This window comes from Squalius cephalus (genome assembly GCF_949319135.1).
Source record: "Squalius cephalus genome assembly, chromosome: 7".
In the NCBI taxonomy this organism is placed as follows: domain Eukaryota; kingdom Metazoa; phylum Chordata; class Actinopteri; order Cypriniformes; family Leuciscidae; genus Squalius; species Squalius cephalus.
The window spans coordinates 29,518,163-29,640,058 of NC_137128.1; the positions used below are offsets into that span (position 1 = coordinate 29,518,163).

Below are 121,896 nucleotides of genomic sequence, written 5' to 3' on the forward strand. Positions count from 1 at the left end.
CTAATGGTCAATTGGTAGGCCTATTTTTTCTAGGTCTATAGGCTTAGTTATGAAGTAGGCTAATCAATTTAATCTAAAATTTTTTTTTTTAAACATGCATAGCCTACATTCAATCTTATTCGTAGCCTATGTCTAATAAGTCGAAAACGCAAAATGTCTCATCACAGTGATTTCTAAATTACATGAAGCCTATCTAAATGATAGCAATTCAAAATGCGACATTTCCTTTAAAAAAAAACTAGTAAGTTGAGTAGTTTGCCTCACTGGATTTTACTGTCGGTTGTTGAACATTTATTTAGGCTAGTAAAAAAAAATTCAAATATTAAATGTTTAGCTACTTTAATCTTACCACGCACTCGTTCGCTGTTAAAACGAAAGCATTATGTTGGAATTTGTACTCATCATCTTCTCTCTTCAGTGAACAGTTGGCCTGTATAGTGCCGCCTTTGATTTGATTGGTCATCTCGATCACTGTGACACTGACGAGCGCTGTTAGACCGCTAAGGCAGACCAGACCAGCCTTAAACTTTTTGGCCACATAATTATTGGGGTGGAGTGGGAGGGCTTCAATGCCTAAGGTACTTACGTCCCTGCCTGCTTCTATCAAAGTTATCCCTCATGCTAGACTATAGCCACAAAGGTCATTTTTTTAATCGGGCACAAATCATCTTCAACTTCTGTTTTATGCACACATTTATGTTTATCTTATTCTTATTATCATTATGTTATTATTGACACTGTGAAGTATTTCGTAGTATTTCGTCATCTGAAATTCTGCTGTGGACATTTTGCAATTAAATAATATATTTGTACTTTTATATTTTAGGAAATATTTTATTTTATTATTTGATGTGTATTTGAACTCTGTGCACCTGCGAAGCTCAATACAAGCCAGCAGAGGGACCCAGTAGGCTACGCCTCTCGCCAAGGGTCGCTAGATAAAAATAATAATAATAATAATAATAATAAATAAAGAATTATGTGATCGAGTTTTGTCATCAAAAGCATTTTATATAGCTCTCCATAAGTTCAAGTAATTTATCGTAAATGGGTGTGTTGCAACGGCTCTGTGGACTCTCAGAAAATAAACTGATTTGTTGTTAAGTAGAAAAATTGCTTATTTAATTTATTTAATTCACCTTTTCTGTTATAGTGGTTTCAGACATATAGTAATTCTTATTTGCTGTTATGTATTTCATAGTTTGTATTCGTGTGTGTGTGTGTGTGTGTGTGTGAGAGAGAGAGAGAGAGAGAGAGAGAGAGATTATTGCAGAATATTGTTGAACAACTCTACAGCGATATATCGCCAGTATTTTTCATACAGCAATCGAAAACGAAAAAGCACCGTCCGAATAGCTGGAGCCAAAGGTGCGAATGCTTTGAATACCTCAAACAGGACGTGACGTCAAATCCTCGCAAAAACCAGAAGATTCGTGTTGTTTCCGGACGCTTCGTTGCTTGTCACATCAGCTCAATACAGCGTCCCACAGGCTGAGGTTAGTCGACCAAAAACAGAGCAACTGCCTCTGGCAGTTAAAACACAAGGTATGTTAAGCGTTCAGTATGTTTTCCAAGCTTACGTGAGAGATTTTCTTTATGAGATAAATATGAACAATTCCTGCTAGCCAGATCATAGCATTGTTGCTAGCTGGTTAGCTCATCTAAAAGATGACAAGGTTGCCAGGTGGAAACATGAATAAAAGCAAGGTATATCGTTGTTTTGACGTTTTGGTCTGATGTGGGTTAAAAAAAAGAACGGTTTTAATTATTCATAAATTGAACATAAATCGGACGTGTTAATAGTATTGTCCGTGGTTGGCTAGCTTGTTGACATAGCGTAGCTTTAAAGAGATAGACATGACATGAACAGTCTTTGTTAATTTACTCAACTTCATTTTGTTCCGAATCTGGTTGATGATGTTCTATCTTCTGTGAAACGCAAAATGATGCTTTTCATAATGACAGCCTCAATCATTGTTCACTTGCATTGCATCTTTTGTCCATGCAATGGAAGTGAATGGTCACCTTTTGTGTTCCACTTTAGAAAGTGCAGGTTTGGAACAACATTAAGGCCAATACATTTGATTTATCATTTATTTTTTAAGGTGAACCATCCCTCTACTACATTTATTCAGTGTATTTAAGTGGATGTCTATTTGTACTGCACCAAAATGCATTGCTTATTTTCATAAATGTACGTTTTATTATATTGTTAGCAGCTCTCTGTCTCTTACTTTGCACATACATCCTTAACAACACTCAATACAGTTTCTCTGATGGTTTAGCTGTGAGAAAACAAACCCATCTAACATGCATTTAATGCCCCACGATGTTTGTCATACATGGATGAGATCTGAGCTTGATTCTGGGTCATCACATGCTGCTATCATGGATTTGAAATGAAAACAGCCTGGTAGTAGCAGTTGCTGCTGTGAGGAAATGTGACCGGCTCACAGGGTGATTTCAATTTGGTGCACATCAAAATCAGATCGAGAACTACTTTATTATTTGCCTGGACACATGCAAACCCCAGATTTTTTTCACCAAGCATATATTCAATTATTTATTAATTTTTCATATATTACTAAGAGATAAAAATGAATTCAGCTTGAAAGAAATCTGTTGTATTTACAGTAGGCTAACATGCAGAATGTCAAATTGCAGTTAACATTGATTTTCCTTATGTCATTATGTTATTTGTAAATTTAAATAGTAATGAGAGAGTAACCCTGGTTGATATTCTGAAAACACCTGTTTTTGGCTGTACAGTCAGTCGTGGGCTATTTTTTAAAGTTTCTTTGGGCTTTTTTAAAAATCTTTTTATTCATTCCTTATTTTAAATGAATTAAGGTTTTAGACAACTTGATTACATTTGTTGTCCTGAACAAATACATTGCATTGTGCAAATTTGAGCGTCCTGTGATTTGTGTATTCATTTTATTAATTAATTTATTATTTCTTTGTTCTTCTTGAGCCTTTATGTTTAGCTCTTTCACGCAGGACACAGGTGTCAAACTCAGTTCCTGGAGGGCCACAGCCCCACAGAGGTTTGTTCCAACCCTACTTCAACACACACACACCTGCAGTTTTCAAATAAGCCTGAAGGACGTGATTAGCTGATCAGGTGTGTTTAATTAGGGTTGAAGCTAAACTGCAGGGCTGTGGCCCTCCAGGAACTGAGTTTGACACCCCTGACATAGGACATGTCTTAAGCTGTAAATGTCTTAAGCTGTAAAGTCTGACAAGAAATAGTTTTTGAAAGTGGATAGAACCTTTAGATAAAATGTATTTTTTAAAGTTTTGCATAGGCTATGTGTTTTGTTCTGTATCATGATGATACATCAGGATTGTGAATGAATGAATGAGGCATTTATATATCCATGGGAGAGGAGGCAAAACTTCTAATGCAGTTCAATACAACGCCATGCAATATAGTGCTTTAATTGTAGTAAATGTTCCTCTTGAAACATTAATAACAATATAAAAGTTATTCTTATATATACTTTATACAATTCATTAAAGATTTCACAGCAAAGTCACATGTACCATACCCTGAAGGTGGACATTTTTAATGGTAAATAGCTAAAAAGTACTAAAATTGATAGGTCATACTAAAACTCCATAAAAATCAATCAGAGGACAAAGGGCATGTGGAAGATTGTGTACATCAGGTTTTTCAGTTTTAATCTTGTAGATTATGAAATGCATTTGATATGATACAGTCGTTAAAGTGCCTGCAGGTATGTGCTAATTATTATTTTGTTGTTGTTATTTATTCCCCATTTGTTCGCCAGCCATTGTAGTTTGTGGCCATGGATGATGACTATTACCAGGTTCTAGGAGTGCAGAAAAATGCATCTCCAGATGACATCAAAAAAGCGTAAGCTTCATCTTTGGTTTAATTTAGTCCTCTGTACATCCTCAACAATGCTTGTTATTCAAAATTAAACAGTAATTAAGCTGTAGAAAATAGTAGAATTTTTTTCCAGTGGTGTTAAATATGATCATTTGCCTGTCTAGGCTCATTTGTCATGCTGTATTTCCCTTACAGTTACAGGAAACTAGCTCTGAGGTGGCATCCAGATAAGAACCCAGATAATAAGGAGGACGCAGAGAAGAAGTTTAAGGAGCTTTCAGAGGCGTATGAAGTCCTGTCTGATGGTAAGTCTTAACAATCACCAGACTAAAATAGGGTTCAACAATAAGGGTGGCCCAGGGCATGTGTTAGAGAGGTCCAGGCCAATTGACGGCCATAACTGACGCATCTACTCATAGCTATCCGATCGTGAATAGACCAGGTGTAAAGGCCCTCCTAAACGCTTTGGAGACGGATTTAAATCCGATCACTCAAACCACAAAACCGGACAAGTGTAAATGCATCTGATTGTTGAAACCTCATGTGTAAATTGTACTCCTCCCAAAATGTTTAAAAAATAAACGTGTCAGAGCGTGAACGTAATAGTCCGATATGACAGCGCAACTGCAACATGCATCGCCGCAGATGAGTAGCCGAGCAAGCCAATGCGCAAACTGCCACAAATGAAACTGAAAGTAAGTCGCAGACGCTCAACACAGCATAATCATCATTAAAAGTAGTGCGACTTAATGATACTACCAGAGCTCTCTCTCCTTTTGTGGTCTTTGATCTTGAAATTAGCTGATAAAATGCAGCTCATATCTGTTGGTTCTGTTGAAGTTAACTAAATTTGCATATAGCACGGGAATTGAAGATCGAATTTATATCCGTTTTGCGGAGACGCATTTATGTGGGCGAGTGTAAATGGAATGGTTTTAACAAATCCTATCACTAAAAACGCATGGTTACCAGGTGTAAACAGGCCCAAAAATAACATAGGAATGCATCCTGTGTGTACACTCCTATATACTTTGCTGTTCTCGTGAAACTCAGCATCTTGTTTTCTGTATAAATTACATGTTTTTATTAAATGATCCTTTTAGGGTGCCATGTTAAAACTGTATATTATAGCACTCTTCAAATCCAGTCCTGGAGGGCCAGTGTCCATCTGCGTTTAGCTCTAACCCTAACCAAACTCACCCGAACAAGCTAATTAAGGTGTTCAGCAAATTGCAGACTGGTGGGCTAAATTGGGATTGGTAAGTCTGCAGAAAACTGGCCCTGCAAGACTGGGGTTGAAGAGCCCTGCTGTGTAATGTACAGCTATAAATTGTTAAAAAAAAAAAAAAATCTTAATTTAAAATATATTTTAAACAATTTTGCATAATAAAATAAAGTAAAAAAAAAAAAAATCTAAAAGAGAATAATAAAATGAAAAGTGTAATAACAACAAATATGCTTTGGTTATGTCATTTTATTTAAAATATTTAGCTTAAAATAGCTGCATTTTTTTCATTTTTCCTCACGTCCAGTATAAATTGATCACCCCTACTCTTTGTGCTAGCAGTAACAGTCAGCTGGGTTTTTTGTTTTTTTTCTTAAGCTAAACGTGTGACTGCTGATTACCCAAATTGTAGAAAATCGCTTGCTAAACAAACATATGTAAAACATTCCCAATGCCATTATGTACCTCCCAGCCTTATCAGCCTTGCACAGACTCTGCACTTTTGAGACACTCCTTCAGAAGGAGGGGTTGTGTTCAAAGGTTAGCGCTGCCACTCTTAACGGCAGACTTTCCTCAAAATTCCGAAAAATGAACGATGACTCATGATATTGCACCCACTGTGAAGTGTGTCCCACTTTGTGTGTCTGGTGCTGTCCAGGTGTGATTCAGGTCTGGTGCATGAGTAATATAATTACTAGATTATGGACAACTGCTGTGCAATAAATCTGTTTGGTCTCTCACATTTTATGTTGGTGTTTTCTGCTTGACTATGAGTTGGTGAACAAAACGTAGTTGCTTAAGTCTTGCTTTACTCTCCTTCAGCAAACAAGAGGAACTTATACGATCGGTATGGAAAAGAAGGCTTAACACCAGGTGGAGGTAATACTGCAGTGATATTTTTGTAATATGTGGTTTGGTCAAATTCTTATTTTGGATTAAATAAATGTATATAAATAATATGCCAATATGATGTCAGTGTACCATGTTTAAACCTGTAACTTTATCATTTGGACAGGAGGAGGAGGAGGAAGAGGGCACTTTAATGGCGACCACTTTGGATTCACATTCCGCAATCCAGAGGATGTCTTCAGGGAATTCTTTGGTGGACAAGATCCATTTGCAGACTTCTTTGGTGAGTGTGTATTTACCTCGCTGTTTTTTTGTGGGCGTTCAATGGCAGAGCAGTTTTTTTAGGCAGTTCTTTACATGTTATATGCAAATCTGTTGTTGTTTTTATCTTTTAGGTGGAGATCCGTTTGGCAATGACTTTTTTGGTGGCGGTCGGCGGCACCCCCACCAGCGGGGTATGAGCAGGAGCCGGACAGGAGGGTCCTTCTTTGGAGGCTTTGGAGGATTCCCACCTTTTGGGGCAGGGTTTTCATCTTTTGATGCAGGTCAGGTGTTGCAATTATGCCCACTTCATTTCAAAATCCTTTCAACTGATGCAAAACAGCAATCATAAAACTGCTGAAAATTACAACCAAATCCTGTCTAAAAATCTGTAAAACTTGTACTAAAAGTCAAACATCAGGGTTTATGATATCTTTCACAGGCTTCAAGACTATATAGTTGTTCAGGACAACTCTACAACAATTGAAACTGAAATTGTATTTTTGGTGCCATTAAACATGTTTTCATAGTATTTTGTGCAGACGTTTGCCGACTAACATGAATATTATGGATAAAGATATATATTTACATATGTTATTTTATTTTAACTGTAGGTTTCACGCCTTTTGGTCATATGGGAGGAGGAGGCGGTGGCTTCTCTTCCTTTTCTTCAACTTCATTTGGTGGTGGGGGAGGTGGAGGAGGAGGAGGAGGAGGCGGAGGCATGGGCAGCTTCCGCTCTGTTTCAACCTCCACTAAATTCATCAATGGGAGGAAAATCACTACAAAAAGGTAGGCACACGTTTTTTTTTATACATTTAATATGTAAAAATACATTACACCAACTACATTATACAACTAGCCTACAACCCTATCCGGCAAAATACTGCTGCCATATGTGTCATTAATGTTAATCAAAGAACAAGAGAAAAAAAGCACTCACTAATCTTGACTGAATAACTTTTGTAACTTTTGCAAAAGGATTAATTAGTGCTGGGCGGTATACTGCCGTGCAAAGGCAAAAGACCGTAACTTCGTTTTTGGTCGAAAATGAGTTATTTATATTTTTGGCACATTCAAGACCTTCTTTATCATGTGGATAAGTATCTTGAATCAATTCCGGTTTTTTTTCGAGAAAATAATGATTTGTCTTAACAGTAACTTCCAAAAGCCCATGAGAAACCAAGGCAGAACACCGTAACATCAGTTACCGCTCTTTGGCTTTGTTTTGGAACGCTCAAATTACGAGTTACGGTACTCTGCCTTTGTTTAGCCGCGCGTCAATATGAAGTTACTGTGCCGGTGTTTAATCAAATAATGCTACCTACCAGATTGTACGGTTATCTGCCTTTGTTTTAATGTCCATTAAAATTAAAATTACGGTGTAGCCTGTGTACTTTGTACAGCTGCCATCAGTCGCTCTAACTTCTGATGTCCTCAGAGCGGTCAGAACATTTAGTATGGTCTGAACCGTCTCCATCAAACGTGCGATATCGATCGCGAAGGATTTTGCAGAGTTGACAGAAAAACGTTACACATTGCCGTATCAGATGAATACAACCAAGAATTAAAGCTCGCAAACTAGCTGGCAGAGTGCCAAAACTTCGCCTTCAGCCCCGCCCTAAACGCGGTCGATCGAGTCAACGCTGGACTAATAGGAGGTATTTTGTCATGTCAAATGCATTAATAATGCCATCAGAATGCAACCAAAGCACAGGATAGCAATAAGTAGATGGCTATAAATAATTGTAAATCATACAAAATAAATGCCATGATCACTAGATTTTATACAGGTGTGTACTATAATGATTTTGTTAATGGTGATCAGCAACTAAATATTGATAATGTGGAAGTTACTGCCTTTTGCCTTGGTATGACTTCTCACTTTTTGCTGACAATACAAAGGCAGAGTACAGTAACTTTAAAATAGTGGTTAAAAGTCAAGTTTGAGCTCAATATTTTTTTATGTATATCATTTCCATTACTAAAACATCTATTTGCCAGATTTCCAGTGTCCTACCTATAATTAATTTGGCGGGACAACTAAAAATCTTTAAAGTCATTTTTCTCAGTTCCACACTCTAGCGACTTAAGGTCTTTTGCCTTTGTAGGGCAGTATACCGGTTCATACCGAATACTGGTTTTTATTTTTGTTATGATATGAATTTTTTAATATACTGTAATACGATTAAACACCGTTCGGAACGCTGCGTGGCGCGACACTATTTGAGAGGGTCTCTTTTTCACTGCTGCACTGTGGTTAGGGGACAGCTGTATGTGTTAGGCTACTACCGGTAAGCATGACGGTGAACATGGATAGGTTAAACTATAATTGATAGCTGTCAAATTATATTGTTTCCCATACTTTGGTTCACAATATCAACATAGCCTTATGGAAAATGTATTTGTAGTTGGCATTGACATTGCTGAATAAACATGAGCACTGCACGTTTCAAAGTCAAAATGCGGCGCTGGTGTTTTTATATGAATGTATCTTTGAGGGGAACTGACTGCCTTTAGAAAAGTTTCTAGAAATCTTTCTTTATCTTTCTTTATCTTTCCTGATAAAGCAGCGTTTATGATCGGCGCTGCTTTGTGTACAGCCGTTACCGGGGAAACCGCTGTTTCTTACATGCCTACAGCGCCTCCTGCTGGCACCTCTTTCTAAACACTTTGAAAATGTGGTTAACACCCAGTCATGCTTGAAAAAGTAAAATACCGTATACCGTGAAACCGGTATAATTTTGAAAAATACTGTGATATGGATTTTTGCTCATACCGCCCAGCACTAGGATTAATCTAGATATTATTTATAAAGTGAAGACTGCAGTGCACCTACCTGAACCACTTAAAACACTGATTCATTTGTATCTTTGTTCAGTTGTTTTTATTTTATTACTGACTGTTTACATGTCTTTAATCATTTTTTGCTTGTGTAAGTTTTCTTTAGGCTGCACATTTTTGTTCGTGTTTTTCAGCAACTGCATAAAAATGCTTATTACCTTATTGGAATAGAAAATGGGAATTGATAAGTATTGGAATCGCTAAAATTCAAACGATACCCAACCCTGCAAATGTTTCTTTTTTGTAATTCATAGATGTGGTTTTAATTTGTTTCTGTAGAATCGTCGAGAATGGACAGGAACGGGTAGAAGTGGAAGAAGATGGACAGTTAAAATCTCTAACCATAAATGGTAAGGAACAGCTCCTGCGATTGGAACACAAGTAAGATAATGGAGCCCTTTCAGCACAAACTTGAGCTCAAACAATGTTAGTACTGTTGTTCAGATGTCTGTACATTGCGTTTTTTGGGTTGTTGCTTGTTTGTTGTTTTCCCCCCTCTCCTTTTTTTTTTTTTTTTCCATTTTTAGACTGTTTCTGAACAATTTTTTGGTTTATATATTTATAATTGAGGACTGTCAGTATTTTGCGCAGGATGCGTGTAATTTTACGTTTATTTGGGACCATAATGTGAGATTAGTTTTTCTTTCCGCTAGCACTTTGTGTTGCTGTGTCCTCATGATTGCACATTGCCTTTTGAATAGTGCTTTGGGCTAAAAGGAAAAGAGAATTGTGCTTTGTGCATGACTTTACCAACTGAGTGTGGATTTGGAGTATGTAACTTGCTGTTCAAACCTTATGGCAACTTGTCTGATTCGTTTGTTTAACATTTGTAAATGCTGGTAGAGTGCTAGATCCATTGTACTGATATGCAATTTTTATTATTTTTAATTAATGAAAATGTTTTTTTTTCCCTCATTGTTGCATGTAAGACAACAAATGTTGTTCATAGTTGTAATGTTATTACTAAATAACCTGATGAGAACCGGAGTTAATAATATAACTGATTTATGACCATTCAAGGAACTTTGTGTACTTTGTAAAATAATTTGAACCTAAATAAATGAGTTTCATCCTTTTTGGGGATGTGGCAGCTCTGCAGTCTATGTAGTTTTGCTTTAATTGAGACTGATCTTTGATTTTCTTCCAAATCCAATCATTAAGGGAGTGTGTTGCAGCTTGTTTGTTTAACTAACACTCTTTTATAACAGAATATGATTAGATTCTTTTATGTTTTCTGGAGTTTAGAGTGAGTGATATTGTTATGAGACTTACATTTATGATCATTAATACTTCAAGCAGATCATAATCGATCAAGTATATTCATTCCAACAAGAAACAATGCGGACAGGGGGCAATTTATCTTCCTCGAATAGTAACTTTCTTAAGCCATTAACAAATATCATGTGATAGTACAGTTACGTAATGTACATTCCGAAATGAAAACGTATTAATCAACTTTCTAACTATTTGAATGTACATTAATAAACTGTGCTATAATGCAACACTCTTAATATTATTAATCAAAGAAATTAAGTGATCAGTAGAAGTGTAATTTCTTAAAAAAAAAAAGAAAAGAAATGTTGTAAAGAGTGGATAGATAACTTTTATTAAATAATGATTATAATTTTGATAATGTCTCAAACAATTTTGTTAAATTAGGGATAATTATCAGTTAAAGTTGTCTTGAATTCTCTATTATGTAGAACGGCATTTCTTAGCTGTTTACCGCCTTTCATCGATGCCTTTCGCCTGCCAAATGAAGCTGGCTGCAGTGCTACCAGAATGCATGGCTAACAAAACTAACAAGTTTTGTGATTTTGTTTTATGCTCTCTAAATGCATCTCTACCTCTGGATGTCAGAGGTATAGTATGCATAGTGCAGAATTATCACCGTCAAAACAGTTTGGGGGAAAACTGACTGGTAATAGATAGTGTAATAGTTCTGCAAAACATCTTTTTTAAAATTAAAGGCAGATATTATTACACTTATTTAATTAGTTTCTAAACTAAACCGCACCCCTCTCTCTAGGAAGAGCCCAGGAGATGGGCATGCTGGAGGGTCACAGACAGAGGAAGGAGCTCCCTGACTCCTCTTCCTCCTCCTCTTCCTCCTTCTCACACTCTGCAAGGCAGTCAGCTCAGAGAGAGGAGCAAAATAAAACTGCAGGCAAAGGTCAGAAGCCCATTTCATATATCGTGTCAGATTCCTGGAGCTCAAGCATGATGCTTGTGATACTTAAAAGTTATGTATCCCAACAGAGCAAACTGGAGTCAAGAGGAAGAGAATGACGGTGAAGGGAGAGACCAAAAAGGCCAAAGAGTCCTAAATTTGTTGCTGCATCTGAACTCGTAGTACTGATAGTCTGACATACTGTAGCTGTGGATATTCTGTGTTGAGGTCGGAAAAACACTCTAGCGTTTTCTTGTTTGTTTTTTATCTGTTATTTTTTGGATGCAAAGTTACAATTTATAATTTTTTTTTTACATTTCTTTTCTGCCGTTACTAATCAGTAATTATTACAAACAGTAAATGATGACTGCTCTGAAGAACTGTGACTGATACCCAAATAAATAAAAAAGGATGAATAGTTTTAATGAAAATATGTGCAAGCGAGCATTTCTTATTCGCATGATTCACACAATTTATTAATGAATGAACAACCAGTTTGCTTTTCCAGTAATAAAACAGGTTTTACCTTTGGGTTATTATTACTATAAATTCAAACAATGTAGACACAATGCTAAATGCTTGGTATTTGGGTTTAGCCTTGATTGTTGTACAAACATAAAGTCATACTGAGAAATATTAGCCATGTCATCACAGTTTATGAGTAAATACAACAATTCCATTGAGACAATGTTGTGTTCATGACGTTTTTATGAAACTGCAGACTCGCTTCTTTCTGGCGGTCACTGCCCTGAGCAACGGACCCCATTTGCTCTTGCTGAGGAGTTTCTCTTTCAGCTCCTGAAAGACCGGGGGTCCGTCATGTTCTTCGGCCTCTGAGCTGATCTCCATCTTCTGCACAATGAGCTTTAGCAGGTTGTGTTGCTTTTCCATAGTCTCTGATATCTCCTTCAGCCTGAGAAATTGCACAGCACATGGTCTGACATGAAGGGCTATTGGGTTTCATTTAGGACTTGAATTTGAATGACTTGGTTCAGTTAAACATTGTTTTTTATCAGATTGGTGTTACCTATATTTCTGTTTGGTTAGCTCCCGTTCCAGTGGAGATAACTGGTGGCTGGTAGGATTGAGACGGGTCCTGGACTTCCTCACCTCATTCCCACTGAAAAACCATCTTTTCTGTGCACAAGCACATTAAATCAGCTTTAATAGCTGGTGGAAATCGCATTCACCAAGGTGAACTTACTGCACAATTATCAGAGTTGCATTGCCTTTTGAAACATCAATATATTCTTATCATTATCGTGTTGTCAGACCTTTCCTCTGAAGCATCTATTTGGGAATTCTCTGATGGTGACCTGGTCCACCCTCTTCATAAACCAATAGGGAAGCCTCTCCTCCAGATTAGTGTGAAGATCAATCTGTGGAGTAGATTGACAGTAAACCATTGTTTTTTAAGGAGAAATGACTTATTCTTTTGATTAGGACACAATATTAGAGAGTTCGAGTGGAATCACCTGCATTGCAATCCTCTTCAAACATGCGTTTGTCTGAACCTCTGCTATGTCACCAACGGCCAAACCAATCTAAACTCAAAATACACGAGTCTGACTGTAAAAAGACATACTGGACTGTTGTTTTGTATTCAATTCAGACCGTGTTTTCTTTTGGACTTACCAGAAGGTTCATGAGAAGAATAGGCACGAGTAAGACAAACCAAATAAAGATGGCCAATGTCAAGTTTGGGAAAAGAAGGTCTCCTTGCAGGTAGGGTTTCAGGAAATTGTCCTGGTAGTTGATTTCTCCAACCATCATGACAAAGGTCTGCAGCAGTGACAGGAACATCCTTCCAAAATGTTGCTGTAAAGTAAATTCATATTTTAAATTGGGCATTAAAGCTAGTTTTCCCAAATTAATCGTTTTTACGTTTAACGATGATTTATGAACACTCATATGCTCACCTGTTCGATCATCAAGGCATAGAAGGACAAAGCAAATCCCAATATCAAGTAGAAGAACAACAATATGATGCTCAGCAGTGTCCGTGAGATCTCCCGAAACATGACCACATATATACCAATCCGTTCAAACCTACAGCCATGAGAGAATACAGATGGTAAGTCCTTAAAAGTGTTATATAATGCTTCTGTTACATAATTCTGTTCTGTGGATGTATTAACTGTCATCTAGTCCAATACCGCTGGAGATAGAGGAGGAGATTTATCCAGGAGGCCAGAGCTGCCAGTGCTCCTGCCTGCCAGAGCCAGGAACTCTTCGCGTTCATCAGCAACGGCACCACGAACAGCAGAGCACAGATCGCAGCGGACCAGTCCATGTAGTTTGACAGATCTCGCAAATAATTCAACCGCTTCCAAAAACAAGACACGGTTAAAATGATTGCGCATACTTGAACTTTCAGGATGCAAATATTTTCAAACTGATAAAATGGAGAGATTTAAGTTGTCAGAGGAGTCTAGGGAAGATGAGCCGCCTCACAATGGTATTATATGATATTATACTATATTTTTGTTTTATTTTTAACGATGTAATCGAGTCGTGCTTCTTATTACACTAAAAAAAGTGTACTTTTTTCAAGATTTACACATTTCAATTCATATTTTGTGTAAGACTTAAACATATATATATATATATATATATATATATATATATATATATATATATATATATATAATTTTTTTTATTTTATTTTTTCTTATATAAATGCAATTCACAAACTAAATGGTCCATTCCCTTCCCATTCCATTAAAGGATTACATCTTTTTTTTTGAGTGTAGGTACTCCACTGACCAATTAGAATTAATATTCAAATGATGCAGCATTATATGCTTCTGTCCATAATAGGGGCGAAAAGGGAGCTAAATGAAATTTGCCTCTTCGCATAATATAACCAATCACATTAAAGTTGACTAAACACACGACTAAACTTGAGAGCTATATATGAATTTACCATAATGATAAGGAGGATGGAGCTAATCTACAGAACAATGGTGAGTAAATGTTAGATGGAGTGTCTGTATACAGTATGACGCTGTGAGGCTGTAACACTTTATTAATGGTCAAGATCACCTGTGCACGGGATAATAATCATAAATAGCTATGCATAAATCAAGTTGGTTGCAAGCATTTATTGGTTCGATCAGTATTTATATGAGCCTCTCTGACTGATTCCCTCACAGGCTGCATTTATTTATTTATGTATTTTTTTGGGCAAAATACAGGTAAGATTGACAATAGTAAGTGCAGCGTAAACAAACCTGTTGAAAAATTTGCAGGATCTCTTTCCCAACTGCATACATGTTCATAACAAGAACCAAGAGCATGCATGTTGTTGTCATATAGGATTGCTGTGTAAATTAAAGAGAATTTGCATCATTTTTTTTCCTGATGTATACAGTGTCACGACATCTTTTTCATGAATTGCCTTAGTATTATTGTACCTTGTACATGGAAGTGCAGACCATGTTGACTGATGTGACATTTCTTGCAGTGACCAATGTGGGCTTCAGGTTCACAATGAGATAAGTTAAAGGAAACACCCCCAGCGCATAGACAGTCATATTGAGCAGATGTGCTTTGATCCCATAGGCATTCCTGTAGAAAAAGGGGTTCCGAAAACTCAGGATGTTGAGACGTCAAAAATGGCAAATACAATGGCAAATACTCACCATTTCATCTCCAAATATTTCTTGCAGACTGGGTGGGTCAGCAAGCTGACATGATTAAATTTCACCATAGCCTGTAGGGAAGACTTTTTCTGAACATGCCCATTCACAATAAAAATCAAATACAAAATAAATAATAATATATGAAGAGTTCAGATGCAAAAGCCTCTAAGTGTCATCTGAAATTTTCTTCTAGAATGATCATTTTTAAGTTCAGTAATTTCACTTGACAATTAATAGGTAATTTTCATTGCCATTTAAGTGAAATGACTGAACTTAAATATATGAGCTTGATAAAAATGATCATTCTAGAAGAAAATTTCAGATGGCACTTAGAGGCTTTTGCATCTGAACTCTCTCTCTCTCTCTCTCTCTTTCTCTCTCTCTCTCTCTCTCTATATATATACAGTATATATTATTATAGCCTACATATACCTACATTTAATGCACTGAGAGGTTTGTAGTTGGTGTCTTTTTTCATGTCTGCTTTAAGATTTTGCAGTGGATGCTGAAGCCACCGGAAGTTGTACTCAATCTGGTGAACATACAAGGTGTTAGTTGAAGAGGTTGTTACTTTAAACATTCAATATGAAGGGAAACTTACATAGTAATTGGTGCTGTTCACATCTTCCTCTGATTCCCTTATGCAAGTGTCTAAAAGATGCTGGGGAAATTGCATTGCTTTGCTGGTTAGAGTGTTAAACCTTCAATTTAAGTGCCGGGCATAAGCAACAGTTAAAACTCACTGTAAAGGACTCTGGAAGAAACTCAATCATGTCCATGACAATGCAGCGTTTTGCTGAGTTTGGTTTGAACGTTGTCATCGCCTCTTCACATCTGTATTCATCAAAGATGAGATAAATGAAGAAACTGGAAAAGACATATCTAATATTTATAAAAAATAATGGCTAAGCTGACCTGTCACTCTCAATCACAGTGTTAGTGAGCTCCTTCCTCCCATTCTGTATAGCCTCGTGCAAGAAAGAGGCATCATTCTTATTTAGGACGATCTTGGCCCCTTTGTATAACAGAAGTCTTACTGCTGCCACATGACCTGCTCTAGCAGCCAGATGCAGTGCTGTGTTCTATAAGAGATCAGTATTCAGAGCAACATCATCAGCAATATATTCAATGTAAGTGTTTCCCAAATAATCATGTTTAGGGTCAGTAAGTTAAATATGTTTTTGAAGTCACTTTTGCTCCCCATTGTGATAAAAAACAGTAATATTGTGAAATATTATTACAATTTAAAATAAGTTTTATATTTTAAAATGTAATTTATTCTTGTGATGACAAAGCTGAATTTTCAGCATTTTTACTTTAGTCTTCAGTGTCACATGATATAAAGAAATAAAAAGGACAAACCAAATGCTACAATATTCTGAAAAAATATTCAGCCTCATTCACTGCTACTAAAAAAAAATCAAGAAAAAAATGCTAAATTAAAGCTGTTCTCAGACGTTTGGACCCCAATGTAAATCAGTAGCTATGACCAAGTTGTGTCATAAGTGTTTTAGCAAATTAGACAGACTACTCCTTCTCCATCGGTTTTGTTTAGAAGTTTGATGTTGGACGTCAACAAAGTGTCCATGGTCTGTGTGTATCCTTCAGATGCAGCATGATGCAGGCATGACCATCCTCTATAGTCACTATACAGAAATATACATGATTCTCATTAGGATTTTAGGAGTTTTACGTTGCTCATTTGCATCATGTTGAAACTGTGTAAAGCAGGGTTGTTTCCTTTTACTCCTGACAAAAAGTGAACTGTGCAATCACTCGTACCTGTGAAACAGCGCCCCCTTGCGTAGGAGCAGCTCGACTACTTTAACGTGACCTCCACGCGACGCCAGATGGAGCGGTGTCAGTCCTTTCTCATCCCCCTCATTCAGCAGTCTGGTGTCTGTCACCATCTCCAGAATCCTGTGGCATGTGTTGATCCTCCCAAATCTCAACAGATACAGAAAATGATGCACATAACTACAAGTAAGCTATTATACTGTCTGTAGGCCTATATAAGTCAACTGCAGCTTTCCTTCAGTTTGTTGAGGAGATTTGTACTGTTTTCTTATTGCCATTTCTGAATCTTCACAATGACAACAGACTTACTCGGCCGCAAAATGAAGTGCAGATTTCTTCTGTTTGCACTTTTGGTCCAGCGAGACCTCTAATCCCAGCATGTTCTTCACAGACTCTGGTATTCCCAGTCTACAGGCGTAATGGAGAGGAGTACAGCCCTCAATATCCTCATCATTGAGGAGCTCTCTCACACTCTCGTGCTGTGGATAAACCAAAAGAGCCTCACGGTGAACTTCGCACAGTCTTCTACACAGTTCTACCTATTTTTAATGACACTAACAGTAGAGGGCAGCAGTGAATTTTCCTTTTGGATCCCTATAAAAAAGCTGTGGGAATGAGAACTACAGTGAAAGATGGGTACAGCCCTGTGCGTTTTACCTGCAGTACCTCTGTTGGCAGGTTTTTCAGACCCCTGGGCTGCAGGATGGCCAGATGCAGGAAGTTGCATCCAGATGTGTCTTTTTTCTTCAGATCAGCTCCTATGAAACAAACAGATTCATCAGCTTGTAAGTGTTATTCTTATTTAGATTATTATAATAAATAATATTGTAAGACAGTGGTTCTAAACCAGAGGCCGGGTCCCAGGGGATCTCGGCAAACATCCAAAGGTATATTCTACAATGTTTTAAAATAAGACAAAACAAGCTTTAAAATAAGCTGAAACAAATACAAATCAAGATATTTCTTAGTTTAATTCATCCCTAAATTTCTGGAATACTACAATTTGATTTAATTTATAATTATTTTAGTTAGGCTGGTTTCTAAAGTACTTCTTCCTGCCTCCATGTATTAATGCTCATGGGTAGCCTAAATGGGTTCCATTCAGACCTTAATATTAAGTATTTTACTGTTATGTGTCAACAAGATTCAACAAGACATTTTCACCTGGCTAGACCCAATGTTTAGATCTGTTGTGGTATTTATGCAAATTAGCACATCTGTAATTAGATTATGCACCGTTTGTCCATGTTAACAAACAATTTAAAAAAAAACTTGTAATACATTTTTTGTTTGTCTTGATATAAGTAATCAACTCAGTAATTTTCATGGTGATATCTAAAGGTTAAAAATTTTACCCTATTCATGTGAGAAAAATAATGAATATGCGTATGAATAGGATATATTTGGGTCTTTTTCGGAACTTTCCCCTAATGGGATTCTTCTGGGCTTTTTTTTCCTTACTCAGGACATATGGAGGATACAAAATCAGTTGAGTTTGATTCTGTTGCAATTTGTTCACCCTTTTTTCCTAAAACGCCTGGACTATTATGTGTAATTTAAATGTAAGTAGCCTATAATAACCTTTAATATTATAGTAATGTACCAACAGGGGTTCCCTGTGGAGTTTACAGCATTAGTTGAAGGATATTTTTTCCTTGAGAAAATTATGATACATAACCCAATTAATCAATATTGAATCGAACTGAACAAAATCAGAACCGAATCGAACCGCATTGTGAATCGAACTTTAATTGAATTGTGAAATGTGTGTCAATACCCAGCCCTTATTATTATTATTATTATTATTATTATTATTAAAATACATAATAATAATAATTTATTAAGGTTACCTACCATGGGAGAGGAGTAGATTGACAGTTTTCCATGCTCCACAACTTGTTGCCAGAAGGAGTGGAGAATGGCCTTTGCAGTCGACAAAGTCAATGTCAGCACCCTGGAACAATAATGTCCGGGTTTACAGTAACTGTCAGTATATCAAATATAGTTTATTCATTTAACAACTGCACTTGCCATACCTGTGATATAAGGTACTCGGAGAGTTCAAAGTGATCAAAAATCGCTGCTCTGCAAATGGAAAATAAATATGCTAGTTATGTTAGTTTGTTTAGCCTTGTTTAGTCTTGTTTAGTGTGTAAAGCTGAAGTACTTATGTAGAGGTGTCTGGTTGGCCCCATCAGTGATGTTGATAAGGTCACACACTTTAGGGTAAGACGAGAGCATGAATTTCACAACCTCAATGGCACCTTGACTACATGCAAAGTGGAGAGCAGTGGATTTATCACACTGTAAAGAGAACAATACGTTACAAATGAAAATAGTGAATTGATTCTTTCTTGGTATTCATTTTCATGACAAGATCCTCTTTTACCTGCTGCTGATCAATTTTTGCTCCGTATGCAATGCAGAGTTTAATGATGTCGAGATTCCCTCCACGTACAGCCAGGTGGAGTGGACTGCTGCAAGATTTATCCACATAGTTTATATGGCTGTCAATGGACATACCCATTTCTTCTCCTGTGAAAAATGAGAAATACAAGACAGTGGATTTGTAGGTACTATGTAATATAATGTTTCAGGTTCAGTGATACAACATCTCACCTTTCTGAAGGATGACCTCCATGGATTTCATAGCTCCAGAAAAAGCAGCGGCATGAATTGAAAAAAGTCCAAGTTTGTTCTGATGACAGAACTTTGCACCACGTTTGTACTAGAGGAGAGAGGTTACAATGATTGTATGTGTGTGTGTGTGTGTAGTACAATAAGAGTATATGATTATTTATATTACTATTATTATTAAATTAAATTTAAAACAATGGTGGGTGAACATGGATTTGATACATGCAAGGTTTATACATACTTGAATATAATGAATATGTTTCTATTCAATTATTCAATTCAATTAATAGACCTTAAACATTCACCCACCACTGATTTAAAATCAAAATCAACTTACCAATATAACCAGAGCCTCATGGTTATCCAAAGAAGCAGCTAAAATGACAGGGGTGTTTCCCATGTCCCCTTCCAAGTTCACATCAGTTTGTTTATGTGAGACAAGTTGCTAAGTAAACCCAAAAGAATAATCATGTTAGCTACATGGAGAGGAGTATGTTTCTTCCAATGAAACACACGACTGTGAGCTTTAGTGTTTGAAGATCTTACGAGCAGAATGACGTACCTCTACCACCAGGTTTTTGCCCAGGCTGACTGCCGTATGTAGCGGTGACTGCTGGCTGTTATTTAGGATGTTAGGATCTGCTCCCAGAGTCAGCAGCACAGAGCACATCCCTGGCTGGTCCTTCTGCACGGCCCAGTGAAGAGGTGTATTCCCCTCCTCATCCCTGGCATTGAGCGCTGCGGTGTCAAAAATGACTTTTTGTTTTATTGTATTTACAGCAACATATATTTTGTCATGAATTCAAGCTAAAGTAAATTTCTAAAGGCGTGGCTCTATTACCTTGTTGTCCTATGACCTGCGCAATAAGTCTGACGATGCGAAAGTATCCCTTGGATGAGGCGTAGTGCAGTGGGCTGGCACCGACGTGGTCGCGTATGTCCAAGTACTTGGAGTGCTTCTCCAGAGCCACTGCGTTTCCTTGCTTAGCCCACTGAAACCAACAGAGTTTAAAATTCAGTCATGAGGAACATTAGACCACCTGCACAAGCTGTCCTCACAATACTATCAGACAGGGGAAACTAAACACACCTGAAATGAATGGCACAGAATTTGCTCAGAATTTGTAGACTTTACAGAGTGCTTGAAGATCGTGACCAAATATGTGACCCTGGATCACAAAACCAGTCACAAGTCGCACGGGTATATCTGTGGCAATAGCCAACAATGCATTGTATGGGTCAAAATTATAGGTTTTTCTTTTATGCCAAAAATCATTAGGATATTAAGTAAAGATCATGTTCCATGAGGATATTTTGTAAATTTCCTACCGTAAATATATAAAACATTTATTTTTGTGAGTGAATGCAGCACAATCGCGAACATAAATGGACATCTTTAAAGGCGATTTTCTCAATGTTTCGATTTTTTTGCACCCTCAGATTCCAGATGTTCAAATAGTTGTATCTCTGGCAAATATGGTCATATCCAAACAAACCAAACATAAATTGAAAGCTTATTTATTCAGCTTTCAGATGATGTATAAATCTCAATTTCAAAAAAATGACCTATGTGACTGGTTTTGTGGTCCAGGGTCACATATTTATGTGCCTCATGATGGAAATGACAAGTTTATTTTCATCAAGAGGTGCATAAATGTTTGGTCAAGATCTTGTATTGACGATGCAAGAGTCGAGCACTCTGTGAAGTCTACTTCAGCACATCCCAAAGATGAATTTAAGGTCTGGTCTCAGAGGTGCCAATTCATGCGTGAAAATGTTTCTTCATGCTCCATCCCAACCATTCTTTCACAATTTGAGCCTGATGAATCTTGACATTGTCATCCTGGAATATGGCCATGATGTGTCTTCCTACATGGTTGTTTAAAAAAGGAAAAGCTACACACACTCCCAATTAGGGTTAGAAGAACTGTTGCCAAACAAATAGAAACATAATAATCACTGACTGATCATAGACTCAGCGACTTTTTTGTGGCCGGTCAGTGTATTTTAATATAGAAGACAAACAGTATAAATTGTACGAATATTTCACAATATTATTGTATTTTTTTAATCAAAAAATTTCAGCCTCGTTGAGCAAAATTAGACTTCATTTATAAACATTGCAAAATCTTGCTGACTCCAAACTTTCTGAATAAATGAGTGAATTTAGATAAGCAGAGTACCTCAAACACATTTGCAGATATCTGGTTGCTCTCGTCCCCATCCATGACACTGTCGAATGACTGCTGTCTAGATTTTGTCTCTGTTTTGGAGATGTGTGTCATTTCTGTACCTTTTTTAGTCATCCTGTAAGTGGACCATGAAAAACAAGAGAAAATTTGCCCTTTATTGTTATTTCTTATGATGTTAGCCTTTCTAAAAAAAAAGTTTCCTGATTGCCTTTCAAACACACAAGCTTCAAACTAAAGAGTAATTATATGAAACAGATCATAACATCAGATATAAACAACACGAGATGAAAAAGTTGAAGAGGCTTTTGATGAGGCCCATTCTTACCCATTTGGATTCTCTTCTATATTGGCTTGTATGTGGCTTCTTTGCTATTAGTGAGAGGGTTTTTATAGTGTGGTTAGATGTGTCCTAGTTATCAGATTACTCTATTTCACTGAGCGAGGGAGAGGGATAGAGCCTTTACTATTTTTCTGATGCAACCATGCCGGCTCCTAATGAGACTTGTGGGCACTTAGAAAAGAGCAAAAATGTACGCTCATGGAGGTTGAGAATCAAGTTCCACTAGATACATTACATTATGAAGGTTTATGTACTAGATGATATAATTGTGATTCTGTATAATACATGTTATAATTATATTGTATTTACATCAACCTTCTTTTTTTCAGCTAATTCAATAACTGAAGCATTACTTGTGAGATTTGTAAATATCAATCAAGGATTTAGGAGTTAAAGGGTTACACATTAGCATCAGAATGGTCCGTTTCAGGTCTAAGATTATTTCCTGTGGGGACTGCAGAGGCATAAACCCCCTGATTGTGTTCATGGGACATTATTGCTCATGACCTCATCAAAAGCATTATTTGTGAGCTGTAAAACCAAAGCATCTCCAGCTAGACAATATTGTAGTGTCTTTATTCATTTCAAACATTTCACTTGGAGCAGAACTAACAAATTAAAAGAGGATTATTTTTGTTGATGAAGCAAACAGCTCATACCAATTACGAGCCTGTGATGTTTAGTAACATGTAGATGTTTGCTTTAATAGAGACACTAAAGGTGATGATACACAGGGCAACTTTTTGAGCAATGTTGCTGGGCAATGTTGCCGTCAACAGGCAACCAGATGAGACACAGGGCCCATGACCGATCTAAATTATCCAGATTGAAATGTATTGCCCATTTTCAATGGGAAAGTGCTCAAGCAACAATCGCTCGGCAAGATTGCCCAGCAACATTACTCAAAAAGTTGCCCTGTGTATCATCACCTTAAGTCATAAAATGTTTAAAACCAATATTGGAGGTTTCTAATATCTAAAATTATATACTTAAGGTTTAAAATGATTGTAAACCTTTTTAGTTACTTGAGAATTCTCAGTTTTATGATTTAATCTTATCTTTATTATAAACATTTGCAGATGTGTGATAAGAAACGGAATAGTCATGTTTTGTTTTTGATCAACTGATCTAAAGGTAAAAGACCTGTATGATCCATAAAAACTAGACATTTGTCTATTATCATCACCATAAGACAATCAATAGGATTCTGAACTTCATTATTTATCACATTTAACTATTCATTGTCTGAAAAATATCACGAACTACTGTATGCTTTTGATTCACAGCCATTATTTTTGTACATTCTGTTCAATTACATAATTTCCTTCAAAAATATATTCAGTTGCCAAGAATGAAAGGCAGATTTGTGTTATATTTTTACAGGGTCCAAGCATCCTGATTGAAACAGAAAACACATGGCCCACAGTGTTGAAGGTCCAAGGGACTAACTCAAATCTAAGGGAGATTTTCAGAATAATTTAGGAAGCGCCATCGGAAGACAAACCTCTCAATGGGATATACCACTGCCAGATACTGTAGCTGGTATGGCTGACTTTGGGAAATTGGTTTAAAATAGCAGGACCGATGGAAAGCGCAGAGGCTCTAATCATAGCAGGACAAGAGCAAGCACTCAGCTCTAAATCAATAGGGCCAATCCTCCTGAGACAATCCAGCACCTAATAGCAGGATGCATGATGCAGACAGGAACAGCGTGCGCTTCTGGCACACCAGGACTTTACATGGAAGTATCAGAAGTCCCAAGTCATAACCTGAAGCTAATACCCTGACATAATAATTTGATAACGTATTATTCATATTTAAATTTGATTATTAACATTGTCGTTAATTAGATTTAAAATACGTAATGTAATATACTTCATAGTTATTTATTTATTTATATTTACATCATGTGTTTCATGCCAACTCATCTTGCTCTTACTTGGTATTGAGTTACTCTCCATAATCTCTGATTTTCTCTGCGTTGTGAGAGATTTGGGTGAACCTTTACCACCTCAGTTGGTTCTATTGTTAAAGGTACAATAGGTTTGTCTCTCTATTTTGTCAAAATCAACACCCAAGACATCGTGGTGTCCTTGCATCTTTTTTATTCCATTGGTGCACCAGTGATGTACAGTTTGATAGTGCGAGTGACTGAGACCTCTCAGACCAGACAGACGGTGGCCATCTGCCTCACGGTTTTGTTCCAATGGCATGAGTGGCACAATGTAGAAAGCTTTAAACTGTTTCCCGTCTAGCTTGGTAGTTTGAGACACAAGAATGACCCAAAAAAACAAAACAAAAAATGTTATATGAAAAAACAAAACAAAAACCAAATGACCCAGTATAACCCAGTGACAGAGGCCTGTTCTTTTAGAAAGAAGGGACCAAAAAAAACAAAAAAAAAAACAGATGGTCAACAATCTCATACCACTGTAAAAAGTGTTTTGTTAACTAACCATGAAATGTAACACAAAACACCCTAATATGGGCCTACATAAATTATATGAAAAATAAGAAGAAACAAAACCATTTATCTAAAATATAATCACTCGGGGGCTTCTATAGAAATATCCTTTTGTTGTATTGCATTGTAAATTATAAGGTGTCATTTACAGTACTTTAAAGACATCATTTTAACAATAATTACTGTAAAAGTCCTTGTTTTTTCTTATAGATTCGAACTGTACATTGTACGATAATTCATTATTTTTGACTTCCAAAATCATGTTTATACTTCATTTTACAGTAAAATGACACGATGTGATTTTAAACCATTTATAATTTTTCACTATGGTAAGGGAACTTACAGTTAAGCAATTAGCAGGTATTTACGGTAACACATTATTCTGTCAAATTTACAGAACTACAAGAAAGTTATTAACTTGAGAGAAACATTTCACACTTTGATTTTTTTTATTTTAACAAAGACTCTCTGAGAATGACTTCTTAAAAGTTTACATGTGACCTTCATTTAGCTGGGAGTGTTTGGTTTGCAGGTCTAAAACCATATCCTCTGTATTTTTAATGAATTTGCATCTGAGCTGGTTCATGATCAGAAAGCACAATAAGGAGGGGGGAGAAAGAGCCAGTTTCTCTTTTGACGTGAATCCCAAAGGAACTATTGTCCCATTCAGTTAAAGTTGTCAAGCTGACAGGAAGTATTGAGTATATTGTAGTGGAGGGAGGGTGAAGGGGTGTGTGAAAGTGCAGAGAGAGAGAGAGAGAGAGAGAGAGAGAGAGAGAAAAGGATCATATCTCCATCCAGTGGCCAATTGAAATACAGCACTTTGTCCCAATCTATCTATCTATCTATCTATCTATCTATCTATCTATCTATCTATCTATCTATCTATCTATCTATCTATCTATCTATCTATCTATCTATCTATCTATCTATCTATCTATCATCACTTGGGGAATTCAAGCCAAGACTATAATATTTATATAGACTATATGGGCCATTCTACAGAATTGGTTCAAAGTCAGAGTTGGAAACGTCTTGAAAAAAAGGTATTTTCCCACAAATTTTGTATGTATGCAAATTGTATAATATCCAAGGTACACATTTATTGTATTTGTGCAGTTAATTATCATATTGTATTTTCAGAAAGTTTTGGAATATGTTTCCTCTCCCCAAATTTGTCACTACCGAAACACAATACTAAGTAATTGAATAAGAATGGCCTATATTGACCTATAATATTTTGTTTACATCTACCTTGTAAATAGAAAAAGTTTTCACAGGTAAATCAATAACAATTACAATTTTAACAATATTTCAAGTGTAATTTATAAGATTTGTTGTTTTTTGAACCTTAATCTTTCTTTGTAAAAGGCATTAAGTTAATCTGATTTCAAAGTTAAGGATTCATTAGTTTGAATATACATTGAATCAAATACTATAATAACATCTTATAGTTGATAATTCAGTATGCTTTATTTTAGACAAAACATCCATGTTTCGTTCGGTCGTGGACGGCACATTTTCTGTAGTGACAGTAATGTTTTTGTAGCGACCACATTACATTTCAGAATTTTAACTTGCATACTAAAACACTGCTAAAACATACAAAGATATTAATGATTTGCATAACTGTACAAAAACTTAGTTTATTTCCCCCAAATAAATGATTATGTGTTCCCTTTTGTCACTACCAAAACAATGATGGCATGTTTCGGTCATGACTGTTTCGGTAGTGACAATTTAAGATACTTTTGAGCCTAGTTCAAAGATGATAACCAGCACATGGTTACCTAACACAGTTCTGAATAGTTGTACACACATATGGAATTACACCCAAAAATGTTTGCTTAATTGCAGAAAAAAGGTGTTTGGTAGTGTCGTCCCTTAAAGTTACACACAGATTTTCAGACTTTTTAACACATTTCCCTCAAAAATGTAGGGGTGTGATTAAAATCAGTCTCAGCCAGTGGAATAAAACACACACTGTTTTGTTAGTGACATGAAAATGTGGGACACATTTTTTTTTACATTATTAAAAATAAAATAATTAATAATTTAAAATTAAAAAATATATTTCATTATCTTTTTCACAAGTTGAAATTTAGGGGTTAGGGTTCGGGACAGCCACCTCCCAACTGAAAGCAGGTCTACCCGATAAATTATGATTTTATATATATTAAACTTACTTATATTTTAAATATTATTGTGGGATTCAATAGATAATAGAAGGATCTTAGTAAACATCTAAAATTTGAATACTTGAATGCTTTTTAAATGTGTTTTTTGGTTGTTGGACATCAGTTTACACCAATTCTGTATGGCCCATATAATACACAAATAATGCATGTTATATCTAAGACAATAAGTCTCTCACGATCTAAATCTTTTAATCTTTTCAGTTGTGTGATCCCTGATTAAGTTCTATAAGAGAATCTTGAATATCATCTTATACATCACGCAAACTATATCAAGTTCCTTGTCATGCTATTCCGCCTTTCCCAAATGTGGATCATCGTGTTCCATTGTGTCATGTCCCCACCTCATTTGAACTTGCTATGACAGAGAGCTAGAGATCAGTGACACTGACTCCTGTATGGGACGGAGGGATCTGATGCTGCTGCTATCCTTGGTGATGTACAGCTCAATCCAATTAGGCTTCACCTCCGTGCTGTGATGCAACGCGCGCTCCTGCTCAGTCGAAGCTCCACTAAGCGCTAAGTGTGACAGTCCTTATACGCGCTGCTTTTCACTTTAAACATAGGGCATGGCTTCGTGGCGAGAATAATCAACAGTTTCGGGGTTTCCCCGCCCCACCTTAGTCTTTCTGCTTATTTCGCACGAGTTACTTGTGAGATTGAGTCCATACAGAATGAAGAGGAACGACTGCCCTTTCAGCAGGGGTACCACTGATACCTCTATCCCTTGAGCAGATGGAGGGGGAAATAAGAGGCTAATTGACTCCTTTTGGTTGTAGAGGTAAAGGAAGAAGAGGTGAACGGCGGGAAGGTAAGATTTCGTTGCTTTTATCCGCTTTAAAAGAACCGGAGGTCGTATGGATACGTTGTGCGTAAGATTGCACTGTTTTCATTGGGCGCAGAAACTCCGCGGACAGGGATGCCAGAACCCTACAGTTCTGCTGCTCTCAGCGTATCCCAGCTATTAGTGTTCAATCTCGCAAATAAGGTCCCTGACAGCAACGGGAAAGGGCTTTGCAGCTTGATGCAATTGGTTTTACATTAACTTACAGTCTCAACTCAGGTTTTTATACAGCACAAGTGGTTCTTGATAAGAACCGAATAACCTTTGTGTGAACGAGTGTTTGTCAGCTGTCCTGAAACAGGTGCACTGGAAAGTACAGACTCTACCTCTCTGATTAAGGATTAGTCTGTAATGATTGTAGGCCTACTTGAACAGCTTGAAATGCAAAGTTGATAAGGGGAAAATGCATGTTGGCTATTAAGTAGGCATATTTAATTTATGATAACTATCTTTATTTTTAACTGTATAACAAACGTGTCTCGCGATAGTATTTTTGTTTATCTCCTGACCGTGGATCTTGTGCAGCGTTGAGTTGATTTTTTTCCGGAGTTTACAGAGTGATATCGGTAATATTAGGGCACACCAACTTAACCTTGTGGGGATAAAGCGTAAAGCTGCGGATATATTATGTGGGAGGGTGTTAACGCAATGCAAACTACACAACGGGACATTATAGTTTTTGATACATCAGTGCTGCAGCATTATGAAATGCTGGCCTATATAGTTTCCTCTCTGGAAGGGAGTTTTAAATAGCCGGCTGTTTCGAAGTCTTTTAAGAGCAGGAAATAGAAGCCCGCTAAATAGTCCTACCGGGATTTATCATCAAGCCATTCTTAAATACTCAATCGCATTAGCGTCTGTCCTCAGAGCCAAAAGTATATTCTACTTGACATCCAAATGCTATACAAGAACATGACAATTGTCATTATGTTGATTTTGCATGTTCGAGATGATTTAAAACAACAATAACAACACAAAACAATAAAAAAATAATTGTGTTCTAAGTTCTTAGAAAAGTAATTATTGTGTCCATTTTGTTGGAACCATTTTTCGAACGTTTAGCCTATATGTTGGGGGGGGGGGGGGGGGGGGGGGGGGGACTATTTCGTATCTCCGGAAATGTCAAAAGGTACAAAAGTCATGTTAAGTGGCATAAGCATAATTTTTAAGCATGTTTTTAAGATAACGATTTTTAACAAATATCATTAGGCTATTACACATTTTTGAATATCAAGTTTTCTTAATGTTACTCCAAAACAAACCTATACATAAAAATGTCAGAATATTCAATAAACAAACAAACAAAAATCTTAATGACCTTGACACACGCAGGTTTTCTTGTCACATGACAACAAGATGGCCTCCTACATGTTTGTTAATGCCACAAGAACTTTGATTTAGTGGATACAACTTTCAAACATTTAATTGTTGTTTTAGTATTTCAGTACACTCTTTTTATTCACAGCACCTAGACGTTTTTTTTTTTCTTTAAGCCCCATAATTATTGTCAAACTTTTTATTCAAAAGTCATATCAGAGCAGTATGTAAGTCATATTCTGTATGAATTAATTTTTTAATGATTTAAAAAAGTCTAGGAAAAAAACAAAAAACATGTTGACCCCATTGCAAACTAATGAAGTGCAGGGCCCCTGTTAAGATTCCTCTTTTTATAATCATTTCCTTTCTAAAAAACTGTGTGCTTTTGGAGACTGGTTTTAGCCTGCAAAATTTATTGGTTCATTTTTTTTTGGAGCATAAAATAAGGTCATAATAGTGTTGGAGTTCTGAGCCCTGAATTCCATCAAATTCATTTTTAATGGTCTTATTTATTATTCATCTATCAATGATTATACATATATTTGTTTTCTTTATTGTCTTTATATCATATTATTTATAATATATTTCATTTATGTATTGTCCACTTTTACTTTGCCTATTCATATTCCTGTGAATTATATATATAAAAAAAATATTCAGTAATTGGAGTAATTCTTCTGTTCCATGATAAGTCTTCCTGAAATGTCTTTTATTTTCAGGTGCAACCATGGAGGGCCTTGTCTGAGGTGGATTCATCATAGTACTCCTAATTGACATCCGAATTAGCATAAAATTTGAGTAGCAGCAGTCATGGCTGAAAGGGCAAACTTTGGGGCTCAGAGGGTCTCACGGCCACAAGGCTCACTCCCGCCAGAACCCATCGATATTATCCGGACGAAAGCCAGATCCAGAAGAGTCCGGATCAATGTTGGTGGGCTGGTCCATGAGGTGCTATGGAGAACCCTGGACCGACTGCCGCGAACGCGTCTGGGGAAACTCAGAGACTGCAACACTCATGAAACCTTAATGGAGATCTGCGATGACTACAGTCTAAATGACAATGAGTATTTCTTTGACAGGCACCCCGGTGCCTTTTCCTCCATTTTAAACTTTTACCGGACTGGCAAGCTACACATGATGGAAGAGATGTGCGCTCTGTCTTTTGGCCAGGAGCTTGACTACTGGGGCATCGATGAGATCTATCTGGAGTCGTGCTGCCAGGCACGGTACCATCAGAAGAAGGAGCAGATGAATGAAGAGCTAAGAAGAGAGGCTGAAACTCTCAGGGAGAAGGACGGAGATCAGGTGGAAACGGGCTGCTGTCCAGACAAAAGGCAGAAGCTCTGGGATTTGCTGGAGAAACCGAGCTCTTCTGTGGCGGCCAAGGTAGGGCAAGCACGCGGCCCACACACGCACAGTACCAAACATCAGAGTATAGCCACATAAATTGATCACATTCTTCCATTTCCACTTAGGATGTTCGTTTTGAGCATCAACAAACTAGCACTTATAAAAAACACTGAAGAATGATAATCCAAATATTAAATTTGAAATGAATTATTAATTTGCCTTACAATGACTAGGGGCAAATTCAAGGGTAAAGTTTAGGCTGCAAAACTCTGAGACTGATGTTAGCAGTGATGTGATGAAATATAAAACCCAAAGATGAATTTATAAATACACACATCCCATATGCATTTCCCGGATGTCATGATTGACACATTAGCCCAGGCTTTTACGCCACAAAAGAAGAGGCATATTTTTGTGGTATATAGCTTGCTTGAGGGAAGATTTACGGAACGGCATGTCAGTATGTGAAACTTTTTTGGCAGCATTTTCCATCCGAGATTGTTGCTGTTGCTGATGTGGGGAGATGCTGCATGGATGAGTAATATGCGCACATCTTAAATAAGACTGATTAAGAATGAATCATTAAAACAATAAGTCGGTTAAATTAAAAAAATGGGGCTTTAAATATAATTTCAAGTACATTTTGACTAATTATATTTTCTTAGGCATTAGTAGATTGTCCCCGTAGAAGGTTGCTGAGATTATTGAAAGGCTTTTTCACAGCTGTTCAGATGCTTTGTCTCCACTCACTGCCCAGTCCCAATACACAGATCATCTACTTCCCAGAATACAGACAGGGAAAGCAGTCAGAGGAGCCATTAGTGAAATGCTTTAATGTACAGGATTCTTTTTCTTACATCTTTGGCTCTTAAGAAAAGTGTCTTTCCAAGGAGTGAATAAAAAAGCATTTTAAATAAATGAAAAAGGTTAATACTTCTGATTAAACTCACCTGAAAAATGGCATTTTGCATCGTAATAGTTTTCATCTTAATAGTTAAGACGTTAGCATTGCAATCATGACAACTAACATTCTCATTAAATTAATCATAAATTCATTATAGATTATGTTTTTTAATGCCACACAAAACTAGATGTTAGATCTTTATTCCAAACATGTAATGTTAAACATTTGGTTCAGAACTGCTACTGAACTCAGTGTAACTGAAAGTAAAGGCTGATGCAATAGGTCTAAAAACATAGTGGAAAGAAACAAAGGGAAAATTGGGGTTGAAAAGTGAGAAGAGAAAGGACAAATGGTAATCCTTATAAATATTCCCACTGTAGCCGGCTCAGTAAACTCTAATTTTCAATTTAAACTGCATCCATGTGTTCGCTTGGGCATATTTGTCAGCAACTGTTACCTGACCAGAAAGGAAAAGCTACATCATTTCGCTCTGATTCAATGTATTTGACAGATTTACTTTAGCATTATATGCGGGATCGGGACTGGGCAGGTGGAGTTGCACGTTCTGCTCTTAGAGAGGAAGATGAAGGTTGAGTCACTGCCACTATGATTTGTAGCCAGTCAATCGTTTGAGTGAGTCAGCATCTATTCAGCCTACACCAATCGGCTATAATGTCTGCTCTGACAGGCAAAAAGCAGCTTTGTATTTACCGAAATCACCTTCAGCTTAGTTCAGTTTATCATATCACTGCTGTGATCACTGGAAGATGGGAAACAACTCTCAGGATTGCAACAAGCCTATTTAGATGGTATGGCAGACTTGCTCTCACAATCTATAGCAGTATATTAAATTACAAAGCAGTTCCCTTCAATAAACCCCACTTTATTGTCTGGTAATAAATGCAACTCTGAGTTTCTGCATGCTTGGATCTGGGTTTTGGGGAAAACAGAGTGAACCCCTTTACATTACAGGGATCCAGTCTTAATTAATTGCATGTGAGCTACAAGATTAATGGCAAGTGGTTCCTAACCTTGACCTCGACCTTCACTTCTGTGGCTTCAGTGGTTTGGTTATTGGACACTGGATTTTGAGCAGGCAAGGACTGGTGTGTTACTGAGGAGGTATTTCCCAAAGCATGTTGATAGCATATTGAATATCGCCAGAATATCGCCAATAATACGTTACTTTGTTGCAATGTCATTTTCAGGACATTCCTGTTATTTTTAAATATATTTAATATCTGAAAATATATATTTTTGCTTTATGGGTTGGAATGCAGCAGGAATTCTCAGCAGAGCCTATATGGCAAATAAGCTGTTATAATAATTGTATTGTTATTTTTATCATACTATACAAAAGATAATATATTTGCAACTGGACAGTTGCTAGGTGGTAAAGATAAAGCTAACAGTAGCTTGTTCAGTGGTCAGCACACTGCTCTCTGGGAGGCAATGGAGACTTAATCTCCTTTGGTGATTTACCTAGTCTGCTCCTACAAATAGACTGCTGGCATTCTGTCTGGCTTATGGCTACAGTGTGTAATGTGGTCACGTGTTTAGCAGTTAATCAATTAGTGAAGGCATTTTTCCACCCTGCGGAAGTTATTAGGAGCATTAGCACTTTTCCACATGGTTTCCCCTGTTTCAGAATGCCAATGCGAACATTGTGAATGGCCTGGGAAGATGAACTTTATCCATTTAAACCAGCTATTTTCTTAGATCAAAAACTTTGTGATGTGCTGGATGAGGAGTGAGGTATCTGGTGTATCTGGGGTTTTCCTTCCTGTTTAACCATCTTGTTTCCCCTTGATTCTCTTCTTATCTCAGAGGACTTGCGTAGTGTGTGTCCTATCAAAAGGTCATCGTATGGTCAGGCCGAGCTAATTTAAAGAGCTCTGTCACATCACCTTGATTTGTGTTGCATGCATAAACATCCTGAGCTTTTAGTAAGCAACGCAAAGAAACATAAAATACAGTATAACAATACATGAAGGTAATTAATACTTCAGGAGGTTGAATTTGTCTTCCTCTCATGTTCATTTCAGCTGTTACGATATCTTCATTTGGTCGTCAAACCATTCCATTTACTCTTTAAACAAGATTTCTGCTAATGAAGTGATGAAATGAAAATGAAATGAAGTGGAATTCATACAAAATGAAATTCATACAAAATGAAGTGCCTTACAATTTTGCAAAGGAAAATGTATGTTCCTTTCCATGTGGCCCACATAATAAGTGAATCATCATGTAGAGCATCTCTTTTGAAAGGGATATTTTAACACACAAACACACACTGCAATATATATTGCAGATTTATTTCAAATGCAATACAAAATCTTTTAGATTTTATTGCATTTTCATGAATGTCAAATAACTGCAGGATTCATACTTGACAATGAGAGACATCTAATGAGATATCATAATCTGTAAAGAGGTGTTCACTGCAGATTGTTTTGATGAGATCACTGTTCCTCTGAAATGTCGGTGGTGTGAATAATTTATGTGTATTTACTGTAATTGATCATGACATGATATACTCTATGCTCTGAAATTCTCTGCACAAAGCCCAGGGATGGGAAAGGGGGGAGGAGGGAGAAATGGAAAAAGAAAGAAAAGCTCTTTGTCAGTGGAGGTTCTGATACTAAATAAAGAGGTTTGGGTTTTGGCTGGGACTCTGGGTGCAAGAGGATACCTGGTGAATTCCCCTCAGCCATCACTTCAAGAGCCATGGAGGTCAACAGACAAAGTGAATGTGAAGATGAGTAGGGTTCCATCCAGTGCTTTTTTAACTACAGTGAGATTGCATTAATCATGTTAAAACATTTCACCCCTTGTCCACTTCAGTAAAGATGTTATTTCTACAGTGAGGTTGGTAAATTGATCTCGTCTTACAATTATTATGGACTGAGCAGAGCTATGTTTATGAGAATGATGTGCTGTAAGGTGACAGATGATAATTTAATGTGGAATTTATACTTTCAACTTAATTGAATTATATTTCAAACATGAGTAAATAGTGTTGAAAACAATTACAACTGATTTTCAAGACAAGGTGCATTTAATCTTAAAAGAGTTTTTTCAGAATTTACTGTCTATATGTTTATCACTGTGCACAGATTTACAAGGGAAAAAAAAATCAAGAAAGAAATAGCAAAGCGTTTTTCTGGTTCAGTTATCAAATCCATGTGAGAGTTCAGACGTAGGTTAAAACTATGAAATTCAAAGTTGACATATCCTCAGATCGGAATAGACATTGAAAGTAATTGTCATGTTATGTAATCCAGTGCTTTCAAAAAGGAAGTGCTGAACTTGTGACCCAGAGGGAGCTAACTGTACATAGGCCCAACGTGGGCGTTGAACTGTGGAACAAGTCCTTTAGCCTCTCTGCCGACTCAGAGGAGTTTCCATCCCCCATAATGTCACACAATTATGTAGTTAAGCCTGGAAACCCTAAAGGGATTTATCTTTAATCTGAGTAATGAACAAACAAAATAGCTACAGTTCCACCTTTCATTCCACTCTGATGGATAAAATCCCACTTAGTGGATGTGGAAGTTATAAGATCTGACCCTGTAATTGAAGCTTCATTGAGGGTTAAAGCCAATTATTAATGTAGCGTGACCTACAATCAATAAGCATTGAGTCCATTAGTATTGTGTCTAGTATTCTTTTAGCATGTATGACCTTGTCACATATTGTCACATATGACCTTGACCTTGTTCATATTCAGGATATTTCATAACCTGGAGGTTAAACTTCCAAAAAAGCAATTAATTTTGAATGAATTCAAATTTTTAATGCTTTTTCGTAATGCCTTTAATCCTAAAGGACACTGCATACAGAGGGATGTTCAAATGCACATACAATTATGAACAAGGCAAAAAGTGGAGCACTGATAAGATCAGATTACACACTGATAAGTGCTTAGAAAACTTTTTAGACGCTTATCTGCTGTGGTGAAACAAAACTCCCTTTGTGGTATTTGGCAACATGTAAAGCCAAAGTCAGAGGTGCACAAGGGGAGGATGAATCTGGGAGGTCAGACTCAGTTTTGAGCTGTGAAAGAATCCTTACTAAAATTATGCATTACATGACATGTGGTGGATCAATATAGAGAATATTCATTAATAACAGACAATGGGAATATAAAGACTACAGGCCAGATTTACTAAACAGGGTAAAAATATACATATATATATATATATATATATATATATATATGCATACATTTAGGGTATAGTACTGAAAGTAGAAAGCCGATCCCATTCTGTTGTATTAATGATGCTCATTCTTAGGCCATCTTTGTGCTCTGATCTTCAACCAGAGGGAACTGGATAATATTCTGATTGTTCCAAACCAATCTGACTTCTGATCTATAATGCCGCCTGAATCATAATCATACACTGTTCGTTCATTGGCCAGAGGAGAACCGGCCCCCCGACTGAGCCTGGGCTCTCCCAAGGTTTTTTTCTCTATTCTGTCACCTGATGGAGATTTGGTTCCTTGCCACTGTCGCCTTTTCCCACCTTTGTTTCCATTGTCTTGGCTTGCTTAGTTGGGGACATTAAATTTAACATTTAATTTAATATTCTGAGCTGGACAATGACATCACGGTTTACTTCAGAGCGGCTATATATATATATATGTATATGAATTAACTAAATTAATAACTTTTTTAAAAACAAAAATGAAACATCACTGAACTTACTTAAGCTGGACTGTGACGCTATTTTCTTCTGGAAACAAACTTTTTTGCATTATTTCCCTGTTATCTCTGTAAAGCTGCTTTGAAACAATCTGTATTGTAAAAAGCTCTATATAAATAAATGTGACTTGACTTGACTATTCCTACATTTTGACAACAAAATACATGCTATTAGCTCCACCTTCCCAACCCACAAGAGCTAAAACCCTGCCACGGGCAGGAGCACTGCCAGTATTGAAAGGATAAGACTTAGAGTTTTATCCTCTGAAGCTCTACCTCACCTTGAACCCAGTTGTGATTTCCATTTTGGGGGACGAATGTCGGGCAAATTCTCGTGGATCTGGTATGAGGGCAGAGATGTTAGATTGTGTTAAAAATAGACAGTGTCAGTTGGACAGACTGAATAGCAGGCTTTACACTGTGTTTAAGTAGAGGTTGCCTGCCTACCCCACTTGTGAGGCTGAAGATTTTGCATGCGAGTAAGTGGTAGGCTGAGGGCTAGCCTGTAAACCACAAGCAATCATCAGGGTCATATTATTGACTAATCACTATAATCATGACCCCCTGCTTCCTCCCACCCCCGCGCACGCAAAGACACTGTCAAAAACAGAGTAGTCATCTTGTAGCTCAGCTCAGCTGCTTTCATGCGTGTTGGACACAACACTGCGCATAATAGAGGAACTGGATATCATATAGTGTCTCTTACTCAGCAAAAGCTACTTGACAAATGTGGGAGTTAAGCTCCAAATTAACCTGTCCTATAAAAAAACACAATCAAACAGATCCCATGACTCTCCTTTATAAATAACCCCTCAGTATCGATCAAGACATTCTTGGGTTTCCAGACAGAGTTTCTTCTTCCTGTCATGGCTGTAATAATAACAATGTTCTCCAGAAATCATTTAACCTTCAATTCTTCTCTGGAAGAGAGGTGTCTTCTGAGGAGCTGTATGGGACGCTTCATTTAGAGTTTTACACCGCATAACAGTTTAATTGATAGTATCAAAATGCACTCCTCAATCCTCAATTTGTTTGACAAAAGAATAGAGTGAATTGCTCACTTAGAAAGGTGTTTCTCAACAAGTTCAGCAGAGAGAAAACAGGAACAAGGGTCTGTCAAACAGTAGATGTCAATATTGTTTGTGCAGGGATGTTTCTGAAAGAAGAGCTGAAAGCTTGGTCTGTTGTAATTGTTTGTGAGAGAACACATTACTGAGTCATTTGAGCATCCCAGCAAGGTTTGCAGATAAAGGAAGATGGATTTAACACTCTAATTCCTGAAGCACAGGGCGCTTGCTGGATAAGTGGTTTGTACGGCGAGGAGCTGTCCGTGGTGCTGGTCTGAAAAATGAATCAGCTTTACCAAATATTCAGTAGAAAAATAGAAAAAAAATTCTGTTTTCCTGGACTTTGACTCGCATGTGAATATTTTTGCAATACAGGTAAATCCACCTCACCAGGCAGATTAAAAGGCAAATCCTCATGTTTGGCCAGATTGAGATTTTCCTCATATGTATTATTTGTGATTATTTTCAGATCCTCGGTTCAGTGCTGAGACAATAATTCTGTGGGCAGTGAATTTGAATGAGAAAAATCGTCCAGATATTTTTGTACAAGCTCATCATAAGGGCCAGATGTTTCAAGGACCAAAGCAGTGCTAGTAGAAACCTAAACCAGTCCATTTCACTCGACCCATTTTGCCCTCTGTTTACATAAGATTTATTGTTTAAAAACCTTGGAAAACAGAGTGGTTTTAAAACAAAATTAAGTAGGATATGTTCTGGTTTAGCGGTCTTTGAAATGGTACATATTCAACGGTGGGATGCTGCAGCTCCATAAAAGGAAATTTAAATATGATGTACAGTAAAAATTTTGTATTTTATGTATTTTCGTTTATTACACACCTTTCTGGAATTCTCGAATCTGTTTAATAGCGCCATCTAGTGGTCAGATGTTTCATAATATTAGCCGTTGTCCATAGCCCTCGTCGCAGATACGCTGTATTCTTTCATACAAATGCAACGCCGTCTTTCATCTGTTTGCGATTGTCAAAACATTACTTTAGTATTAATATTATCGTAATATTGTTGCAGGTTTCTTCTTGTTATTTTGTATATTGTAATGGATTGATTTTTTTTTTCTTAGCGGTAGCTTAATAATTATATAGCTACAGGTAAGAAGAAATAATAACGTATATCAATATTTCTATTTATTTATTTGGCAAGTATGCATGGGGTATAGTTTGCGATAATGTTGGTTTCAACTGCTATTGTACCATTTTATTATTATTATTATTATTATTATTATTATTATTATTATTATTATTATTTAAAAAAAAAATGTATAGTCACCTTACATGACACTCAAGGACACCTTACACACACTATAAAACAATCAACATTAAACAAATACTCATTATTACAGCCTGGATACAAGTATAAAAGTACTCACATAAAAGCCTGCCTAAAAAGATGGGTCTTAAGGCAAGATTAAAAACACAAAGGTTTTACATCACATTATTAACAACAACATTAGCATAACAATTTTTAGCATGCTTTGTTTTTAGTTTGTTCCAAAAAGTAAACTATTCTATAAAATGTATGACATCTGCATGGGCTCTTTTTGATTGTTGCAATACATTGTAAAAATGTAAGTAATTTTAACAGAAAAAGAATGTAAAAAAAATATACAATTAATATAGGTTAATTTTAATATTTATTTGGTTAATTGTAATTTACTTCAATATTTATGGGGGACTAAAATTGTAATTTAAAAGACAATACAATGTCATTTATCTGTAAATATAGGCTATATATATATTTCATATGTAGGAATTACCTTAGGCTGTAATTAACAAAAAAGGGCAATTTTTACAGTAAAACATTATTGTCTTTTAAGTTATAATTTTAGTCCCCCATAAATATTAAAGTAACTTACAATTAACCAAATACATATTCAAATTAACCTATATTAATTGTATATTTATATATATATACATATATATATGTTTCCATTCTTTTTCTATTAAAATTACTTACATTTTTACAATGTATACATGCAACCATTAAAAAGAGCTACTTTTAAATTCTCTGAAAACATTACAATCCCCCTGCTGTCATCAGCTGTGTCAGAATAGTGTAACGACACTAAAATCCAAGCAATGTTCTGACTTTATGGTGACTTTAAGTTTGAAGGGCATGAATTCCCAGCCCAATGTGTTGCGTGGTCAGCTCATTAATCAGTTTGAGGTTCTGGAAAAAAAAAACACATTTATATCAAGGTACGTCATACGGGCCTCAGTGTAATGCCTCTGCTGACACATGTATTTGTTCTCAACACAAGAGAGACAGGAGCGATAAGTACTGAAGGAGAAAGGCAGGAGGATTAGTTAACTGTCCTCATCGGTGGATCTGTATAAACGTGATTACATGGGCAATGATCTCAACACAGGGAGATGTCTGGCATTAGGCCAGGGCTTATGCGTATAGGGAAGCACAGGAAGCACCAAGAGATCCTTCAAGTCACCTAACCCTAATTTAACTCGGTCTTAGAGAAAGGGCACTACCTTGCTGATGTCACAAAACTTTTGTTTACGTTTGTTCCTTAGGGACGAAGTGCGTTATTTGATTCTGTGGCATTTAGAAGTATTGTTTGTTTTTTATTTTCAGAATGAGTTTGGAACGTAAAAAAAGAAGAACTAAGAACTGAATTGGATCTCAGTTGGGTGGAATATAACGTGTCCTGTAGAGTTACCTCAGTGACCCTCTCCCTAGGGATTAAAATCAGCTCTTTTTTTACTCTCATCTTCGTGGGTGCTCCAACCTCTGACTGGACTTTATGTCTCTTGGTCACAGCCAGACGCTACTCAACCCTACCTGGCGGGGACAATCCCTGTGTCAAGCCACGGCAATTACAGCCTCCCTGGAGGTTATTCAGAATCCTTTCCTTATACTTCTACTTCATTACACAATGTCAAACACCTCTATCAGCAAGCATATGCTTTTATTTGTGCGGGTACAAATAAAATTTGACCCCGACATTAGTTTAGCCTGCCTCACCAGTTGTTTAACATGCTCTAGCAACAATCAATACTTGGGTAATCAGTGACAACAAAGCTCTCGGTTTTACAAATGACATTGGTGTAGCAAGTGTAGAAATAGTTTCAGACTGCATTATTCAAGCCATCAACAAGACTTTTGAATTAACCTTGTCTAAAAACTCATACTTAAAGAGCATTCATTGTAACGTAATGGTATTGTTGTAATCGGAACATTGTAACAAATTTTCACTCTTGTTTGAGAACTGTATGAACCTTGCAAAAGGTGTTCACATTGTCGTCTGTGTGAGAGGACATTTCAGGATAATTGTAATAGGATTGAGTTTCTATCTATAGTAAGGATATGGAAAGGTTAGGAGCAGTTACTCAGTCTTTCCCCCACCCCTCCCCCCACAAGGGAAGAATCAACCTGTAATCTCTTTAGTCTTCCTTAAACATTGTAATATTAAGCACTCTAGTAAAGGATAGTGGGCTGGCAAATTGCGTCATAGTGCTGATCGTGTGAAATTAGCTAAATCATCCATTCCTCTGTGGATCATATACTTTTAAGAGATTTGAACAAGTTGAATGACTTAATATGACTTCATATTTGTCAAACAATTCTGGTGTAATATCGTGAAGAAGTTGATCAAATGTGCCGAATATGTAAAAGTGTGTTATGACATCTCTTTCATAACGGTATTTGCGCCATCCACAATGACAGGACACTGTCAAGGTCAGCTGTTTTATTCTCCACCCTGGATCATTATTAATCCCCTCTTAATGCAGTTCCAGTGAAGGAGTACTCAGTGTCTTTTGTAGTACATCATAGTTTGTTATATCTTTGTGGATGAGATTGTAATTTATAAGGACATAATGTCAGTGCAATAATCTAAAAGTTTCCCATAAAAACTTAAAATAGTAAGTGAAAGTAAGTAACTTGAGACTGATGCCATAATAATAAAAAAATCAATTTCGTATCATTGAAGGCGTTTGAAGAGGCCAATAATTCATGCAGCAATTTTAAGCCTTGCTTTTGTTTTCTTTTACAACAGTGGGGATAGCTATAGAAAAATGAATATCTGAAGACAGTGTAAAGAGGATGGTAAAGACATCTGTAAAATAAAAACAGCTCTTCATGGTCTAGTAAATGCCCTTTTGGAAAAACTTTCAATTGGCTCAATTAACAAACATCTCATGATCAATGACTATTTTTCAGTTAGGTACAATGTTGGGTTATGATACGCACTTTATTGCGTGTATTATCCACATACCCCACACAACTAATCCTACCCAAACATATAATACGCACGTACCCTAAACCTACCTAAGGAGTTTACAGTACGTATCATATGCACGTAAAAACTAATTTTCGCGTATAAATTGCACGATAAACACAATGCGTGCTATACACATTTAATGAGATCGGGTTGGGGTAACGGATTACAAGTAATGCGAGTTACGTAATCAGATTACTTTTCAAAGTAACTAAAGTAACGCATTACTTTTAAATTTACAACAAAGTTACTTTTTCAAACAAGTTACTTTGTTTTCTTGTTTATTGACTGACACCTCTCCACTTGTTGAGAGAAATCATGAGGTGCAGAGGCGTTGAGTGCGCTGTGAACTTTATGTTGTTGTAGTTCTAGACTAAAAGTGAGCATGCAACTCAAATATTACGAAAACCTGCAAAAAATGTTCACAGACTTACATTGTCATACATATGTTTTTTTTAAAGAATGTGATGTTTTCTCCACCTGTAATGCAGCAAACAGGGAAATTGATCTAATGAAACACAATATAATAGCCTGACAAGTTTCTTAGTCTGATCAGGGTTATTTGATTACCTTGCAAGATGATTTAGATAACCTCACGGGACAACCTCCATATTCTAACAAAGTAGCTGATGAATAAGTCTTGGCAAAGCCATTTGTGAATTGATGCGCAGTAGGAGAATGAGAGAACAGGCGATGCAGATCACATTATCCTAATAAGGATGAGGGCACAGTCTCTTTTTCACTTTCATTTCTGTTCCCACTCAGTCCCATTAGCATTTGCATTAATTCCAAGAAATGTCACTCATTCTTAGCTTAATGTTTTGAATATCTGCAACACTTCAAATGTAAGTTTAAGAATTGTACATTTTGATATGCTGTGTTTTATATATTCTTTGTGAGCATAAAGTGGTCCCATTTATTTGGACACTCTTGGAAACTATATATCAATATATATATATATCAATATATATATATATATATATATATATATATATATATATATATATATATATATATATAATATTGATATATAGTGCTGGGTAGATTACTTACAAATTGTAGTCAGTTGCTCATTCCAAATTACAAAATGACAAAAATTATAGTTAGAAATGTTATCTAGAGTACTCATTTTAGGGCATGTTTTCTTGTTAATGTATTTTGATTACTTTTAAGTAATTTTACACTTGCTAAAAAAGATTAAAAAATATTTGTTTACCTGTCATGTGACCATTACCCGACATCTGAAAAACTGTGAAGTTTAAAAAAACTTTAGTACCATTTATTATTGACTTAAAAATGTAAATATGAAATGACGTAAATTTTCACATTTGTTTGAAAGACAAATGCCTTCCAGAGACAGTAATACATGGTTAAATGACGGAGTGATGATTCAAATAATAATTAATGTGTTCGTCAGTTCGCTGATTAGATATGCAATGATGCAATGTTGAGAAAACATTTATTAAAAGTGAAAAGACTTCTGTAAATGCAGTGTTCAATGTATGTGTTAATTTAATATCTTGTTGTATACATATATTGATATCTTGTGTGTGTGTGTGTGTATATATATATATATATATACTTTATACTTTTAATGTCACATCACTAAACCGCTTTTTTTCTTTTCTTTTTTATTCTTTTTTGCAGGTTCTGGCCATAATATCAATTCTGTTCATCATACTCTCAACCATTGCACTGTCACTGAACACCCTGCCTGAATTACAAGTGATTGATGAATTTGGAGGGTCCAACGACAACCCAAACCTGGCCCATGTTGAAGCCATTTGCATCGCCTGGTTCACTATGGAGTACATTCTCCGCTTTTTATCTTCTCCAAACAAGTGGAAGTTCTTCAAAGGGCCTCTGAATGTCATTGATCTGTTGGCTATCCTCCCTTATTATGTCACAATATTTCTCACAGAATCCAACAAGAGTGTCCTCCAGTTCCAGAATGTGCGCAGGGTAGTTCAGATCTTCCGGATCATGAGAATCCTGAGAATTCTGAAACTCGCGAGACACTCGACTGGTCTTCAGTCTCTTGGGTTCACTCTGAGAAGAAGTTATAATGAACTCGGGCTGTTGATATTGTTTTTAGCCATGGGCATCATGATCTTCTCCAGTCTTGTGTTCTTTGCTGAAAAAGACGAAGATGCTACGAAATTCACAAGTATTCCCGCTTCATTCTGGTGGGCAACAATTACCATGACAACTGTGGGTTATGGGGATATCTATCCCCAAACCCTCCTGGGTAAAATAGTGGGTGGCCTCTGTTGTATCGCTGGTGTGTTAGTAATTGCTCTGCCCATTCCTATTATTGTGAACAACTTCTCTGAGTTCTACAAAGAACAGAAGCGACAAGAGAAGGCAATCAAACGAAGAGAAGCACTTGAGAGGGCCAAGAGGAACGGGAGCATCGTGTCGATGAACCTGAAAGATGCCTTCACTCGCAATATGGAACTTCTGGACGTTGTGATCGAAAAGAATGAGGAGAAGGGCGCAGACAATCATCTTTCACCCAGTCGCTGGAACTATCAGAAGAGCCCAGACTTGGGTTCCAAAGGCTGTGACGCAAAATATCAAGAAGTAGGACAGTTGTCTTCTCCAGTTCGGTTATTCAAACCTAATTCAAGCCCTCAGAGGCTAAATGCAAAATCCCTTGAGCAAATGTACAACCAGATGACGGCCGCCTCATCCATGAGCAGCAGTGGACCTTCGGCTTCCAAAGCGAGCACTGTTGGTAAAGAAGAAGAGATGGAGTTGAGGGTAGTGCAATGTGAACCACGGATCAAAGAGAGACCCATCACTGAGATCCGAAGCGTGTCCAGCGTGGACAGTTTCGCCAGCTGTGCCACAGACATCAGTGAGGTCGAAAGAAGCGCGCTACTGCCCAGACATCCCCGCGCTCCTCCGCCACTCGACCTCAGCCAGATCACCTCCCTGGAGAAACGAGCATCTGAGAGAGCAAAGCCGACTACAATCATTAAAGAAGGCCTCTATGAGTTTGTCCAGTGCAAATCAGACAGCTGCACCATGTCACAGGGCGAGGAGAACCAAAGCTTCGATCCGAGCGGTGAAAACGTGAAGAGCCCACCACAAGGAAACCAAGTCAAAGTCAAGGGACTCAAAGTGAACTTCACCGAATCTGCAGACGAAGGGGCTTCCAACTTGCACTTAGTCGTGACGGATGACGCGGCCACACTGACACCAAAGCTACCGGTATCTGACCCATTACTGCTGGTGGGTTCTCCTCGGCAGAGTCCCAGGTCCCCAGGGAAAGGCTTCGAAGGGGATGGAGCCACAAGCTCTCCAGGGTTCAGCCTGTCGTCTTCTGAAAGCCAAAGAGGGAGAAACCACGTCGATAAAGCCGCTGTTACTCCCACGTCCCCTAAAAGTGCACAAAACTGTGCTTCTGCAACGGTAGGTGCCGTTGGAGCGGAAGACGGCATTCAAAGTGGACAGAAGGTGGACAACCACCTCCTTTCCCCTGATATTCTGAAGTCTTCAGGGGAAGGAGGTCGCTCACCACCCTGTGAAACTAGCATGTGATGTGCCGAGATGCATTAACATGTTATCTGTGCAACATGGTCACAGAATGAATGCATCTAAGCATGTGGACAGAAAGAGTAACTGATGTAGTGAAGGGGACTTTTGTCTTTCTTCGACACTATTGAACTGCATAGCCGCAGAGATTGACTTAAAAGATCCTGAGAGACAAGGTCTGCTCTCAACTTCAGGAGCTTAGTGATATTCTTTCAGAGGGAGGACATTAAAGAACAAAGCATACTCTTATTATTCTAGCATTATTATTTTGAAACAGTTTGACCCTCCATGTGAAGGATTAGTTAGTTGAATCATATCTCTTTTGGATCATCGACTGATTCAGGCAACTGTGATAAGACCACAAATTCTTCTTTGTAGATTAACAGCCCTGAGCAGATGTTGTAAGCAAATACACATTTTTTTTAAAGACTAACCACTGTAACATTTGTGCTGGGTTTGTTTAATAGTTCTGATCAAAGTGCTACCAGTGTAAATTGGCAGTCAGCATTTGACTTGAAATACTATTTTTGACCAAAATATGCCTTCATTTGATGTTTTCTTGCTGAGTGATATTATTCCTCAGTGGTCATATGTGAAGCAACACAAAGTTTTCAGTTCTCACTGCAAATGTGGATCAAATCAAATTCCTTTTTTTTTTTTCTAACTGTCCCTTTGAGCAAGTAATACAAGAGGAAAACCTACTCTAAACAAAAATAAAACATGTCAGTACTAAATATTCTGATATCTACATGAGCATGTCTGTTTCAGTGAAACGCAAGTTCAAGTGTTTCCATTTGCATCACTTTATAGTTGAGCCATAGCCAACCTAGAAATACATTAATTATTTGAATAAATAGTTTAGGATGTTTACTGCTGTGGGCAACTCTCCACATCAGTGAAACTGTATGGAAAGATGGTTAAGTTGCCTTCAATTCAGAATCAGTTGAGGGAAACCTATGATATAGTAAATCAACTATGCCCTCTGCTGGATGAAGGAAATGGCACTTTATTTCTGTATGATGCCAGTTTGACTGGATGGGAATATTGTACATTTAAAGATTGTTATTTTAACATTCCTCTCCCTGACGTGCAATACAGTTGCACAGGTAACAAAGAGGTCAATGGATGTCAACAGTTTAAAGTAGAACCTTGAATGAGTGTATGATTTGTATATTAACTGTACATTCAAGAAATTATCTGCTACATCCATGTAGTGTAGAAACACAGGTCCGCAAGTTGTGTTATGTTAATCATACTCAAGTGATTTTTAAAACAAACTAGGCAGGAACAAATCCTGCTTGAAGTATTCAAATCGGTGCCTTTTCATAAAAAGTCATTTATGAGAAGGCGTTAAGATCTATGGTTTGGTTCAGACAAGTCTGTACAGAAAGTCCTACTTTTTATAGAGTAAAATATGCAAATACAATTAAGTTCTCAGGTTTTTTTTATGTAATCTTGAAAGCCCTAATATTTCTGTATGTGAAAAATTTTGCTGATGTCAAATCAAAAAGGAACAGTGAGCTGCATGATCATCAACTTGCACAAGATTTGAGCAGATTTATCTTTAATACAACTTGACTATTGTATGTACATTCCAAAACAGACTTTCATTTCTGCATATATCGAACTTTTTTTTTTTTCCTCATTAAGTTTGGATCCTAGTTTGTATATCAATGTGATGTTTATAGTTGTACATCTTTTCTTTGAAATAGTGACTGCATTGTTCCAGATACCTAGAACCATTAAACAAATAAATGTTTGTACAGGACACTACGAGCGTGTTCTTTAAAGTTAAAACATCAGTAGACCTTCAACCTCATCTTTAAGTGGTTTAATAGCGAGAAGCTTCATTAGATGTGATGCAAGGACACAGCTGTAGCATCTTTTTGATGCAATTGAGAACTCAGAGATACTTTTACAGTATATCATGAGCAGACTAAAGTGTCACAATAAAGGGATGCCAAGAAATAAATCTCTAAATCAGTGTTTGTGTAAATGATTTTATTTTCACACAGACCAACAGCAGAAATGTTCCAAAAACCTGTAGAGACAAATACAAAAGTTTTAGATTAGAAATTTGACTTGAAAGGCAGTTGGTCCCCCCTGACATTTCCTTTAATTGGGTCTCACTCCCAACAGGCCTTTTAGAGGATATATTCTAACCTCTACCCTACTATGAGGTTAACCAGTACAATAACAAATAGCATCAGTATCAAGCAAATAATGCCTAAAGGACGTTTCTGAGATTAATAAATACAATAAACAGCCCACATAATACACAAATTAACAATGAACAAAGTATTACCAACACTATTATGAGGTTGCTTGACGCATTATAGCGAATGTAACAGCTATTCCACAACACAAACATCACTCTGGTAACACTTTTCTTCAATCTAATAACCTGAATCACACACATTGTTGGTATGATATGCAAGGACAAGTTAAATGCAAATAAATAATTGTCAAACTTAAAAAGAAATGGGCATCTGTTTCAGTCAGGTGCTCACCTAATGTTTCTTAGTTCATTCTCCTGATGAGTCTGTTGATCTGGTCCTCCCTATTTCCTGCATCACCTCCCTCAACAAAGTGGGTGGTCTTCTTGTTCATGCCACCACGAGGAGAGGACAGTTTGAATGGCCAGAGGAAATTGTTTGCAGCCTTGAAGTTCTTTCCAACAGTGTAGATCTCATGAATGAGATCCTCAATGCAGATGATTCCACACTGACCTGGATGTATGCAAAATAATCATGTTACTGAATCCTAAAACACCACTACTGCAATACCTAGTGTTCAATCAGGGTGTCCACTGCCTGGTCTTACCAAGGGTCTTCTCGATGAGGGAGTTGTCTGTTAGTCCAATGCGCTGCTTTTTGATCTTGCCGAATCCACGCTTGTAGATGAGCTCACGCACAGATTTAAGGTTGGGGTAGCTGAAAAAGCAATATGGGACTTCAGCAAGCAGGTAAAGTTCATTTTAATACAATTAGGAGACAGTTGCTGAATTCAGAACCACTCTTACTAATTTCACAATATCTTTCTATGACAAAAATGGTAAGTGATACGTGGTTCCAAATTCAGCCATTGTACCGTGGCACACATTACATTTGACATAAGATTTGCCAGAACCTTATAAGGATAGTTCAACCAAAAGTTAAAAAGGTGAATTACATGTCATTCCAAACCTATGAGACTTTTGTTCATCTTCAAAACACAAGTTATTTTAGTCTATTCACACAGAACACTTGACAGTTCAAATGTTTATAAAGAGATCGCAAAATAAAACTAAAGTACTTCTGAAGAGACATGACAAATCTGTTCATCATAAAACGATCATCTCTGCAGAAGACTGATTAAACAGGGCTTTAATTCACATATAAACATTAAAAAATTTATTCATTTATGTTCCAAAGATAAACAAATGTCTTATGGGGTTTGGAAGGACATGAAGGGGAGTAACTGATGACACTATCTTTGGGTGAACTGTTGGGTCTTCCACTGGACACAAAACGAAAAGTATTGAGATAACAGCCACTCTTTTCCATATAATGAAAGTAAATGGGGAATGACAGGACAAAGCACCACCAAAAAAGTAGCCCATATGATTGATTTTCATATTATGCACTGTATTTAAAATCATCTGAGGCCAACACAATAGCTTTGAGCAAGAAACAGAAAATGCATTCAAATTGACACATTTAATGGGTCAATGTTAGATCTGATGTCAAAGCCAACTGGTCATGTAATGATGTAATGGCAAATCAAAGCTCTCTAATATTTAGACTCTGGAAGCCAGAGTCCCCATTCACTTTAATTATATAAAAGGGAAGCCAGTACATTCTACAACTACTCTCCTTTTCTGTTTATGGATTTTAAAAATAATAAGTAGTTTGGAACATGAGAAATTTTCATTTTTGAGCAAAGTATACACTAATGTTCAAAATTTTGGGGTCAGTAAGATTGTTTTTAGAAGACAAAAACAAATTGTTTTTTCTTTCATCAAAATTGTTCAAAAAAAGCTTTCAAATAGTAGTGTACCTTGAACCATAAGACAGCTATAAATACACCATGTACAATCACAATTTTTTACGTTAAACCCAAAACACAGCTTTACGTACCCCCAGGCAATGTAGGGCTCTGCAATTCGGAGCATGTTGATGGAGGCCTTGTTCAGTTTGACAAAGACACCGTTGAAGATCTGGCGGAGACGGAGCAGCTGAAGCACCTTGCGGACTTTGGGGCTGACACCATTGATACTGAGGATAGACAAGGTATCCCATCAACAACTTTTAAAAAAAGTTTCACTGAAAGTAATGCTATGTAGTGGTGGTTTCAGAAGATTTGGCTTATTTTCAAGAGGAATCACCATGGTCGATAAGACGGGGAAAAAAGAGCAACATCATTAACCACAATCTGTGACGTCTGCCTACAGCATGGCAGATCATTTGAAAGTGGAACATTTACCCTCTGATCCTGACCACAAAAGCCAGTTTGGGCTCAGCTGGGACATAGTAGTTGCCTGCCTTGCGAGCCATCCTACTCATGCGGATTTCACGCCTGTACATCTCCCTGTATTCCTTGTGGTAAGCTTCAGCTCTCTTGAAGATGAGCTTCCTGGTGACTTTGTGGGCCTAATAGGTGAGAGAAGACATGCATTCTCAATTTAGGCTCTATATTGATGCTTTATCATCAGATTATCTTGACCACTGTTTATAAACAACAAAGCTAGCAGGTAAAGTCTAAACCACCAACCTTCTTGTCAGCCATCGCCTTCTTCAGACGCACGGCCCTGATGGCAGCAAATCGCTGTCGCCTCTTTAAGAGGCTTTCGGGGACTGAGGGAACCTTCTTCTTTCTGATGAGAAATGGTAGCACATTTGTCATTTCTCTGGTAACCACATTAGGCCTGCAGACCAGGCTATCATAATGACAGCTACTTTACGTTAAAAAAAAACAAAGTGTGTTTTTGTGTGTGTGTGTGTATATATATATATATATATATAATATTATATATACACACACACATACATATGACAGCACAACCTTAGACTAAAACTTGCATTGATAAAAATACTAGCAATGTAGCATCATGCCTTTGCTTCAAGTTAGCAGCTAATGACAATAAGTAAATAGTAGGTCAAAGAAGAATATCCTATAACTCCAGAGCACATTTGGATATTTTGGTAAAGAAATACTTATTCGGGCACGTTTTAATGTTCGTATATTAAGTGCTTTTTCACACGTTGTTCAACCGATTCCACCCGGCAGACTACACGACATTCATATGAAATTTTATTGATTCATCATTCCCCGATACTCCCAATTTCCCCTTCATAGCAATTAAACATACACATATTGCTCATTTATACTCGGAACAATATCGTATGAGCTATATTTAAACCGATGGAAGAAGATTCAAATAGCACAGTTTCCAACTTACGCTTCACCCGCCATTATCCCCACAGTAAAAGAGGCTTCTACGCATGCGCGGTGAGGTCTTATAAGATAGGTCCTTCAAACTTCCGGTCAAGTATTAGGTCTCTAGATATACTGCCTGCATTTAAAAAAAATAATACCGTGTTTATTTTACGTTGAAGAGACGTTCTGGTTAAATTGATATTTTATTCTTAAAATACATTATGTTGAGAAGTAGATAGGCTGGTAACAATGCATATAGATATGACGCAAAAGTTATGACTACTTTGCATAGCAGGCGGACACGCGTGGAAAGTTATGAAGTCAAGAGAGTTCGATCATATTTAAAGAGCCACGAAACCATACTGGTATGGGCAGATTTCATCCCGTCGTGGAAGCTGAGGGGTCCGGATTTTGTTTACTGCTCGACGGGGTTTTTCTTTGAGCACATCTGCAGTTTGATTTCTGTCTCTGCTGTTTGATCTGAATGTCGCTGTAATTTGTCAGTTTAGTTCAGCGGATGGAAGCTCAGCGGCACGCGCACATCATGAATATCGTCACTGAATTTTTCGTGGTCACTTTTAAAATAATCTGGTCGTTTGTGCTGGCCGGTGGTAAATGGTTTATTCGTCCACGGGAGAAGAGTGTGGAGGGCCAGGTGTGTGTTATTACCGGTGCTGGAAGCGGTCTCGGGCGGTTCTTTGCATTGGAGTTTGCCCGGAGACGAGCGATCCTTGTATTGTGGGACATTAACCGACAGGCTAACGAAGAGACCGCAGAGATAGTGCGTGAAATTTACCGAGAAATGAACCCCTCCGCTGGTGAGTTTAGTGGTAAACGACCCTTTCTTCCCCATTTTTTTTTAGTCTTTCACAAGATTCGGTACAATTTATTCATATTCGTTAACATTACTTAATGCAATACATTTGTTACTATTAGTCTTAGTTGACGACTTGACGTTAGTTAATAAAAATATATACTGTTCGTGTTAGCTCAAGTTCATTCATTATTAACCGATACAACTTTTGATTTTAATAATGCATTTGGAAATGTTGAAAACGATTAAGAAAGCTAAATAAGTGCTTTAGAAGTTAAGTTCTTAACAACTTTAATCCCAGATTTTCCCAGGAAAAGTATAACTAAATAAAACAAACCAAATTACTTTTCTAAAAAGTTTTAGACTTTATTAAAGTGTACGTTTTATTACTAGTAGCTGATGGGAATTTACAGCGTTTTGATCAGTTGGTTAGTAATACCCAATATTAAGAGTAATTTTGTAAAATGTATTTTGTGGTTTTATTTTGAGTTAACACTTATGGTGAATACATCAACAACCCTTTTAAATGTTGAAATGTTAATTGTTACTGGTGGGGTTAAATGTTTGCAAAACTGTTATGTTATCAAATCTTTTTTTTTTTTTTACAGGGTCTTTGGATAGTGTTCAAGAGTTGCCTCTGTTCCAGCTGAAAGTTTACACATATCTTTGTGACGTTAGTAAACGCGAGAGTGTGTATTCGACTGCAGAAAAGGTGCGCAAAGAGGTGGGCAACATCGACCTGTTAATCAATAATGCTGGAGTTGTCTCAGGACGTCATCTTCTTGAGTGTCCAGACGAGCTTATCGAAAGGACTATGATGGTCAACTGCCATTCTCACTTCTGGGTCAGCATGAGTCTTTGATCATTACCATTAATGTCAAAGTTTTGCAGTCTTTATTCACACTTGACAATTTGTGTTCATCTTTTGATTCTGTGTATGTTTATATTCACAGACTACGAAAGCTTTTCTTCCCAAGATGCTGGAGCGGAATCACGGACATATTGTTACTGTTGCTAGTTCATTGGGCTTGTTCACTACTGCTGGTGTGGAGGTAAAAAAAAAAGTCTCACTTAGAAAAAAATAATCTTATATGTAGTGTAATGTACTGTTGCAAAGATGCTTTTGAAGTTCAGTAACCCACTCATTTCTCGTCTTTGTTGTAGGACTATTGTGCAAGCAAGTTTGGAGCCATAGGCTTCCATGAGTCTTTGAGCCATGAACTGAAAGCAGCTGATAAGGATGGAATAAAGATGACGCTTGTCTGTCCTTTTCTAGTTGACACTGGCATGTTCAAAGGCTGCAAAATTAGGTTTGTGTTTTACTAAATATCTTTCACTTACTTCTGATGATGAGACATGTTCTAACTATAATTGTTCCCTTACAATCTTTTTAAACAGGAAAGAAATGGCTCCACTTTTCCCACCGCTAAAGCCAGAGTACTGTGTAAAACAGGCCATGAGAGCCATTCTAACAGACCAAGCAATGATCTGCACACCACGAATCATGTACATGGTCACCTTCATGAAAACGTAAGTTAGTGTAATATGTCATACTATTCTTGTTTTATTTAATCTGTGTACGTATAATGGTCTATAATCTCTCATATCTTGCAGCATTTTGCCGTTTGATGCCATTGTGTGCATGTACAGATTTATTGGTGCTGATAAGTGCATGTACCCCTTTCTGGCTCAACGGAAGGAGTCCACGAACAACAATGAATCAAAGACTGGAATCTAACTGGTTCTGACTGAGCAGTGCTGCTAAAATCTGTGTAGTTCCTCTGGAACGATGAAAGCTGTACATTACAAGTTTTTTCTGATGACATTTTGCTGTCAAATTTGAGAATGCAAGAATTACAAATGTATAACACATTATTTAGCGATTAGCCTTAATTATTAAATGCTGTGTTACTGTAAGATTGCATAAGAAGGCCTGTCACCTATTTATATGTATTCACACTTTATTTTTTGTGTACTGTTGCTTTCCTCAACATTCTATGACTTTGTCACTTTAGAGGTTTTATCCTCCTAATAACTCTACAAAATGCACTACATGTGTTGAAAGTATTTCTTCTTGTTGTGGTTTTGATTTGGATAACACCAGTGATTTTGACAAAAGATAATCAGAGAATGCCATAAGTGCTTATTGTTAAATAAACAGTCTTCCTATAATCATGTACAGTTGCCTTTTTTCCTGATTAAAGTATGTAAGGTCTAAGTGATGAAAAGGTACTTAGTTTTTTTTTTGGTGAGCAAACAAGGTGTAGGTTTAATCCATGCTTAAAATGCGGTCATGAATTGACAAATTTTGAAAAGATAAGATAATATGAAAATAAGGAAATATACAAGGACCACCCACGTGGGGGAAATGAAACCCATTCCATAGGAGTACATATCTTGTTTCCATGATCTACATCTCCACTTTGAATGGTATCTTCCCAGTTCTGTATGCACGTAACTGCAGGAAACATTTCAAAGCATTTAACAACTATAATCTCAGTAATAATGTACCCTGTTAATAATATTTGAAGCAGTTGAAAGCACAAAGCAGGCCTTTTAAAATATATTAAGTATTATATATTGCATTTACTTTGCAATACAGTGCCTTGCGAAAGTATTCGTACCCCTTCATTTTACTTTACTTTTAGTACTTTAAATTATTTATTTTTTTCACATCAGTCTACACTCCATACACCATAAAGACAGTTTTGTGACAACTTTGCAAATGTATTAAAAATGAAAAAATGAAATGATCACGTTGCATACGTATTCATACCACTGATCTATATAGAATCAGAGCCATAGAGAGAAATTTATTAGAAATTTCATAGAGAATTTCTCTCTATGGCTCTGTATAGACCTTATGTAGCTCCGCCCCTTTTCAGCGCTGCGCTCATTGTCTTTTGACTTCCGGTCTGTATTTTCACAGCGTTTTGCGTGTTTATTAATGAACGGCTCGTTTTAAAATCTTCCCGGTCGATTTACATTTGTTTAGTCATCTGCTTTAAACATTACAGTCCTCATGATAACTTTCGTTAACTTTACATTAAGTAAATCCACTTAAAAAGCTAATTACTCCTGGACAGAAATGCCATATAAATATACAGAGCGACCGCAAAACGGAAGTTAAAAGACAATTTTCCAAAGATGGCGGCGCCCTTGTTTCTCTGGCGCATAAGGTCTATAGAATGACTGGATAGCTCATGACGTCATAAACAGTGAAGCCACCGCGCCGCCATATTGGTATTCCCTAGTGAGCTCACGCATTCTATTGAATCAATAGGAAATTTTATGATTTGACTGAGAAAACATTGCCTAACGACACACCGTTTTTAAATCTAAAGTCTCCCTGTACATTCTTACAACGCAAACATCCTAAGCATTTAAATGGGTATTTGTTTAAAGTCGGAATTTTTTTCTTGCTTATTAAAAAACGGCAGAGGTGTCAAAAGTATTCACATTCATTACTCAGGTAGAAGTATAGATACTAGGGTTTAAAAAGACTTCTGTAGAAGTTGAAGTATCAACTCAAGCTTTTTACTCAAGTAAAAGTATAAAAGTACTGGTTTCAAAACTACTTAAAGTATAAAAGTAAAAGTAATGTAAGGAAAAAAATGCCATTAAGGACAAAAGCTTAGGCCGCGCCACAGGTGCCTATATAGTGCACTACCCCAGCTCCTCAAAAAAACACATTTTTCTAAAGGCCATATTTGACTATAATTATATTAAAATGTTGATGTTGAAAAATTTGGGATGATGCACTAGGCTACCTGTTTCAGCCGTAGGCCTATATATGCCCATAGAAAATTAAATTTCTAAATAAATAAGCTAAATAAGCGGAGGAATCAGGAAATTAATAGGATAATGTATTAAGGTTTTTAGTCTATACTGACCTTAACAATACGTAAATTAATTAATTCTGTAATGTTACAAATAACTAATAAAGACATGGAGGCAGTTTAACAGAGACTTAACTTTACTCCGCTCATAGTGCAATGCAATAGTGCAATACTGCTTGTTCCTTGTTTTTTGAAGAAGCCAAACACATGTCTGCATCTTTCATTAAAGGGATACAGTTCACCCAAAAATGAAAATCATTTACTCACCCTCAAACTGTTTCAATCCTGTATGAATTTCTTTCTTCTGATGAACACAAAAGAATATATTTTGAAGAATGTCGATAACCAGACAGTGCATGGACCCCATTGACTTCCATAGTAGAAAAAAAAAAAATACTATGGAAGTCAATAGCTACCATCAACTGTCTGGTTATCGACATTCTTCAAAATATATTCTTTTGTGTTCAGCAGAAGAAAGAAACTGGTTTGAAACAACTCGAGAGTGAGTAAACGATGACAGAATTTTCATTTTTAACTAAGTGAACTAATCATTTAACAGAAATTAACTGTTGGCATGTTTCACATCAATACTGTCTAGTTTGTCCTGTTGGACACGACACACAGCAATACTGTCAAGTGTCACTTGTGACCATTGCTCTGAGCATGTTTTCAGTGTCCTAAGAGCACTGAAACTTCTTTCAGTCCAGCTGATGAGACTGGGATGATTTGATCAACAGGCCTCTCATTTCAACAAGACCAGCCTTCAACAGACCAAGCAATGTTATTTTTTTATGTTTTATGGGGACTTTCCATAGACATAATGATTTTTATACTGTACAAACAAACTGTGTATTCTACCCCCCTATACTAACCTTACCTATCACAGAAAACTGTCTGCATTTTTACATTTTCAAAAAACAAAAGTCTGATTTATAAGCTGTTTTCTGAAGAAAAAAAAAAAATCCCCAAAAGGACAAAGATTAACCGTTACATTAACATCAAAAATACTCCTTAGTAGAAGTAAAAAGTCGTCTGAAAAATAATTACTCCAGTAAAGTATAGATACCCAAAATTTCTACTTAAGTAATGTAACGAAGTATTTGTACTTCGTTACTTGACACCTCTGAAAAACAGCAATTTCTTTGCAAAAGGAATAAAAAGTTGTACTCGACCTTCACTGAAGAGCTATATCTTCACAGGTAAGAAAAACAGTTTGATACTATTAATTAAATAGTGAATGCTAAAGACCTATATTTTTGTGAATTGGTGAATATTCAGGTGAATATTGTTTCGTGGCCACGAATATCTCAGCACGTTTTACTAATTTGTTCCCTCGTTTTACTATATCAATGATATTTTCCTATAAGAAATAATGTATTTTCCTAATAAGGTTGAGAAAGGTTCATTTGGCTATTAGCCTGGGCTATGGCCCTATGTTATCTGTTATATAGAGATATAAAAGAGACAGGGAGCCTCTCCTCCTCATCTGTGTGCTTTTTTTGCAAGAAATAAACCATTATAATCACTAATTGAACATTTGTCTCTTATTCAGAATTGTTTCTTGTTTATTTGCCACAACAACTTGGTATCAGAAGTGGGATTCCTTGAATGTGCCTTTTGGATCAGAGAGCGGACAGTGGCTGATCATCCTGAAATCGAGAGATTCAGCCCTACCCCGAATAGATTGAGAGTCCAGGAGAAACACCACTGGAATTGGAAAAAGAACTCAAGTGGCACTGAGAACTGGGTAAAGAGACAAATATAAATTATTCTAAAAATTAATTGGGGAAATTAGGATATTAAACCATATTGATGACTGGGTCTGTGGTAGAGTAGTGAGTTTAACGTGTAACTAAACTCGAGGTTGGGGACCAAAATCTGTTCATGTGGGGTGCGGACTGGATCGATTCCATTCGCCTCCAAACAAATCTTTAGGGTGCAGACTGGTGGGAAGTTAACCCGAGGTTACCCCGTGAGTCAGTCCTAGAGCTCCTCCTGTCTGATTTTAGGGAAAATTTTGGGTCTATTGGAGACATCCAATAGATACGCCGAAAGAACTCCATAGACACAGTATAATCAGCATGGGAAAATCTCACAGTAAAACAAGCAGCTGTGAACAATATGATACACCGGTGTTTTGTCAGATGAGGAGAGTAATATATGTATGTATGTATGTATGTATTGAAGGGTAAATCAAATTCTATGATTTTCCAAGAGAATGAACTTTAAGTGTCACTAGGCTGAAAGTAGTGAAAGAAAGTTGATGCAGCAGGAAAGTAGGTCAAATAAATGAAAACAATTTAATAAAATAAAAAATAAGGGATTTTACTTTTTCATCCTGGATGCATGACATTAGATGTCTAGAATTTATATAATAAGGATTGAAGGAGCAAGTAGCTATAAGGCTGTCTGTGAGTAGAGATAAGTGGGACTGAGACAATAAGGATATTATTGCGTTGCATGCAGACTAACCATTTGATAGAGGAATACTGTAACAAGTAGTTATAAAGCAGCAAAAATTGTCATTATTTGTTGTGGAGACAGTAACAAAATTTCAGGAACACAATGTTGGTTGCCTTATGGGCAAGAAAAATGTATAGAAGTGCTGATATTAAACTAATATGTCTTTATAGTTTTAGATAATTCCGAGACATGGTGGTCACTAAAGATGAAGACCGCTTTTAAAGATTCAAGAGAAAGTCTGGATAACAAAGGTTAAGGTTCTATAATGAATTTAATATTACATTCTGTCTAAGTTACAGTCTTATGAGGCTGTTGAAAAGATTATTTGCGCAGTAAGAGAGAGAGACTACTTGAGTGGAGGCAGGGATGGTACTTTTTCTGTCTATTATCACCCTGCTAAAGCAAGCTTAAACAAAACAAAGCAAGGATAGAACCAAAACAACCCAGCTGACTTTCCTAAAAACTAAAATAAATTATTTGAAACTGGTTAAAAGACCATGTAAACCCTAACCCTAAGTAGTTATAAAGCAGCAAAAATTAATGTAAAAAGGTAAAACCTGAGTTTTTAAAAGTTCAAATATTTTTAGAGGTATCACCGAGATCAAACCTTGAAAATGAGCGGTTCATAATCATGTGTGTCTAGTATGAATGTGTGTGATGGTGACTGCACTGTATGTTTCGAATGTGTTTGGGGAAATATTCTGTTGTGATTGTGTGTATATTGTGTCATTAACCTCTGGAATGAGTGTTTTATCATTACAGATGGGTTAAGTGAAATTACAAATTTTATATAAATAATTCTGAGTGAATCTGATGAAAAGAAAACACGGGACATGCTTTAATTGGATTGATTTTCCAGCTCTGTCTGCTACTGGTAATTATAACTACATGTCATTTATGATGTTGATTTGAACTACTCTCTGGATTAGTGTATTTATGTAAATTGGAATTGTGAAGTTGAAGATTGCTGTCCAATATGGGTTAAAAACTCCTGTCTAAATTCAACCAAGGGTCTAAACATAAATACTATGTGTGTCAACTATGTGTGATCATAATGGTAAACGTAAATATAATAGATTTGACGGCAGAGTGACAAAGTGACAAATTGGCTAAGTCACCATAAAAATTATCCAGAGAGCCCCTCACATTTTATGAAAGGAGGAGGTTGGGGAGGAACAGAATTGTTTATTGTTTATTGCCACAACAGTACAAATACTTGCAATGTAGGCTACTTTTATTGTACTTGCAATGTAGTTTTTTGCTTTGTCATTATGGTGTATGGAGTGTAGATTGATGTGAAAAAAAAGTAATTGAAAGTAATTTAACATAAGGCAGCAGACAAAATGTGAAATAAATGAAGGGGTGCAAATACTTTCACAAGGCACTTTATATTATTTTAGGTGAAAATAAGCCTATGGGCTAAAAAAAAAATAGTATCATGTAATTGAAAATTCATAAAAATGATTTACAGAATGATAAGGCCCCTTAGGGAAATGATGTGAAAATATATTTTTAATATTGAAAAAATAAAAATAAATAACAGCAGTTAATGCAGAGAAAACATTGCTGTAATTATAATTTCTATAGCAGAAATTTTGATTTAAATGTAAAAATCTGCAAATTGTTAAATTGCAATGAACAAGAACATACATGCTGTATGTATTTATTAATCATTGTTAACATGTATAAAAATACAGCTCATTTTAACTCATTTTCGTTCATTAAATGTGTGTACAAGTAAATTATCCTCTGCCACCCAATCAGTCTATCACCAACACCCCTGTGTATGGATGTAACTAGGCCTACATAATGAAAAGCCTAATAAATGAGTATTTCCTTGCCCACTCACTTGCGGAAATACCAGTGACCATCGGAGAGAAATATCAGACATCCTTATCAATGGAATGAGAGAAGCAGGGAATCACATTCAAATGTCATCAGACTGATTCTAAATACATTCACTTGTTCCTCTGGCCAGAGGGAAAAAGGGATTCTCTCAATTGTCAGTGATAGTCAAATCAGGAATGAGCTCACATTAGAGTTCGGTCTTTAGTTCATATCGGCTGCAGAAATATATTTACAGTAGAAAGTGTTTCTGACCATGGATATCCATTTAAATATAGCAAATAATGCTGTTTATTATCAGAATATCCTGACTACAAAGTGGTAACCAAAAGAGTTCAAGGAAAGAATCATGATTTTTTTTCTCTCTTTAATTTTGTGAAAGTGATAAAATGATCAAAATGACATTTACGTAATCTTACTTCAGACAGAGATACCAGTGTTACTAAACTAAACTGTCACAGCCTAACAACAACCTGGAACTTGTACTGACAGTTCAGTGAATAAAAGCCAACAAGTGACGGTTGTCTGTTAGATAACTCCACTTCCAGCCTAAATACCACAAAGCAATAATGAGCCCCTTGTACAAACTCAAAAAGTATGCAGCATATCCCTAATTAGAGATGACAGCATTGGTGGATTGGTCAATGTGTAGCAGCTCATTGTAAGGTGTTTGTGATGTGCTTTCACTGGAATCTGTTGTATCAGTTATTAATTATGCACTGACAATTATTTTGATTCTCTATGAATTGCTTTGAGAAATCTCTACCTTATTTAGTTTTGTTATCATAAAAAATAATTTAACATTTTTTTTTTTTTTTTTTATAATGGAAAGCAAAAAAATCCAGTTTATATCATAGTATTTGCATCACTGCCCTGTTATCTCAGTAATGTCGGTTTGGCAACTCATTACAATGACACGAAAAGCAGACCGCTTTTCCCACTGTGAGGCTCCCCCAAATTCCCTCTGACTAATAGGCTCAGACCTGCTCTGTTAACTCCCCTGAAAATGAACAAGCATGAGAGATCACAGATCCACAATCAATCCCGTTCCCTTTACCAGGAAATTACACCCACTCCCACCATGCTCATTTGGATGATACCATTACATTGCCAATGTGATGATGTCACAGACATTTTTCAAAAGAGCAGATATCCTATGAGGAACATCCTAAGCATTCGTAGTCCAGTGGGATTCCGTCTGACGGAAGAGATAAACCGATGACTGTACTGTTCATCAGACAGAGGACTTTAGAATCACATCTGTACAAACAGATCAGAAAAACATTCCAGACTATTTTCTTATTTATTTTAAATGAAATGGCTCACTCATTATTCAGTTTGAATAGATGATTCACTAAAATCATTCTTGATTACTAGTAAACTCCTAATCACACTGTAACTACTGTTGGTTCCCGTGACTTCATTCTCTACTATTTAAAAAATAATTTAAAAAAACAATTCCCAAAAATAACCTTCATCTTCGCAGTTACTCATTCAGGCTCCATTTTGCTCTTCGCTGGCCTCAGTCAAAACAATATAATAAACAAAAATACATAGTAAAGAGCACTCCAACTATTCTATTTATATTCTGTTTAACTTGCTTTAATACATTAATTGTTCTGATTTTTACAAAGTATTATTGTTCTTACAGAACTTGAGTATCAAAGCATACACTACCATTAAAATTTGTAAAGATTTTTTTTAAAGCAAGACTCCATTAGTGTCAGTGAAGACTTACACTGTTACCATATATATATATATATATATATATATATGAAGTGGATCTAAAAAGTTAATCAAAGATGTCATTAGACAAGAACGGGTATTGTTCAAAATTCATGTATAACTTTGATGAAAGGTTTTGATCCACTTCAAATGTTGACTACTATATATATACACTTTTTATTCATCTATCAAAAAATCTTGATCATAATCATTAAGCAGCAGAACTGTTTTCAACACTGATAACAATAAGAAATTATTCTTGAGCAGCAAATCATCATATTAGAATGATTTCTGAAGGATCATGTGACACTGAAGACTTTTGTAATGGTGCTGAAAATTCAGTTTTGTCATCACATGAATAAATTACACTTTAAAATATATTAAAATAATATTCATATTTTAATAATTTTTGATCAAATAAATGCAGCTTTGCATTAAAAAAATCTTACTGACCCCAAACGGTGTATTTACTGCTTTGCTGAGAAAGTGTCTGCAACAAACATGAATGTGAATGTAATGTAACTGCTTACATGGCATTACTGTACTTCCCTCTAGTGGACAGATCAGTATTCAATCGCAAACTACCATAAATGGTGAAGTGTGTCATTTACATACTTTTCTTATACCAAACACAGCCTGTTGACAATTTTGAAGAGAACTTCATTATTCAAACAATATCTGAAGTCAAACAATATACATTTACAAAGTAGTCTAATCAAAATACATGACAGCATTTCAAAATATATTACTTTAATAAGAACATTTGTTTTAAATAAAGTTAAATAAAGTTAACAAAACAATGAAGACAAACTTTACGTTTTCTAAAGCTAACTGCATGAAAAAGTTGTCTTTTTAAAAGAATCTTACCCAGCACAGCAGGATACAACCAATAAATCAAACATACAATTTTAATAGAACTAGATAGAGGTTCACATAAAAGATAAAGTGATTATGTCTAAAGTTATTTATTGTTTTAACTACACAAAATGTGGGTCTATCTATAAAACCAGTGCTTAAACCTTAACCCATAAAGCATTTCTTTGTGTAATTCAAAATTACCTTTAAGATCATGTAATATGATCGACACACTGCATATAATCTGTACATATTCGTAAATATGACATTTATCAGAATAGTCCTATACACCACACCCAGCTACAAAATTCAACTTAAAATGGCTTATTAGGGGACAAGGACCAAAGGTGCAGGGCATAGTTTTGTTTTAAAAGAAACTATAGTTTTTAAGTATACAGATAAAATCTTCATGTACATATGTGCCCTGTTCGAATTTCACAGTGCATAACCAAGCAAGGAAAAGATAGACATCTGTCTCTGCTTTTGATTATTGATCCATTACATTACATTACAGTAGTTTTCCTTTAAAGGGGTCATGACATGGATGTCTTTTAAATTATTTTAATATGTTCCTCGAGGTTCACTTATAATGTTAATAAAGTGTTTTGCACAAAAAACAAAAACAAATATATATATATGTGGAAAAATGATTATTCTCAACCTTCATTCTGACCCTGAAATGACAAATTTTTAAGGGGCGGCTCCTTTAAGGCTTGTCAATAAACGGCCACTGTTTTGATTGGTTAACGTCATTGCATAGGAAACAGTATCAACACCCACTGCACGTGAGTAAGGGTTTTGAAAACATTATTCATTACACTGTGCCTCGTCTACAAAAGAAAATGTTCCAAACAAAAATATAACCCTCTGACATGATCCAGGACACCATTAAAATAAACCATCTGTTTCTGATGCTGAGATCTGTACAGAGACGCAAATGAGCTGTTTACTGGACGCCTCAGAGCGAACCTTCTTTCACTCTTCCATTTGTCCTGTTGTCAATAGACACAAGCACGTAGAGTAGGCCTATGTCAGAAAGTGAACGGGCATATGTATTCTGTATCCAGTGTAGACAGCATCAGTGATTATAATGGGGCCTATGGTGCGGTGATGTATAACTATATGCAAATATATTTGCCCATGTGATGTCCCAGGTCACCCAATATCAGAACAAGCCATTTTTTGAGCTTGATTTGTTTATAATGAGGAGGACATTTCAAGCTATGAAACTTTTTTAGGATGTTTTAATGGTACAAAAACCTCTATGTCAAAATATCAATGCAAATTTGATTTCTCATGTCATGATCCCTTTATTTCCAAACCCACATGAAGATATTATTGCAAAAACGGAAAAAACCCTTAGAAGCTTATGAAAGAAAACATTACAACGTAAATCAAATAACCAAAATAATAATAAAAAAAATGCTCCACATCTTGATTCCATCAAAATATACTTGCCGGGTGGGTTACATTCCTGCAGTTTTAAGCACTTCTTGCAGTCAGCAGAAGTGTATGCCTAATCCATACATAAATCACCATCCCAGGGTCTGCTGGTTCAGTCTTAACCCAAAGACTGTCATAAAGTACTTGATGCACTTGGAAAAGTTTGTTTATTTATCAAAATGGTGTTGATACTAGCATGTATCATCTGTAAAAAAAAAAAAGAAAGAAATAAAAGAAATAAGTATACAGAGCAAAGAAAACGAAGTTATTTGATCATATCTGTTTTAATACAAACTCACATGAAATAAGTTATTGAGAAAATAATGGAATACACTCACCATGATACCACCACTTAGTTTTCTTTGGATTCTTATTACATGTCTTTACATAAAATGAGTTATCTGGAGGACGTCGCTGAAACAACGACAACAAAAACAGCTCATTAGACAACCATAATGAATTTCACTTATGCCTCTGTCAATTTGGTTAACTAAAAAGTTAAGTTTACCTTTTCTTTGCAGCTTGACAGCATGCTAATAATGCTTAAACATACAGATTGCACAGACAGAGCTGGTGACCAGTCTTCCGTTAAAATAGATAAACAGATGTGACCGTTGCTATAAACGTGCGGATGGATGGGTATATTCTCTCCGGTGAACATTACCTATAGAAACAATATTTATTAGCAACAAGCATTCAGCTTTGATACAAAAAGACAAAAAAAAAACTAAACAAAAACACCACCATATATAAGGAGATTCACAATTTACCTGAGGTGAATCAAAAGGATATCGACCACTGAATTTGAACAGGAGTTGAAACTTCTCTCCTTCATAAAGAGTACCTGGAGCACCATCCATATCTATAAACCACCTGGACAAATACAAGAATAAAATCATTGATTCACTGCTTTGACTGAAATAAATATAAATGTACCCATTAAATACAGAAATGAACTGGTTTAAAGGGTTAGTTCACCCAGAAATGAAAATTCTGTCAGCAATTACTCACCCTCATGTCATTGTTTCAAACTCATAAAACACAAATTAATTTTTTTTAATGAAACCCGTGAGATTTCTGTCCCTCCATTGAAAGTCCTTTCCACCAAAACGTTAAAAAAAACACATGCAACAATAAATAAGGTTTGGTCATGCAAGTATGTTTACCATATTTGATGTGCTCAATGTATGCGTGCAGGTCAATGTTTATAAGTGAATAAAAGCCTAAATTAAATCTGTTTATAAAGCAATCATTTCTCTTTAGAAATGTTCTCTTTATGAAAAGATTTGGTAACAAAGACTTTCAAAGGAGGGACAGAAATTTTTCAGGTTTTATTAAAAATATTTTCATTTGTTTTTCGAAAAGATGATGTAGAACGACATGAGGGTGAGTAAACTACAGCATTTTCATTTTTGTGTGAACTGTCCATTTAAAGTCGAAAATGAAACAAAAGAATTGACAGATTATTTCTTACATATTGTTATGTACATCCGAGTAAATCGGACAATTGAAAAAATTATATAGGTTTTGAGACGTGGCCATTACTCAAAACAAGTGGAGGAAGATAAACGTGAGCTTGCAGGGGTGGGGTTTAAGTGGACTAAATGATTGGAGAATCTGACAAACGTCACCAGAGAGAAGTCTGTTGTTTTCACCGGAAGATCCAGTTATGACATTTGGATTAAACATTACAAGGTCAAATAAAAAAAGAAACATGCACAGATTAATTGTTCACAATAAGATCTATAGCATGCATTTAGAAAATAGATTCAGTTTCATGTCAACAACTTTAAGGAAAGGTTGCAAACTGTCAAAATATAATCCAACTGAACTGACTGCTTGATCTTGCACATTTACACATCTCACAACTTACTCAGTGATTGTGTTCTGTACACTTCTCTCATTTAGTGTCATTCCAGGAGGTGGATCACTTTGTAATGCCATCAACTCCTTTTGTAATCGCTTCTGGGAAGTGAAAATAACTTGGGTTAAGGCACAACTGAAAGTAAAAACAGGACAGGGTTCCTAAACTATTAATCTAAACTATTAATACATCATTTTAATTCAGTGTGCGTGGTTTTGAACCATTCACCTAAATTAAATTCTAATGTCTGAAAAATACAACTAGCAAGCAGACCGCTAACAACGAGCTAGTCAAACAAACGACTTGCAGTGCTATAGAAACTAGCGCTTAAGCACCATTACAATTGTTTACAGCTCCGGAAGAACTCTGCTACATAATAATTCCCGTTTCACATCCCGTTTATTATAAGTATCGTCTTCCACCGCTACAACTGTGGTGTGACAGTACAGAGTTTGTTAGGCTGTCAGACTGACTAAACGTTAGCTTACAAAGTAAACAAATGTGCGTACGATTGAAACAGCTGACTGTCCTGTGTTCAGATCACCACAGGCAGGAACACAGGACGAAACCCGGTACGTGTCACAGCTAAATGCGAAAAATGGTTTACATTGTTATTTGAAAACAGTTGCTTGTGTATGTAGGGAGATATTCACCTGCATAGACGCCATGATGGAAAGCCCCTGTAGAGAGGCGATTGGCCGAATGACGTCTAATCAGGTTTTTCACGGAACCGCAATGCAACAACATTCAGTTTGTTTGAAACAGGGGGAGGCACTACAGGTGAAAATGCTAAAGTCCTCTTTTACAGGCTAAAATTGTGTAAAATACTCCTTTTAATAAGAAACTACGAAACAATTGTGTTGCAACGTGATGTGTAAACTACGCATGCATCATTTAAATGGGGAGAAAGAAGCGTGTTGCTATACTTTAGCGAATATTACTCATGGTGGGGTTATTTTTGAATGTCAGTTTATTATATTATGTACATACCTTGAATTAATCTGACATTCCTTCAGTTATAGCGCAGGAAAAAAAAGACTGGGTGTATGGTAACGTGGTGGAACCTGTCTTTAAACATTTTCAGCTAGCCATTTTAGCTAAATGTAAACTGGAAAAAAGAAAAATGTTAAAAGGTTACACTAAAATGTCACACTGTTGTTGTGATCAATAATATATTATTTTAAATACATATTTATATAATGTTATATATACAATTTAAATATTTAATATAGGCCTATTAATTAAGTGCATCATTGGATATTTTATTAAAGTTTGATAACCTCCCTTTGCTATTATAGTAAACCTATCTAGACTTTAAAAAAAAAAATGTAGATGCAGTAATCCATGGAGAACAGAAAAACAATGTTCAATTTAAACCCTTATTTTTGGAGAATTCACTATTTGAAAATATAAAGGTTTAAGTGCACATAATCTCCACAAAGCAGAATTAAATGAATGAACAAAATATTTTCAAGAACAACTGAATTTATTCATTAAACAACTGATGAATGACTACTGCGGACAATTACAAGACTTCTGTCTGATGAATCCACATGCAAAAAAGGTATGACAAATCTACAAAATCTATCGTTTAGGTATGTACCTATGGAGTTGGTTCACAACCCGCCATAAAACCGAAAGAAGAAGAACTGAATTTTGAACTTAAGACAAATAGATACATTGTAAAACGACATGTCTGTCTGGTTGACTCTAGTCATGAAAACATTTAATAGGAATTCATCACTCCAGGCAACTTTATTTTGCAATACAGAAATGATGTAAGTTAATACTGGGTCAAAGCTTAAAACAATAAAGTAAAATAAAATAACTTTTTTTTTAAAGCAATTACAGGTTAAATAGAACAAGTGACCAAAACTGTTATACCTTCTTATTCAGCACAGCATACCTCTGTTTACAAACTTAAAGTATTTAAAAGCAATAAAATAAACCAATAATAATTTGCTTTTCATATTTATTCTGCAGCCAGAGTGTATATGAGTGTTTCTTTTTTTATGTTTAACAATCTAAGAAGTTTGCAGCCATCAGAAGCTCCAGCGCTATCTCTGGGGCAATAGGAAATTCTGGGATTTCTGTTGAACTATTAGTATAGCGGACTTTGTATGTAAAGTACATGCACACTTTAGAAAGAACGTGAGATGGGATCTCTCGAAAGTTCACTTCATTCGTTTCATTCTCAGCAAACTGGCCTGAAAAACAGAGATAATGTAATGTTACCATCACCTTAAAGCTTCAATGAGATGAAACACAAATAAAGAACCAATACAATACACACTTACAACATGTAAAATGTCACATTTAAAGAATATGTGGAATAACTACTGTTGGACAAAATTCAGGAAGATCCTATTTTTAGATGCAATTCGAATTTTATTCATTCCCTTTGGTAACTAATACTCACCAGGACCACTAAGCATAGCTTTGATTGTTCCAGATGTCAGAGCATGTTCTCTCTTCACAATAAACTCATGGCCATCAGAGGAGATTAATTTCACATACATGGCATCTGGCCCTTCGCAGCCACCATAGGTCTTTTCTTCTCCATCTAAAATGTATTAATTTGATCATACACTCAAACTACCAACATAACATACACAGTAATAAATCATACAGATATCTAAGTAATGTAGGCTCTGGTTTATTCTCCCAATAACACAAAATGACTAGGTCTAGAAGTAGTTCATTCATTTGTTTAAAAAAAAACTTAGAAAACCTTACCCATTTTTACTACCTTCCCTTGTCTCTCTCTCTGAAATATGAAGAGAGAAATGAACAGTTACCACGTAATAATGTAGCGTTAGTAATAACGCACATAATGTTCATGAAAAGGGCTGCTGAAACCAAACAAGAACCATATATATATATATATGTGTGTGTGTGTGTGTGTGTGTGTGTGTGATCTGATTTATATTGAAACTGATATTGAACTGATACTTGTATTAATATTAGGCACAAAAATAAAAACGATCCACGAGTCCTGATGCAGTCTGGGTCATGCATGTAGAGCAGTAAATCATAGGCAATGAGTTTCCTTCCCAGTTAGCTCAAGCAGCACTATGTACAAATCGTATTTTTCCAAAACATATTTCAGGAGACAGAATTCGCACGAATCAAGATCATATTTAAATACAAGATAGATTGTCTCACCTCACTAAGATTAAGCTGGTCAGGGCAGTTTTTTTCTGTTTTCTCACCGATGAGCTTCTGGCAACTGCTTCTGTTGTCAGTGCGGACAACAGGAAACAATTGTTAGGCAGAGAGTCCATGCACTTCCGTTACAGATATTACAAACTTAGAGTCCTCCTCAATATGCTTTAATAATTAATATCACGTCAGAATCGCATGCTTTGGTTGAATTGACATTAAGTGTGATGTGAAAGATATATATTTCTTCACATCTGTGAGGTTTTTGTACAGTTCATCATCGATTACGAATCTTTAACTCGCACGTGTGTGCTCGCGCATCAAATTGCTTCCGGTGCGTTGTCATTTTGCTATCTAAGGAAGTGGGAAAACTCCACATGATAAAATGTATCAGATTGGGATTTTGCATGGGTTGCGGCGTCTGTCAAAAAACCAAGAACAGATCATCAGAAAAATCCAAGTCGGTGTTCGTCCGGTATCACACAGCAGTGGGAGTTTTTGCCACACTCATGCTGTAGTTTTAAAGGGGCAGGATAATTTGCTGCATGTGAACCGAAGGTCATTTTTGAAAGCCCATGCAAAAAAGGTACATAGTATAGATTGCGTTTGGTACACAGTACCATTGTTTCTGTACATTGTTTATACCTGGACAGATTTCATCATTAATTTGGCTTAGCACAGAAGAACATGGATCCTGTGTATAAACTTAAAATGTTCAATTTAAATATTGGTTTATTTTGGTTTGAGCAATTCTTTTATATATATTTCAGAAAATGTGGAAATTGTCCTGCATGTGCTTTTAAAAAAAGTATGGGCTTTTTTCATAAATTATTTTATTATAATGAGGTGTCCCTGAAAATCTGTTACAGTTGCGACATCTCAAATGAACTATAATTATAATAATGTAAATTAAAAAAATGTTTTTACTTTTAATCTTATGTCTAAAAATTTTTAATGTCTACACTGAATTGAGAAGCAGTTACAGTATCTCAGTGTTCAAAAGTGTTACACTTAAAAGGTTTGTTCACCCAAAAATAAAAATTCGGTCATCATTTGCTCACCCTTATGCCGTTCCAAACCCGCAAGGCTTTACTTCATCTTGGAAACGCAAATAAACATATTTGAATGAAATCTGAGATATTTCTGTCCCTCCACTGACACAGTTGACGCTTCAAAAAGTTACACGTGAATAAAATAAAAGCCTAAATTTAATCTGTTCATCACTCTTCAGAAAATTTGGACTTTTAGTTTTACAATCTCTTTATGAACTTTTTTTCTGGGTGAACTAACCCTTTAATTGCTTTGTTTGTTTGTACTTTAGGTTCAACCATACTGTGCTGTTAGATGGTATACATCCCCACCAGTTCAGTCTGAAGATGGAGAATTAATCTACACAGGCAGTATGGGAAAAGCTGTCCTCGGTAAATTGCCTGCCATATATAGCACATGCATAATTTATACTTGTAAAACACAACGTGAACTACCAAACTGATATAGCTATCAGTTGTTGCCATGATTTTTTTATATGTTAGCTTCTAAAACCGAACCTAATGATCTAAATCTGCTCCTTTGTTGTAGGTGTGAAGTTTTTCTCCTACTCCAGCAGTATGTTCAGTCTCTGTGTGATGCCGTATGTCCTCATGAAAACAGGCATTGGTGTGAACAGCTTTGTACTGCAAGTGGCTTTCTGTGGCTTTATAGGTTTCTTCACATTTCTGACTCCTGTTCTCCTCCACGTGATCACCAAAGGCTATGTAGTACGCCTGTACCACAACAAGGAGACCGACATGTACACCGCCATCACTTACAGTGCCCTTCTAGTGGAGAAACGGACTGTTTTCCATCAGAGTGATGTCATTATCCCTGCTGTGAGCAGGATGTTCACTAGTTTTTACGCCAAGAAACACTCGATGCTGGTCAACCCAATGCTTTTTGCTCTGCCCAACGATTACAATCACCTCATGGGTTACGACCGGCCCTTTTCCTTTGATACAGATGACTTGAACAAACCAGATAAAAGTTAACTTGCCCACCAACATTGGATCGATTTAGCTTGGGAAACCAAGATGTATACATTTCAATGGACTGTTGTTGTGTTTTAAATATTTGCAGGAATGATATGTCATCCAGTATATTTGTGATGTAGAAACGTGTATAAAAGTGTAAATAAATGGATATTTACCATCTGCACACACTATCTCAATATCCTTCCTGCATCATGATTTTATCTTGTGGCCCAACTTCTGTTTTCTTCCTTATTCTCACAACCATTGACATTTATAGGGGGAACAATCAGTGACCTATCTTTCGAAAGGGGATGTTTTACAGAAGTATTTATTAGAGTGACACTATGATAATTTTTATCATTAAAACAAAAAACTTGTTATTATTTCAGACGGAGAGATATCTGCCTACTAGTTTTATTCAGGAAAACAAGCGTTATGGTGTTTTTGTATGCTTCAGTTTTTATTTTTTGTATTATAGCTTTGCCTTGTGTGTCCTCTGCCTCCGCAGAAAGAAGATTATTATGCTCCTCAGAGTATTGTAGCGTTTGGTACAGCTACGAAGGTGAGTTGAATATTTTTTTCTTAAACAATGTGCTGTTATATGATGCTAAATGATTCTGTTTGGTCAGTTCAAAGCCTGTATTAAGATATTCATTTTAAAACTTAATGACTTGTGGTTCAAATCGTTATCACACAACTAATTAGGTCATTTAGCTTATATGGAATATGGAGACCATAAAGGGAAATAATATAGGAAATATATATGAGATGGGTGGATAAATTATATTTAGTTTCAATGGTTTTCTCTCACAAAAGATTTGTATTCTCCCATGAATCATTGTGTTCATTCGCAAAAGCATTGGGTCACATTTTATATTAGGTGTCTTTAACCACTATGTACTTGCATCACACAAAAAATGTACTTACTGTGTTTATGTTGTATTGCTATTGAGGTGTGATGTGGGTAAGGGTAGGGACTGGTTTGGTGGTATATGGGTAGGTTTAAGGGGTAAGAGAAGGGTCAACAGTATGAAATTAAGCTGTAATTCCATGCAGGTATTTAAAAAATATATAAGTACAATGTAAAACATGTATGTAAATGATAAGTATTAAATCATTGAATCAAATGTTAGAACATAATAGTTAAGGATACTGAATATAAAGTGGGACCTCATTGAGATAGTTTTTCCTCCAACCTTTATTATTTACAATACAAAAGTTTTGCGAGCAAATGCAAAGTTCCTTGGGGGAACGCAAACATTTTGTGAGAGACCGCAAAATCATTGATATATATACATCACCATGTCCCTTTAGGGGCACCGTATTAGAGCAATCCATGGTGAAGTTTCTTGCTCAAGGACATAATGGCTAAAGTTCATGGATCACCTCTTGTGGAGTTTAAACCTGCAGCACTTTGGTTACCTGCTCAGATATCAAACCTCTAGCAATACCACCCACGTGTACTAAGTTTTGCAAAATGATAGAAGGTATTTTACTCTTTATACTAATATTTTTTGAGATGTCATTATTCTGTCATTAATCAATGCTCAGTCTCTCTTTAACCAGGGCCGTTGTATTACCTGTCACTGACCGGTTCCCCCTGCTCTCCAAAAGTGGCCTGGCACATTTTAACTTATACAGTAATCCCAAGTAAGTTTATTAAAATGTTATGCTTCTGAATCATTACATTATGTATAAAAATCTATGTGTCATGCAACTTGAAATAATGTTTGAGCTTTCTATTAAAGCTGTAAAAAGCCATTTTTGCAAATTTGGCTTTCTAAATTTGAAATGAACTTTATTGTCATTCAGTGTTCACACCTGCTCGTGCTGGATATCATGCTCAAATTTACTTCAAAGGTCAGCTATGGTTAGAGTACACACAACCAGATATTCCTTGTGAGGATGTTAAAGCCTGTTACATCATCAAAGGAGGTACATGTTAAAATATGTTTACTGCACTGCACTTTATCTTTCATTGTGCAGTTGTGGATATTGATTTGAGTGCTTCCTTGTTTCAGAAACACTGCAGGAAACATGTCCATTTTTATTAAAAAGAAGCAAATTACCTACTCCTAAGGTGAGATTTCATGACTCATGTTGTACCCGTTCTATTATAAATGAGATTTTATAAGTTGTTCCTGTAGTTGAACTGGTATAGCATGGCAACACCAAGGTCATGTGTTCGATTCTAAGTGAACATGTATATAAAAACAATTACATGCACTGTTGCTTTGGATGCAAACACATGACAAATGAAAATATGACATCCTTTGAAAGCTATGAAAAAAGTTGTATTTATTTTGTTTTCCTTCCCAGGGAGAATATCAGATTTACATGGATGTGAACATTGTTGATGATGTTGAAAGAAGGCTGACAATACGTTTCAACATCACTATAGATATAAAAGGTACTGGTAGTAAGAATGGAATTTTTTGAGGAGGGTTGTAGAACAAGAAAATCCTATTGTTAAAAATGCAGTTTAACAGCAAGGATAAGATCAGTTTACTACCGTTCAAAGGTTCGGGGTTAGTAAGACTTTTTCTTTGGAAGGAATTAATACTTTTATTCAGAAAAAAACACATCCAGTAAGCATTTATAATGTTTCAAAGATTTCAGAAAAATTATGATTGTAACTGACAGCAAAATTAACATAATTTGTTAAGACAGTTAATGTTATAAACAGAAACCTCATTTTATATATTATGTTAAGTGAGAAATGTTATATTTTCTATTCGATTTGTTTTTAATAATATCAAGTACAGTTGTGGTCAGAATTAATGGCACCCCTGGTAAATATGATCAAAAATGGCTGTAAAAAATAAATCTGCATTGTTTATCCTTTTGATCTTTCATAAAAAAATTTGCAAAAAAATCTAACCTTTCATTGAAGTAAAAGAATTGAAAGTGGGGGGTAAATCACATTATGAAATAAATGCTTTTCTCCAAAACACGCTGGCCATAATTATTGGCTCCCTGTTATTAAATACTTTTTGCAACCTCCTTTTGCCAAGATAACAGATCTGAGTTTTCTTCTATAATGCCTGATGAGTTTGGAGAACACCTGACAAGAGATCAGAGACCATTCCTCCATACAGAATCTCTCCAGATCCTTCAGATTCACAAGTTCATGTTGGTGCTTCTCCTCTTCAGTTCAGCCCACTCATTTTCTATAGGGTTCAGTTTAGGGGACTGGGACGGTCATGGCAGAAGCTTCATTTCATGCTCAGTTACCCATTTTTGTGTTGATTTTGATGTTTGTTTTGGACCGTTGTCCTGATGGAAGATCCAACCACGGCCCATTATAAGATTTCTAGCAGAGACAGTCAGGTTTTGATTTTTTATCTGTTTGTATTTGCTAGAATCCATAATACCATGTATCTGAACAAGATGTCCAGGACCTCCAGCTAAAAAATAGGCCCACAACATATAAGATCCAACAGTATATTTAACCATAGGCATGGGGTACTTTTTATCCCTGTTTGCATCAAACACATCTGGTGGGTTTGCTGCAAAAAGCCCTTTTTTTTGTTTAATCTGACCACAGAATCTGGTCCCTTTTGAAGTTCCAGTCATGTCTGACATGTCTGCTACAACATGGCATGAACGCAGTAAGCTTGTTGTTTGGTTCAGGAGGAACTGTAAAAGGCGGCTGCTGTTTGTTTGCAGTGCTGGGTGACTGTCTGTCTACAACTCTGCAAAGCAGAATGCGCTGATAACGTGTGATGTCTGCATGTGCAGGGTGTGCGGAGTTATGGGAATACATATGTTGACAGGGAGGTAGGACATCATTGCATTTGGACATAACAATAAATAAAACATAACATCACAAACATGTCATAACCTTTTAAAATATTTCTTTCACATTATTATAGACATTATTTTCATACTATCTTAGTTATTTTACTGTGTGTATATGTGAAAATGAGTATGTATGTTTTAGGGATGCACGATATATTGGCCACCATATCGGTATCGGCTGATATATGTTTTAATGTTATCATTATCGCCCCGATAAGAAAATGTGGCCGGTATATTAAAGCAGATAAATAATGGATTATTTCCTTCATCTGAGACACTTCAGATGTGCACTGTCCCCATGATAGTTTTGAATTGCTTGAAAAAAGAAGAGTGTGCCATGTGCAGCACAAGTCTGTCATATAAGATACATAAAATTATAATTAGGGCTGTCAAAAGATTAATCGCGATTAATCGCATCCAAAATAAAGTTTGTTTTTAATAATATATGTGTGTGTACTGTGTATAATTAAATTTGTATATATAAATACACACACATGCATGTATATATTTAAGAAAAATGTGTTATATATAAAAAAAATTATATTTATATATAATATAAACTATATAAATATATATACAGTATATGTATGCAAATATTTCTTAAATATATACATGCATGTGTGTGTATTTATATATACAAAATAATTATACACAGTACACACACATATATTATGTAAACACAAACTTTTATTTTGGATGCGATTAATCGCGATTAATCTTTTGACAGCCCTAATTATAATATTTGTTTTCTTAGGACATGGCTTTTAATGGTGATACTTTTAGTTTTGTAATCAGGCTCTCAAAAATTATATAAAAATTTGGATTTAGATTTTGAGCCCCTGCCCCTGAAAAAAAACTCTCTGCATATTCCACTATGCATTGAATTGATAATAACTTTAATGTACTTGAAGTGTGCACCAATCACTTAAATACAAGTATCGGATCGGGACTCTATATCGACAGGCAGCTACTCGATATTCAATGACTCTAATTGGATCGGCAAGAAAAACTTGATCGGGACATCCCTACTGGCTACAGTGTTCTTCCAAAGATGCATGCAGTTTTTTTTAAAGATTTTTTTTATACAGTTCAGCTGTACCATTAAGTAAAAGGATTGCTACTTAAGAAACAAATTAACTTAGTAGTAGGCTACTAAAAATAATATGACTCAAGTAAGAGTAAATAAGTAGTTTGTTGAAAAACTCCTCAAGTTACTATGTTACAGTACTTTATTTTTTTCTATTTTTATTAAAAATAGGGCAATGTGAGCATTATAGGTCACCATACGTCACAGTTTTCAGTCTGTCTGTGCTGTAAAGAGCCCATTCATGGCTTTTCAGCAATACCAAATGTTTGGAGATTTCACATGACAACAACTTTTCCTTGGCCTTTAAAAATGACTAATTTAAATATGGTAATATTTTGAATTATTATTTAAATCTGACTAATTTTCAAATCGTTTATCATAAATCAACATCTCAGGAAAATGGTATGGGGTTTCTAATCAAAATATGACTTTCTGTTACAAAACAGGACATCGACTTTATACATATCCACTGTAGTGGACACCAGGGCCTAAAGGGGTCATGAATTAAAGGGGTGGTTGATTATGATTTCACTTTTCTAACTAGTTAGTGTGTAATGTTGCTGTTTGAGCATAAACAACATCTGCAAAGTTACAATAGGCCTACTCAAAGTTCAAAGCAAAGGAAGATATTTGCTTTTAAAGGTCCCGTTATATGCCCCTTTTCACAAGATGTAAAATAAGTCTCTGATGTCCCTAGAGTGTGTATGTGAAGTTTGAGCTCAAAATACCCAACAGATCATTTTTTACAGCATGTTTAAATTGACATTTTTTGGGGCTCAGAAAAACGAGCTGTTTCAGTGTGTGCCCTTTAAATGCAAATGAGGTGCTGCTGGACGACACAGGGGGCGGAGCTTCATGAGCTCGCGCTCAGTCTGTCAGGAAAAATTCATCTCACGGAATGATGATAATATCAGAAACTCTCAGTAACGGCGTTCATTTCGAGTTGGACAATAATGCCTACAGAGTCAGAGTGCTGTATAGAGATGAAACAGGTATGGTTTAGTAGTTTAATTACGGTTATTATAACGTATTTTTCATCTGCTTGTAGGCTATGTATCCATTATTTATTAATAGCCTACAAGTCTGCTGTCTGAATGATGATCAAACATATACTGATGAGTTTAATAAAGTTTATTGTACATCACACAAAAGATGAAGCGTCAGTTTTACTTCAGAAAATCACCGTAAGAGCTGAGTAAACACAGTAGCCTAAGTTATAAGAAGTGCGCAAGTAGCCAGTAGAGTTGAGGGAGCATTTCTGTGGCAGAGGTTAGTCAAGAAACGGTTCTAGTGACATCATTAAAGAAGGAAGTAGAGGGATGTAGTCCAATCGAGCCGTTTTTTGTAGTCAACTTCTGTTAAATAAAATATCTCGCTTGGCATTGAACTTTGAGCTTTATAATTTTACAGATATTATTTATGCTCTAACAGCAACATTACACACTAACTAAAGTTTGAAACATGGGATCACGCAGAACGGGACCTTTAAAGAAAAGGACTACAACAAACGGCTGGTTGGGACTACATGACATTCCTCCCGGGTTAGTGACATCACTAACCCTAGAATTTACATAAACCCGCCCCCGGGAACATGCAGTCCATGTTGAGAAGAGGAAAAGTTGTTGTATAAGACTAGAGTACATTTGTGAGTCAGCTCAAACTTTAGCATCCATCTTTTCACATGCAATAGAAAGTCACTCTGTGTGCATCTCACAACAGTTCCTATACGAGCGATTTATAGATTTATCATGACAGAATATCTTAATTGAAGATAGTTAACTCCATCAGCAACATAAATTCATCAACTAACCATTCAGTGACATCCTGTTGCATTCTACATGTTGTCACATCTTCTTGAGTCTCTCCATCTTTGTCTGACTCCGTTTTAACATTAAAGGCAGAACAGTTTCTGTCATTTTAGTGTGTCTGCGTTAGGTAATAGCAGCTGCTAACACACACGAGCTCTTGAAACCCCGCCCTCTGCAGCAGCTCATTTGCATTTAAAGGGCCAGGCACAAAACGGTGAGTTTTTGCAAACCCTCAAAAAGTGACAACTTTAACTTGCTATATAAAAATATCTGTGGGGTATTTTGCGCTAAAACTTCACACACACACTCTGGGGACATCATAGATATATTTTACATCTTGTGAAAAGGGCATTTTACCACCCCTTTAAGAAATCAGATTTTGACATATTAAGAGTTCATCATACTATATAGAATATAAGAATATCCTGTAAGTTTCTGAACGGAAAACTTCCTTGTTAGTCCAAAAACAGCTTTTATTGTAACCAAGCCCAGAGAACGACATTTATGACATCATAGGTGAAATAACGTAGCTGAAGAAGAAGATCAACACCTAGTTCATCATCGCAACTTTGGCCCCGCCCACTGGCGTGTTAGTGAGATGATGAGGAGAGAAGAACGATACAGGATCACTGGACTAAAAATAACATTACATTCCAAAGGCTCCTAATGCTAGGAATGTGGTTATTTTTTTTCAACAATGTGAATGTCTCAGTTGAGTATTATTATCATATTATTATTATTATATTATATATTATTGTATTTCTATTCAGTACATTTCACTGTGGATTCTTTGATAAATCAGTCACAATTTCAGCACAGGCTTTGCAAACAGACTTTTATGATATGGACTCAATTCCATTTCGTTGTTTTAGTGGACTGTTTTAATACATTCAATATTTACAAAAATTGTATGTCATTTGTGATGCTAAACATGTATAAAACTAAATAAACTCATCCACATACAGTAGCCACTACATTCCTGCTTGTTTTATGATTTAATCTAAAAAAAATTCCTCTTTTTCAACAGTTCCCTGTTCTCAAAACCACTGGTACTTAACAAAAAACCTGCGGTGAGTTTCAAACCAAATGTGTTTTACAAATGTGCAGTGCATTTACTAAAAGCAAGAACTGTTTTTACAGATAGTTAAATCACAGCTTCCCAAATTTGTTGTGAAGGATAGCAGATATGGTGCTTTTGTGCCCTTCAACTTTTCTTTGTTTTATTGCATTATCTTGTGTGTCATCTGTGATTGCAGAGAGAAGATTATTATGTTCCTCAGAACATCTTACTATCTGGTACACATTTGATGGTAAGTAGAATATCAAATTTGTTTTTTTTTTAAATCACACATACACAAAAATCACATACACACACATATTATATTATATTAACACAAACTTTTTATGTTTTTTAAAGTCTCTTGTGACCAAGACTTCATTGCGTTGATCAAAAATATAGTAAAATCAGTAACATTGTGACACATTATTACAATTTAAAATATCTGTTCCTGTTGTATTGTATTGTAATGTATTTTCAACTGTAATTTATTCCTGGGATGGAAAGGCTGCATTTTCAGCAATATTACTTCAGTGTCACATGATCCTTCAGAAATCATTATAATATGCTGATTTGATGCTCAAGAAACATTTCTTATCATTAACAATATTGAAAACAGTTGTGATGCCTAATAAAAAAACAGTGATAGATTTTTTCAGAATTATTTGAGGTCTTGAAAATATAAAAGAACAGCATTAGTAACTTTATTAATGTCTTTACTCTTACTTTTGATCAGTTCAATGAGTCCTTGAATTTTTTAGTTTCTTTTAAAAAACACTTACTGACACCAAACTTTTGAAAGGTATAGTGTGTGTACAAAAAATATAATTAGAGACCCACTTAACTAGTAAGCCACAAAATAGGGTATAACATTCAGTATTTGAGATGTCTTTTAATTAAAACTCTCTCTTTCATCAGGACCGTTGTATTACCTGTTATTGACTGTTTCTCCCTGCTCTCTAGGAGTGAATTTGCTCTCTATAACTTATACAGTAATCCCAAGTAAGTTTATGCAAGATTTATGATGATTATATTACATAATATGGAACAGCCCCTGTTTAATTTAATCTTTATATTAAATTTATATAACTTAACTAACTTTGATGTGAGCTGATGACATTTGACTGGTTTTGTGTTTCAGTGTTCACAATCAACCGTATTGGTTATCATGGCAGTGTTTATTACAAAGGTCAGCTGTGGTTGGATCACGAGCTGCCAGATGTTCCTTGTGAGGATATCAAAATATGTTACATCATCAAAGGAGGTACAACATGTTAGAATGTTTACTGTATTATCTTGCACTGTAGTGATGCAGCTGGGATATCAATGAGATTGCTTCTTTGTTTCAGAAACACTTCATGAAACCGTTCCTTTTTACATGAAAAAGTTGAATGGCCCTGAGGTGAGCAATCAATATAATGCTTTACCTGCTCCAATTTAAATGAAATGTATTATTTTAATATGATCTGTAAAAAAATATATATACTATATTATAAAATACAAAAATGAAAATAAACGGCATAATCTTATAGTTAAATCGATTTCGCTATTTTACTTTCCAGGGAGAGTATCAGACTTATCTGACTGTAAACATTATTGATGACCTTGGAAACAAAGTGACATTACAATTCAATGCCTCTATAGAATTAAAAAATGATGCCAATAAGAAGAACAATTTTGTCCCACAGCTGGGAGGACTATAGGGCAAACTACAGTACATGGAGTATACAGCTTCTTCTTTTTTGAGGGATATGTCATTATTCATTCTATATTTTTGGTTCTTTTTTCTGGGCAGATCAAGTGATCGTAAGTGCATATGAGCGTCACTGTAATGATTGCTCAGTTCTTGTTTTAGACATGGAAAATTACTTACAGTAAGAGAAAACACAAGATAAATTTATACAGCAAAGTTTGGGGTCAGAAAGTTTTTTTTTTAAAGAAATTAATACTTTTATTAAGAAAGGATGCACCATAAATCATTTATAAGGGTTTATATATCAAGGTTTCCACAAAAAAAATATGCATCACAACTATTTCAAATTTGATAATAATTAGAAATGTGTCTTGAGTACCAAATCAAGCATATTAAAACGATTTATGAAGGATCATGTGACATTGAAGACTGGAGTAATGGCTGCTGAAAATGCAGCTTTCCCATCACAGGAATAAATTACATAAAAAAAAAATAATTAAAAAAAAAATAAAATAATAATATATATATATATATATATATATATATATATATATATATATATATATATATTCAAATATTCAAATAAAAAACAGTTCTTTAAAATTTTAATAAGTTAAAAAATTTCAATTCCCTTCGATAACAGTTCACTTGACATTGCGTCAGTAGCTGACGCTATTGGGAAAGTTCCATTCTCTGAAATGCTGAAGCCTGATTGAATTGACCCTTCGCAGGGAGCTTGATTGACAGGCGATCTAACCAATCATAATCCGCCATCCGCCATTTTGTCCGACAAAGCAGGCAGGAGAGATAGCAGATTAACATGGGAGGATTTTAACTTGAAAAATGGAATGTACTGACGCCTTTCCGCGGTTTAAAACAACATTCCTTCTTATGTTCATTCATGTTTATTTGATGCTATAAATGAACTAGAAGGAAGAGATGATCGGTTGACGAGCAGCTTTAACTGATGCTCTACAGCGATCTGTCAGACACATTTAAGAGCCACAAAACGGTATGTATCGTTTCAATTTCTTTTAAAAAATGACCAAATTTGAAAGGTTATACTTTGTTTAAAATGTGTTTAATATCAAAAGTAACCGAAAAGTAACCTGGTCTGTCCTGTCTGTCAGCGTGTTGTCAGTCTCCTCTCTGCTCCGCGATGTATTTTTCACTGCGTGAGAACATGGTGTGGCGTGAGAACGGTGTAGCTTGTCGGACATAGCGACAGTAACTAAGGTGGGCGGGTCTTTGCGAAGGGTCAATTGCATCTGTGTAACTACACAGAAAAATGGCGTCTTCTTCTTCTTAGTCAGTAAAGAGATGATCTTCGCACTGACGGAGAAAGATTTGAAAAACCCAGGACTTGGTAGCACTGAAGAAATGAACTTGCAGAAGCCGGTGCCTCTCCCCTGTAGCTATCTGGCGACTTATCCAGCGAGTAAACTCGCGATTGAAAGATCGAATTTCAGCAGCGTTTGTTACAAAATGTCGCGCCAAGACTGTGGCACTTGCAGGGCACCCCTCGGATGAGCACTCTGAGTGTGTTGCCTGCCTGGGCCGCTCGTGGTTCACTTTCTTTAAAGGAATCTCACACTCCTCCATTCTCATGGCACTCCTTCAAAAGTCTAGAAGGAAGAAGCACCAGAGTTGCGGGGCTGAGCAAACGGGACAGAGTGAGCTTAAGTTGGCCAAGATCCCTCATGCCTCACTCTCCCCAAAGCGAGAGGATTCTACGGTGCTCTTCACCTGCGAAGGCCAGCTCCCCATGTCCCTGGCCACCTCAGATGCAGAAGAGTGGAGTGGTTGAACCCAGCTGAGGATTCTGCCACCCTGCCACATAACAAGCCAGATGATTCCTGGCCTGGGCTTGACTCCGAGCTCAGTCGGGTCCTCTCCAAGACCGTCTGGGTTGCTGGGTTTGAGTCCTCCCGCAGCCGCCTCGATGAGTGGTTCCTGCAGCCCGGGGCGCTGCCAGCGAGCTCCCCACCAGAGGCCAGACCTGTTTTTTCCAGAGGTGCATGAAGAGCTGACTAAGTCGTCAAATATGTTGATTATTCATCCCTCATCTCTCTAAGCCCTGCAGGTCCACATCGCCCCTGGTAGCTTACATAGCAACATGCCAAGCAGGTTTTACAGGCGAAGACTCCTTCCAGTCTATGGACAATTCAGGCCTGGATCCATCTGCCTTTAAGGTGCTGTGGAGCGCGACCGACCTTAATCTACGTGCCAAGATGACAGCCCAAGCAATTGGCCGCCACCTTGAGCGCCACCTTTGGCTGAACTTAACAGAGATCAATGAGGCCAGCAAGACAGCCCTCCTTGACTCCCCGGTCTCTCCGATGTGCCTTTTTCGGCTCGGTAGTGGAGGGCTTCGCCCCAGGTCGACCTAGCAGCCCATCAATCTGATGCCAGCATCTGCTCAAGCCCAAAGTCAGGCACTGCCTCCCGGAGCGTTAAGAGCTATCCATTCCTCAAATGTCAGGGCCCTCGCCCCCGGGTAGTGTTGGACCCTGAGCAGCAGCCCGAGCAGTCCTCCTCACTGTCAAGGTCCTAGGAACAGAGCATTATCCCTGGACCAGGCTTGCAGGGCCTTTTCTCTGCCTTTTAGGCTAGGACAGTCCTGCGCTAATAACACAGTGCTGTTGGATTGCGTTCCCCATTGCGTCAGCTACTGAAACAATGTCGAATTAACCATTATTGAAAGGACGTATTGGTTACTAACGTAACCTTGGTTCCCTGAGATGGACGGGAATGAGACATTGCATACCCTTGCCGTGTTATTATGCTTGCACTGTTAGCGGTCACTTCTAGCGGTGACTTATATACCCATTGTGGTGCGCTAAAACGCCATTTGTCTTTGTAACGAGGTATGTTATTATGGGAAGAAGGAGGCGGGAACCGGCGAACAATCAATAAACATTTAATAATAAAATACACAAATACAAAAATGAAAGTAAAAGCCAGCAGCCCCTCACGGACGACTGCTGGCAACACAAAACAAAAAACAAAACATCAACTAAAATCAGGCCTGTCCTCTCTCGCTCTTCACTGTCGTCGCTCCTCCTTTATGCCTCCGCTCCTCCGTGAGAGATGCGAGACCGGTGCGTCTCACAGGTGTGGCTCATCATAATCACGCCACCGGCCTCGCGCCGTCCTCCCACGGCCCTCGACCTCGTCCTGCTCGCCACAGTCTTGTTGTTAGACAGAGGTGAATTAATCAGGCTTCAGTATTTTGGAGAAAGAGACTTTCCCCATAGCGTCAGCTACTGCGCAATGTCTCAGGGAACCAAGGTTATGTAAGTAACCAAAACGTTTTTTACTGTATATTTGATCAAATATAGTAAATGCTGCTTTGGGGAGCATAAAAGGTTTATTAAAAAATCTTACTGACCCTAAACTTTTGAATGGTATTTAACAAGATTTATTAAGACGTTGATGTTTTAAGCATAGACCTTGATAAATATATTATATTTTATTTCTTATTTTATAACCTTTTCTGTGGTGTGTGACTTAGGAGAGATGTTATATTTTTTATTCGATTTGTTTTTAATAATAAAGTAATTGTCTAAGTCTAGACTGTTGAGGAGAGTCATGAAATGGTTTTGGTATGTTTGTGAAGCTGAAATTGTGAAAGTGTAAATAAATGCCATTTAAATGACATACTCTCTGCATTCACTACTTTCTGTTTACCAGCACTTCTTTGTTCACATAATTACAGGTACTTACAGAGAGAGAGAGAGAAAAAAAACAGAAAAAAAAAAAAAAAAAAAAAATCATGGTTCAATCCAAAAGAGAAGTTTTACAATAATGCAGTGCATTGTTGTGTCCTGTTGTTATTAGATCATGATTTGAAGACTGACACATAAATGGTACGAAACCATTAAGGAGAGGTTTTGCAACTGGTTTGGTTCATTAAAGGAGATCAGCAATGGTGCTTCTGTACCTTTTAGTTTTTCTTTGTCATATTGTGTCATTGTCTTATATGTCCTCAGCAGTGACACAATTGATTTGCTCTTCAGAAAGTGTTAGCGTTTGGGCCAGCTACGATGGTAAGATCTTTTTGTTTTTCAATGATTTACTTATTTACTCAGTTTGATCTACCTCAGATCCTTAGCTACCAGCAAAAGATAAGTGATAATTATTAAAAATTCAATGGATGTTTTTTTAAATAGATTTTTTCCCCCAAAACGTTTCTTTCGATTTTTAATTTCAATTTACGTATTAATTACTGTTTATTTTTCAAATTATGTTTATGAATCATGAGTTCATGAATCATCTCATGTGGGATTTGAATCTCTTTTCGTGATTCTGTTTGATGTCATTGTTATGTAATTTCAAACAGCCAATGCTTTCTTAAATCAGGGCCATTGTATTACCTGTCAGTGACTGCGTCCCCCTGCTCTATAGGAATGACCTCATACAATATAACATATACAGTAATTCCAAGTAAGTTGAAAAGATGAAAGATGAATGCTTATATTGGTTATATTATGCATATAATAATGTTTACTTTATGGAACTGTCCTTCACAATTCAAAACGTATCCTGTTTAATATTTATAATAATAAGTACACTTAATAATAATAAAAACAATTATTATTAATCATTATATTTAAAAAAAAATTATTAATCATTTATTTGCTTTGTTTTGTCCTTCAGTGTTCACAACCACACGTATGGGGTTTCATGCTCTTATTTACTACAAAAGTCAGCTGTGGTTGGATCACATGCAGCCAGATATTATTTGTGAAGATTTAAAAATATGTGACATCATCAAAGGAGGTACTGCATATTAGACTGTTTTACTACATCCCTTACAGTACCTAGTGTTTCAGCAGTGCATTAATCTCACTAATGAGACCACATTCTTGTTTTAGAAACACTTCATGAAACAATTCCAATTTATGTGAGGACATTTTATCCCCCTGAGGTGAGCAATCAACAGTAATGCTTTATCTTTTCCAATACAAATGACTTTTATGATTGGGATGTATAAAAATATATAGCAAAATTATATAATAATATATGTCATATAACAAATTTTCACCACAGGAAAAAAAAAATTTCGGTCTAGGTTTCAACACTAACAATTTACTCTTTCCAAAATAAACAATGTGTGTATTTATGATCAAGTCGAGATAAAAAAAAAAAATATATATATATATATATTATGTATTTTGTCTTCTAGGGTGAATTTCAGGTTTATGTGAATGTGACATTTGTTGATGACCTTGAAAACATGCAAACAGTCCATTTCAATATCACTGGGCAGGTGAAAAATCATGATGTTATGAGCAAAAGTTTTCAACAGATGGGAGGGATGTAGGACAAGCTAAATATGGTATGCTGTTTCTTTTTCTCCTTTTTTGGAGCAGATATTTCATTCTGTGTTTTCTGATAGGATCAAGTGATTGTCAGTGGTTAATTCATATTCATAAATCATTAAAGCAAAGCCATCTCAAAGTATTGATAATGTTTTAATGGCATTTTGATGGCAGTAAAATTGACATGGGCTTTGACCAGACTTGTAAAAACACATTATACATGGTCGATGGTTCTAATGACTTTGTGTTTGATATAAAACAACATAATGACATTTATAAACTTTTTTTTCCCTATAGGTGAGAAGTTTTGACAAGTCCAGCAGTTTGATGCCACACTTCCTCACGTGACCAGCAAGGAGAAAGGAAATACCAATTTGTTGTTTCAGTGGACTATTTTAATACATTAAATATTTGCAGAAATTGTATGTCATCATGTTTGTGATGCTGAAGTATAAAACTGAATAAAGTCATGCACATACGGTACTACATTGTTTCGTGATTTCATCTCATGTACAAACTTCCTTTTTTCAACAGTTCCCTGTTCACAAAAAAAAAAAAACAAAAAAAAAACACTGGCACTTAACAAAACACCTGTGGTGGGTTTCAAACCAAATGTGTTTTACAAAAGTACACTATAGTGCATTGTTAAAAGCAAGAACTTTTTTTACAGAATAGTTGTTCTGTTTAATCCCAGCCTCTAAACTTGTACATAACCATTCTGACCATGAGAGTTTTGGCCACTGGTGTTGTTCATGAAGGATAGCAGATATGGTGCTTTTGTGCCCTTCAACTTTTCTTTGTTTTATTGCATTATCTTGTGTGTCATCTGTGATTGCAGAGAGAAGATTATTATGCTCCTCAGAACATCTTACTATCTGGTACACATTTGATGGTAGGTGGAATATCAAATATTTGTAAAAAATCACACATTCTCTCACACACACGCACATACAGTATGTACATATCAAAAGTACAGTAAAAACAGTAATATTGTGACATATTATTATAATTTAAAATAAATGTATTCCTGTGATGACAAAGCTGAATTTACATTTAATCTTCAGTTTTACGTGATCCTTCAGAAATCATTCTAATGTGCTGATTTAGTGCTCAAGAAAGCTTTCTTATTATTATCAGTGCTGAAAACAATGCTGCTTAATATTTTTGTGGAAACCATGATAGATTTATTCTTTGATGAATAGAAAGTTCAAAATAAATATAAATATTTTGTAACATTCTAAATGTCTTTAATGTCACTTATGGTCAATTTAATGTGTCCTGTCTTAAAAAAAAAAAAAAAAAAAAATTACTGACCCCAAAGTTTTGACAGTTTAGTTTAAAAATATAATTGGAAACCTACATATTATTAATCCACAAAATATATATATATATTTCAACATTCAGTATTTGAGAATACTCTCTTTCATCAGGACCGTTGTATTACCTGTCAATGACTGCTTCTCCCTGCTCTCTTGGAGTGAATTTGTTCTCTATAACTTATACAGTAATCCCAAGTAAGTTTATGAAAGATTTATGATGATTATATTACATAATATGGAACAGCCCCTGTTTAATTTAATTAATTAAATTGATATAGCTTAACTAACTTTGATGTGAGCTGATGACATTTGACTGGTTTTGTGTTTCAGTGTTCACAATCAGCCGTGTTGGTTATTATGGCAGTGCTTATTACAAAGGTCAGCTGTGGTTGAATCACGAGCAGCCAGATGTTCCTTGTGAGGATTTCAAAATATGTTACATCATCAAAGGAGGTACAACATGTTAGAATGTTTACTGTATTACCTTGCACTGTAGTGATGCAGCTGGGATATCAATGAGATTGCTTCTTTGTTTCAGAAACACTTCATGAAACCTTTCCATTGTACATAAAAAAGTTTCATGGCCCTGAGGTGAGCAGTCAATTATTAATGCTTTATCTGCTCCAATTTAAATGTGATGTATTATTTTAATTTGATTCCTCAGAAATGAAGTGTATTAAAATATGTGACCATGGACGACAAAACCAGTCACATGATGGGTAAATTTTATGAGATTCAGATTTATACATAATCTGAAAGCTGAATAAATAAGCTTTGCATTGACGTATGGTTTGTTATGATAGTACAATATTAAGCCGAGATACAACTATTTGAAAATCTGGAATCTGAGGGTGTAAAAAAAATCGAAACATTGAGAAAATGGCCTTTAAAGTTGTCCATTTATGTTCGCGATTGTGCTGCATTCACTCACAAAAATAAATGTTTGATATATTTACGGTAGGACATTTACAAAATTTCTTTATGGAACATGATCTTTACTTAATATCCTAATGATTTTTGGCATAAAAGAAAAATCTATAATTTTGACCCATACAATGTATTGTTGGCTATTGCCACAAATATACCCGTGCGACTTATGACTGGTTTTGTGATCCAGGGTCACATAAACACTATATTAATATAAAATAATAATAATACAAAATAGAAATACGATTAAAAGCTATAATTAAACAGATTGCCGTATTTTACTTTCCAGGGAGAGTATCAGATTTATCTGACTGTAAACGTTGTTGATGACCTTGGAAACAAAGTGGCATTACAATTCAATGTCTCTATAGAAGCAAAAAATGATGGGAATAAGAATAATTATTTTGTCCCACAGATGGGAGGACAATAGGGAAAAATACATGGAGTATACAGCTTCATCTTCTTCTCTTTTTTTCTTCTTTTTTTTTTTGAAGTAGATGTCATTATTTATTCTGCATTTTCAGTTTTGTTTTCTGAGCAGAAGTCAGTGGTTAATGCATATGAGCGTCACTGTAATGATTGCTCTGGAGTTCTTAGTCATTCTAGTAAATTAATAAAAAAAATGGCATGCACACTGTTTTGATACCAGGTATCTAAATAACATTTAGATTCTGCCAAATAGGAAAGACTGCACCCCTTCAGCCCGCACAGCAGTCTGTCAATTAGGAACTTGATTCTCCTTCCTGAATGGCGCAATTTCAGCTGCTGAGTATTATCATTCATTCAGAATCGCCGTCCTGTTTGAAGTTTAGACAGACTGAAATAAAGGAGGTTAAAATAAGAGCCCTGGACAGCTTCATTCACAGTGTCTGCCAGCAACCAAGAGTTGCTCTTACTCATTTCTTCTAAATATGTGATTTGTGAGACATTACCTTATGGCACTTGATCACAGAAACACGAGTCACCATATAATATATTAAGTTAAAAGTTATGGTTATGTTAATGAATGTAAATGGGAATAATCTGTTAGTGTATCTTTTTGAAAGTGTTTCTGTGTGTATTGATTGATTGTCCACTATTCTAAAACAAACATTCCATAATAATAAAGTACTTTAATAATTATAAAAGCATATACTAGTGTATATATGTACTGTGTGTGTGTGTGTGTGTGTGTGTGTGTGTGTGTGTGTGTGTGTGTGTGTGTGTGTGTGTCTGTCTGTCTGTCTTAAACCCTGTGTTATGGGGACAAGGGTGGCAGTATCCAAAATTCTTGTCCTTGTGGGGAATTTTTTTTGGTAAATTATATATATAACATGTGACGCTCGACCACAAAACCAGTCACATGGGTAAAAATGTTTTGTAAATAAAGCCGAATAAATAAGCTTTCCATCGATGTATGGTTTGAGAACAATTTTTGCCTGAGATACAACTATTTGAAAATCTGGAATCTGAGGGTGTAAAAAATCGAAACATTGAGAAAATCGCCTTTAAAGTTGTCCATTTATGTTCACGATTGTGCTGCATTCACTCACAAAAATAAATGTTTGATATATTTACAGTAGAAAATTTACTAAATATCTTCATGGAACATGATCTTTACTTAATATAATGATTTTTGGCATAAAAGAAAAATGTATAATTTTGACACATTTGCCACAATTATACTCGTGCTAATTGTGACTGGTTTTGTGATCCAGGGTCACATATATAAATTATAAAATTAGTATTATTGCATATTATTATTACAACTTAACATCCAAGAAAATTGACTGTTTTCTATGTTAATATATTGTAAAATGTAATTTATTCCTGTGATGGCAAAGCTGAATTTTCAGCATCATTACTTCAGTCTTCAGTGTCACATGATCCTTCAGAAAACATTCTATGATTTTTGTGCTCAAGAATAATTTCTTATTATTATCGAAGTTAAAAATAATAATGCATACAATAATACATTTTTCAGGATTCTATCTGTAATGACTTTAATGTCATCTTTTTTGTAATTTAATTTGCCCTTGCTGAATCAAAATATTCTGTCAAAAAGGTTATTTTAGTAGAGAGAGAGAGAGAGAGAGAGAGAGAGGAGCATAAAAGGTTTATTTAAAAATCTTACTGACCCTAAACTTTTGAATAGTATTTAACCAAATGTATTAAGACAGTTAATGTTTTAAGCATAAACCTTGATAAATATATTATATTTTATTTCTTACACTCTCAGAAAAAAAGGTACAAAAGCTGTCACTGTGACAGTACCCTTCAAAAGGGTTCTAATATGTACCATTTAGGTACCAATATGTACCTTTGAGGGACTAAAATGCACTTTTTAGGTACAAAGGTGTACCTTTTGAAAAGGTACCACCACAGCGACAGCTTTTGTACCTTTTTTTCTGAGAGTGTATTTTATAACCTTTTCTGTGGTGTGTGACTTAGGAGAGATGTTTTCTATTCGTTTTTTTTTTAAATAATAAAGTAATTGTCTAAGTCTGGACTGTTGAGGAGAGTCATGAAATGGTTTTAGTATGTTTGTGAAGCTGAAACTGTGAAAGTGTATAAATGCCATTTAAATGACATACTCTCTGCATTCACTACTTTCTGTTTACCAGCACTTCTTTGTTCACATAATTACAGGTACTTACAGAGAGAGAGAGAAAAAAAACAGAAAAAAATAAAATAAAAATAAAATCATGGTTCAATCCAAAAGAGAAGTTTTACAATAATGCAGTGCATTGTTGTGTCCTGTTGTTATTAGATCATTAAAGGAGATCAGCAATGGTGCTTCTGTACCTTTTAGTTTTTCTTTTTCATATTGTGTCATTGTCTTATATGTCCTCAGCAGTGACACAATTGATTTGCTCTTCAGAAAGTGTTAGCGTTTGGGCCAGCTACGATGGTAAGATCTTTTTGTTTTTCAATGATTTACTTATTTACTCAGTTTGATCTACCTCAGATCCTTAGCTACCAGCAAAAGATAAGTGATAATTATTAAAAATTCAATGGATGTTTTTTTTAAATAGATTTTTCCCCCCAAAACGTTTCTTTCGATTTTTAATTTCAATTTACGTATTAATTACTGTTTATTTTTCAAATGATGTTTATGAATCATGAGTTCATGAATCACCTCATGTGGGATTTGAATCTCTTTTCATGATTCTGTTTGATGTCATTATGTTATTTAAAACAGCCAATGCTCTCTTAAACCAGGGCCATTGTATTACCTGTGAGTGACTGCGTCCCCCTGCTCTATAGGAATGACCTCATACAATATAACATATACAGTAATTCCAAGTAAGTTGAAAAAATGAAAGATGAATGATTATATTAGTTATATTATGCATATAATAATGTTTACTTTATGGAACTGCCCTTCACAATTCAAAACTTATTATAAATATTAAACAGGATAAGTAAACTTAATAATAATAAAAATATATATATTATTAATCATTATTATCAATAATTATATATATTTGATTTTTTTTATTAATCATTTATTTGCTTTGTTTTGTCCTTCAGTGTTCACAACCACACGTATGGGGTTTCATGCTCTTATTTACTACAAAAGTCAGCTGTGGTTGGATCACATGCAGCCAGATATTATTTGTGAAGATTTAAAAATATGTGACATCATCAAAGGAGGTACTGCATATTAGACTGTTTTACTACATCCCTTACAGTACCTAGTGTTTCAGCAGTGCATTAATCTCACTAATGAGACCACATTCTTGTTTTAGAAACACTTCATGAAACAATTCCAATTTATGTGAGGACATTTTATCCCCCTGAGGTGAGCAATCAACAGTAATGCCAATACAAATGACTTTTGGGATGTATAAAAATATATAGCAAAATTATATAATAATATATGTCATATAACAAATTTTCACCACAGGAAACTTTTTTTCCGGTCTAGGTTTCAACACTAACAATTTACTCTTTCCAAAATAAACAATGTGTTATATATTTATGATCAAGTCGAGATAAAAAATATATATATAAATTTTATGTATTTTGCCTTCTAGGGTGAATTTCAGGTTTATGTGAATGTGACATTTGTTGATGACCTTGAAAACATGCAAACAGTCCATTTCAATATCACTGGGCAGGTGAAAAATCATGATGTTATTGTCACGAAATGCTCCGAGACATGAAAGTTAGATCCAAACGCAGCTTTAATAAAGGGGCAATCCAGACACGTAATCCAATATACAAGCAATAGGTCAAAACACAGGTAGGCCGTCCAAACAAACAAACAAACAAACCAGGCAGGGGTCAGAGGCAAAAGAGTAATCCACGGAACAGGCAAGAAATCCAAATACCAAGAGACATGAAACCAGGGAAAACGCTCGGAAATGCAGTGCAACAACATACAAAACTTTGCAGTGAGTGATGGGGTGAACCAGGCTACAGTATATGGGGTGAACTAAACAAGATAATGAGTTACAGGTGAATGTGATGATGAGTGCTGATGAGTCCAGGCAGAGAATGATGGGAGATGTAGTCTGTGAGTGAACATGAAAGTCTGGTGTGGAGTGCCCTCAAAGGAGCGGCTTCCAGACGCTCTAAAATAGTCCAGGAGGGAGGTGGAGCGGAGGCGGACCTGGAGACTGCGGCAAGATGGGAGTCCAGGGCGGAGCAGGCAGTGCAGGCGACCAGGGCGGCGACCAGGGCGGAGCAGGCAGTGCAGGCGACCAGGGCGGAGACGACCCTTCAGGAGGCCAGGGCGGAGACGACCCTTCAGGAGGCCAGGGCGGAGACGACCCTTCAGGAGGCCAGGGCGGAGACGACCCTTCAGGAGGCCAGGGCGGAGACGACCCTTCAGGAGGCCAGGGAGGAGACGACCCTTCAGGAGGCCAGGGCGGAGACGACCCTTCAGGAGGCCAGGGAGGAGACGACCCTTCAGGAGGCCAGGGAGGAGACGACCCTGCAGGCGGCCATGGCACAGGGACAGACACCGGCTCAGGGACAGACACCGTGGCAGCGGCTATCTCTGCTGAGGGCTCAGGTTCAGGCGTGTCGGCGGCCATCTCTGCTGAGGGCTCAGGCGATGTGGCAGCGGCCATCTCGTCCGGAGACACTGGCTCGGCGGCGACCATCTTGTCCGGAGATACTGGCTCGGCGGAGACCATCTTTTCCTGAGACACTGGCTCGGCGGGCGTGACGTGAACAGTCTCTGGATCGGCAGACGTGACGTGAACAGTCTCTGGATCGGCAGAAGTGACGTGAACAGTCTCTGGATCGGCAGAAGTGACGTGAACAGTCTCTGGATCGGCAGAAGTGACGTGAACAGTCTCTGGCTCGGCAGACGTGACGTGAACAGTCTCTGGCTCGGCAGAAGTGACGTGAACAGTCTCTGGATCGGCAGAAGTGACGTGAACAGTCTCTGGCTCGGCAGACGTGACGTGAACAGTCTCTGGATCGGCAGACGTGACGTGAACAGTCTCTGGATCGGCAGAAGTGACGTGAACAGTCTCTGGCTCGGCAGAAGTGACGTGAACAGTCTCTGGATCGGCAGAAGTGACGTGAACAGTCTCTGGATCGGCAGACGTGACGTGAACAGTCTCTGGCTCGGCAGACGTGACGTGAACAGTCTCTGGATCGGCAGACGTGACGTGAACAGTCTCTGGCTCGGCAGAAGTGACGTGAACAGTCTCTGGCTCGGCAGAAGTGACGTGAACAGTCTCTGGATCGGCAGAAGTGACGTGAACAGTCTCTGGATCGGCAGAAGTGACGTGAACAGTCTCTGGCTCGGCAGAAGTGACGTGAACAGTCTCTGGATCGGCAGAAGTGACGTGAACAGTCTCTGGCTCGGCAGACGTGACGTGAACAGTCTCTGGCTCGGCAGACGTGACGTGAACAGTCTCTGGATCGGCAGACGTGACGTGAACAGTCTCTGGATCGGCAGAAGTGACGTGAACAGTCTCTGGCTCGGCAGAAGTGACGTGAACAGTCTCTGGATCGGCAGAAGTGACGTGAACAGTCTCTGGATCGGCAGAAGTGACGTGAACAGTCTCTGGATCGGCAGACGTGACGTGAACAGTCTCTGGATCGGCAGACGTGACGTGAACAGTCTCTGGCTCGGCAGGACTGACGTGAATCTCTGGCTCGGCAGGGCTGACGTGAAGAAGCTCAGACTCGGCAGGGCTGACGTGAAGAGATTCAGGAACGGTGGCTATCTTAGGATATGGCCCTGGAACGGTGGTCGCGGCAAGACGAGACCCTGGGACGGTGGTCTCGGCAGAATGAGACTCTGTTCGGGCGGCCCTCTTGGCAATACATGCTGACATCAGCGGTGGATCTGTCACATTGGAAATAAGTGGCAGGCTTTATGGTTAGCGTGACGTGAAGATTCTCAGGCTGGGCAGGCGTGACGTGAAGATCAGGCTGAGGGGATACTGCTGGTTCACGGAGCTCCTTCTCCTCTACCACGCCCACAGTAAACGATGAGCCGCTCAACAAAAGGGCCAGGTCCATATAGTGCTCTAAAGTTCCGTGAGGATCATGCAAGGGCATGAATGAACTGAGCGGTTCAGATAGTCCTCCCCGAAAAAAGATCATAAGGCATTGTTCATCCATACCGGTCAAGCGAGCCAGCTCCAAAAAGTTCATGACGTATTCCTCTATGGGCCGGTCTCCCTGACGGAGACGAATAATCTGTGCTCCTGGATTCATGGTTGGTCGTCGCTGCTGGATCTTGGTTTGGCGAAGTTTTCTGTCACGAAATGCTCCGAGACATGAAAGTTAGATCCAAACGCAGCTTTAATAAAGGGGCAATCCAGACACGTAATCCAATATACAAGCAATAGGTCAAAACACAGGTAGGCCGTCCAAACAAACAAACTAACAAAACAGGCAGGGGTCAGAGGCAAAAGAGTAATCCACGGAACAGGCAAGAAATCCAAAAACCAAGAGACATGAAACCAGGGAAAATGCTCGGAAATGCAGTGCAACAACATACAAAACTTCACAGTGATTGATGGGGTGAACCAGGCTACAGTATATGGGGAGAACTAAACAAGATAACGAGTTACAGGTGAATGTGATAATGAGTGCTGATGAGTCCAGGCAGAGAATGATGGGAGATGTAGTCTGTGAGTGAACATGAAAGTCTGGTGTGGAGTGCCCTCTGGTGGCTCTCATGGGCACTCCAGCTGGTGACCGTTACAGTTATGAGCAAAAGTTTTCAACAGATGGGAGGGATGTAGGACAAGCTAAATATGGTATGCTGTTTATTTTTCTCCTTTTTTTGAGCAGATATTCCATTCTGTGTTTTCTGATAAGATCAAGTGATTGTCAGTGGTTAATTCATATTCATAAATCATTAAAGCAAAGCCATCTCAAAGTATTGATAATGTTTTAATGGCATTTTGATGGCAGTAAAATTGACATGGGCTTTGACCAGACTTGTAAAAACACATTATACATGGTCGATGGTTCTAATGACTTTGTGTTTGATATAAAACAACATAATGACATTTATAAACTTTTTTTTCCCTATAGGTGAGAAGTTTTGACAAGTCCAGCAGTTTGATGCCACACTTCCTCACGTGAACAGCAAGGAGAAAGGAAATACCAATTTGTTGTTTCAGTGGACTATTTTAATACATTAAATATTTGCAGAAATTGTATGTCATCATGTTTGTGATGCTGAAGTATAAAACTGAATAAAGTCATGCACAGACGGTACCCACTACATTGTTTCGTGATTTCATCTCATGTACAAACTTCCTTTTTTCAACAGTTCCCTGTTCACAACAAAAAACACTGGCACTTAACAAAATACCTGTGGTGGGTTTCAAACCAAATGTGTTTTACAAAAGTACACTACAGTGCATTGTTAAAAGCAAGAACTTTTTTTACAGAATAGTTGTTCTGTTTAATCCCAGCCTCTAAACTTGTACATAACCATTCTGACCATGAGAGTTTTGGCCACTGGTGTTGTTCATGAAGGATAGCAGATATGGTGCTTTTGTGCCCTTCAACTTTTCTTTGTTTTATTGCATTATCTTGTGTGTCATCTGTGATTGCAGAGAGAAGATTATTATGTTCCTCAGAACATCTTACTATCTGGTACACATTTGATGGTAGGTGGAATATCAAATATTTGTAAAAATCACACATTCTCTCACACACACGCACATACAGTATGTACATATCAAAAGTACAGTAAAAACAGTAATATTGTGACATATTATTACAATTTAAAATAACTGTTTTCTATTTTAGTATATTTTAACATGAAATGTATTCCTGTGATGACAAAGCTGAATTTTCATTTAATCTTCAGTTTTACGTGATCCTTCAGAAATCATTCTAATGTGCTGATTTAGTGCTCAAGAAAGCTTTCTTATTATTATCAGTGCTGAAAACAATGCTGCTTAATATTTTTGTGGAAACCATGATAGATTTATTCTTTGATGAATAGAAAGTTCAAAATAAATATAAATATTTTGTAACATTCTAAATGTCTTTAATGTCACTTATGGTCAATTTAATGTGTCCTGTCTAAATAAAATAAAAATAAAAATAAAAATCAGATTTTAAAAAAGTTTAAAAAAATTACTGACCCCGAAGTTTCGACAGTTTAGTTTAAAAATATAATTGGAAACCTACATATTATTAATCCACAATATATATATATATATATTTCAACATTCTGTATTTGAGATGTCTTTTCATTAAAACTCTCTCTTTCATCAGGACCGTTGTATTACTTCTCAATGACTGCTTCTCCCTGCTCTCTTGGAGTGAATTTGTTCCCTATAACTTATACAGTAATCCCAAGTAAGTTTATGAAAGATTTATGATGATTATATTACATAATATGGAACAGCCCCTGTTTAATTTAATTAATTAAATTGATATAGCTTAACTAACTTTGATGTGAGCTGATGACATTTGACTGGTTTTGTGTTTCAGTGTTCACAATCAACCGTATTGGTTATCATGGCAGTGTTTATTACAAAGGTCAGCTGTGGTTTGTTCACGAGCAGCCAGATGTTCCTTGTGAGGATATCAAAATATGTTACATCATCAAAGGAGGTACAACATGTTAGAATGTTTACTGTATTATCTTGCACTGTGATGAAGCTGGGATATCAATGAGATTGCTTCCTTGTTCCAGAAACACTTCATGAAACCGTTCCTTTTTACCTGAAAAGCTTTCATGGCCCTGAGGTGAGCAATCAATATAATGCTTTATCCGCTCCAATTTAAATGTGATGTATTATTTTAATTTGATTCCTCAGAAATGAAGTATATTAAAATATGTGACCATGGACGACAAAACCAGTCACATGGGTAAATTTTATGAGATTGAGATTTATACATAATCTGAAATCTGAATAAATAAGATTTGCATTGATGTATGGTTTGTTATGATAGGACAATATTAAGCCGAGATACAACTATTTGAAAATCTGGAATCTTAGGGTGTAAAAAAAAATCGAAACATTGAGAAAATCACCTTTAAAGTTGTCCATTTATGTTCGCGATTGTGCTGCATTCACTCACAAAAATAAATGTTTTATATATTTACGGTAGAAAATTTTGACCCATACAATGTATTGTTGGCTATTGCCACAAATAGACCCGTGCGACTTGTGACTGGTTTTGTGATCCAGGGTCACATATATTAATATAAATAATAATAATAATACAAAATAGAAATACGATTAAAAGCTATAATTAAACAGATTGCCGTATTTTACTTTCCAGGGAGAGTATCAGATTTATCTGACTGTAAACGTTGTTGATGACCTTGGAAACAAAGTGGCATTACAATTCAATGTCTCTATAGAAACAAAAAATGATGGGAATAAGAATTATTTTTTTGTCCCGCAGCTGGAAGGACTATAGGGCAAAATACATGTATACAGCTTCTTCTTCTTCTTCTCTTTTTTTCCTTCTTTCTTTTTGAAGTAGATGTCATTATTTAGCCTATTCTGCATTTTCAGTTTTGTTTTCTGAGCAGAAGTCAGTGGTTAATGCATATGAGCGTCACTGTAATGATTGCTCTGGAGTTCTTAGTCATTCTAGTAAATTAATTTTAAAAAAATGGCATGCACACTGTTTTGATAGGTATCTAAATAACATTTAGATTCTGCCAAATTGGAAAGACTGCACCCCTTCAGCCCGCACAGCAGTCTGTCAATTAGGAACTTGATTCTCCTTCCTGAATGGCGCATTATCAGCTGCTGAGTATTATCATTCATTCAGAATCGCCGTCCTGTTTGAAGTTTAGACAGACTGAAATAAAGGAGGTTAAAATAAGAGCCCTGGGCAGCTTCATTCACAGTGTCTGCCAGCAACCAAGAGTTGCTCTTACTCATTTCTTCTAAATATGTGATTTGTGAGACATTACCTTATGGCACTTGATCACAGAAACACGAGTCACCATATAATATATTAAGTTAAAAGTTATGGTTATGTTAATGAATGTAAATGGGAATAATTTGTTATTGTATCTTTTTGAAAGTGTTTCTGTGTGTATTGATTGATTGTCCACTATTCTAAAACAAACATTCCATAATAATAAAGTACTTTAATAATTGTAAAAGCATATAGTGTATATATGTACTGTGTGTGTGTGTGTGTGTGTGTGTGTGTGTGTGTGTGTGTGTGTGTGTCTGTCTGTCTGTCTGTCTGTCTGTCTTAAACCCTATGGCACTGGCAGTATCCAAAATCCTTGTCCTTGTGGGGACATTTTTTTGGTAAATTATATATATAACATGTGACCCTGGACCACAAAACCAGTCACATGGGTAAACATTTTTTTTTAGGATAGAACAATTTTTGCCTGAGATACAACTATTTGAAAATCTGGAATCTGAGGGTGTAAAAAATCGAAACATTGAGTAAATCGCCTTTAAAGTTGTCCATTTATGTTCACGATTGTGCTGCATTCACTCACAAAAATAAATGTTTGATATATTTACAGTAGAAAATTTACTAAATATCTTCATGGAACATGATCTTTACTTAATATAATGATTTTTGGCATAAAAGAAAAATGTATAATTTTGACCCATTTGCCACAATTATACTCGTGCTACTTGTGACTGGTTTTGTGATCCAGGGTCACATATATAAATTATAAAATTAGTTTTATTGCATATTATTATTACAACTTAACAACTAAGAAAATTTACTGTTTTCTATTAATATATTGTAAAATGTAATTTATTCCTGTTTGGCAAAGCTGAATTTTCAGCATCATTACTTCAGTCTTCAGTGTCACATGATCCTTCAGAAATCATTCTATGATTTTTGTGCTCAAGAATAATTTCTTATTATTATCAAAGTTAATAATAATAATGCAATAATACATTTTTCAGGATTCTATCCGTAATGACTTTAATGTCATCTTTTTTTGTAATTTAATTTGTCCTTGCTGAATCAAAATATTCTGTCAAAAAGGTTTTTTTAGTAGAGAGAGAGAGAGAGAGAGAGAGAGCTGAGAGAGAATTGCAGCCTTATATTCCTCATATGACAAAAGACAAGTGAAATCACCACATAGCAGACAGATGCTGTATTTGTCAGTGTAATATATACAGTATGTGTGCTGGAAACACTCTTGTCAAGAGGGTTGGGTGTGAGGTGGCATACTCACAGTGGGAGTGTGGGTGTTGCAGGCCTGACAAGAGAGAGCAGGTGTCTCAGGACGGGCTGACCTCACAGCTTTGACCCTTGGGACCTATCAATCTAGATCTAATGGCAGGGAGGGGGCAAGGAGGGTTAAGAGTACAGGGTTAATCAGGGAACTCCACTTTGTCCACTGTATGTTTCAAAAGGGAAGTTGAGGTGCAAAAATGTTTTCATTTGTTACATGTACTAGCCTACATGTCATTTTGAACTAAGGAATGATCATCGTCTGTGCCCTCGAGCGTTTGTGATAGGACTTTAAGTTAATTACTTTAATAATTTAATAACTTTTTTTTGGGGGGGGGGAAACATGTTGGAGCATATATAAATCTAAAACAATTTGCTTCTTGTTAGAAGACCACTGAAAAAAATCCACTCCATTCATAAATGGCTCTTTACCGCAAGCCTTTTCTTTAGAAGTGATGACCTGTGAAATATGAGCCGGTGTATGTAGCTTGAGATGGTTGAGGTTTCTCACTGTCTCCCATTCACATGCCACAAATGTTTAACCTTGGCAATTCCCACCAAAATATTCCTCAAACTACACAGGTTCTAAGTTTGTCTCAACCATTTGTGCGAGAGAACTTTTTTAAAAACGATGCAAACAATGACACGACCTAGGCTACTGAAGTTGGAGGAAATACCAACACGGCTGACTCTGATGTCATGTGACTACGTGACATACAGTACCTCTGTGTGATCCTCTTCCTGTTCGTGCGTCAGCGGGAGGTTTTTGAGGTAAAATGTCACGTGAGATTAGGCGCTAATGGCTGTGGCTGATGAGCAACAGAACTTCCGAGTGTTATGTCTGTTGATCGAGCCTCTATTTAAGGTTCGTTCTATATTAACTGTAGTCCACTATGGGGTCCATGTTCATATACTAAAAGAGAATAACAAAGCAGCTGGTGGGTGACCTTCCACTCGCTCCAGTGAGCTCAGAGGAGGAGAGAGACGACATAGGCTGGCGCAACTCTCATGGTGCTCAAATACGACCCTCTACCAGCCAACAGCAGCTGCTTCGCACTATTTTGGTCTTAGGATCACCAAAGCAATCCTCTAGACAAGGAACAATTTTCACACTCGAGGGGGAAGGACCACTCTAAAATAAAGCATACCTGCACTTAGAGAGGCAGTAATGGGAGCCCCCTGTCTGAGCTGTACTCTGTCTAATAATTTTCTGTATTAATCTGTATAATCATTTAAAACTCTTCTTTGACTTATAATAGGTTATTATATGATTTGGACTGGGTGCTGGTCAATGAAATGGGATAAAATAATGTCAGAACATGCATCAAGACTTTGCAAAGTCACCTTTTTAATTATAATTTTTATCAATAATTTCCAAAAAAAAAAAAAAAAAAAAACATTTCTTCATATATACGTTTCAGTGTTATTAAGGTGTGTGGGACAGTTCATATCAAAACTTTCATCAACCTTTAAAATGAAAACAATACATTCAAATGAGTTTGAAAATGTGAAGATATTACATTGACATATTAAAGCCATTTCAAATGCCGTATTTAACCCTTCCGTGCTGTTGCAGGTCCTTTTTTTTTTTTTTTACCCGGTTTATTCTTTAACACAGATTTACTGCAACTTTTTAGCCTAAAACTTCAATGCAGCCTGGATTCTTCCACTGTGAAGTTTTGTACGGTCAATTTGACCCAGTAAGAGCTACGCTGGATCTTCAATCGTGACAGCACGAAAGAGTTAAATGCTGTTTTACACCAAAACATCTTAAATACTTCGTGGTTTTTTTTTAAATACAGAAATTTTAACTTTGCTTGGTAAAAGAGATGCTTAGAAACAAAATGACAAAAATCTTTATTTATTTAACAAATGCCAAATTTCATGGGGAACTTTGAATTACATCTAATATGCATCAGGTCAGGGTGGAATATAAACAGAAATAGAAAACAAACAAATTAAAAATAGCCATGTACATAGCCGATGAGTGTAAATCAATGGCGTTTCCCCCTGCCACAAAAAGGAAAAAAGAAATAGTTCTTTAAAAATAAGTCTGTTCTACATTTGAAGATTAATCTCTCTTGTCAAATGACAAGCCATCATCCATTCTGATGCTCTTCTCTTCCCTCCTCCTTCCCTCTCACATACTCTCGCAGTCTGACAAAACCTCTGTAAAAATAGTCAGCCTGTTACTGCTGAAATTCATTCTTCACACGACACATACAGCCCCACATCCGTGGCCACCAAATACAACGCGCATGCAGGATGTTCGAATCAATCAGCAAAAGATGCTGTGCTGTAATTTTAGTCAAGGCCATTAAGTGTCCAACTGTTGACTAAATATATTCTGACTTTGTATATAAAATATATCTATTTATATGTATACATTTGTCATTTAAATACTGGTGCAAACGCACCATGTGCACATTAATTGCAACCACATCCTCATGCACCACCAGACTAAAATAATGGAGAATAACAGCAGATTTCCACAAAATTCCTAATTAAGACAGCATTTCAAAAATCACATATTGTCTGAGGTAAACTATAACACTGTTATAAATTCTTTAAAGGCAGCCATCTCTACATTCGCATTTATAACCAGTGGGTCGACCTGAATGTATTCAACACAATTTTGCAGGCATAATATTGAGGCAGGTACCGCTCTGCACATGTCAAGTTAAGGGGTAGAGCGAGGGGGTGTAGGGGTCGGTGGGGGGTTAGAGGGCACAGTATATCAGGCCATGAAGATTAAAGGTGCAAAATGTAACATTTAGTCATTTCTCAAAAAATAAAAGCCATGCATTATACCCTACAATAAGTACAATGTCAAACATACTACAAACATACCATTCTTTTTTTTTTTTTTAAAGAAAAATACACACAATTTTAAAATAATACTTCAAATAAATTTTTTGTTTTTAATCAAACCACGCACTGTACTTGCATTTTTCAAAAGCCAATATTTAAATAAATAATATTTGATTTTGTTTTCTCAGTAGGTCATCTTAAAGTTACAACTGTAACATGCTGTTATTTTCAAGTTTGATTTCTGAGAATGAGAATTCAACAGGCTAGAGATATTTTCATCATCTTTAGCTACAGGTGCAGAAAAAAGAACACAACAGAAAGAAAAACGTCAAGACAAAGTCGTTAAACCAGTACCATGCACAGGCGTGTCATGGATGAATCTCCTAAAACAGGAGCAGATGTTAGACAAGGCTGTAGAGATGGGTAATGGAATAAGACTGGCAAGTGACCCTTTCAAAATGTGCATGGTGTTTTGAACCAAGTGGAAAGCGGACACTGGTACACACTCCTGCTGCCCAAACACACTGGCAACCCACTGCACATCTCCCCTTTAAAACGTCAGTTGGTAAAATAGTAAGGCAGCTGTTTGCTTCTGTCAACTAAAAGTGCATCTCCGAACATATCCAGTTAAGTCCCCCCATTCCACCCCTCCCCATAGCAGCGGGGGTGGACATGCACTTGACTGGGTACGGCTTGGATCAGCAGATTCTTTTTCTTTCCCAACGACTGCTTGCTTCAGCTTTCAGAGCCCAAGCGAGTAACAAATCATCGCCAGAGGAACTGGGTTGGCTCAGGTCGAATGGTCCGGGTTTCGTCTTTCTCCCATGATTTGCTCTAATTCCAGTCGTCCAGTCCTTTGCCTGTGTCTGAGTCTGACTGGCGTCATTTTGTTTTAAAGGCCATTGACGCAACTGCGGAGAATTAGGGGCCTATGCCGCTAGTTTTCATGAGCTCACTGAAGGGTCGAAACAGTTAGAGGGTAAGTAATTATGTTGAATAACATTCAGGCACAGCTGCAATTACATGGCAAGAGTAAGGTAGACTACATTAGTTGGTGACTGACATGGGGCAAAGATCAGGTTCTATGGCAACCTGCAAAAATCCTCCATTTGAGTGCGAGAGTCTTACCTGAGTTTAATGTTCCATCAAGTGAGAAAATGGACAAAAATAATTGCCAGTCCAATATTTATCAGCATCACTAGAATGACCAATATTGAGTTGGGACCCTGAAGAACCAACAAGAGACAAAGCTGTAGATTAGCAATCGAATGTAGAGAAACTCAAAACGCCACCTGCTCTCAAACAGCAACTGAAAATATTCTGGCCAACACAGAAAAGCCGATAATCATTTTCATTTTATGGTCGATAAATGGCCAATATTTAAATTCTATAATATTGTGTTTAAATAAATGTAAATGTAAAACTAACAACTAAATCATTTTATATACAATCTCAGAAAAGAAAAAAAACAGGTACAAAAGCTGTCACTGGGGAGCTACCCTTTCAAAAGGTACACCTTTGTACTTTATTTACCCCTAAAGGGTGCATATAAGTAGTGAAGGGATGAATGATATATCAGTACCATATTGATTTATTGGCCGAAATTAGATATTTTCTAATGTATTGGTATTAGCCAATATTGTATATTTAATTGCAGTATTACATTCTACTATTCATACCTTTACCGTCATGTAACTAATTTAAACTAATTTTAAACACTAAGGGCCCTATCTTGCACCCAGCGCAATTGACTTTGTACACCGACGCATGTTTCATTCCTATTTTGCACCCGACGCACAGCAGACTTTTCCCTCCACAGACGCACGTCAGTAAACTAGGAAATGAACTTGCGCTCCCGGGGGCGGTTCAGCGAAAAGAGGAGGCGTGTTCCGGCGCAAACGTTCCCTGGTGCTATTTTGCAGTTCCAGAAAACAATTCCGCCACAGACCAGGAAAAACCTAGTCTAAAGTCAGTGGCGCGTTTTCAGTGGCGCGTTCATATGCTATTTTAAGGGCGCATGCTTGGCCATAATGTAGCGTGCACAATGCGCATACACTTTGCTTCTCTCATCTACACAGATACACAAACCATACATAATTACAAGGAAAAATATTCCACGCGAGGGAAATCATTGTGGTGTCCATGAAGATGTGAAAAAATAGACATAAATCTAGCTTACATATTTACCCAAATTATTATACGCCTGTTTAACCGAAGCTTATTTGGGTGGGTTTCTCCCATCCCCATACAATGTCACTTCTCTGTCTTTTACGGCCCTGACGAGAACGTAGTTCTCCTCAGCTGAGAACCGCTCCTGGCGTGCGCCTGGCAAATCCGCCATTATAATAGCAATCCGCCATGGAACAAACGCGCCTGCTCTTAAAGGGAATGTGAGATGACGCTGTGATTGGTTTATTGCACGTTACGCCCAAACCACACCTATGAGTAATGTAGCTACTTCAGACCAACCCATTTTAGATTTGCGTTGGGCGCAAGAGTCATTTATCCCGCCGTTATAATAGCAACAGCGCCCGAGATCCGCCCACAAAGTTACTTGCGTTTTGCGTTTGATACTTGCGTTTCAGATCGTTAAAATAGGGCCCTAACTCTTTAAAACATTAATAACACAGCTAAATATAATGTTTAGGTAATCTCAAAAATCTCTTTTTTTAAATAAATAATATAGAATTTTAATATTGATTATATAGATATCATGCATCTGTGAAAAATAACATTTTCGAAATACTGTGCAAAGAGCACAGTTATGTTATTCAGTATGCAGTCAAGAATAGTCATTTTAGCAATAAATGTCATGCATATTGCAGCTACTTACTGATTCCTCCTCAACAATGTCAGTAGTAATTTCCATGCTGGCTTTCTTAGTTTCTGCTAGGCTCTTTGGCTTCAATGATTCTTGTTTCTTCAGTTTGGGCTCGGGTTTGCTCTCTTTGGCCATTACTGGTTTGGGTGTCGGTGCACGGTACTGCTTTGCAGGTGGGGGCATCCTGGCAAGAGCAGTCGGCATTACATGGTGTTCTTCATCCTCCAGATCATCAGGTGGCATCATCACCTCAGCCTTCACAAAGTATCCATGATACTGGGAGTGCAGCTCACCGTTCCCAGGGCTGGAGGCATTGGCGACCGGCGCCGGCGGCTTGGAGGGTTTGGCTACAGGTACTACATCCTGTTTTACTTCCTGTTTTTCTGATATCCTGGAAGTAGCCTTGGTGACGCCCGCTGCCAGGTTTTCGGCAGAAGGGGGCTTGTTTTCTTTGATGGCTTTAGGGGCGCTTCTGTTAAAGAAGGGCTTTTTCTTGCTGAGGGGGGGTGAGGGAGGTGGTGTAGGACCGGGGCTTTGGGAAGGGGACTGGTTTGGGGTTGTGCCTTTGCGATAAAAGTGCGGACTTCCTGAAGGTGATTTCTCTTTCTTTTCTTCTGGTACTTCTTTAATCTCAATGGGCTCACTGGAGAATCTCTGCTTGATATAGTCAGGGCCTTAAAAAGGTATAAAGAAAGACATAATTAGTTTTATATTTTAGATATCAATATTAATTTTTTATTTAATATGTGTATTTTATATCAATTTAATATTTTGTTTTATTTTTATTACATTTTATATAGACTCAACATCTGAATCTTAATAAAACCCAAATGTAATAAGATCAAATTATTACTGTCTGACAAAAAGACCTTGATAGATCTAAATGCGGCTCAAATGCTCAATACTCAAGAGTGCTGCTTGTGAATATCAAGCTCAGAATAAACTGCCAGCGCAGATGCAATTTCACATTTTCAAAGTCTCAGTCTGTTAGTGTATATACAGGGATGGACATTAAGAACTTTGCCACTTGCTTTTATGATTCAAGTCTGAGCTTCCAGTCATTCTCCAGATTCTCTAGACCACGGGTATGGCCAGAGTGGCCTCACAGCTGACACAGATGGGCTTTCTAGAACTTGCACTGGATCGTGTCCAGGGCCAGGCTAAGACTGCGAATAAATCACACCGTTTATCAGCCTTTTTACAAAGCTGAAGTGTGGAACAGCTCATCCGCGGAGAGCCTTGACAACAAGCACTCTCAAAAAACAAACAAACTGTAAGTACATTTCAGGACCCTTTCAGTCCATGTTGTTCCCCTGAGAACATTATGTTGATGCTATGATGAGGCAAAGAAAATCATTTTAATATTTCTGGGAGAGCCTGCAGGTCACATGAGAATTTATCAGCCTCACTGCATTGAATTAAGGTGATTTTTATTAAGTCTGTAAGATTGTATATCATAATGTGGCTTTCAAATGTACTTGCAGCAGCCTAATGTGAAATTAAACGTATTGTAAACTAAAATGAGTGTGTCTTACTAATATAAATATTTGTTATTTTTATCCCAATTTTTTTAAGACGTGATTTCTGCAGCAAGATTATATTGAAGAAAAATGAATGAGCCTGACTAGACCTGGACAATATTTACCTAAAACATGTGCAGGCAACGCAAGTCCGAAGAATCGTCTCCATTTCAATTCATGAGTTGGAAAATGACGGAGCATATAAAGGGACATGGTGATGGGGGAAAACTCTTCATAGAGAATTTTTCCCCTAAACAGCAGATTTAATCCCACTGTGATTGTTCTGTCAAAACTGGCTATTGTTCAAATACCTGACTGCTGTAATAAACATGTTTGACTGCAACGACTAATTTGTTTTTTAACAGCCGCTATTTTGAATCCTGGAAGTAGAGATGCAAAGTATTTCAGGAAGCAAGAATAGTTTTGAACAGCCGTATCCGTAGCGATCCACAAAATGTAAAATACATTTAACTTCATAAGAAAGATGTCACTGGCCAGCCATGCAAACCTGCAATTGAGTTGGGGGGTAGGGGATTTAAGGAGTCCACTTGGAGTGTTTGGGAATTATCCCAAAACCATTTGGTAATGTATGGACAAATGCCAAAGGCTTTTTGGCTTTAAAAAGGCTTTATATGAGCAAAGTGGTTGAAGAAACTCTGGCCTCCCCGAACTGAGGTTGATGTGATATTATTGATATGAATCATACATGCATGGGCCATGTTACATTTATCAAATGCTAACATACAGTGGTGGACACTGGACAGTAAAAAAGCATTTTTACTTTGTTACTGTAAGTATATTTTTCTAGTATCTCTACTTTTTCGCAAAACTTTTATTTCACACTAAAGCATATTATTGTGCTTTTTACTATATTTCAAAAAAACATATTCCTCATTTCGAACTGAAAAAAACACCACCCCCTCTGAGACATGAAAGCGATGCCCGATTCATAACCAAGCTGTTTCTTTCCAATGAACCTGATGAATTGTTTCACAAATCACACAGAACAATTCCTTTGTGAACCGGACTGATCTGCTTGCAGCTGTTCTTTAATCAACAACTCACTGATTTAATGATCCAGTCAAAATGAGCCAAGCACCAGGATATCATCAGAGCTTGAATATGCGCGAGACTGATGGCGTGAAAAGTAAGTTATAATGCCGAATTTACTGTAAATTGATTACAATAAATGAAACCATATTAAGGTCATGAGTGTCAGTTATCTGTGAACTAAATCTACTAAAAAAGCTTTCTTTTTTCACATTGAAATTCTTCAGTGTGGACATGTCACCGTCTGTATGATGGTTTTAGGTCAAATAACGAAAGTTTCAAATGATATAAACTCATATGTTTGCAATAGTGTTCATCTTTAAATTTTAATATAGTTTGCCCTGTGTGTCGTCTGTACATTGTATTGTATTTGTAGCCAGATGTTTAGCTACACAAATTAAGTTTTTCCTCATTTTTAAATTACTCTATGGTATATTATTTCACTTGCTTGCATACTCAAATTATCAGTAACTTATTTTAGTATACTGAAGTTTAATGTTTTGCTAGTGTATAAGTGGTTTGGGTAAAATAATAAAAAGTTTGCTTATTTGCAAATCAATACATATTTTATAGTCTGCACTAATCTTTGTTGACTAATGACTATTCATACTAGTGCTGGCTAGAATAATTAATAAACATGGTTCATGGATAAGTACTTTTAATTCTTAAACATTTTACTCAAGTGAAATTGAAAGTATGTACTCTTACTTGTACTAGAGTAATATTTTTTTAGGGTATCTGTACTTTTACTCAGGCACTTGATGTGTACTTTGTCCACCACTTCGTACCCAGTGGTTAGGATATATATAATATAATGTTATACAATAAAATATACAGACAATGTCACGCATACACCTCTTGACCCTAATGTTTTCTTAAGTAATTTGCAGTTATTAAAAGCAGTTGGAGCTGGGCTCAGAGAAGCAGTAGATAATTTATGCAAATGATATTCCTCCCCCTTCAAAACTCATTTGCAATTGCATCTGCTCTCTTTTTCTTTGCTTGACAGGGAGGCAAAAAAAGAGACACTTGACCCAGACACAAAGACAAGGACACAAAGGGAGTAATTAGGGAGGGGTGAAAGGGCATATAAAACGTGTGTGTATGCATGAGAGAAAGCGAATGTGTGCATGGATGGTGGGATACCTGGTTGATGGAAGTTGGGGGACAGTTCTCTGGCCACTGCCCTGGCGATATCAGAGTCCTGGCTGGCAGACAGACCGGCCTGGTCAGCTGCCTCTGCTTTGGCCCTGGCGTGTGCGGTTCTGGGTAAAGCAAAGACACAGAGCTGGAGTCAGACAGCTTGGAAGATAAGATATGGGAGAAGAGTGCATCATTTTAACACTGCCCCTGGCACTGTCAGTCACCACCACTGCAGTGGCTGCATGGCCAGAGTCCACAGAGCTGCTCACAACAAGCACACAAAGATGCATTCATTAACAAGCTAAGAATCAAGTTACTATACTGTGTACTGCTTTCATTTTCCTATTTATAAAAAGCGAATGATGCTACAAATTGAGCTAATTGTTGGCATTAAACTTTGGAAAGAGTACAAGACTGTCCTCTGTCAATATACAAATATCTAGGGCTGAGCAATATATACATATTTATTTCAAAAGATCTTAAGCTTTTTCAGTCTTCTGATAATATCTGATAAACACTATTAAACAGTGTTCAACATACATTACCGTTTAAAAGTTTGGGATCAAAAAGATTAAAAAAAAATATATTTTTATTCTGCAAGGATCATTAAATTGATCAAAAGTGTCAGTAAAGACATAATGTGATGTTACAAAAGATTTCTATTCCAAATAAATGCTAACTATTGAACTTTCTATTCATCAAATAATCCTGCGTTATTACCGTTTCCACAAAAATATTAAGCAGCGCAACTGTTTTCAACACTGATAATAAGAAATGTTTATTGAGCACTAAATCAGCATTTCTAACGGATGATGTGACACTGAAGACTGAAATGATGCTGAAAATTCAGCTTAGCCATCACAGAAGATGTCAAAAACATTAAACATCTTACTGACCCCAAACTTTTGAACCGTAGTGTGTCTTAATATATTTTTTCAGTCTTGTGATAATGTTTATATATAGGTATTTGCTATGAAATTTTTAATGCAAGGAGCATTTCTGAGTAATGATGCAAACAAATCTTCAAATCAAGAGTCAATTTAACGAATCAAACACTCTCTAAACTCTCAAACAACTCTAAACACTGGTTTTCCTACTAAAGCTCAAATCAAATAAATGATCAAACCGTCTCTATATTAATGGTCTAGTACATAAGACTTATAAAAAAGACTTAAAAATAAACTTTTTAGGACACTATAAGAGCATTAAAATCAATGTAATATGCAAAAGTTTTATGGTGCCTCCAAAGCCATTGTAAATATAGTGTCAATATTTAATATACAGCAAACTACTCCATATTTAATCCACAAAACGTTTAAATATAACTTAGTTTTTTTGTATCAGCCCCAAAATGCCTTAAATAACCCATCGGATTAACACTCGTTAAGAGGATGTATGCATGAGTAAGTCAGTTAAGACAGTTTTGTGTACAGATGTATGTTACAATATAATGCCTTCATATACAGATATGCAGTGCCATGAGCACTGAAAGGCCTCATGACATCAAACCTATTTTTAGTTGGTTTAAACATATCAGTCAAACTGGTCTGTTTTTCTTTTAGGCAGCGTCCTACTTAAATATTCCCATCGCATATACAGAGTAAAATATGAATATTAATATCATCTTCTCTCTCATTGTAAAAAATTGCATTAACCATTATTGTTTTTTGTATTCTTTGCACCAATATTTTACCAGGCCATGTAATCTTAACATGAATGAAGTCATAAAGTGTTACTTGAGTTGTCATGAAACATTCCAATCCAGACAAAGTATCTTTTGAAGTTCATCCACATTGCAACTGTTATGCTAAGCTTGCTTTTAAGGGATCATAGTCTTTAACTGTGGTGAGGAGCTTTCGGGACACATTCTAAGAAGAGCTGTGCGAGTAAATTATTGAATCTAAAGCTCTGGCTGAATGAATTAAACTAGCCAGCCTTCTATTTTCCTTCTAAAAAACAAAGCTTGAGTAATAAGGTCTGCACTGTATATACATGGTACAGTATAATTGAGACATATAACACTGGTCCTCTACTGAGAATTGCAATAATGATGATAAATGAAACATTAAATAGGAGGAATATATAATGTAAGCTTGATTTAGAGAGTCGTGTCATGGTGTGGTAGCACTAAAACAAATATACGGGTCTGGCGCTTGTATAGAGCAAAAGCAGTTCTAATACTCTGTGAGAGCGAGATGAATGCTTTATTATGGTTCTGCCCAAACCATCCCAGCACAGATCAGCTCACATTCAAAGGTTGAACACAACATTCAAAGGTTTGGGGTCAGTTTTTTTTTTAAATGAAATTTACAATTTTAATCAGGGATGCATTAAATTGATCAAAAGTGACAGTAAAGGGAAAAAAATAAACACTTTCTATTATTAAAAGAATACTGAGGAAAATGTATTACGGTTTCCACAAAAACTTTAAGCGACGAAACCGCTTTCAACGTTGATAATAATAATGTTTCTCGAGCATTAAATCATCATATTAGAATGATTTTCTGAAGGATCATGTGACCCTGAAGACTGAAGTGATGCTGAAAGAATAAATACAATTTTTAAATAAATATTCAAATAGGAATCAGTTATTTTAAATTGCAATATTCCACAATATTACTGTTTTTTGATCAAATAAATGCATCTTTGGTGAGCACAAGAGACTTCTTTCAAAAACAAAATTTTACAGACTCTATACAGTAGTGCAAATTGTGAAATGAAACATGTAAAAGGAATTTAAAAGGAATAGTTTACCCAAATATGAAATCTTCAAAAGTCATTTATTTACTATTGTTGCCACATTTATGCATCTGGAAAGACATCAATAACATTTAGTGGTATAGATTATCAGTGAAAATGTACTTAATTTTTGGTATAACAATGCTACGGAGCCCCTAAAATGACACGCGGGTGGAAAAAAGTATGAGATGGGAGGAAAAATATTATTTTATATTATATAATTTTCATTGTTGAGTGAACTGTCCCTTTAAATATAACTACTTACTACTGATTAGAATTCCAAACTATTTAAAATAAACAAGCATGGCTCCTTTAAACACACAAGACATGTATAATATTAATATAATATTAAGAGAGCATCTACACTCTATTTGTCAGCCAAGTAATAAGCAGTATCTTCTCTAGGCGTTAATAGACCTAATGTAATATTCTTTGGAGTCTGAGCCAGGGAACATCTCCTAGGCGACAGATGGAGCACTTGCAGAAATTCTGAGGGTTTTAATTTGGCAGTGTCTCCTCACATTCGCCCACTCTATCACACACAAGAGCTCAGATAAAGATGTGAAAAGGAGCACATCCTCCCAGCTTGAGCTCACAGCAACTCAACACGTGTCTCGATTCTGATCTGTCCAGTTAGCTTTTGCAAACGTACATTTCTGTACATATTCTTATAGTACTAGTAGTTTATAAGATATTCACACTGATGTGCCGGACAACATTGATAAGTTATTTTCACATTAGAGGGCTGCAAATCACTACAAATGTTTTATCGTGATTAATCTCATAATTCTTAGAGAATTATATATTATATTATATTATATTATATTATATTATATTATATTATATTACTCTTTTTACTGTATTTTTGTTTAAATAAATGTGGCCTTGGTGAGTATAGGAGAATACTTTCAAAAATATTTAAAAAAATCCTTCCTTAAACTTTGGAATGGTAGCATATTTAATTAATCGCATATGCAAAATGTTTGCCTTGGACAGACATCAAACAAGCATAAGTGTGCCTATGGGAACTTTACAACATAAAATGTATTTCGCAGTCATCAAACCACTACAAAACGGAGCATATAAAGTAGAAAAAAACATTTATCTACACCAGTGTTGTAATGTAACGGAGTACAAATACTTCGTTACTGTACTTAAGTAGAAATTTCACGTATCTGTACTTTACTTCGCTATTTAAATTTATTTCAACTTTCACTTTTACTCCACTACATTTCCTAGATAAAATGTATACTTTTACTCCGATATATTTCCACAAAGCATCTTCGTTACTCGTTACTACAAAATAAAATCAGAAGAAATGTGTGCGACTGCAATAAGAGAGGTTTGGCGAATCACTGCTAGATTGCATTACGCACGCTCCGCACGGCGCGCGCTCTATTTCAGCGTAATGGTTGTTTGTTGCCATGCCAAAGGAGGAGGAAGCACAAATGAAACCGCCATGGAAGCACAAGCACCTACTGGAGGACCTCCCGTTATCGTAGACGACCACCCTGACACAGAGCTGCCAACTCTCACGCATTCACCGTGAGACACACGCAATTGACACTTTTCACACGCTTTCACGCCACACATCCATTTTCTCACGCACAGAAAAATCGCGAAGCAAAGAGGACACGGAGACCGACAGACTAGACAGAGCAGGTTAATATGATAGAAAAAAATCTCAGCTTTTTATTACGAAATTCAAACAATAAATACCGTTTTGGCACTTGTAAATGTGACGTGACAGATCCCTAGCGCACGTGAACCGATCTTCTATACTAGCTAATAGTAAATAAACACGAATGAACAATGTTAAAAGAAACAGTACAACTTACCGAAATGTATATTCATCATACATAATATCGATCAATCAGTGTTTTTCAACCGCGGAAAGGGTCAGTAAAACACCTGGAGAACAATTATGTCACATAACATTTAGCCTACCTCAGGAAAGCCATTTGATGACCATAATATAGGCTATAGCACGTTAGTTGGCTAGAAAAAAAGAGCTATAGAGAGTATTTAGCTAAATATGTGTACTATATTACATATTTATTATATTTTTACTTATATCATTAAATAAAGTTGTTATTATGATAAAAAACGCATTATATTTATATCTGATAGGGCTCTCTGTATGTTTACAGCATTAGGTGAGATTTTTTTTCTTGAGAAAAATTAATGCCTATCTTGTGTACCTAATATTTATCCAAATTAGTCAATATTGCATATTGTGATGCAAGATTATTTTTTTTTTACATCCCAACAACTTCCCCACCCACCCACCCCACAATAAAGCCACAATAAAGCCACAATAAAGTTCACAATCAAAGTTCTAACCGTTAAAAAAATAATAATTTACTTTTACTTCTACTTCAATTACTTAAGTACATTAAATATCAGAAAATTACTTTTGATACTTAAGTACAGTATATATCAGATACTTTAAGACTTTTACTTAAGTAATATTCTAAAAGGTAACTTTCACTTTTACCAAAGTCTTTTTCTAGTATGATACTTGTACTTTTACTCAAGTATTGCTTTCTAGTACTTTATACAACACTGATCTACACAAACTGTTGTGGAGGACAAACAGAAGATTAAAAAAGATGGTTAATCTGTTCAGGTAATCCCGCCTGTTAAAGCCTTGACCAAATCTACAAATTTGCAGGATCTTTCATAAAATCAACTTTTTTTTAAAAATCACCTCAAAAAAATTAAATAATTAATAGTTTCCACCAAAATAGTCTCCACAGTCTCCTCACCACTGTCATTAACAAAAAGTATTGAATAAAATGAAACTAAATAACATACAGTATACAATAATAACTATTATATTTTGGCAGGAATTATGATTGCCAGGTTAAAAAGTAAGTCTGTGATGACAGGATAAACGCACACATACACACGGCTCTAAACCTGAGTGCTCTAACAGATGATAACAGGACGCAGACTGGCTACTGTATCAGTGACGGCTGCAAGACTATATTCTTGTCAGCGATTGAGAAGCCAGCTCCTGCCTTGCCTTATTTAGTCAGGCTCAGTGCTGACACAGTGTGCACATGTGTGAGAGAGCACAGGCCGGAGAGCTGGAGAACCCTCTCTCGCTCTTTTTTTCTAGACTCCTTCAAGGCAATCTGAAGCCTCAGACTCTCTGCACATTCCATGAACCCTTACAGTGCTTATCACTTCTCTCCCTAACAATCTTCAAAGGCACTGAGATATTTTATTCATCCAGTAGCTCTGGGACATATTACTATTTCATTAGCTACATGGACTGTGCAAGCCTCATTACAGCAGATTTCATTAAAATTCATACTCTTTCAGCTATAAGAAAGAAGCCCATGGTAATGAATGAACAGGACATGGACACGGTTTTTGTGATGACAGAAAGAAGTAAATAACTGCATTAATAGAGCTAAGCAGAACGTTCAAGCTTGAAAACAATGAAAAATGCAATAAAGTAATACTAAATACTGTTAAAGAAGTACAAAAAAGAATAGTGTGTCATTATACTTTCTTTCCTTCATAAATCAGAAAAGGAGAAATAATGCACTGGTCGCTCTTGAAATTACAAACAATTAGGACTGGAGCCTTCAAGCTTTAAAAAGATCTGAAATCGAGAACCAGATCGGTCTGATTCATTAAACTGTATCATTCAGATCTGTTTTGTGAACTGAATCAACTGACTCACAGAAAAGCTCAGACTCAAAAGAATAATTCATTCACAAATCTGACATCCCTACTGAACTCTTTTGAACACAGCAAGGAAAGCTGGGGTGAGTGTAATGTTTTCCAGCATATAAGTAATATGGATCATTTTTATGATATTTTTTGGTGCTTTTTGACCATTTTAGAGCTTGACAGCCCCAGCCCTCATTCACCCATATTAAAAAGAGAGCCGAGGATATTCTTAAAAGATTCACATATTGTGTTTCACTGATTTCAAACAGTACAAGTTTGGAACATGAGGGTTCAATGATGACAGAATGTCCATTTTTGGTTATGAGTTTTGAGTTATCACTCTAAGCATAACGTTGTCATTCTTACTACTATCTGGTGCCTTTCATGAGAGAGAAAACAATGTCTGAGGAAAAGAACAAAAATGAATAACTAAATGTGTGTCTCAAATTGAAAGGAGATCACAAGTGAGAAAACTTCCTAAACTTCAGAATCAACACCATGCCAGCACTAGCACAAAGGCTCACATGTCCTAACATAAATCAGAGGTACCACTCAGCTCACACAACATTATTGAGTTCCTGTTTAACACACTCTGATCTTCACAACCTGCTTCAACTTGCAAAAATCGATCTGTGCCTTTAGCAAGCTTTGTCAATGAATTACAAGAGAAAAAATGAACTTTTAGTGGTTTTCTAAAGTGGGAAAATGGCGTTTAGAAAACAGTAATGGATATTCCCTTAATCATTCCATGTGTGACTTAATTGATAATTAAGTGTTATGTATGATAGATATAAAAATAACTGATGGTAATTCAATCTCAGAGGTATGAAGCAGCGTCGCCTTTGAAAACGCATTTGCAATTTGATTTGCACATCCCACCACACCATGAAGTTACATAAGTATCTCCTCTGAGCTTGATACATCTGTGCTTAACTTCTCTTAGGAATGTATATGCAGTACATGCAATTACTCCTCTAAACATTTATTAAATGATTATAAATGTTACGACTGGCACCCCTGATTCCTCTGTGACTTCATTCAGTGCATCCATTCAGTACATCCTGTTGGCTCTGCATTGATTATGTGATCAGCATGAGAGCTATGGCCGGGGGGCATGTGATGGCACTCATGCAAACAGACTATTCATTGGGGCTCTTCTGCACAATAGCTGCCTGCCTGTTTGCCTGGTCACTTACCTGCTGCGTTTCACTCATTCACATGAGGGCGAATGAGCAGCATTTAGCTCCTTTACAGTTTGGGATAAAGCATGCATGTGCTATGTTGGTTGGAGGAATGTAATTATTGTGAGTTAGATGTAGAAACTTATGTCTTATGTGCAAGATAAAGGAAAAAAAGAGATCAGAAAGAGAATGAGATAAAGAGCTGAGATGTTTTCATAAATAGATGCAATTGAAAGTGTGGTGTAGGATTAATCTGGAAGAAGCATTAACCTTGAGGTGGCGATTTCTACTTTTGTTCGGGAAATGGCAGACGCTCTTATGGCTCCCTCAACGGCACGGTCCACTTTCTGCTTTGTCTTGGTGTTTTTGAGGGGAATAAGCTGCTTCTTGATACCACGCACCAAAACGTTATTTTTGTACTTCCCCTCTTCTTTCGTCCCATCAGGGAACATTGTGCACCCATAGCCATGCCGCTTGTTGTTTATCCACTCCCCTTCGTATTTCATCCCATTGGAGCGTTCGCTGACACCGAAACCATTCCGCTTGTCATTCTTCCACTCGCCCATGTACGACTCGGTCGTGGTGGCATCGACGTTGTCCTCAGTCGGCAGGTACTCGTCTGCCACTTCTCCATCACCAAAACTAATGGTGGAGTTTGCGTCGCTAGAGCTTATGCGGCTCATGGTGGCGTCGCTTCGCGCCGAACTGCGCTTGCTGGATATGGAGGAGCGGGAGTCGGACTTCCTAAGCTGCTTGAGGCTCCCGAACAGCGAACCCCGTCTGAAGAGGCCCTTTTTTTTGCCGGAGCCCACTTCGCTGTCGCTGTGGAAGTTCAGGACAAAGCCCCCGCGGGTGCCAGCGGGGCTGTCGGACATGTGGTCGTGCAGGACAGAGCCGTTACTCTGCTCGCTGCGGAGGGAGGCCAGTGAGGTGCGCAGCGGGGAGCGGATGACAGTGGCCATGCCGTAAGGCACGCTCTGACGTACGCCATAGCCGTGTCGCATGCCACCCATCCACTGGCCCTGGTATGTACCTGGCAGAGGGATTAGAGAGACTTTAGACTAGATATTGCATAACACATAATACAGGGATTACATACAAAAGAAAACACTAGAGAAACTAACACGTCTAGGTGCTTTGATGATTTTAAGGAATGTTTAGATTTTTTTTATTGAGGCATCACATTATTTCCAAGCTAATTAGATTAAATAATGAACTAGATACATTAATTAAAATAAATAGATGTTTTTTTTAAATAAATAATTTATTCATTATTTACATTTATTTATTTGCATTCCATGAATACTGAACACAGTATTAGTGAATGGTATGTCCATTTCCTATTTTAAGGAGTTCTAAACTGCAAGTACTAATCATAGGCCTTCTTTTATTATTTCCTAAAATCTTTTAAAAGAATCTATTAAAAGACTGAATTCAAGAATAAAGACAGCTTGCTGGAGGGAAGCGTCCACTAATTGATAAATCATTTTAAGAACAATTTACCATAAGAAAAAGTGAATAAAATCTTTCAAAACACACTAATGTTTAAAAGTTTTCAATGTTTTTGAAAGAAGGCTCTTATGCTCACCAAGGCTGCATTTATTTGATCAAAAATACAGTAAAAGAGTATGTTATTACAATTTAAAATATCTGTTGTCTATATATTTTAATAGGTACTTTATTCCTGTGATGGCAAAGCTAATTTTTCAGCGTCATTACTCTTAGTCTTCAGTGTGACATGATCTTTCAGAATTTACTAGTGCTAAGAAAATTGTATTATTACTAGTATTAATGTTGAAAACAGTTGTGCTGCTTAATATTTAACTTTTTTAAGGATTCTTAGAAAGTTCATAAGAACAGCAATTATTTGAAATATAAATCTTTTGTAGTATTAAATATCTCAACTGTTACTTTTGATCAATTTAATGTGTCTTTGCTGGATAAAACCCTTACTGACCCAAAACTTTTGAACAGTTCATACATGTACACACTATAAACATTAGGCATTTTTTCTCTATTGCCTCCATGTCTAAGAATGAGTTTTTTTTTTTTTATCTTCAGCAAAATGCATAAATAAAAAAACATCAGATTATAACTGAATAAATTATCATCAGGCAAGTAATATACAGGTGTAATCTTATCCACGTTATGACGGTGAATTGACGAAGTGAACAGCTCTCCCTCCTATATCTCATACGCCAGCCTGTCAGACCTAACAGCTTCAACAGCAGAGCCAGCACTATTTTAAAACATGGGAGTAATCTGAGCTGTTGTGAAGTTTGTGGCTCCAGCCAACCATAACTCTTATTTATCCATTAATTCCTTATGATATGCGTATGTCTTTGAAGAATCAAAAATACAAAGGTGTGCACAGCCCACGCACCCTAACTGGGCTCAGGTGCAGGACAACAAAATAACAATAATGAAAAAAAGAAAGATGTCATTGTCAAGAATGTCATTGTGTCTGATGAAGACCTTATAGTCGAAACGTCGAGCTTTCAATAAAAAGTTGTTTGGAGCTGTTACTTTCAGTGTGCGGACATCACACTTCTTTTTTCCATTCTGCGTATGTCATTGCCTTCTCTAGAGGATTAGCAATGTTGAGAAGCTAATATTCAAATAACAGGTAAAATGGCAGAATGGAAGTGACTTATGGTATATATACTGTGCACAGCAGCACTCTGTCTCAGCAGCCTAGCTGAGCTATCAGTTCTTTCAGGACTTTTTGCAGAAGATGAAAGTGAGTTATGAGTAAGTGGTAATGTGTGACCCTGCCTAATAAATTCGACAGTAGGCCTAACTCTCTGACGCCACCACATTTCAAGAAAACTTCATGGTTCTTGCCAAAGTCTTGTTGAAATATCAAATTACCTTGGATTAAAATTTCTTCTTTAAATACTTAATAATGTACTGTGCAATGTTAAGTTATTTGAATAGTAATGTTGTTTATGCACTTTGTAACTTAGTTATATTTAATAAACCAATTTCTGAATGTAAGAAAATACATTTGGACTATATACATTTAGTTATTTTAAAGATGTTGCAATATCAGGTATTAATTTTATTCAGGTAACATACACTGTAAGTAATGTTATTAGTATATTATATACATGTATAACATGTATTATAATTATATAGCCTATATATTTAATAGGACAATAATTATAGAGTGAAATTCTGAGAGTAAAAAGTTTTAAAATATATAGTGTAAAAAAATATATATTTTACAATGGCAATACACATGTATTTACCACAAATTAATGCTAAAATTATGTTTTTGTTGTGATTTATAATATGTTGCTTGGTTAATGTTATAGCATTATTTAATTAATTTCAGTTCATCTTATGGCCTTCTAATTTACCACCTATTTGTCTGTTTTTCAATACAAAGCACATTCAAGTACATTTGTAGATTAACATGATATTAGTTAACAATATATACAGTAGCCTATGCTTATGAACTGTAAAATATACAGCCACCAAAATGCCACTTGTAATGTGTGAAACATTGTTACTGTATTTTTAGGCGTTTGAAGAAGTATAGATTAAATTAAATGGTGGACAATTCCACACTTTTAACTTCATTTTTAAATAAATGCCCATTTTCTTATAGCCTATTTAACTTCCAGCGACTGAAATGAGGGCACATAACTTTCATGTTACAATATGTTTTGCAAAAGGAATAAGTTGAGACAAGAGTTTGTCTGCTGGTCTACTAGTCTGGAGAACTTTCATTTGACATGTTGCAGATGTAACTATTATTAGCCATGACCTCTATGAGCAACTTCTGCTGACCAGTCCAGTTATACGCCATTCATCAACTCAACTGCATGGACAAACTGCTTCATAAATCTGTAGACCGTGATTTATAGGCAAAATCTAACAGTCAGGCAGTGGGAATAACTCAAGGCACAATGTTGCTTTGATCTTTCACAAAACAAGAAGAAGAAAAAAAGAATCCTTATATTATACTTAAGAGGCCTTAGTTTTATAATGATAGCCTATATTACAAAACAGAGACCTGATTTCAATCAGCAGCAGCAGCAGCATCACATATAGCCTACGCAAGACTTTAAAGAACATTAAATAGGTCAAGTGATGTTTAGCTGAACTCACCCCCGTCTCCGTATGTCTCGACCCCATATCCATCTTGCAGTCCATTACTCCATGTGCCTTCATACCTGGCAGGTGTATTGAGACTCTGGCGAACCCCATACCGACCCTTAAATCCGTGACTCCACTCCCCGCGGTACAGCCACCTCCCCTTGGACTCCACGCCGAGCCCGTGCCGCTTCCCCTGAGCCCAGTAGCCCTTGTATGTATTCCCACTGGGCCAGGTGTACACCCCGACTACCTCAAACCCGTTGGACCAGGACCCGGAGTATTCGCCCTGGCCCTTGGGGCCGGTGCAGATGCCGTGTCCGTGGGCTTTTCCGTCATCCCATCCACCGCAGAAAGTGCCGCCATCGTCGAAGTCGAACCGTCCGCCCGTCATTCAGATGAAGGGTTGAAATGAAAGTGTTTGCGTCTCGATGGTTGGTTGGTCGTATGTCGGATGCTCAACAACAATAAAATGGGGGGTAAATATCAGACTGCGGGCGCAGTGGTGTGATGTGGTGGTGTCTGGTGGAGATGGGTGAGCGCGCGCATTGGTGCGAGTGTTGGAGGATCGCGCACAGGCGCCGGAGCCGGAGGCGCTGTCACTGTCGCCGTTCCTGGCTTTTTTTAATGATCCTCTCCCCCCTGTTCGCTTCACAGGGAGGGAGAGAGCGAGGAGACAAGAGCCCAAAGTCGGGCGAGAGACACCCAGCTGATGACGTCAATACTACAAGCCCGCCCTCACGCTGTACCACATTCACATCGTTTCACATTATGGGTGGGTGAACGCTGCAAGTTTTAGTTTTTGATCCGAAATAGGACCAGATAGAGAGACAGACAGATTTAAAATCGAATGTTTAACCATATTTAGTAAATATCTATTTCCCTAGTAAATAACATTATTTCCCTTTCCATATTTTTCAGCTCGTCCCTTTTATTTTATTTAGCATTTTGTAAACTTTTTTTATGTTTTTTTTTTTCATTTATTATTTTCTATACACCGTACTTTTGTAATTTGTACGATTTCTATACTGAATACCATAATTGTAGATAGATAGATAGATAGATAGATAGATAGATAGATAGATAGATAGATAGATAGATAGATAGATAGATAGATAGATAGATAGATAGATAGATAGATAGATAGATTTGTTGTGACAAAATGGCCTGCAAGAGGACCTTCAGATTTATGGATCTGGCATAGAGTTTTATTGCTTCTAAGTTCTCCCACCAACAGTCAGACCAGTTTAGTCCACAATTAAGTCTATAATTATTCAGCTTACCTTATTGTAACTACTAAAGAAAACATTGGTAATGTTGTCACAACAAAATAGCAAGCCACCGTTATGATCATATGTGGCCCACGCTTGTCCTGGGTGGATTTATGGCAGCTTTAGTGGTGGAAGTGATTGGCAACTACACTCTTCTAGCCAAAAATAGATCCTGAAAATGTATAATTTATCTGTGGCATCAAAGTCATTTAGGTTACAGAACTGCCAAAACCTTAACCCACGTGTGCCATCTGAACACACTTCTGCAGTATGTCGCCCTGCAGATTGCAATTTCTTTATATAATGAATGCTCAGATGATGTCAGACACTTGCTGAAAGATGAATGAACTTGTGCCATGCAAAAGGTGACAAAGAACGTCATCAGTCCTCAGAATAGAAAGACTGATCCATGTGGACAGTATTTTACAACAACACTAAAACAATGAACGCAGTAGTACATAGCCTACCCCTGCTGTGGTAAGTTACTACTGGGGGATACAAACATTTGAGAGGCTGTGGGGAGAGGCAGTGAAAGTGTAGATCTCATTTCTTGGTTTCATGTTGAAAGGGTGTTTGTTGTGAATATTTAGATCTGGTGTCTTCATTCATACATTCCTTGTTTAGCTCCTGGGTAGCATTTAAAAACAACATGGTCACTTGTAGTGGGAAATCTACTCACATTCAGATAAAAGTTGATATATTTCACATATAAACACATGCATATACAAGTTTGCATGTATTTTTGGTTGCGTATCAAATTTCATACACACATATGTGTGTGTGTGTGTGTGTGTGTGTGTGTGTGTGTGTGTGTGTGTGTGTGTGTGTGTGTGTGTGTGTGTACCTGCTTAACTATGTTTTGGGCACAAATTTATACCCAGAAGTGACCAAAACCTTACAAAATCTCCAAAAAACCTCCCTTTAGGGATGTCCTCATTTGTAAAACTGGTAAAAAATATTAAAGGCTTTTTAAAAATGTAAAAATGCAGAAAGTTTTGTGTGATGGGTAGGTTTTGTAACACGCATTGCCAAACAAGCATTCTTTTTTCAATTCATTTATACCACCAA

General features: G+C 36.6%; 13 protein-coding genes across 18 annotated transcripts; 8 read left to right on the forward strand and 5 right to left on the reverse strand.

Moving 5' to 3' along the window:
- The first annotated feature begins 1,284 nt into the window (after positions 1-1,284).
- dnajb6a (DnaJ heat shock protein family (Hsp40) member B6a) lies at positions 1,285-11,396 on the forward strand. 2 transcript variants are annotated; one of them, XM_079877518.1, is made up of 10 exons: positions 1,285-1,496; positions 3,795-3,880; positions 4,052-4,161; positions 5,904-5,960; positions 6,097-6,213; positions 6,326-6,475; positions 6,806-6,983; positions 9,315-9,385; positions 11,065-11,208; positions 11,295-11,396. In XM_079877518.1, exons 2-10 carry the CDS (start codon positions 3,813-3,815, stop codon positions 11,360-11,362), a joined length of 963 nt encoding a protein of 320 aa, XP_079733644.1. In that variant the 5' UTR covers positions 1,285-1,496; positions 3,795-3,812; the 3' UTR covers positions 11,363-11,396. The 2 variants fall into 2 exon arrangements, with proteins under 2 accessions (XP_079733644.1, XP_079733643.1); XM_079877517.1 differs by having other exon boundaries at positions 1,286-1,545.
- A 57-nt stretch (positions 11,397-11,453) lies between these two features.
- On the reverse strand, positions 11,454-26,904 carry trpa1a (transient receptor potential cation channel, subfamily A, member 1a). Its single transcript, XM_079877513.1, has 28 exons — positions 26,867-26,904; positions 21,467-21,590; positions 20,125-20,275; positions 19,846-20,021; positions 19,621-19,728; positions 19,266-19,374; positions 19,036-19,181; positions 18,814-18,950; positions 18,683-18,731; positions 18,501-18,600; positions 17,304-17,404; positions 16,956-17,125; positions 16,632-16,796; positions 16,381-16,495; positions 15,765-15,931; positions 15,593-15,683; positions 15,451-15,510; positions 15,286-15,381; positions 14,850-14,920; positions 14,622-14,775; positions 14,439-14,528; positions 13,362-13,531; positions 13,125-13,254; positions 12,841-13,023; positions 12,681-12,749; positions 12,480-12,584; positions 12,233-12,342; positions 11,454-12,118 (listed from the first exon to the last, which is right to left on the reverse strand). Exons 2-28 carry the CDS (start codon positions 21,587-21,589, stop codon positions 11,902-11,904), a joined length of 3,363 nt encoding a protein of 1,120 aa, XP_079733639.1. The 5' UTR covers position 21,590; positions 26,867-26,904; the 3' UTR covers positions 11,454-11,901.
- kcnb2a (potassium voltage-gated channel subfamily B member 2a) lies at positions 17,359-46,429 on the forward strand. 2 transcript variants are annotated; one of them, XM_079877515.1, is made up of 3 exons: positions 17,359-17,431; positions 29,355-30,021; positions 42,555-46,428. In XM_079877515.1, exons 2-3 carry the CDS (start codon positions 29,446-29,448, stop codon positions 44,451-44,453), a joined length of 2,475 nt encoding a protein of 824 aa, XP_079733641.1. In that variant the 5' UTR covers positions 17,359-17,431; positions 29,355-29,445; the 3' UTR covers positions 44,454-46,428. The 2 variants fall into 2 exon arrangements, with proteins under 2 accessions (XP_079733641.1, XP_079733640.1); XM_079877514.1 differs by lacking the exon at positions 17,359-17,431 and adding an exon at positions 26,732-27,285 and having other exon boundaries at positions 42,555-46,429.
- A 4-nt stretch (positions 46,430-46,433) lies between these two features.
- On the reverse strand, positions 46,434-49,973 carry rpl7 (ribosomal protein L7). The gene is made up of 7 exons (XM_079877519.1): positions 49,888-49,973; positions 49,200-49,302; positions 48,912-49,078; positions 48,566-48,703; positions 47,271-47,380; positions 46,958-47,176; positions 46,434-46,488 (listed from the first exon to the last, which is right to left on the reverse strand). Exons 1-6 carry the CDS (start codon positions 49,899-49,901, stop codon positions 46,968-46,970), a joined length of 741 nt encoding a protein of 246 aa, XP_079733645.1. The 5' UTR covers positions 49,902-49,973; the 3' UTR covers positions 46,434-46,488; positions 46,958-46,967.
- Positions 49,974-49,999: 26 nt separating this feature from the next.
- On the forward strand, positions 50,000-52,989 carry rdh10b (retinol dehydrogenase 10b). Its single transcript, XM_079877516.1, has 6 exons — positions 50,000-50,683; positions 51,288-51,523; positions 51,633-51,731; positions 51,844-51,989; positions 52,078-52,209; positions 52,294-52,989. Exons 1-6 carry the CDS (start codon positions 50,383-50,385, stop codon positions 52,415-52,417), a joined length of 1,038 nt encoding a protein of 345 aa, XP_079733642.1. The 5' UTR covers positions 50,000-50,382; the 3' UTR covers positions 52,418-52,989.
- Positions 52,990-62,149: 9,160 nt separating this feature from the next.
- Positions 62,150-65,450, reverse strand: ube2wa (ubiquitin conjugating enzyme E2 Wa). The gene is made up of 6 exons (XM_079877542.1): positions 65,367-65,450; positions 64,723-64,814; positions 63,620-63,722; positions 63,358-63,513; positions 63,188-63,263; positions 62,150-63,054 (listed from the first exon to the last, which is right to left on the reverse strand). Exons 1-6 carry the CDS (start codon positions 65,379-65,381, stop codon positions 63,041-63,043), a joined length of 456 nt encoding a protein of 151 aa, XP_079733668.1. The 5' UTR covers positions 65,382-65,450; the 3' UTR covers positions 62,150-63,040.
- Positions 65,451-66,180: 730 nt separating this feature from the next.
- elocb (elongin C paralog b) lies at positions 66,181-67,895 on the reverse strand. Its single transcript, XM_079877545.1, has 4 exons — positions 67,879-67,895; positions 67,450-67,482; positions 67,133-67,276; positions 66,181-66,920 (listed from the first exon to the last, which is right to left on the reverse strand). The coding sequence occupies exons 2-4, from the start codon at positions 67,451-67,453 to the stop codon at positions 66,730-66,732; spliced, it is 339 nt and encodes a 112-aa protein (XP_079733671.1). The 5' UTR covers positions 67,454-67,482; positions 67,879-67,895; the 3' UTR covers positions 66,181-66,729.
- Positions 67,896-68,031: 136 nt separating this feature from the next.
- Positions 68,032-70,276, forward strand: tmem70 (transmembrane protein 70). The gene is made up of 3 exons (XM_079877543.1): positions 68,032-68,461; positions 69,197-69,296; positions 69,454-70,276. The coding sequence occupies exons 1-3, from the start codon at positions 68,261-68,263 to the stop codon at positions 69,897-69,899; spliced, it is 747 nt and encodes a 248-aa protein (XP_079733669.1). The 5' UTR covers positions 68,032-68,260; the 3' UTR covers positions 69,900-70,276.
- On the forward strand, positions 70,139-73,721 carry LOC307162308 (uncharacterized protein). Its single transcript, XM_079877544.1, has 5 exons — positions 70,139-70,443; positions 71,448-71,531; positions 71,694-71,816; positions 71,903-71,961; positions 72,201-73,721. The coding sequence occupies exons 1-5, from the start codon at positions 70,317-70,319 to the stop codon at positions 72,318-72,320; spliced, it is 513 nt and encodes a 170-aa protein (XP_079733670.1). The 5' UTR covers positions 70,139-70,316; the 3' UTR covers positions 72,321-73,721.
- Positions 73,722-77,656: 3,935 nt separating this feature from the next.
- LOC307161778 (uncharacterized protein) lies at positions 77,657-79,810 on the forward strand. Of its 2 annotated transcripts, none has more exons than XM_079876721.1 (5): positions 77,657-77,887; positions 78,553-78,636; positions 78,776-78,898; positions 78,984-79,036; positions 79,197-79,810. In XM_079876721.1, the coding sequence occupies exons 1-5, from the start codon at positions 77,764-77,766 to the stop codon at positions 79,335-79,337; spliced, it is 525 nt and encodes a 174-aa protein (XP_079732847.1). In that variant the 5' UTR covers positions 77,657-77,763; the 3' UTR covers positions 79,338-79,810. The 2 variants fall into 2 exon arrangements, with proteins under 2 accessions (XP_079732847.1, XP_079732848.1); XM_079876722.1 differs by having other exon boundaries at positions 77,745-77,887; positions 78,598-78,636.
- A 5,516-nt stretch (positions 79,811-85,326) lies between these two features.
- LOC307161427 (uncharacterized protein) lies at positions 85,327-88,019 on the forward strand. Its single transcript, XM_079876120.1, has 5 exons — positions 85,327-85,543; positions 86,082-86,165; positions 86,301-86,423; positions 86,509-86,561; positions 87,187-88,019. The coding sequence occupies exons 1-5, from the start codon at positions 85,420-85,422 to the stop codon at positions 87,325-87,327; spliced, it is 525 nt and encodes a 174-aa protein (XP_079732246.1). The 5' UTR covers positions 85,327-85,419; the 3' UTR covers positions 87,328-88,019.
- A 7,464-nt stretch (positions 88,020-95,483) lies between these two features.
- Positions 95,484-97,448, forward strand: LOC307161428 (uncharacterized protein). Its single transcript, XM_079876121.1, has 4 exons — positions 95,484-95,678; positions 95,814-95,936; positions 96,019-96,071; positions 96,612-97,448. Exons 1-4 carry the CDS (start codon positions 95,615-95,617, stop codon positions 96,750-96,752), a joined length of 381 nt encoding a protein of 126 aa, XP_079732247.1. The 5' UTR covers positions 95,484-95,614; the 3' UTR covers positions 96,753-97,448.
- A 2,896-nt stretch (positions 97,449-100,344) lies between these two features.
- jph1b (junctophilin 1b) lies at positions 100,345-120,285 on the reverse strand. 3 transcript variants are annotated; one of them, XM_079876117.1, is made up of 6 exons: positions 119,573-120,285; positions 115,727-116,489; positions 107,853-107,971; positions 104,149-104,810; positions 102,444-102,541; positions 100,345-100,673 (listed from the first exon to the last, which is right to left on the reverse strand). In XM_079876117.1, exons 1-5 carry the CDS (start codon positions 119,949-119,951, stop codon positions 102,461-102,463), a joined length of 2,004 nt encoding a protein of 667 aa, XP_079732243.1. In that variant the 5' UTR covers positions 119,952-120,285; the 3' UTR covers positions 100,345-100,673; positions 102,444-102,460. The 3 variants fall into 3 exon arrangements, with proteins under 3 accessions (XP_079732243.1, XP_079732245.1, XP_079732244.1); XM_079876119.1 differs by having other exon boundaries at positions 100,345-100,514; positions 119,573-120,227; XM_079876118.1 differs by having other exon boundaries at positions 100,345-102,270; positions 119,573-120,227.
- Positions 120,286-121,896: the final 1,611 nt, after the last annotated feature.

What these genes read in the sequence shown, in the direction of transcription:
- dnajb6a (XM_079877518.1), top strand. Translation starts at nt 3,813, where the DNA reads ATGGATGATGACTATTACCAGGTTCTAGGAGTGCAGAAAAATGCATCT. An exon ending in CCAGATGACATCAAAAAAGC is followed by an intron (nt 3,881 to 4,051) that starts GTAAGCTTCATC and finishes TTTCCCTTACAG; the next exon opens with TTACAGGAAACTAGCTCTGA. An exon ending in AAATAAAACTGCAGGCAAAG is followed by an intron (nt 11,209 to 11,294) that starts GTCAGAAGCCCA and finishes GTATCCCAACAG; the next exon opens with AGCAAACTGGAGTCAAGAGG.
- trpa1a (XM_079877513.1), bottom strand. Translation starts at nt 21,589, where the DNA reads ATGACTAAAAAAGGTACAGAAATGACACACATCTCCAAAACAGAGACA. An exon ending in AACCAGACACCTCTACATAA is followed by an intron (nt 18,732 to 18,813) that starts GTACTTCAGCTT and finishes TTCCATTTGCAG; the next exon opens with AGCAGCGATTTTTGATCACT. An exon ending in TGAACAGCACCAATTACTAT is followed by an intron (nt 15,382 to 15,450) that starts GTAAGTTTCCCT and finishes TATGTTCACCAG; the next exon opens with ATTGAGTACAACTTCCGGTG.
- kcnb2a (XM_079877515.1), top strand. Translation starts at nt 29,446, where the DNA reads ATGGCTGAAAGGGCAAACTTTGGGGCTCAGAGGGTCTCACGGCCACAA. An exon ending in GCTCTTCTGTGGCGGCCAAG is followed by an intron (nt 30,022 to 42,554) that starts GTAGGGCAAGCA and finishes TCTTTTTTGCAG; the next exon opens with GTTCTGGCCATAATATCAAT.
- rpl7 (XM_079877519.1), bottom strand. An exon ending in AGGCGATGGCTGACAAGAAG is followed by an intron (nt 49,079 to 49,199) that starts GTTGGTGGTTTA and finishes CTCACCTATTAG; the next exon opens with GCCCACAAAGTCACCAGGAA. An exon ending in GAGCCCTACATTGCCTGGGG is followed by an intron (nt 47,381 to 48,565) that starts GTACGTAAAGCT and finishes TTGCTTTTTCAG; the next exon opens with CTACCCCAACCTTAAATCTG.
- rdh10b (XM_079877516.1), top strand. Translation starts at nt 50,383, where the DNA reads ATGGAAGCTCAGCGGCACGCGCACATCATGAATATCGTCACTGAATTT. An exon ending in ACTGCCATTCTCACTTCTGG is followed by an intron (nt 51,524 to 51,632) that starts GTCAGCATGAGT and finishes TTATATTCACAG; the next exon opens with ACTACGAAAGCTTTTCTTCC. An exon ending in ATGGTCACCTTCATGAAAAC is followed by an intron (nt 52,210 to 52,293) that starts GTAAGTTAGTGT and finishes CATATCTTGCAG; the next exon opens with CATTTTGCCGTTTGATGCCA.
- ube2wa (XM_079877542.1), bottom strand. An exon ending in GTACAGAACACAATCACTGA is followed by an intron (nt 63,723 to 64,722) that starts GTAAGTTGTGAG and finishes GTATTTGTCCAG; the next exon opens with GTGGTTTATAGATATGGATG. An exon ending in TGTCAAGCTGCAAAGAAAAG is followed by an intron (nt 63,264 to 63,357) that starts GTAAACTTAACT and finishes TCGTTGTTTCAG; the next exon opens with CGACGTCCTCCAGATAACTC.
- elocb (XM_079877545.1), bottom strand. An exon ending in AGCTATGCTTAGTGGTCCTG is followed by an intron (nt 66,921 to 67,132) that starts GTGAGTATTAGT and finishes TCTGTTTTTCAG; the next exon opens with GCCAGTTTGCTGAGAATGAA.
- tmem70 (XM_079877543.1), top strand. Translation starts at nt 68,261, where the DNA reads ATGTATCAGATTGGGATTTTGCATGGGTTGCGGCGTCTGTCAAAAAAC. An exon ending in TGAAAGCCCATGCAAAAAAG is followed by an intron (nt 68,462 to 69,196) that starts GTACATAGTATA and finishes TTTGTACTTTAG; the next exon opens with GTTCAACCATACTGTGCTGT. An exon ending in TATGGGAAAAGCTGTCCTCG is followed by an intron (nt 69,297 to 69,453) that starts GTAAATTGCCTG and finishes CCTTTGTTGTAG; the next exon opens with GTGTGAAGTTTTTCTCCTAC.
- LOC307162308 (XM_079877544.1), top strand. Translation starts at nt 70,317, where the DNA reads ATGGTGTTTTTGTATGCTTCAGTTTTTATTTTTTGTATTATAGCTTTG. An exon ending in AACTTATACAGTAATCCCAA is followed by an intron (nt 71,532 to 71,693) that starts GTAAGTTTATTA and finishes ATTGTCATTCAG; the next exon opens with TGTTCACACCTGCTCGTGCT. An exon ending in GCAAATTACCTACTCCTAAG is followed by an intron (nt 71,962 to 72,200) that starts GTGAGATTTCAT and finishes TTTCCTTCCCAG; the next exon opens with GGAGAATATCAGATTTACAT.
- LOC307161778 (XM_079876721.1), top strand. Translation starts at nt 77,764, where the DNA reads ATGGTGCTTTTGTGCCCTTCAACTTTTCTTTGTTTTATTGCATTATCT. An exon ending in TATCTGGTACACATTTGATG is followed by an intron (nt 77,888 to 78,552) that starts GTAAGTAGAATA and finishes CTCTTTCATCAG; the next exon opens with GACCGTTGTATTACCTGTTA. An exon ending in AAAAGTTGAATGGCCCTGAG is followed by an intron (nt 79,037 to 79,196) that starts GTGAGCAATCAA and finishes TTTACTTTCCAG; the next exon opens with GGAGAGTATCAGACTTATCT.
- LOC307161427 (XM_079876120.1), top strand. Translation starts at nt 85,420, where the DNA reads ATGGTGCTTTTGTGCCCTTCAACTTTTCTTTGTTTTATTGCATTATCT. An exon ending in AACTTATACAGTAATCCCAA is followed by an intron (nt 86,166 to 86,300) that starts GTAAGTTTATGA and finishes TTTGTGTTTCAG; the next exon opens with TGTTCACAATCAGCCGTGTT. An exon ending in AAAAGTTTCATGGCCCTGAG is followed by an intron (nt 86,562 to 87,186) that starts GTGAGCAGTCAA and finishes TTTACTTTCCAG; the next exon opens with GGAGAGTATCAGATTTATCT.
- LOC307161428 (XM_079876121.1), top strand. Translation starts at nt 95,615, where the DNA reads ATGACTGCTTCTCCCTGCTCTCTTGGAGTGAATTTGTTCCCTATAACT. An exon ending in AACTTATACAGTAATCCCAA is followed by an intron (nt 95,679 to 95,813) that starts GTAAGTTTATGA and finishes TTTGTGTTTCAG; the next exon opens with TGTTCACAATCAACCGTATT. An exon ending in ATGTTACATCATCAAAGGAG is followed by an intron (nt 95,937 to 96,018) that starts GTACAACATGTT and finishes TCCTTGTTCCAG; the next exon opens with AAACACTTCATGAAACCGTT.
- jph1b (XM_079876117.1), bottom strand. Translation starts at nt 119,951, where the DNA reads ATGACGGGCGGACGGTTCGACTTCGACGATGGCGGCACTTTCTGCGGT. An exon ending in CGAGACATACGGAGACGGGG is followed by an intron (nt 116,490 to 119,572) that starts GTGAGTTCAGCT and finishes TCCCTCTGCCAG; the next exon opens with GTACATACCAGGGCCAGTGG. An exon ending in CCCCAACTTCCATCAACCAG is followed by an intron (nt 104,811 to 107,852) that starts GTATCCCACCAT and finishes TACCTTTTTAAG; the next exon opens with GCCCTGACTATATCAAGCAG.